Here is a 133,243-nt window from a genome sequence, read left to right as displayed (position 1 = left end):
AGTCACAGCCCTGCGAGGCAGGTTAATGAGCTGCTCGTTAAGGCCACGATACGATCGGCATCTTCCCAGTTTTCTGTTGGCATAAACCCGCGTAGGGTTTATGCCAACAACGACACCTTAGAGATACAGAGCACGTCCGGACTGAAGCGTCGGTCACCTTCGTTGAAAGCTGTAATAGCTTTCAGTAAAGACGATCAAATGAGCACTAAGCTATATGGGGACGGGGGCTTGGGGGGAGAGGGGTGTATTCAATTGTCATACACAGCTTTCAAGCGAAGCTGTCGTAGCAAATAACAGTATGTAACGCGCTCTTCAAGAAATTTATTTATTCTTAGAGAAACGTCGAGAGGCTGCCTTCAGGCAGTGTGTTCTCGCCAGCTAGTCAGTGGTGCGGCAAGAGAAAACAAACATAAAAACAAAGACGAGATCTTGCTACAACTTTGTAGACGAATTGGTATACGACGTTGAGGACACCGGTAAAGCAAGTACAGGCGTCACGATTGCATAGAAATGTACAGGGTAACGGGATTAAATTTCGTAGAGAATGGTACGGAGGAACGGGGCGTCTAACGAGTGGTTCACATCGGTTGCGCGTCGCCCGCTCCGTTGCTGGCGCACATCGCTACAACCAGAAACGAGTGAACGTGGGATTAGGCTTCCCCGCGGCCCCCTTCTTCTTCCAGCACTGACTCTTCTACTGCACGGAAATCTTTTGTGAAAAAAGAATTGCCGTTGTGCCCACCTCATTACCGTCGCTGTCTGTCCCGGCCGTGTGCTCATTCCGTGGTCTCCTTCGTTCCTCTGCGCTGCGCACTGAGTTTAGAATAAGATCTGCGGGTACTTAGGAAAAGATGCTGTTAGCGCTAACACACGGCTCACTGCATGGTCTAGTCGCCACTGATACATGCGGGATTTGGCTCGCTGCCTCTGACTCTATTCTTTTTCTGGCTTGGGCGGATTTCGGTTTTACGTGGGGTAACCGCACTGCGCACATCGGGTCGCGCGCATCTACATATGCGTGTAGGTGTACACGTTGAAACGCCCGCGCAGCATCTTCTGTTCCACGTCTTGCTGGCGCCCTTGTCTGCTCGTTCCGAAAGAAGCGGGTGTGCTGATCCTGCCGAAACAAAGTGTTACTTTCTCCATAATGTGTGCCACCCTGTGGCGTTCGCCACATTCAAGCAGCAGAGTCCAGTGCAAAAGCGAGCGACAGGGCTCATAAAATGCATTAAGTGGGCACACTACCCATGTATATTTTACTGTACGCGAAGAACCGGAACAACGGAGGTAAGCTTTTTTTCTTCTCGTATTTGAGATGCTGTCACATTCCGTAAACAGCTGCATCACCGCATACCTGCGAATAGTTCTTTTTGAACTGAAGTTCTCTTTCTGTTACAAACCTCATTCCCACAGAGTCGATGTTTCGACCTGTTGCTACTATTTAACCCCCATTATTAAACCGCAGCTTGCTTTAATGCATAGCTTTGATTTATTGGTTTCCTGGGTCTTATCACCATTTCAGAAAGCCCGCCTCGTCCTCTCTTGTCACAACAATTAGTTCTCATTGTTATCGTTACTTAGTAGGTCTTGTCTGTTGTCATTACGTAGCCAAGCCACGTAAATCTGTTTTCTTTGAGCCTCTGTCCCAATTTTCACGATCTCGCCCGTTTCTTTCGAACGTACATTCTGAACTCTATCTGTCCTTGTCGTTACCATCAACACCAGCTTCCCCATCTCTGCTCTCGGTTTTTGCCACAATGCCTTGTACATCCACCTGTACAGCCAAACACTTGAACTGGTTTGTCCTCTTGGCTGGCGTGTAGTTCAACCAGAGGTCATCTTGCCGGATGCCTTCAATGTTGTAGGGCCGTCGTGGCTTCTCAGAATAAACAAGCTTCCTTGTTCTGGAGAGTTTCTCCGATTCTCCAAGGATTTCGCGTGGTGTTTCTTCAGACAACAACGTCAAGATATTTGTTAGCGCGTTAATAAAAGAGTAAAGAGAGAAAGAACGGAGAGGGGCTTACTACTGAACATTTGTGAAACTCTACCGTGATATCGGAGTTTCAGGTGTTTTTGTCTTTTAAATATCAATTTCGCCAATGGAGCTGTGTATCTTCATCCTTATTGCTTCCAAGCCCGTTGAAAAGAAAGAAAGAAAGAAAGAAAGAAAGAAAGAAAGATAGAAAGAAAGAAAGAAAGAAAGAAAGAAAGAAAGAAAGGAGAGCTTTATATTGCTGAATATTTATGTTTCGTCGCTATATGCTAAATATTCCGACTGGGAGCTGTGATTTTTTACCATTACTTTATTCGCTTTCCTGCTTCGAGTGAGTGAGCGGAAACTTTACTGAGCTCTAGTAATTGCGTTTTTCTGCGGCCAGGGTGGATTCTTCAAGGGAGTATTCCTGCTTCGAATAATTTTTCCGCTTACGATATCTTTCCGCGACCTTCTTCTGTTTTTGTTCTTGACGAAGAAAAAGAAAGAATAGATGACAACATGGCGACAAACGTTCATTCGAACATTGGCGCTTGCTCGGTATTTTACGACATAATTTCTTTCCACGTTTAATTGAACTCCTCTGAAAAAGTTGCGCTTGAGTAGTCTGAAGAAAGGTAGCCTGAATGTTTTCATGCTTATTCCGTCTTATTTGTATTGTATTGTATTGTAACGTATTGTAACGACCTTTACTTTCTCTAAATGATCAAGTTTGGTCATCTTTCCAACAGACCGGCGCAACCGAAACGCCGCGCCGGACATCGGTCCGAAGACCTCGCTAAATCATTCAATCGTTAGTAGCGACGGGCGGTGTGTACAAAGGGCAGGGACGTAATCAACGCGCGCTTATGACTCGCGCTTACTGGGAATTCCTCGTTCAAGGGAAACAATTGCAAGCCCCTATCCCAATCACGAAAGAAGTTCCACGGTTTATCCAGTCTTTTCAGACAGGGATAAAGACACGCTGTTTCCTTCAGTGTAGCGCGCCTGCGGCCCCGGACATCTAAGGGCACCACAGACCTGTTATTGCTTTGTTTCGTGCGGCTAGGAGCTGCTTGTCCGTCTAAGAAGGTTGTAAGGTGCTGGGAACCCCGCACCTATTTAATAGGCTAGAGTCTCGTTCGTTATCGGAATTAACCAGACAAATCGCTCCACCAACTAAGAACGGCCATGCACCACCATCCACCGAATCAAGAAACAGCAACGGAAGACTTGCTGCTGGAAATAACCAACTACAGACGAAAACTGAAGAATTCGAGCAGTGCTCGCGGGCGAACAACCTTGAAATTAAAGGTGTGCCTGATGAGGGAGAGCCTTTTGACACTGTCCAAAATATTTGTGTAGCCGTGGATGAGCCGTTGGCACGTGATGAGGCTGACATTTGCCACAGAGTTGGAAAAAATAAGACTGGCGTAAAGAACATTGTGGTACGTTTTGTGCGGCGGGACAAGCGAAATGCTGTGCTGGCCAAGGCGAAGAAGGCACGCCTGTCTACGACCGTACTTGGCTTTAGGACAACTGGTCCTATATATGTCAATGAGCACCTAACAAGGCAGGGCAAGCAGCTACTGGGAGCCGCAAATGCAAAAAAAAAAAAAAAAACGAGAAGTAGGATGAAAATTTGTTTGGACGCATGGCGGAAAAATCTTCGCAAGGAAATCAGAATCATCCGACATGTTAAAGATTGCCTGCCGAGAAGATCTGCATAAAATGCAACCTTAAGGTTGGCGTTGATATAAGATTTGTTTTTTGTATATAACAAAGTCATGGCCTGCCATGGCAGAATGTAAATACTATGACATTGAAAACTTCAACACTGAGGCGTCGTCTACTTACTTCAGTGCATTCCATTTAAACGCCCGTAGCATTAAAAATAAAATGAACAGCCTACGCATATTTTTCTATAGCCTATCGATAAAATTTGATGTCATATTGTTCACAGAATTCTGGCTTTCTGCAATCGATAACCCACCAAGAATACCAGGATATAATTATCACGGAATTACGCGGTCCACTAATCGTGGTGGAGGTATATCTCTATACATCAAAAATTCTATTGCTTGTGATGTTGTTGATGAACTAACTTGTATTACAGCCAATGTAGAGTGTCTAGTAATAAGACTTACGAATGTTGTTATTGCAGCAGTTTATAGGCCACCATTAGGACTTAAGTCCGAATTCTTTGAGTTCATGGAAACTTTGCTGCCTAGTCTACACTCAATGTGCACATCCTTTTTAGTAACGGGCGATGTGAACATCAATATGCTGAGTGGTGACGCATCCAGTGAACATTTTCAAAACATCCTTCGTACTTTTGCCTGCACAAATCTGATTACGTTACCTACGCGTATTACTGGAACTTGCGCCGCACTTCTTGATATCTGTATCGCCTGCCTTCCTTGCGACCAGTACTTACCAGGTGTTCTTTCCCTTGATATCAGTGATCTTCTCCCGATTTTCACGTTTATACCGGTAGCTCCCAAAAAGCACAAAAATAACAACCCATGTTATCGCGACATTAACTCCGCTCAAGAATTTTTATTCTGATACTGAACTGATAGCATGGGACAATATTTACGCCGAAAGTGATCCCGATCAGGCCTACCCTATCTTTCTCGAGAAAACCATAGCCTGCTATGAAAGACACTTTCCTTTGATACATAACACCAAACGAAGCAAAAGAATACGCAAACCTTGGACTACAAACAGCTTGTATAAGAGAATAAAAGCCAGAAACAATATGTACCATAGATTCGTTCAATCACGTGATGCTGCCTTGCTCACGGAATTCAAATCATATCGTAATAAATTAAACGCTGATTTAAAAAAGGCATAGATCTCCTACTATCAGTCCCTGTTTGCTAAAATATACAACAGTCCAAAAAAATTATGACAGGAAATCAATAATTTGTCTAATAACTATAAGGTTCAGTGCTCAATTAATATTGCAGCTTTTGCTCAAGGCAAGACGGATGAAGGCGCCCTAACAGAAATGAACGAATTTTTTTCCAACGTTGGCGACTACGTGTCTCCGAATAGACATAGTGATTGTACTAAAACGCCACAGTTTGCACGCACAAAACTGGCTAATTCAATTATTCTGTCTCCGGTTACTGCACAAGAAGTAACAAATTTCATTTCCAGAATTAGAAACAACGTCGCCGCCGGGTTGGATGGCCTGAGCGCTGTCCCTATTGAGCATGTGGCGTCTATTATAGCCTTACCGCTGACATTCATAATTAATCAAATGTTAGAGACTGGTATGTTTCCCTCTGACCTTAAACTGGCACGTATAACCCCTCTTCACAAAGGTGGAGCCGTCAGTGATATAGCAAACTACCGACCGATATCTGTTCTGCCCATCCTGTCCACAGTTTTTGAAAATGTCATTCATACACGGCTCAAAAATTTTCTCACTAAATACCGCGTTGTGAATGATTTACAATACGGCTTCCAGAAAGGGAAATCAACGGAAATGGCGTTATTACTAATCAAGAATGAAATTCTTAGCAACATTGAAAACAGACTTTTTACTGTGGGATGGTTCATTGATTTAAGAAAAGCATTTGATGGTGTAAATCATAATATTCTGCTGTCAAAACTACATGACAACGGCATACGTGGCGTCGCCCACGATCTCGTAAAGAACTATCTTTACAATAGAAAACAGTGTGTGAAAGTTGATGGCTTGTCATCTCCGACTACTGTGGTAAAACATGGAGTACCTCAGGGGTCGATTCTAGGGCCCTTATTGTTTATACTTTACATCAATGACTTATGTGATGCGCCTAATTCTCCCAAACTGGTCACGTATGCTGATACTAATATTTTCTTTTCCGCACGATCATTTCCGCACGAACTTTAGCCCACCTAAACAGAACGATAAACAATTGCCTAATTAACCTTGAACAGTGGTTGAACTCAAACAGATTAACCTTAAATATTAAAGAAACTAAATATATTATTTTTAAACCTCTCAACAAACAAAGTGACTTCGAACTCACCCTATACTTTCAAGGAATGGCCCTGCAGCGCGTTGCATCTGAAAAAATTTGGGGGGGTTTGGTTCGAAGAAACAATGTCTTGGAACATGCACGTTAATAAGCTCACGATTGAATTAGGCAAGCAGTTGGTTGCCTCTACAGACAGAGGGAATTAATTCCAATTAGACTAAAGAATGCAATATATTATGCTAATTTTTACTCACGTCTTTCATATTGCACATTAGTTTGGGACACTACAACGACCACCAACTATAACAAACTGGAGCGGCTCCAAAAGAAGGTATTAAGAATCTTTGATAACTTTAATGGACACCCGAGCCTATTACCCACTGGTCCCCTATTCGTTAAACATAATATGTTTAAAGCGTCTAAGTTATACGACTATAAATTATCTCTTTATATGTATAAAAATAAACTCCCAAACGATACAGAACATTCCCCGTATGGCTACAGCATACGTAACCAGTGCCGCGTACACGTGCAAATTACGGTAGATCTAGGCTGGATTACTGCATACCGACACTATACAACCTATTAAAAGCTCAGATTAATTTCAGTGCCCCACTCGGCACGTTTAAATCGGAGGTGCGTGATTACCTGATGAAGCAATGAACTTTTTCTCTTTTCTCCTGGCTGCTACATTTCCTGCATTGTTGATGCATTCTGTGATAGTGTCCATCATGTATGCTGCATCTGTATCAAACAAGTTAATTTCTTCTTCCTAATTTCTGTATGTATTTACAATTGTTCGAATTTGTGAAATCCACTGCCTGTTACTCTCTGTAGGCTCCCAGGTCCCGTCAAGCTGTCTGCTACAGCTTTTTGCCTGGGGGCCCCCAACTAGTGTGTTGGAAATAAAGTGGATTCTGATTCGGATACTCCAACAAAGTTTGACCCGCATTCTACATGAAGCGGGGAAAGGTGATCAAGGTAAATCCGTTGCATGCATCATTGGTTTAGTACTGTCTAAAAAACGTCCTTCTAATTCCATCCGAATCTTGGCCGATCCCCCACAGTGGGTATGAGCCATCAGCAGAGGGAAAACAAACAAAACAGAAACAATATTGGAGTGCGGTGGGCAAAAGTGCATTCTCCTGCACGCTGGCCAATGCTATATCGAAGCACACGCCCAGCACTGTTTACATGCGGCGTACATAGCTTTCGCAGATGCGTTCGCCACACGTGTGTTCGTATGAGCAAGAAGTTGCTTGCAGGGCGTTGATTATTTCGTCGCCCTAACCTGACAGTCCGATGCTGCCTGCACTGTTTTTGTTCCGACTGTGCGAGCATCCGCACGCATACGCCGTATGGACGACGATCCTCGCCTCCCACGTCGATGCGCTGTTAAACGCGCATGCAAACGCTCCGAATGCTTCAGCGACCCAACCAAAACTATGCGCGTTAGGTGTACACACGGGTCTCCAAAGGCCTCGGCGAAATGCTGAACGCGAAGCGAAAGTGTCGTCCAAACCGCGGCCGTCGCCGGCTTTCGGCCAACGACACGCAGTCGTTCCGAGTGGCGCCAGAAAACGTTGCCCCGCAGATGCGAACGATAAGCGGCGCGCACTTGCATTGGTATCGACGCTTGCATTGCTTTCGCGGTCTGGCATGTTGCCCGTGCCCTGCAGCGTTCTGTTGGGAAACTCCGCGAGCAACATCCGAACTGGAGCAAAGCTTTTTCTTACCGACTGGTCTTCCAGCAGCAGCCTTGTCAGGAATGTTTCGCTTTCGGGGCGTGCTAGCCTTTGGGGCACATTGAAATCGCGGTAAATCACGAGAAAATGTCGGGACGCGCCCTAATTACTCCAGCTCCAACGCTCGTCAACAGTTAGCTCGTGGTTCCGCGCTAAGTGTTTGTCTTCCCATGCCACCCGCCTGGAAGGGGCTTCAGAATGAGCCGTGATAGGATTAGTGTCGTGTCAGAGAGGCGTGCACCGAATCGTTAGAAGTTAGAGAGAATGACATGTTTTGTAGAATTTTAGTGGAACACTATCATTTCACGCTTTTTGTTAGTGGTACAGCCACTAACAGATTAGAACAACTGTCTGTTTCGACGTCATTGAACTGCCACGTGTGTAGAGAAAACAGTATCAAGAAATGCCTTCTGTTTTTACCACGCTCATTAAGTAGATGAAGCAGAGTTAACGAATCACTTTTACCCATGCAAACTCTCTTCGCAGGATTTAGTCAGGTGTCGCATTATATGATTATACCGAACAACTCTTTCGCGGAGTCTGTAAGCTCCGTGCTAGTACCTGACAACGTGGCACGGCGCATAGTGGTATTACGGCCGTAATCGCGACGTCGAATCCCCATAAAAGCAAAACCTGACTAAGCAGAAAGCATGTCTATTCTGACGCATTACACGCCATCATATATATATATATATAGTAACTCTAATTCCTTAGAATCTCGTGCCGAAAGTTTCTCGTGAAGAAAAAATTGCATACAAGTTTCAACACGAAAGAGCGGGTGATTAGGCATCACTCAGACTTGTTTTCCAACAAGTTCGCTCAACAGCGTTAAAAAAAAAAAACAGGAAGATGAATAAACTGCGACTGCAGTTTGAAGCACACACACGCAGGCGCGCACGCACATGCACACGTTCGCACAAGCAGAGAGAGAGAGAGAGAGAGAGAGAAAGACAGAAAGAGAGAGAGATGACTAAAAGCTTGCGCCGGTGCGTTGTCGCCACGACTGCAGAATACAGTCCCAGCACTGCGCTTTGAACAGAGAGCAGCTACGCAGGACGAGCCAGGTCCAGGCAATCGCGCACAAGCAAACCCTATAGAGTAGACACGAGGATAAGAGCTTCCCGAGAGCTTTGTACCGCCGCAAGGCTCGACGTCAAGTGCACTGCAATTATGCTCTGTCCCGGCCTCCTCCTATCTTTGCGCCCGTATATACCGGTGATGCCCAAGTGAGTCCGCGTGCGTATTCCGTCCATTCCTGTGGCTTCCTTGATGCCCCACCTGAAGCGCAAGGTCGCAGGTGGGCCGATGCAATATGCAACGGCAAGTCGGCTTTCTCGGTACCGCGAGTGACCACCGCTCTGCTATGCATCCGCCCTGTCTGCTTCAATTCTACCTGCTTTGCCTCCGCTGTCTTTCTGGAAGCCCGCACTGCGCCATCGCCGCCCTCGGCGCTCCACTTGGTTGGCCTCTTGTGGCCGATACATTATTTATTTTCGCGCTTTCTTATGTCGATTGTAGCTGCCACAGCAAACTTCTCAGCATGTGTTGTCTCATCGATCCAGGAAACGAAGAAGACTAGAAAGAACTTTCGCAGCATTTGCTTCTAATGTATGGTGTAAGAAGACCTCGAAAGGGAAAAAAATAATGTTGGAAACACCGCGAGATTGGTTAGCATAAAGATTAGGGGGGAAAAAGTTCGACCGTTGTGATAAACACATTGTCGGAATCAACTTGAGCTTTTTCCATCTGCACATGCTCAATAGTATTTAACGTGCTTGCATCATCAGACCACAGACTGCCAGCAATCGCAGAGTTTATAAATAGTTTATAAAGAAAGACAACGAAGTAAGTTCTTATTAGCGGTAGCATATAAGCAGGATATTTGAATGTAACGTAGTGTCGCATGTATAATAACAGAATATTATTAGCGGTAGCATAAGCAGGATATTTGAATGTGACGTAGTGTCGCATGTATAATAACGAAATTGTTGGAACAGGCACCGTTTGCTCAAAATTGAATTACATTCTAGATGAAAAAGAGTCCGCTCGAGCTGACAGCGAGCAGTATTGCCATCATGACCACGCGGAGCGTTTTTGATCAGTCATTAGAAGTGATTCGTCCATGACTGAACCCTCTAAGGCTAGACCGAACTGGTGCACCAACACCAAGTAGGCTTTGCGGCGTAACCGGTTATCCAGTTGTTTTATTCACCGGTTATTCGAATTCGGTAACGTGATAACCGAAGTAATCGGTTAGGCTCTCTGGTTATTTCGAATTACTCCGATTACTTCGGTAACCGATTACACCGGCTAAAGCAAAATACGTTTGCTGCATGGGGCCAGTAAACGTATTTTGCTTTCGCTTCGAAGCCGTCGCGGATGGCGCTTCAAAGCGGATACAAATGCATACATTTGAGATTGCTTAACCTTCTCCTCATCCTAATTTCACGCATCAAAACGAGAAAGGCTGGCTGATATTAGCGGCGTCTAGACCGAGATGGTCGAGTATGAGCTTGTCTCGCTGTGCGTCAGCAGCCAGGCGCTGCTTTGAGTTGAACCATTCTCGTATATCACAGCTCCCATTCGAGCTAGAGGTTTGACATTGGTGGTCGCTTGTCATGAAAGGTTTAGACCTCAGGTTTGCTACTTATATAGCAGTAATTTTTTTATTCATTTCTACTATAATCTCTTTTTTTTTTTTTGTGAAGCCTGCTTTTGGCTCATTCCAACCACATTCTGGTAGGTAGGTTCTTGTGTCGCATCGTTTCGGGTATTTCCAATTAAAAATAAGTTGAAGCGTCGGACGGCGGTATCGATAACTATGGTCTCGCAGAACGACAGCCCGATGCTGCAACAATTGGGGCACTTTGTTTTTTCATATCACGCGCATATTTCACTCGTGCCAACGCCTTGAGGGAAGGGCTGGCGCGTGCGTCACGTCTCACAGCAAGAGCACGTGCGCGAGCACCCAGTTTCCATTCGGCCAAAGACTTGCCGCTGTTTTGCGCGTGCGTCGGATTGCATATAAAGAGTTGTGCGATCGTATTTATTATAACAGATCCTCCCCTCTTGACGATTCACATCCATGTTTGACGAGACCGGAGTATTCTTAATTGGAACCTTAGAGGAAGGGAGATGAGTGCCTCCGGGCTCAACATAAAAGCGGGAGCGTGTTTGTCTTCCTCATTCTTCCCTATAGTGTCGGTCAGCGCTCTAAGACGCTGTGTTAGACCGCGCCGTATTCGGCATCGGTCAGTGTATCCGAGTGTTTTCCTTGTAGCAGCTAACGCTAAGTAGCCGCTGTGCGACATTGTCTTACTTTTGGAGATCCGCCCGCGTCATTACTACTATATGGCCAGATCGGGTCAGATCTCGGAGGCTATAGAATTTTCGACTAAAGTTTCTGAAGGACAATCTGGCGCTAGCGTCTATGGGAACTGCAAGAATGGCGGTTTAGCCAGCATGGGAATGATTACTTGTAGATGGATTTGCCTAAACTTCTTTCTTCTGGCTTCGAACGGCTTTGTGACTTTGCAAACCGATCATCTTCAACGAAATATTGCGTGATGTGCACCATAATTCGCGGCGATTATGCATGCACGCTTTCTTATTGTCTTCTACGTTTAGGAATATAATTCTCCAAAATTTGAGCTTATAACGGCAGATAAACCATAGCCTAAGAAAGCCACAAGAGCGTCTGAAGCCAAAAGCACGAATATTAGACAAATCCATGTACTGACCATCATTAGCATGATAACTGATCGATCGCAGCGCCAGATTTTCCTCTAGTGGCGTTAGTATGAAACTCTATGATATACACAACAGGTTGAGAAGTTTATTTGCCAAAGTACAACATAGATCAGTCGTCATGCTATCACCGTCATACTATCGCCGTCGTCTTGCTGCTGTAGTCAATGACACGTTCGCATCGCACACACAATCACTCGCCTTGCACAAACAGGGTGGTCCACCTGGTAAATATTTGCGTTACCTCCAGAGATGCTGGACAGCCAGCGACCTGTAAAATGCTTGGCGTAACATCGACTCGCACAATGCGTGGTATCTGCATAATTTCTGTAGCTCTTTCCTTTTTCTTTTTGAGTATGAAGTCGAAGACGAGTTCACCCTCACTTACAAATGACATACACTTGCATTACACGAAAGAAATTCATTTCTCCTATTCTTTCCTTGGCTTCAGGTCTTGTTGGCTTTATATGAAGGTTCTACAGGCTCAGATTGTTAATATAGACTAGTGTCAAACCGAGCCGCCCACCGAACAAGCGAATAAAAATGTCTAAAGAGCTAATTTGATTCAACACGAAAGCTTTATAGAAATATTGACACACGTAGCATGTACATCTTTTTCCGGCGACCGTTTTCCACCGTCTAACCGCTCTTACAATGTCTGGTTCAAAGTCTGTACTGTCTGGTTCTTCACATTTACAACATGGTGACAACAGTGTGTGGAGAAAATAAGGAAATAGAGGTAAAATGATAAAAAGATATGCATTGAGGTCAACGTTTGAAGGGCGAAAGAAGAAAAGAAAAGAGAGCACCAGTTCGCGCGTACGTGGGAGTGAACATCACGCCTGTATGTTCACGGGCACTGAAGCCAGTGTATATGCTTCAGCAGCAGTCTTACTGATTCTTCTTACGCATTGAAATACTATGCGCTAGTTCCTGTTCGATGGGCGAGCCTTTCGTTACATGCATAATGGATCTGGTACGTGCATATGGAATCGTTCGCTGTACACAATTACGACTTCGGGTTGTTATCTAGTAGCAGTGGGCTTAATGTATTCAGCACGCGAAGGCCTTTGCGCGGTCGTCGTGAAATTCGCGGCAGAATGTCTCCAGAACCCGTACGGTACATACGCTAACGCTGTTGCCCGTCGTGACGGGATACAAACAAAGCGCTTAATCTGATGCACATTTTATTCAAGTGTAAGTTAAGAAGTATCGCCACACAGCCGGCTCCTACGTCAGGCATCGCAGGGCCCCGACGTCTGTCGTGCGTCATCGCTAGCGTCATTTCTTCAACAGGCTCGTTAACATCTTTCTCCAGTAGTGTGTGCAACTGCGGAGCATAAAATTCACGTAAACAAATTTAAAATGACACCGAACGCAAATATGGGCGTACTGAGTGCAATATGCAATTATAAGATGCATGCGAAGGCGCTGTGTGATATTTCGTGACCATATAGCAGCCGCCCTAACTAAGCGGGCTTTTAAAAGGGATCTTAAAGTGCGCGTGATGCAACACATTTGAGCTATCTTTCTTAGCGAAAAATTTTATTCAGTATTGCACGGCTTTTCCTTCACCACGTATTTCCGTATGTTTCACTTTGTTCACTTCCAGGACAGTCCACCTGTAGTTACAAGCACCGGACCAAACACTGGGAAGTTCGTCTGCAAAGCCCAGCATAGTTATCTTTAGATCGGGGCCAACTCACATTTTCTCTGTTCGTATCCATGTGAAAGGCAAAACTTCTCCCGTTAGGTATAACCGCTTGACCCACTTGGGCGGAATTTGTTCAGAAAAAAGAAAAAGGTAAATTATACCGAATGCTCCAAGCAGACCTCCTGTAAGATATTGAATTACGCAAAAATAGCCTAAATTGTAAATTTAAAGTTGAAGCACAAACTGCAATAAAGTCTGCACTAAAAGTAATTATCTGTCTCTTCTGTGAAATTTACCTGTTAGATCGGGTAAAGCGGGCAAATTGGACGTATTAGTTCGTGCACTTACGTTAAGTCGCAATATTGTTTTGGTACGTCTTGAAAAATTACATATTCAGAAAATTATTTTATTCTTCAGAACGGTGCAGAACAACCATTTTGTCGCCTTTAGAGGCGCCATCATATGGAATTTACAAATATAACTGCGATATCGTTTATTTTTTATGACTGAGTTAGGAGAGTTGTGAAAAATAGATAATTTAATTGTTATTTCTAACTTCGGCCAGTTCGATAGAAAGAAGAACGGTATACCCCATATAAACAGCCGCTGCTCCCAACAATCGGTACAGTTAACCTTATTTTACGATATTTTGTTTTAGTGCAACAAATATCAACAAAATGGATTCCGCGGATTTCGGAAACAAAATTATCGTTTACGATGTATTTAAATTATGTTTCACAATAATTTTTATATCCACCACTGAAATTTTCAATGCTCTCCTTGTAACTGATAACAGCTTGACTTTAGTCTTGATAATTTGTTCGCTATAATAAATTTTTTCTGTATTAATATAGGACATCTCGGCAGTGATTTGTAACCTTGGGACCTCCTTCTGCAAAATATTCTATGCATCGCCACTGTTATGCTCGTAATAAAGATTGATTGATTGATTGATTGATTGATTGATTGATTGATTGATTGATTGATTGATTGATTGATTGATTGATTGATCTATCGGTCGATTGATTTACTTATTTCTTATTTAGTGCTCCCGAAGTAAAGTTTTCGTTAAGCTATGAATAATTTACAAAAGCTGTCGATCGACACTGAAGATACCAATTTGATCTTGCATACAACAAGCACGACGAACTCTTGCTGCGCCTCGATATAAGTGAATGCAGCCATGGAGTGCTGTGTTCCTTAATAAAAGTATACAACCAATATAAGAAACCGATTGAATAGAATGAATATTTCCAACTATTTCACATGATTGTCATTTAACTTCTCTGCCAAATACCAAGCGTTGGCTTTATGCTGGCGTCGCTCCATAAGTAACCTTGATCTCATAGAATGGTAAATCACAATAATAATCGCTACAGAAATGTTGTCCACCTAATTAAAAGCTCTGTTGAGTGAAGGTAGTCTCCTGGCCCGTTGATGCATCAACAGGGATGCCATAGCACTTAGCAAGGGTGGGACTTGATGGGTATTTACAGTTCTGAGTAATTGACATATCTGGAGCAGACTTTCCTGATCGACAGAGTACTGAGTAGAATACTTTGGACGTCCATGAAGACTTATCAGTCTACTCTTCAGAATTATTGAGAGGATTGAAGTTGCTTTAATACGCTTTAATAAGAGGTACAAACTGAAGGCATAGTATAGTGAGAACGAACACTTTACTGTTGGTGGTGGTAAGACGGGCAAAAGCCTCAGTCCGGTGTCCCGCTGGCGGATTTCGTCAGGGCAGCGCCGGAGTACGCTGCCAGCCTGGAGCCAGTGGAAGTCCGTGCCACTGGCGGATTCAGAGGTGAGAACACTGGGGTTCCTGCGTGCCTACGACGTCGTCGAAAGTTAAAACTCAAGACAGCAGTTCAACGGTGACAGCGAAAAATATATGTGCTTCACGGTGCCTCTCGGCGGATGGTGAACGGCAGGTCCCATTCCACTGAAGCAGACCCAGAAATTTTTCTCCAGCGTTAAAAATGTCAACCACTGTTCTCGCAAGAGGCGTGAGCATGCAGCAGCTGCCGTGTGTCAGTAACTTATCTCATAGTAGCCTGACGACAAGACCACCGGGGACGAAAGCATGTGACCAACTCGGCGCGAGACACCGACAGAGCTCTTGACGATGACGACGAAATGGTTCCCGAGTCAGCCTCGGTTCGGCCGGTGAGGTTTCTTGCAGTTAGGCTACTGAATCATTTGTCAAGTATTTTCCTTTTGTCCGTCCCTGCTGTGAACCGCAGTCAGGAAAAACTACCAGAGTCTCGAGTTCCCTTGTTGAATAATTATTTGGAAACAGTCATAGCTGGAACAGCTGGTATAAAAACATAGCAAAAACATCTTAATACACGGTGCTCCCGTACAGTCTAAACCGTTGTGACAAACGGAACAGCGGTTACCAAACGCGTTTTCGAGGTGTCCTGGAGCTTTGAGAAGGACGCCAATGTAAAGTCACCACCTCCTCCACCACAACAGCATACACAACAGCATCAGTTTTCCCGCTATGGATAACCGGAAGAGAATCAAAATAAATAAAAGCATTACAACGACACGTTTCGGCCGGCAAACGCGCGGTGAGGAAGACGACGATCATGGCGGGCCGTTCCATTGACTCCACGTCTTCCTCTTCTTCTGTGAGCTGCAGCGCCGACGGCGGTGCCTGCATCCACAGCGCGTCCCTTGCAGCTGAGTGCGCTGATCAGTCGAGGGCCCTCGTCACCATGCCCCCCGGCGGGCACCCCAGTCCCGGCGGCTGAGGTCCCCGGCGGACCTACGAGGGCCCCGAACAACAACCGCGACTCCTAGCGGCGCCTCCAGCGTCCACCACCAGAGCAGCGCGCAATGACTGGAATGACTGAAACGCCAGGACGACCGCTGGAGCCCGGACTCGCGCGGTTCTTCGCCCGCAGCACCGTTCTCATCACAGGGGTCACAGGCTTCGTTGGCAAGGTGAGCGTCTCGTGTCCGTTGGGGCAAAGGGACACGCAGGGCGTCCCTGCAGGCGCTACCGTCCGTTTGCAAAATGGGCAACGCGTGATCAGCTGTTGAAAGACGACGGGTGATGCGCACGCATGGCACCTGGCGTTGTGTGCTGGCCGTTTGAAGTAAAGCGCTCGCGTTTAGGCGCTGCGGCTGTTTCCACCGCGCTCGTGGTCCATGTCTTGCGAGTTTCGGTTGTAAAATGACCTCCCAGCGTTGTCATGAGGAACGCTTCCGCACACAGCTATGACGATGTCTGGTTGGTGAACGCAAACGTGGTGCTCGTCCGTTGATCGTTCACCGCCGCGTCACACGGGCAGCGACGGTCACTGGCGCTGAAATTCCAAGACCCCAAGACGAGCGTGCATGAACTGCAAAACACGTTTCGAGGTTTTCTCCGTGTTGCATCAGTGCTAGTAAACATGTCTTTTTCTGTACTCACTTCTGTCCACTCCTGTCACTTCTGTCCAAACATGTACTCACTTCTGTCCACGAATGAAATGGCTCTGCTCGGTGAACAATCTCATGGCTTTTACTGTTCTACGTGATTGTCGCATAGTCACGGCACCTTTTCGCCACAGAGTGCTCGTAACTGTTCTTAACAGCTGGGTACGAGGGATGTGTCTGCTCTGCACAGGTTGTGGATACCATTGGAGGTATAGTTGATATGGTTTGGTTCTGCGTTTCCGTAAAGGAAGCCACTACGCGCAAATCGCTGGGTACTGTATTCACAAGTAATATTTTCGTGATTAATAATTTCCACACTACTTAAACCCCATTTGTAGCAATCATGTTCATATCTATATGTCTCGAACGTGGCGCTGCTGACCAGATATAGCGCTCAATACGATCGCGAATTTAATTGCAAAATGGAGGCCTGAAGCCTCCAGTGCCTCACTTCTTTAGGCAGCGCATCAAGATAAAGCCGGAACTTTTGGGCACGTCGCTTTGAGACATACTACAACTACTGCCACCTTTCGTAGATCTGTCACTATCATTACGTGCATAAGACCCACTGTTGAAACCACCATCGCTAAAATTCTGTTCCACGCCACCTATGAAGCTTTGTCAGGCGTAGATCTTATGAAACTTCCGTCCCTGCGTTCCTTTCAAAAAAGCGCTAGCACTTAACCCACTGCTGTGAACTTGTTTGGTTTCAAGTTTTCACATAGACGTGCTCTTTTTGCTACCGATGGTGTGTGTATACAGATCGATGATTAACACATGGTGTTCACGCAGTCAACTTTTAACTTACACATAGATTGCGATCGGCAGTATGTGGTCTCTGGATTATTATTTTTTTTTTTTGCACGAGTTTACACATGCTCCATGAGTGACTTGCACCAAGCGATCCAGTAAAGTGCAAATGGCTGAGGCCTTCAGAGTAACACCGCTATTATCGATAGCGGTGTTACCTATTACCTTTTCCTGGGCTTCCCTCCCGAAACATGAATTTCTCACGATGATTTTAAAGCCCGTCTCTCAACGCCACAGCGGTCCCCGCTGTTATGAGACTCACCGATAAAACTGTATCTTCGAAGCCTTCTTCCACGTTTTGACGTCCTTGAGAAGGCTGCAATTATCCTGGTCCGCACGTTACGCTTTTTAGGCGAGCGACCACTTTCGCGGTCTCTGACAAATATTATCTCGACTGCATGCCGTTATGAGGTATATGTCCATGGTATGACCTCTACGCGCCTGAAGCGGGGGGAGGTAGGGGTGGGGGAGGGGGCTAATGGAAATGTTATCTCTATACAGCAAGGACGGGCAGTTGTATGTGTGCTCTCTCTTACGAGCACCTCAGGGCTGTTGCTATATTTGTTTTATTACTTAACGAGAAGGAATGGCAGAAGATAGGCCGTGGACATAACTACCTCACCTGTCGGAGCACAACTGAAGTGTCCCGCGGCCAAGGAAAAAGAAGGACAGAAGGAATACGCTGAAGTCCAAGAAAAACAAAGATTCTCTCTAACGAAGTAGGCATGATGATTGCGCAAAAATAACCACTAATAAATCAAAATATAAGAAGAAATATATTACATGCTGTTACGCTGTAGCAGGCACGGAATGAAGATGTACTTAAAGAATATGTACAAGCAAGCCCGTCTTCTCAAGCCTCCTTGGTTTCATGTAAGGAGCAGCCTTATTTATGAATTTATTTTAAGTCTATATAGGCCCTGGTGCCATGTGTAAACTTGATTTGTTATTATTTTTCTATATTCTTCCCTTTTGTACATTTATTGTTTGGTAAACACGTTTAATATTTCATTCGAGTGACCAAGCGTGGAACAAGATGTTAGAGCACGCGCGCAAGACGATGCCATCGTCTTCAGTGACAATATATACGCGATGCCCGATGTCTTTGAATATAGGCGCATAACACAATAACAGTGCCAAATATGTGGTCGAAACAGTTTCAGCAGCTTGCTACGCGTGATGTAGTTGTGATTTTCTTTCTTTTGTCGCCGTAGCTCTCTATATTATATGGTTTCTTTAACGCTCTGAAAGTCTGCTTACTCAGGCACGTATTCTGGATGCGTATCCGCAAAATCCTCTTACGGTATAATTTTTCGTAAGAGAAAATTCCACCCAATCCTGATGCTGGGCGAAGGCGGCCTGCCATTGGCAAGTAGCACTTGCGAACGAGAAGCTTTGTACATTTGGTTCCTATTTCTCAGGATCGAGCAATATAATAAGTACTACGTAAGTATTAAGGCCAGGCGATAGGCTTTGCAGTAATTTCTCGCGAACACCAGAAACGGCGGCTTCGTCAGGAAGCACGCACCATTTGTGATGCATTCGGCACAATTGAGCATGTCTGAAACTTCAATATTCACTGATTGCGTTAAGTGACCCACCATTCCTCAAGCGCGCAATAATAAAGGCGCCAATAAGCCCCGGCGATAATGCAGCGTTCGAACAACTGAAGTGCCTTTCATACACGGGCAAGCAAATTCGCAGGCCGCGGAATAAGTTTATCCCTTAAACTGATGTCAGTTTCTGGATTATATGTGAGCATGCGTTATGAGTATTGAAGCGTAAAGGTCAAAGAGGAGGCTGTCGACTACGAGTGCACGTCTGAGATGTACAGGGAGATTAATGCGCTGGAACGGTGATAGCGGTACATCAATGAGGAAGCGGTAGTTCAATTCAGCTTGTCTTGGGAAAGCAGCAGTTTGAGAGGTCGATAGCTGCCGACAGCGACAATTAAGGTTACCTGTCTTCACTGAGATTCCAACTCCAGCACCCGCAGCTACCCATCCTTTCCCCCTTTGAGAGGTTTCTTGCGTGCAACGCCGCGAATAATGAGAGTGAGAAAGCACGGTTTAACCAGTTTATAAAACGCCGTTTTCGAAACGTAATATTCTCGTGATTGACCATTCTCAACGCTTAATATGCTCATTTCTATTCTCCAAATCAGCATATTGCTACACTACGTTCGGCGACAGATCAAAAAGGAGAACGATGTTCGCATGTACTTACAGAAGCTTGGTGTGTAGCTAAGCCTCTTGCGAACATTGTTCACCTCATCTAAAGTAAACATGTCATACTTTATCGGCATTTAATGCGCCGCATTCCCTGCGTCCCAATAGATTTGCGTAGCGAATTTAAGGTGACTAGCCAACTACGCCCGATATGCGCTTTAGGCCCATTTTGATGTCTGTGCCGAGTCGAGTCTTTCCTAACATTTGTCTCAAGTGTCGCGGAATAGGCACCACCACTTTGACTGGCAGCACCCGCCGCGCGACAAGACAGTCGGTGTCTATGAACTCACTTTCGTGTTTACACGAGGGAAGTCGGCGTTACGTTGACCCCGTCACCGTTGTCAACTCCGCAGACCCGCCCTGCCGGAACGCCGTGCGCGGTGTAGCGCGTGCCCGCCGTAATGGAACGGCTCCTCCCCCTCCCCTCCTCGCCCTCCTCCTCTTTTTCTTAACCTCGCCAGGTCACCGTGTCCCACATTCAGAGTAAACGTTCTGAGTTGTTTAAGGTAGGATGGCTCAAGCGCCGCCGTTGATTCCCCGGCCCATTGTGACAGCGCAAACACTGCACTCACGCGTTTATCGTCTTCGCTGCTCAGGCATGTGCATTCTCAGCGGGCGTCGCAAAGTGTGAGCTTGCTCATGGGACGTTAGCGCCATGGGGGACTCGAAATTAAAGGGTGGTCACGTAATGATACCATATATTTCTCAGTGTGTATTCTGTTCCGTGGCTCATGGCACGCATACTTGCGGCGTGTACCGCAAGACACACTTAAACGACACCGCTTGGTTTCAGGCGCCCGTTCCTTGAAATCTCAAAACTTCGGAAATTCGCTTCTTATGCCCACTGCAGTGCGTGATGAATTAGGCCCACCGGGATCACTAAGCTGATAGAGCAAAGCCGATGTCTATACGAGGGTGATCGCGAGCGCCCGAGCATAAAAGCCCGTGGGGCACGTCGCTGCTCCCACATGCTTAGCGTATACAGACAAATACAGCGCTGTGCTTTTCTGCCTTAAGCTTTGTCCCTTTCTTTGAGTTTGTTTTGTAAATCGTTAATGTATAGGCGGAGAGAAAATAATGCGGATCATGGGAACACTTGGCAAATGCCAGCCTTCTGACGGCAGGCTCTGACTCTGTCAGACTCTGACGGCAGGCGCTTGGTGTAGAGACTGGCGTTCGAATCGTGTCTTACCCGCAAGGATGGCAGTTATCGAACTTCCGGCAGACCTTTCAAGTCTCGGAGACTGCCGCAATGCGCGCTCTTGCCGCACCATTGGAGCGTCTTATTCAGAAATGAATATAAGATTGAAGCCCGTGCTTGAGTTGATCTAAATGACGCCTGTTGTGAACGTGCCGAAGCGAATTCGACGAGCATATCAGGCATGTTCACATCCGGCGTCATTTAAGCCTACTCAAGCATGGGCTTCAAGTTACGATGCATTTCTGAATACGTGGGTTGAGCATCGGGCTTAAGACGCACCACCGCTTAGAGAGCCGCACCAGCGCACCACAAGCTTAGAGAATCGAGCTCCGGAATTGCTTATTGGAAAGCATAGCTTTGCAACTTATGCCAGCAATTAAATACCGGTCTCTGTGTTGAATTTTCGTCTGCAACAAAAATACAGGAGGGGGGGGGGGGGGGAGCTCTTCATATAAGGCTTAAAGGCCACTAAACTTTGGACACGTGCCGATTATGGTCGATCGCCAAAGTTGGGACATTTATGTTGGAATGTTTCACAAATGTCACGTTGCGTCCAATTTAATTTTGTTTTATATAAACAGGTATGGCGGGAATTTTCTGCGACGGTGACGGCCCCTTTTTCAGCAAACGTGCCACACCTGTATGTGTATACACGGCCGACGGCATGCGCGTTTCCTCTTGCATCAGCATCATCCGCAAATTTACTCAGGTTAGTAGTATTACACATCGTGCGGATCACGTCAGGCGTTCCCCTCGTATAGAAACACAAACATCTGACGCCCACACCCAGGCACGCGTGCTTGCGTCGGCCCGCCAGCGGCTTCTTGCGTAAGTGCTCCGATGCCGAAAGCCGAGTAAGCGGGCAGCGTAGAACGTGCTCCCTTCGATCACTCCGTCCTGCGTACACTGCACTTTCGTTTTCCCTCGCCGTCGAGGCTTCTTCTCGGGTCATCGGTCACGACAGCGGTTTGTCATCGAGGAACAGTGACGCGCGACACACACTACCTATCTCTCCCGTCAGAGCATGGCGGCAAAGAACAGCTCTTTCGCTTTGTAATCGCTTATTTTCGCTATAAGCATGCAGCGCTGTCGGAAAGTATAGCTCTTCTTACGTTAGCCAATCAGGGCCGAGCGTCATACAGCCAAACTCGCCCGTGCGAACGATCTGCGATTGAGCGGTGCCTTGGCTATGCTGATTGTTTTGGTAAACGGACGCCATTTAATCAGGCGGCACTTTTAAGTGTAAACATATCGAATACAGCTCATTCGTTCGCTAACTCCAGTACTGGTAGCCTTCTCCAAGGATAGCCGGATCAGGAAATGATAGGGCTCCGGGGTTGGCGGACAATCTTTCATAGAGCCAGCTTTGCTGCTGCGACAGAGGTATTAATCGGTCTGTGACAACAGCCTTTGTTTTCTAGGCACACAAAGGGTAATGTTCCCTCAGCCCCCCTGCTTGTGTGTATGATTTTCGATAAAGCGATTAGAAATGGCCACATTTCCTCAAAATAACTTGAATCTGGAGTATTAAGCAATAATTACACCACGAAGAAACTGTTGCGCTGCCAAGATCCTCACACAGACGAAGACGCAAAAAGAAAACGAGATGAGTGTCATTATTCATGAGTCTCGTTTTTATTGAATTTTCTCTTATATGGTGAGAGATGGTAATGCAGAAACCGTAGCGCCTACGTTAATATAGTGCTAGGTTAGGTGGGGAAGACAGAACACAGCTTACTATAATCTTGCGGGGATGCAGGCAACGCCCCTGCACCTATGCGCGTGCTAACACTGCACAGAATTAGTGAGGCAGAAGATCGAGCGCCGCTTCCTGCCTTTCACCTTTCGCGGCGGCGCGCCGTGACCGCTGTACGTCGCCGCCGCGGCATCCCGCTCTCGGCCTTGTGGCCCTAGAGACGCCGCATGATGGCGAGCAAACAAAGAACCGGCTCCCGCCACCACGCCGGCTGCCGGTTCTTTCTTTTCCGGATTTCGCTGACGTTTCTGCTGAATGTACGCGTGTACACGCCGCAGAGATTGGGGGCCTTTGTCTCGCACGCTACGTGTATATGGCACATTTCTGTGTCATCTGACCGGACTTCGAAACGCGCTCAGGGGGCAAAACCAGAAATGGCTCGCTAAATGTTGCAAAACAAGAACAAGGTGAAAAAGGAGCCAACGTTTCGACAAGTGGACTTGTCGAAACTTGTTGCTCAGTTTTACAATATAGCTGTGGCCTTGAAGAATACAAGTCAAAACGTTGGCTCCTGCTTTCACCTTGTTCTCACTTTGTTCGTCGTCTTGAATTTCCATCTCCCGCCTTCCCCGTGTTTTCCGTGGACCGCTAAATGTTGGAAGCATAGCGTAGCTTTGTCGTACGAACGGGGTAGCGCCGATCGTGGTGGTGTCGTGTACAGACGAAAACCGAAAGGTAAAATTCTGTCAAGAACAGAGAAATGGAAAAGCTGCATTTCAGATGAGACAAGCTGGTGTGCTTGGTTTTAGCTCCGACGTGCGATATACGTCGTTCATCTGAGCAGGGAAAAACCTAGCGCTCGTTTACATGAACGCAATTGAAGAAACTGTTGCGTGTGGTTCATTATTAGACTTGACCTGTTCGCATTTCATTTGTGCATGATAGTACATTGTGATCCCCTTTGCAATTGCCACGGTCGGAATAAAAACCTTTGTCGCCACTCTCTTGTATCACAAAACTTGTATACTGGGCCGGCACATCATTGGGCATGTATGCGAGGACGGGGATTTACATTAACTTTCTGAAGCACATTTTCCAGGCATGAAGCCAGTCTCTAAACGATGAATTTAGTTGGAAAATTTAATCCCAATCTTTGCGATAACTCACGCAAGAGCAAGAGAAAATGTAAACCGGCACGTACTTAAGGAAGATAAGCGAATAGTAGTAGTAAGCTGTGCCTAAAAGATAGGTTCAGCGCTTTCGAAATAGCTCTAACAAGCGGAACGTTCCTTCCGTTATGGATTATCGCAAATTCCTCCTTGTTTCAGTTGAATATACCATATACACATTTGCACCCAAATATAATGATATATGTTTTACAATCTAGCTCAGTTTTTCAAACACTACGAGGAAAAGTTAGGCTCATTTCTCCAGTTATCATTAAAAATATTATCTCTCGCGAATAGGCAGGCGAAACTTTGTTAAGGTAGGCGAAACCGTCCATACAGTATGAAGGAGATACGGGAAGCACGCGTGTAAGAGAACGTGTCTTTCAGGTAAGCCTCCCACAAAGATTAGAGTAGACTAAAATACGACACATTACTGCTGTCTTTAGAAATAAAGCCACAAGCCCGAGGAATCGAATCCCGAAATAGCGCGTCAAGTGACGTGATGGCTTTACAAGCTTAAAAAAAATTAAATTATGGAGTTTTACGCGCCAAAACCACTTTCTGATTATGAGGCACGCCGTAGTGGAGGACTCCGGAAATTTTGACCACCTGGGGTTCTTCAACGTGCCCCTAAATCTAAGTACACGGGTGTTTTCGCATTTCGCCCCCATCGAAATGCGGCCGCCGTGGCTGGGATTCGATCCCGCGACCTCGTGCTCAGCAGCCCAACACCATAGCTACTGAGCAACCACGGCGGGTCTTTACAAGCTTCTTGGCAAAAAAAGAAAAAAGAAAAAGAAAGAAAAGTGGCCCCTCGCAGTGTTGTAAAGGCCCACTTCTCCATTACAGTATCCATTACGTAAACAGCGCAGAGCAACATCATTCACTCGAACAACTTATGGACGTCGCGACTTACCATCAAATGCCTTGGTTATTGAATATTGTCCAACAGGAAATTGATTTCAATACACCTCAATTTAAACACTATCTAAGACATCCCTGATAAGTCACGACAGTTCCTGCGAGTAAGGATCTTCTATGAACTTTATGATAATTTTTTGTTGCGTGATTTAGGTGTATTTATTGTTTTGTTCTGCAATTCAAGTTCGTCAGATGTATATGTAAGTTCATGTGTAGAAGATATCTTTGTAACGTGCATGTAAAAAATATGACAGTACAGGATGAATGCCTGCAGGATATATCTGAAATGATGTGTATCAAGTCTAACTGTACATTGTAGAACGCCAACTGGAGCAAAAGTGTCTATCAGGAGCACGGACTATGCAGGAACGCCGACTCGCCTATCTTGCAATGCATTCAATGCGGCCAACTAATGTGCCAGCAACAACAAGCGCCAAGTATTCAAACGTGCCTCTACCTCCGCTCACCTCATTTCTTCTTGATTTCCAAGTTGGCGTCAAATATTCGCGCAGTGCGGCGGTCGAGTCGAGAAACGAACTTGTCGAGAGCCCTTTCAGCTATGAAAATATTAAGTGACCAGATGGAACGCTTTCGGTGTTAGTTGTCGCTACTTCAAGTGGTATACTACTGCAGCATGTTTTTCGATGGTGACTGCAGCTGATAAAGATACGATCGGTCGATTTCCAAGAGCAAAAAAAGTGTTGTGTGACCGAAGTTACCCATCGCTCTTATAATAACGTAGATAAGTACGATAACAGCGCTCTGTTTTACCATAGCAGTAGCGTAATATTATTGGCTTGTGATGTTGTTTGCGAGCACTAAACTAATAAAAGCAGAAAACAACAAGTGCCTTGCGCGTGTGGGCCAGCCTACTACTTAATTCACGACCCTAACTAAAACTTGCATTCGTTTTAAGCAAAGTTCCAGCATAAAACAAAAGTATATGATGTTTCTTAGGGCCTGCGGTGTGCCCTTGCTAATTTTAGGGCACCTGCTGCTACCAGTGGACGAACTAGGTGGCGTAGTGTTTGGTAAACACACCTGAAAGCTTTAATTGTAGCTGGGGATGTAGCTATAGGCGGCATGCCTGCTGAAGCATCGCACGACAGAGGCCGAAACATGCCGTAAATTGAAGTTTATGAACAGAGACAAGAGACAAAATACGCTCAATTAAGCAAAGCTATACACCAGACTTTCTCTCAGAGAGGCACTGAATGCACACAGACGTAAGGCAGTTCACAGCTTTTCATTTCAGATTTTTTTTATTAACGAATGTAACTTGAGCAAAATCACACCAAAACCGGATAGTTTAACAGCCGCCACCATAGGGAGGAGGTGAAGGTGGATACTGGCACTTAAACTAGTAAATTTTAGAGCGCAGCTCTTAGGGGACCGTTCCTGCGGCGAGCGTCGGCGTTGGCGGTGTGACCAAGCGAACGAGCACAGCGAAAGATGAAAGAGCGAATGTGGAGCGGGAGATGAAAGACGAGAGCCGCGAACGGTGGAGACCAATAAGAGCGGCCCCTTCAGTGACGTGTGCGCGGGAAACTGGTGTCATGTGGACTCGCCCGACCGCTCAATGCGTACTCTTATCTGCAGTCTCAGCAGGACCGCTCGTTTCGTAATAGACAGTTTTAGTTACACGTACGTAGAGGCTTTGCGTACGTAGAGCTTCTACGTGTCAGCAGTGCGCATGCGTAAAACGTAGCGGGCGCGCGCGCGTCTCACGGACGTACGTGAGATTCAATTCTTTGCGTGCGTTTCTTGCGCACGTAGACAGCTTCGCGTGGGAGTTCCGCGAGATCACCAACAAGCGATAGCGGGCCGCGCGCGCGCAGACGGCTTGCATTGAAACACGGCGACAGGATCGAATTGGCTACCGCCGTGTTCACATTTCCCGATAGCTGTGGCTGCGGGGTCCCTTTTGGCGTGCGTCGCGTACGTGTAGCTAAAAGCGTTTCAGATGGCGTGCACGTAAGGTACGTAGGCTTTTCACGTTTGCGTACGTGAAGCCTCTACGTACGTGTAACTAAAGCTGTCTAATATCGTCTGCTCGCATCTACTCTCGCTCGCGCTTGTTTATTTTACTCGGTTTGGTCTTGTTCGCGTTTGTTTCGATTGTCATGGTTTGCGATTGTTTTGTAATCTGATTGCATGCGCGACGCGAATCGTATACTATATATATTTTCTGGAAGCCACGCGGCACCAGCGATTACACTGTAGCCTTCAACGAGTCATGTATAAAAGCTGACACGCTTGACCCGCAGATCAAATTTTATACGATTGCCGACTCTGCTACGTGTCTCTGTCAAATTCTTTGCCTAACTGAAAACACGTATATAGGGAGTACCGTTATCGTCGGTGACTATATATTTATGCATATAAAAGCAACAAATGATCCATCATACTTTGGCAGGGGACAGGGGTACTTGCTAGCATGCGCGCAGAAACGTACAGCACCACGCGGCGAATAGCAGAAATGCGCGCATATATCTCTACAACAAAGCAAAAGAAACGAGCTAGTCGATAAACGGGAAGCACACTGTTCCACGCACCACACGCCGCTCTTCGCCGCTGCAGGATGGATGGATGGGTGGGTGCGAACGTCCCCTTTTAAACGGGATGGTGGTTTGCATCACCAAGCTCTTGTTCTTATTTTGCCTGATGTCCTGCCTATGTATTTGAAACACACACACACATGCACGCACGCTGGGAACTGTTTTTGTACGCTTCCGTTGTTTGCGGTCCCCACAGAAGGCGAAGCACATGCTTCTTATTCCTTTTTGAGTTGTCATGCATAAACTCTTTCTTTCCTGGCTTCGTTTTTTCCTCTTAGGTAGTTATACTCACTGCAGGTTTCTTTTCCATTGCTGCCGCCGATGACATCTGGTCGGCCAGTCGGCGCTCGCGCGGTACTGTTAAAGAACTGGTCGACTGTACATAACAAACAGCAGCAGCGATGAAGGGCTCCCTTGTCGCAGTCCCTTGGCGATATGTCAACTTTCTTCTCGCTTCTAATCCCTTCGCATTCAACGCAAACGGTATTTTCTAGGTAAATCTCTCTCAAAAGCTCTGTACAGCCGCTGTCTAAGCCTTGCCCTTCCAGAGTATCCCCATAAAATGTTGATGTCTACGTTGTCATACGCTCCGGTAACGTCTCAAAAAGCCACGTGTAACGGTTTCCTTTCTTCCATACTATTTCAAACTTGCTACTAACAAGTTTGCGCGCAATCTACGCGATGCGCCACAAAACAGCTAGCTCGCTGGGATGCAAGTTGGAATGCTTTATCAGGCTAGTCGGTGCTCTTAGCCCATGATCAGGATGCATCGTTTTTAGGTCTTGCTTCTCTTTTCTGCATAAGAAATAAACTAAAACTAAAACTGAATCTGAACTCTACAACCAGATACAACGAGGAAAACTGGTAAAATTGTCGGCATATTGATGTCTACGTGTGTAAACTTGACACATTTCAAGCACCTCTCTCCTTAAAACCGCCCACATAATAGAAAACAACAAAACATTTAACTGTATCGATTGCGGTGGCAATCGATGCTCCAAATAGTAGATGTAGAGTAGATTTAGAATATAGAGAGTAGATGTAGATGTAGAATAGTAGAGTAGATAGTAGATGTATATAAATAGTAGAGAAAATGCTTCAAATAAATGCTTAAAATAGGTAGCGAATTAGTAGACAGCCATAATAAAGTAAGGATATCAGTTTTATCGGCTGTATAAACTTGTAAAAGCTCGCTTACTAACTAAACTTGTTAGTTTAGTTAGTGTGGTGCCAGCGCGCAAAGGCAAACATGCACACTTTACCCTCCATGACCGCGGACGATCACTGTCAAAATGCTCGCATGAGGAAGCGCGGCAGCAGCAGCGAGCGCAGTGATTTTAGTACTGTCTATCGCTTCAACGCAAACTGAGTGGCGGAAACATAGCACAAGTAAAACTACGAGCCATCGGCCCACCTAGACTGCGCTCCCAAAACAGATCGCTTTCAAAATAGAGCTCGTGCGATCGCGCGCCATACGCAGTTGCTGCCGAAGTACAGCACCCCCCCCCCGGCCTTCACCTCCCCTTCTCCCGTTTCCTTCCGCGCGATGGAAGACGGCGCGCTTCCTCCCCGCTTCGCCCATGCGCACGTGAGATTGAGCCGCGATCGTCGGCTCACCCTCGCATGCTTTCACTCGCAATACATTACACGACGCGTGGCGACAGTATTATCGCCCTTAGGCTTTATCACGCCGACAACGGACGGCGGCAGAAATGTCCCTGGAGTGTCCATATAATTGCGCCAAATTAAATAATCTAAGGGCCGTAATACCACTGTAAACGTTCTGATTGTAACATTAATGACCGCTTATTGCCCCTGTAAGAAGATATCATTATCCCCCCCCCCCCCCTTCCCTCTCATTCTTCTATATACTTAAGCGTGTCCATGAGAAAAATTATATGCAGGGTGCAAGACTTCTTCCGCGGGACCATATCCTTCTTGCTTGGAATTTGCGGCTTATCGATTCTGGGATATATGTTCCGGAGCGATACTGTGGCAATATCATTTGGTTAGGGACAATTCTTTCCTGGACAATGTTTTTCCGCGACCAAAGCAGCGATCCCGCAGGTGGCATGGACGTCAGGCACTATTCACAACGCAAGCCGCGAAGGACATGACTGCACTACAACGTCGTGAAATAGTATTCCGCGCGACGTTCTTGATAGCTAGTATTCGCTTAAAGCAAATTGCCGACATTCTTCCAGGAGAAAGGCGCCGGCTGTCTGCCAGAGGTTCGCGTGCCTGATCGAAGAAAGGTAGGCTAAGAGTTCGGAACAAGCACCAGAATAAAGTGAAGGACTATATGTTTGCTTACATCGCCTTATTAATTTTGATTCTCGTGAAAATTCCTGCCACTCTTAGTGTTTCATATCCCCTCTCTCCCTTTCTCTTTCTAGTCTTTTCGTGATCCCCAGAATCGCAATATTTTTTGAGAAGTGACGAGGTCAGCGAGCGTTCTCGAATTCCATCCCAATGTCTGCACATACGTGGCCTCCTTTCCACGCACACGAGCAGGTATTGCCCCAGATAATCGAGGCCGGGCCGACTTTCTTTCTTTCTTTCTTTCTTTCTTTCTTTCTTTCTTTCTTTCTTTCTTTCCGTCTTTCTTTCTTTCTTTCTTTCTTTCTTACACGTGTTCTTAAATGAGCAGCGCGGGAAGGCCCGCTAGTAAACTCTGCACAGAATGATGGTATGTATGGAATGAGGGGATGAAGAAATGGGAAGGGGGGGGAGGGAGGGGGTAGTTGGGCAAGCGTTCCTGAATACTTATCCCGTGAGGAGTGCACGTGAACGTAATACTCGTTGCTCTACATTGGAAATCGAGGTAACTCGATGGAGATTAACTATCGTGCAATCTGCGAAGCATACCAGAAACACAGTCATGCGAGTCAGATTATATACGGCACGGGATTATTTGACTTTGGTAAGTGGCTATGGGGTTACGCTACTAGGCAAGAGGCTACGCGTTCGATTTTTTTGTAGGTGAAATGCAAATACGCTCTTAGATTTAGGTACACGTTAACGAACGCACTGGGGTTAAAACTACCCCGAAGTCCTCCATAGCCTCAGTATTGCTTCGGGACATCAATAAATCATTCAGTAAGACGGCACGAAATTTATGATGGTTGTAATTTACGTGCTATCCGAACCTAATAGTAAACAAAGGAAAAGCTGAAGGAAGTATATCCCTGTGTCCAGATATCCGTCAATGCAAATTTCAATATTAAGTCGCTATTTTGGCTCAGCATCGGGACAATAAGGCGTGTAGTTCCTTGCTCTAACGTCCCTCTGTGATAATGCAGAGCAAAAGTGCCCTCAATCTGGTGGAAAAGAATGATCTTGTATCGACAGATTACACTTCGCCCAGTTGCGCAAGCGCGATGACGTTATCTGTCGGTGGTATGGATATAAGTTAACGTAGGCCACAGGTAACCCTCGTAGCTTGCACGCAACCTATGTGCCATCTTGGGTCACTGAGTATGTGGCAACAGTGTGCATACGTATACCGCTCTTCAACAGACCTGTATCACTCTGACATGTGTAAGTATAGAAGTGGGACTGGGTAAGTACCGCTGTAAGAGGAAACTCTTGACTCCGACTTGGAGTAGTGGGTATGTGGCAGTCGATAAGTGCTGGTGCCATGCAATGAACATCTTTGAGGTCAACTTGGGTCACTGGGTAGGTGCCAGTAGGTGCGTGCCGCTCTTCAATGAACATCTTTGGCGGGAACTTGGGTAACTACGTATACGTGCCACTGTGCCGCTCTACTATGACGAAAAAAATCTTAAATTTCTCCAATGCTGAGCCAAGTCAAACCCACCTCACAAGAGCTCCTCAAGAACACCAACCTGACGGTCTAGCAGGCTGTGCCACAAATGCACTGTGAATGTGCCGCTCTTCAATGACCCTCGCCAACCTGTGCCCCTGAGTATGTGCCCTAGAGTGTGCGGCAAGCCAGGGAACAATTCTCCGCTTTCGAAGGCACTGGCACGCCACGCTTCTCGTCTCAGAGGCAAGGCGCACACTTCTGGACTCTGCTACTAAATAAATTGTGCAGCTTGCCCAGAAAGGAGCGGGAGGGAGTAGCCCCGTTGTCGCACGCACCGGCTCGGCGTGCATTTCGGAGACCACGCGAAGGCTTCGCGGAAGCGGCGCTAGATGGCGCCGAGTGTTCTTAGAGAAGTGCGAAAAAGTAGCTTCATACATAACTCGTTTCGACGGTGGCAATACGCTACGTCGTTGTGTCGTTATATTGATTCAATGCTAACGCATTACCGTTGACTGTCATCGTAAGATGGTTTCTGCCAGAATTTTATTTGGCTGTATTCGTATACACTGCGAATAAAGACTGGAAACAATAAATGGTAGGAATGAATTCCCTGCCGTGCTCCGGGTTCGGCCACCCAGTGGGACGGAATACGAGAATGCAACATAATTTAAAGAAAATAATCATTATAAATATGACTCCAAGCTCGATGAGGTCGACTTGAGAAGAACGAAATGACGATGGTGCCGAATAAAAAAAAATCTGCAGACTTGAGCTTTAATTCTCAAATAATTTAATGCGACAGCAGCATACTCTCACAGCAGACACGGCCGTCTTCTCAAAAACCTTTTTCTTCTTTTCCTCTGTTCTTTTTTTTTTTTTGGGGGGGGGGGGGGGGAGGAGATCGCATGCAGCAACCATCTTCAACGAAACATCACTAGCACAAACCAAGGCACGGACAAAGGATGCGACACATACAAGCGCGAACTCCAAGTTTGTGTATTTCGCCTGCTCTATCCATGTCTCGGTTCGCGTATTGGTCATAAGAAGCCAACAAACAATGACACGAAGGAAAACATAGGGAAAATTACTTGTACTTACCAATTGAATTAAAGAAACGATAAATTATTGGAAATTAAAGTGGATGAGAAAACAACTTGCCGCAAGTGGGGTACGATCCCACGTCTTCGCATTAGGCGTACGGTGCTCTAACCAATTGAGCTACCGCGGCGCTGCTTTCCTATCCACTTTCTTGGGTATTTACGTTTTTACTACTAGAACACTCCTAGGTTTAGTTCAAGTAATAAAAAGATAAATAGCCAAGAAAGCGGATAGGAAAACGGTGCCGTGGTAGCTCAATTGGTATAGAGCATCGCACGCCTAATGCGAAGACGTGGGATCGTACCCTACCTGCGGCAAGTTGATTTTTCATCCACTTTCAGTTCCATGAAGTTATCGTTGCTTTAATTCAATTAGTAACTACAAGTAATTTCCCTATGTTTTAGTTGGTGTCATTGTTTGTTGGCTTCTTATGATATGATTAATAAAAATCGGGCCCCTGGTAACCCCCCTTTCATCTCGTTTATATATAGTTCCCATCGATTCTTCAGTAATAACGCACGCGATGTAGATTTTTGGCATGCCTTCGAAACGCAGGAACAGCCGGTACGTGACATCACGCTGTCAACTCCGAGTACTCCAGTTTATTGGTACAGTGCTCAATGATTCAAACGTGATAATTGGACTGCATGGTAGTTGGTGCGTTTTGCACCAGCGGTGAATGCTGGGTGATTACTTGGGGGGGGGGGGGGGATGCAATCACCAATTTGTCATAAATGCTCTCACTTTCATCGTATACCACCATGCACAATCAGCTCGGTGACCCCAGCGTCCACTGGTTGGGCTCCGAGTACATCGTGCTTGAATGGCTGAGCATTGTATACAAAGGATTATGTCTAAAAGATGGCAGTCATAACATGCTCCGGCTTCTGAAATCGTTTCCGGTGCCTGCGGCACACAAAAGCAAGGCCTCCGCTGTTAGTCTCCGTCACTCAGGAGGAGCCGCCTTTGACGGGGAGCAATGAGGACACCCCCTGGGGCTCATATTTTTCGTTTGGTTTGGTCAGCCGTCATTCAGCTATCGTCGCAAGGGAGAGGGGAGTACGAATCTGCGAGCTCGCAGCTATGATTATAATGACGCACTCTTTAGTTTAGCAAAAGAAAGGCATACTTGATTCACGCAATCTTATTCTGGTTACTTGTAGTCGTGTTACGCTATATTGACACGTGTAGCGAAATGCTACGTAGATTTGCACTGCGCTTTCTGCGGATGCCGTCTGAGCTGAAGGTCGTGCTCGGCGAGAAGAACGAAAATCACCAGGAAATTTTCTTTTCAGAAACGAAAGGAATGGCCGGGGTTGTCTCCAGACTCGATGAAAAGTTGAGAAGGAAAATATGGAGATGGGGCTCAATACATTCTGACACACCCAATGGGCTGGCTCCTACCATATTATGATAAATACAAGTAAGCTCGCTTTCAACAGGACCGGATTATAAGAGGTCATTGGCGACAACGCACAATGATACAACAGCAGTTGCTCACCATGCGCGCTTTAAAGGATTTCAAACATCGAAAATTAATGCACGTGGATAAGCGTTCAACAAGACACATATAGTCGTATAATTACAGCGGCGGGCCCGACATATTCACGTATCATTATTCTATGGGGTGGTTATGAGGCTTATTTGTCGTCGTCGTCGTCGTGGTTGCTTTTGTTGTGGCATGCTATCAGCATATGGCGTGTGCAAGAGAAGTTAGATCAAAATAGTCCGCCGGTTCTGAGCTTTCCTAACGCCACGCCACCAATACCCAATAAAGATCACAGCAACAGTGCAGCAAAAAATGCACCAAAAGATGCCATGTATTCTCGAGTGCCTTCTAGAATGTCCGTGCCACCGCCGCTAGCCGCCACAGCCAAGTATGTTGCATAGGTAGCAAAACCTAACCATTCATGTTTGTTATTACCGTCTGCTGTCCTTCAGGAACTGAAAGAAGACATTGCAAGAGGCTTACAAGGAGGCACGGACCGTGGGATGTGCAAAATATATGGCATGGATCGAGTCGTCTATAAAGACTGAGCACGAGGAAGTAATTAGAGTAGAGCGGGGCGCACATACATAAGGGTCTTATATAGAAAAAGCTTTTCTGGGTTCTCGAGTGCGCAAATCCGAGATGAAGTGCCCCCCATTTGAACTTAGGGAAGTCTAAGACATCACATCTGCTTATGGAACACTTGGCGTTCACTGTTTGGGGCTCTTCGCATATCGATGTCTGATCAGTCTCCACAAGGATAGAGAACGGATAGAAGCTGGCTACTTTTGAAAGATGCCTGATGTGCGTAACGTGACATTGTTCTGGGAAAAACTTCCGAAACACAAAGTATGATGCCGTCTTGTGCGCAACCTTGTATAGCACGAAGCAACGTAATGGAATACTCCAAAGAAAAAAAGTGACGTGAGCTAAGGTCTCCGTTATACGTATGTATTTCAGAGAGCAAAATGCGTTAACAAAATAATGCCTTTTAATTGCATTCATTTGCAAATAACTTCATCCTCGTACTTCGTCTCTTCAGAAGGTGCTATATATAACGATGATAAATTAGGATGAGAAAAAAAAAATACATGCGGGAAGTACCATAGGCGTAACACAGGCCGGTGGATCGCAGAAGCTTTTTGGTTGGGCTACAGTACTGCTTGCACGGCCTTTTGATAAAATGATGAGTCACGTGGTTGCTACAGTATTGTCTCTTCCGACGGAGGCCGCTCGTGTTAGTGCACCGCGGATAATGGCTGTTCATTACACTCGGATATCGCATGAAAATACTTGAATTTTCTTTGTTTTCATGCATAATACATGAGGGATGATGGAAGAGGAAGTTGCCTTGAAGCAGCTTGACTAGCTCCCACCGCCTTTTACATGGGCAATAACAGCAAAGTAGTATATCCACAACCAAACTTAGAGAAAACAAGAATATACACATGAATGAGGCAGCAGTAAGAGATTGGAGATGTAGTATACTTAATTACAACCAGAACGTATGACAATAACGACAAGGAATAAGATAAAAGATTAGGTGTAACCATAGAGCAGGAAATCTAGAATACCAATGATGCACATGGATAAGGAAAACAATAACAGTATCCAACCCCATAATACCAGTGTTCTCCTGCGCCCAGTAGACTGTGACAGACACCTGTGTGTAAGATCGCTCAAACACAAATATACAATGATCAAACATTATTTATATGTTCACATAAAAGCAGTCCTTTTCGAATCTACAAAAGTTCTATTTTGTAGTTATAGAGCAATGGTCACTAAGAGGTCACTAAGTTTCGAAGAATGATCTTGGAAAGCATGTGTTCGACATAATTGGTCTGTGACTTAGGCTAAAGCAAACGACGGCCACATCTTCATATGTCATTAATCTGTAGGTTAACTTTTAACCTTTAAGTTAGCTGACATAAAAATTGTCGTAATTTCCTTGTGTTCATGTTTAAATATTTACAGAGCCGGTACATGTAAGCGTTTTCTAAGCCAATCATGCTAAATTTACTTAGTAAACGATTTCCCGCGTAATATCAACGTTGATTGAGCAATTATGTTCAGGAATCGCTGTCACAGTCGTGAACTCTTCTTAATGTTTGTTTGTGCAGTGTTTCCCCATCCCGGAAAGCAATGGTGTATGTGCATAACTTTCTTGTAGCGCCCGTCATTGAAACCAAGATCGATATATTTTCTCCCCGAGGCAATCGAGCAGCTTCATCGGCTTGTTCATTGCCCGTAATACCCCAAAACTTGGTAGTGACTGAAAAATGACCCAATGTCCCTTCTCAGTCAAATGATGTAACCATGGTCTTTACAATATGATTGCCAACTGTTCATCGGCTGACAGTAAATAATGCAGTGCCACTCAAGCAGAGCAATTGCCGGCATGTCTCTGCAAGGCTAGATCCACCCGTAGCTTGCATCATCCTACTCCTCGGAGAAAATCGATCATTTGGTGGTTCTTCGTTATCAATCGCAGTTTGACACGACTGTGTCACTATAAAACGTACGATACTATGCACCCGTCGGCTGCATCCATTTGTTCGCATTCACGGAACTTCGTAGCACCGATCCACAGCAAAGCTGAACAAGTGCTTTGTGTGGAGTTTTCGTATTGTTCGAAAGCATTACAGGGACAGTCCAAAAGATTATTTGAAAGTGACGCTAGTTTGCGTATGACTTTCTGATTGGGCTGTTCTTAGTATGCTCAGTCACCGGATCTTACTCCTCTTGACTTCCTCCTACGCGATTGCTTGACGGAGATTTTGCACAAGAAGAATACCTCGAACATCGACGTTGTGCGTATGATACGATGCAACCGTCGGCTGCATGTATTTATTTGAGCTAACGGAACTTCGTAACATCGACGCAAAGCAAAGCTGAGCAAGTGTGTTTTTGCGGAGTTTTCATGATTTTCGAGAGCATGACAGGGACAGTTCAAAAGTTAATTTGCAAGTGACGCTAGCTTGCGAATGACTTTCTCATTTGGCTGTTCATAGTCCCAGTTAACTATGAACTGGATGGGACTATACTGAATGGGACTATGAACAGTCACATTGGGCTGTTCATAGTCCCACTCCTCTTGACTTCCTCCTACGCGATTGCTTGATGGAGATTTAGCACAAGAAGAATACCTCGAACATCCTTATTTGAGGTTAGCACGAGCCGCAGCACGCGGAAAGAATTGTTAACTGACAGGTTTCGTTTGTCGACGTGGAAGTCTTTAAGAATGAGAACCATTTTGGTTCAATGGTAACTTTCTTTAGCTAGTGACTAGTTAAATGCAAGCGATTTCTTATGTGATCCTTGCATTAATGAAACCTTGCCTAATGATGGGGAGAATAATTTACAAACTAGGTGTAAACAATATTTAACGTGCCCTCCGGGAAAGCAGCAAGCGGTAATACGGCAGAACACTGGAGGCAACCTTTCTAAGCTTTTTAGAGCGCAGCTCCTATGTGCCTGTTCCTGCGTTTAGCGTCAGCGTTGTCCTTCGGCGTCCTCCCTCGGCGCAACCGAGCGAACGAGCACAGCGAAGGATGAAATAGCGAACGCGTAGCGAAGGGGGAGATGAAAGACGGCGATAGCGGAGGGCGCGAGGAGTAAAGCGGAGGAGGAGGTTGCAGCTGAACTACGACTCGGAAATCAGAGGCGGAGGGTGCAGCGGAAGGCTGGGGAGGAAAGCGGACTGCCGCGCAAGACGGGCTCTGCGGTGACGACCGCTACGAGGTGGCGCCAGAGTAGCGCGCCGTCGTCTGTTCACCGATGGCATGTGGCGAGCGCGTCGACCGATATCACATATGGAAACAAAGCGCTGCATGAGTGGAGGTCTGTCTTCGGCGGCTGCTGTGAATTGCGCCCATGCGTCACCCGCGCGCTGCCTCTCGCGATCTCCCGGTTAGCGAGGCAGTCGCGACACACTTCGCTCCGTTTGCAATATGCCGCACGAGACAGATTGTCTACGCCAGCCAATATATCGCGAAACGCGTATAGAGCTCCGCTCAAATTTCCCATTAGGATGTATCGTGATCGTCGGTGAATGTTTTGCTGCAAAAGACACATGTTTCATCTTGCTGCGAATATTTGCTCCTGCATGTTTTTATCCTTAGGCAACCAGCTCGAAACTTGATATTGCAAGGCACTGTCTATTGCGTTTTCGTACAGCTTTTCCTCTCCAATATATTTCTTGCCATTCTTGTAAATCTCCGTGATCCATTCTGTTTCCATTACTTGGATCCAATTGAATGTCTCTGTTTCTCACTATCTTTTTGACGACTCCAGATGTCTATTTACACTTTCAATTACCCCGTACTTGGTTGCGAAACGTTTCTTGGCCTATTGCTCTATTCCGTATTGACGCTTTTGAGGTACAGTGTACGTTAGCATGCCATTTCTTTTCATCCATGTACCTGAGTCTTCCTTCAAAACTAATTTTGCTCTGCGCTGATCTGACTTCAAAAGGAGGCCCAACCCTTGTGCGCAGATCCAGTACGATATGCGTGCGGACACGACACCACTCTTGAGGGTCTGCGCGGCGCACAAAACCCCGCGCAAATTTTCGAGTGCGAGTGCGTCGCGATAGGGTTTAGCGCATCCGGTTCTAACTGAGCGTAGCCGCGAGAGCTCGAGTTCGATCACCTGTGGCGTTGGAAGGCAATTTTTTTTTCCTTCGTCGTGTGGGAAAGGTAAGAGCGAGGGCGACGAGGTGGCCTGACGACGATGACGTAACGGAATGGACGGACGGGCAGACGTAGCCAACTCAGTTTCGCGCTAACTGCTGTCACAGTAAGAGGATCACGTGGGTTTGCAACAATGGGTGACCCGCGGCATTAAGCGAAAGCGTATAAAAATAAGAACGTTTCCCTTTGCGTGAAAGGTGGTTATGCGCTGTTTTTACCAGATGCTGGACTCGAAGCTGTCTTTCTGTTAGACGTCTCTTTCTCTCTCTCACCTGTTGTGGCCGCACCCACACATGTCAATGTGACAGAAAGCCAAGGGAAGCATGCGGGCCCAAGCTGGCGCTTACGTAAATGCTAAAACGGCGGACAAATGACAAAAAAACGTTTTAGTCCGCTCAGGAACGTGCGTGGCTGGTGACATCGCGTTACCAAATTATACAGCCGGTTATTAGTAGCCCCGTACATTTTAATTGGTCACACTGTAAGCGGTTATAACGAGGTGGTTGTGGCATGCATTTACAATCATGTTTGTCACACGGACACCAGTGAATTAAGTAGATTAATATATTTATCGGTGATTCGTCAGCATTGCTCGCGGCGTCCCGGAGCTGTAGTGAACTTGTACCGATAGACGGCCTTGTACCATTATTTGGTACAAGCATTACTAATTATTTTTTATTGTAATGAACTATTGATTTCTCCGCAGATATACAGAAGAAGCACGACATTCGTTCTCTCAAAAACTCGCACGTTGTCGAGCCCCTGTTATGCGACAGCAACACCAGGATCAGCCCTGCGACACTCCCTCCGCGATCGGCTCGCGTTACAAACCTGTTAAAACATTTGCGATGACCGATATCACACATTTTATGGTATCGAAATTGGCCTGTGTTACGAAACGGATTAAAACCTCCGTGGGAACACAAATCACGCTGCGGTGTCGGAATCGGCCCACTTGTGCCTTTGCTTGTACTGTCTCCGTGATCGGTCCGCTTTATCTTAATTGAGCATGCAGCAAGATGCGTTGAGTGTCATTTAAAAGCAATCACATTAAGATAACGAAATAAATCCAGAGCTTCGCACCCAGTTCACGGGAGTTCTTAGGAAATGTAAATGGGTCACCGACCACTATGCCAGTACGCACTTTGAGCCATCAGATGTTTACGTTTTCGGGAACTACACGAGTCAGGTGAGGAGGGTTGAACGATGAAAACGCCAAAGGCTGCGCGTGGTTGCTCTTGCTATACAAGCGAACCCAGCTGCTGGGGACGTCAACAACACGTGGAGAGAGACGCTGCCAGACTTGAGCAATTCGGTGATTTCGCAGGCGCCGACGATTACGTGCACACTGCGGATGTTTTCACAGATGGAGTGAATAACCTTTCTCAATGACCGATGAGTAATCGTAGCACGTTGACGATATATATATTGCCTAACCGCGCGTAAGCACATCATCAATCTAGATGATGAACGCTATCGGCTCCCATGTGCCGGTTTTCTAGTCCTTATAGGTAACTGAAGACCGGTTAAATACGCTCGTGCATGCAAAGCCAGGGCGAAAGCAGTGGGAAATCTATGCAGATCCAACGCACATGTTAGAATCTACTTTCGCATATGAAGCGAAGCTTTAGTGAAAGGTGTAAATGCTATGCAGTTAAATGTGATGCCTAGGATTGTCTTTATTTTTATCCTATCAATTGGTAATCTCATGCAATACTTGTATTTATGGATGCAAACACCAAATCGAGCGAATGAACACTGTGAAACATCTACCAAAGTATGTCACGAGTATGAAGGTGACGTGTTATGCTTGTCGAAGTGGTGGCGATAGGTATGTGCACGAATAAGCGCATACACACGACACAATGCCATGTCTTAATTCATTTAAGGACTGTATATCTCTTGTGCATTGTGTAGGATTGTGAAGGCGAATCTTTCTTTGCCTCCCATTCTGGAGGCGGCAAAGAAAGCTTCACTTCAAGATTCATCGTTTCCTGTTTCATGATTGTGTTGTAGTGTATTCGATCAAAATGAAACTCTCAGTTTAGGGATTTAGTGCCGGCGCCCAGGGGTTTTACTAAATCAACGTTTTACTCTCTTCGTTTGGTCCTAATTAATTAAGTCATATTTTACATTACTCATCCATTCATTTATTAGGCTAATCAATATCTTCAAGCAAGAGAGGCTCCTAAAAAATGTTTTGACGGGAGAAAGCAAATCCGAAGCGTGAGCGAAACGCAATTAGTACATCAAATTTAACCGCTCCGATCACATTTCAGATATCCTAGACCTGAAATTTCCCGGGACAGCCGGTCCATTTTCACTGCCGACGCATAATGCTTAGCCAGGTGATTGCAAAAGCTGGTTATATCGTATACATCAGGTAGCCAACGGAGTCACGCTATACGTGTCTCATAGTTTACCGCGTGAACAAAGCGCAACCAGGAAGTGAAATACAAGCGAATATTAGCTTATAGCCGCTTCTCTTAGCCTTTGCTGCTGGCCACACTTGTATACGTACCGATTTTTGTTCTGCACGCTTGCCTCGCGCGTGTCGATGCGGGCCTTCGTTTCTCGGTCATCGCGTACACACCTTGAAGACTTGGCAGTGAACCGCCCGCTGTCTGGGCAGTTTGCCGCAGAACCAAGGTAACGCATTCGCGCTCGCCATCGAGATGGCCGCACGATAGATCGAGTGATAAAAGATCGAGCGGTCGCCTCCGCTGCCGGTGGGACGCTGCCTCGTTCTGCGTCGTTACTGCGTCAGTCGCTGTGCGCGGCTGTCGTCCAGAGCGCAGCGCGCTCTATAATCGCTGTGTTTTCCAGCATCACCCTTAGCCGACACGACGGGGGGATACATTCCCCGACTTCTTCTGCTGACAGGACTCGAACGCGTCGGGTTGGAAAGATGACATCAGCGACAATAATTCAAGACTAGAAAACTCTGCCTTGTCAACAAAAGCGTCTTGTGAAGTACTGAAGGGTTTGTTAGTTGCAACCATACGAAGAAAACAGACAGTGACGTCAGAAAAAGCATAGGGTAACTTTTATTTTCATGTTCATCTGTAATGTAGAAGCAATAAGAAGAACGGACGGAAAGTGGACGAAAATACATTTTGCCGCCGGTCAGAGTCGAACCCGCATCCTCCGCATTATACGCGTGGGGTGCTTTACCAATTAAGCTACCACGGCAGCCGTTATTCCGTCCATTTTCTTGGGTATTTGCGTATGTGAAGTACAGATACAGTCCCGGAGTCTGTAGGACCTCGGAATAACTGCAGCATTTCTTGGGAAAATGATTCGCGTCGTTATGTAAAAAGAAACAAAAATACATTTACTTGCGTCCTATGTCACACAATTTGATTTTAAAGCGAGCCATTCGCTTGAAGAAATAAAAATACTATATTCCTCGCTTATCCTACGAGGCCCAGCCACGGTTCTCAGCGTCATTTCGTCCTCTTTCCTTTTTGTGCCGTCTCTTGTCTTTTCATTTGCCTCAATCGCGTAACAATATTGAGAGCATATCGAGCATGAATCGCCGTATCTCGGCCAGCGTTTTCTTAATAATTGATTACTCTCGCAAGCCCGCATTTGCTCAATGAAGCATATCGCATTGGAGTATATTAGATGTGTCATAGGGAAGCAGAGTGTGAAATAAAAGGCATGAAATGAAAAAAAAAATAGAAGACATATTTAACAGGAATAACGAGAAGAAATTAATTTGCCTGGCACTCAAGATTCATTTATGTACAAGACAAAAGGCCATATATACAGCTTTTATGCGAGGGCCGACGGCTAGCGAAGTATATTGAAATGTTGGCGCGTTGTAGCAAAATTGCGGAGTGTGTATAGCTGTACCAATATTCTCAGTAAGCGAATGGCAGTCTCTGATAGCCTACGAAAAAAAAAAAAATGTGAAAAATATGCGTAGCATACTAGTATGTCTGATGAGCATGAGTTGTAACTTCATGCAACTGTTGTGATTGATGAAATGTTTATTTTGCAATTCCTGATAAAACATATGAATACAACGTATCCGGTGTCACCGCACGTCATGAACTTGCACGGCACGAACGGATCGAGATGTATTGGTATTTTTCTTTTTTTTTTGCATCCGCGGAAAAATAACGCACGCGCGAAATTCCTCTCTTCTACAATGTTTCTCGTCTTGAAATTCTTGGCTACTAAGTAGGCTTCCGCGATATTTAGGGGGCAATTAAAGGCCGCCGCCTTTGGTCGCGAACGCATCCAGTAAGTCACACAATACTCATCAGAATTTCTCACCACATTCGCATTCACGTGCTCTGCCACTCTCCAAAATGCCTGCATGCTTGAGAAACGACCGCAGCCGTTGTATTCGGTTATAACGCTCTGGTATGAGCCTACACGAATGCCGTATAGCAAACGTTGTTCATCAATGCCATCGGACATATATTTCCCGAATGTATGCTTTCTCGAGGGACTTGATTGCAATGGAGTGTTACGAAGGGAGTTCAACTTGTGGCGGAACTACAATGTGAATAGTGCGAGTTGTTATGAACTCACATGGGCGAGAGTTCGAATAAATAAAGGCGCTGTACTCGAAAAAAAATTACTCATGAATGGATTGACTGATTAGAATGTATAGAGTAATTAATTAATTAATTAAATAATTAATTAATTTATTTATTTATTTAATAATTTATTTATTTATTTATTTATTTATTTATTTATTTATTTATTTATTTATTTATTATTTATTTACTTTCTGTGCCCCTATGCCGCACAACCACCCGAAATTAGCTGTATAGCGGGATGAATTTGAACCGCTTAGGGATATTTCACGTGCATGCAATGCTCGATATACAAGCGTTTCCGTATTCGGCCCCCGTCAGAATGCGGCCACCGTCAGCCAGGCAGCGAACCTTTGACCTCCTTCCCAACGAAATAGCACCTATCTACTGAGCCGCTGCAGTTGTGTGACACATTAGAAAAGCCCGTATATAGCTGACGGTCAGCGGGTTCCTCCATGCTGCGTCTAGTTTCGTTATGTATTGTGTTTCCATCACACACTGCACAATGAATCCTTGAAAACTAACCAGGTAATCAACCGTTCTAAGCCAAATGGTGCCAACATTTGTTCTCTTCCGGAAATTGAACGCGGGCTTACCACCTTGCATTACTATATTCCTGGCAATGCGCTTTCAGCTGTGATCGTTCACGTGGAAGTAAAAATCTAGTTGAAAGCAATACTTGAGTAAAAAGTTGACCGTGCTAAGTGTCGCCCGCGTCCTCCTCATTTAGTTCATTAAAATGCATTAGCTCTCGGTCATTGCGCGTGGCGTCACTGCTTAAAGCGTGCGTGCAAACTTTCTTTTGAAGATGATTTGAAGGTGATTTGTAGGTGATTTGAAGTTGACTAGTTGGTGTGGAAACAAGTCTAAGGAAATTATAAACAGTGCGAAGGCGGTACTCCATGGCAGACTGCCTGATAAGTGAAATTTTATTTCACGCCCGACAGCATTAACCAGCGCAGACCAGGTAAAGAAAACATACAAAGCATACGCAATAATGGAGAAGCAACGTTTGCGCACTCCAACGTCGCTGTGCAGCCACACGGTCAATTAACTGAGCTAACCAAGAGGTTAGCAGTCGACAACACGAAGGCGTCAGCTCGAATCGTCGAAAGCCAGATCTGTGACAAACAAACGAGTTCCATGAAAAACACCAAGGTTGAGGTGGATTCGCGAAAAAAAAAAAAAAAGGAAATGCTTCCACCGACCTCGTTACAGCAGAATGCTGCGAACAGGGTCCGAACGTTTCCTTTCGTGCATGAACACACCTCCAACTTGCAGGCTTCCTCAGAACTCGCTTGACTATCTGGTTCGCTCGAAAGTAAAGGGTAAAGAAGTGCAAAGCACACTATCACTAAGCGTTTCGAATCGAGTGCGCAGAGAATACACAGAAAAAAGACTAACTTTATGCATCGAGAATCTGTATGCGGTGTACTTGGGACGTTAAGTAACTCGAGAGACGGAAGAAAAGAACCGATGAAACAGTGATCTAAGCCACAGTCGTCCAGTCAATCAGCCGAAGATCTAAACACGGCCGGCAAGGCCAACCACTTCTGCTGTTGTGCGTGTAGGCCTGCGCTGACAGAACCACCCTTGAGCAAAAAATGGACCCCTTCATTTGCTTCCAGAGAATGAGATAAACATTCTATCTGAGCGCGATCTGACTGCCCTTATCTCGCCGCTCGCAACCAGGGCACCACTCCAAACGCTCCTGGCGTCGATTATGAAACGCACCAAGGCGCGTGCGCGCCCGAGCTCGCCAAACGCGACCGACTCCGTTTTTTGGTCTCGTAGCCAAGAACCGAAAGAATCTCTATTCCTTTGCGTTGTACGGTATACTGAACTGTTGATGGAAATCTCTCGCATTTACTATACATGCCGTGTCCAGGTTGAGAATGTGATAATTGCGTGAAATTTTGTCCGTTTGATGAAACATCCAGGCACCTCAATTCCGCTTACGCGGGTAGGTAGTTCTTCATTTACACTTGCGAATCGACATTCAGCGTTAATTAACACAAACTCCGTCGGTGCTTATTCATTTGCATATTCTAAGTTAAATGTACACGCATATCTATAGCTTACGTTTAACCTAACAACGAAACGTTGTGGAAATAAGGAAGCAGATGTCGTGGGTATGGGAATAAAAGAAAAGCAAAGATAAATCTAGTCTTGAGAATTGACGTTTTGACATGATTACTTATACCTACGTGCGCTACTTTCTTAGATGCTATTTGACCTTAACTGCCATCGGGCACCCCCTGTAACCTTGAATCTGCAGTCAGGTATTACCACAACGCTTTTGTTTATGCTTTCGTGTTGCCTCCCCGCTTTGCTGTCGAACAAGACCGTCTAAACGTCGTAATGGTAGCCCGTTTTAAATTATGGGCACATCAATGTGCTTATATAATTCCAACAATGGTCTTATGCTCCATCCGTGGTCGTGTGGTTTCGTTAATTTTCTGTTAATTAGTAATACACTTCATCCATTGACAAAATCCCGACTGAAGTCAGCCCCACGTAGAAATCCTTAGATTATTCTCGCTTCGCTGTCTCATTCAGCAGTACTTTCTCTCTTTCTTCTTTATTTATTTCCTTACCTCTTTCGTCATTTCTCTCTTTTTCTTCTTTCATTCCTTTTTTCTCCCGTACTAAAATCGCATGTTACAATGAAAACCGAATTTTTTAACTACGTCGGAAGGCACTCCCTTGGGGGCGGCAGTTCCTACCTGGCTGAGTCTTTCGTTCTCATCCGTCATGACAATGGTGCTGGGTATACAAAAGCAATCCAACATCTCCTGTATAAGAGATGCTTTCTGCGCACTGACTGGACACCGCCCATAAAGAGTGACCCGTTGCACGTTGGTAAAGAGATGATAAGAGTCACCCGCAGATGCTATCAGTCTGAGCATTGTCAAATTCTGCCATGTTGGCGTCCGGAGCCAGTCAGAGAGCCCGTAGCAGCCATGCGGGCCGATCAGAGCTGAAGGGGTGGCAAATTTGACAATGTTCAGAATAGCGCCCCGCGCCACCTGCTACAAAACATGGGCTGTCGACAGCCGCTTAGTGTAGCATGACAGCCCGATGGAAACGTCATCAAGCGGCCATGGCTGTAGTGGCGGCTCAAGGCGCACGAGCCTTTTTCCTGTCCCCAAGGGAGAACTTTTCCAAACTCTTTGATAACTAGGAAGGCCCTACACAACTCTACCGTGCCTTTCCTCATATTTTCGCTTTCGCCATTGCACCTTTCAATGTGCTCTCGCCCGTGTTCTGCCGTTCATGTCCTGCTGCACTATTGTTTAAACGTAGGGGCATGGCGACGCGGTGCAGGCAACAAGACCAGACGAGTGCCTATTTAGGCTCATTTAGTTCTTCGCTGGAGGGCAACTGACTACAACTGTAGGGGCGCAGAGGCTCTGTCAGGCATTTTACCTGTACCTCTGCCCCCAACACGGAGAGAATCCGTGAAACAAACAATAAAGAAAGAAAAGAACGAAAGAAAGAAAAAAAAATAACAGCTATTGAAACCATGCACACTATAGAATTCAAATTGTCTTTCGATAAAACAATGTTATGGAAGCAGGTTTCTTTATAATGTTTATTTTTGCAATACAGCAATTGTAAAGGTAAGACGTGGGGGCTGGGGCAGGAGGGGCATCAGAGTTCATACGAGAACCACTGCTTAAAACAGCAAAACAGTAGCGCATTCCAAACGATGAGTAGCAAAGCGCAGCGTCTTGCAAAAAGGAAGCTCAACAACAGGACTATAGGACAGAACAATGAGCACGCAGTTTGTCGGAACAGGACGTGCTCCAAACAAATGATTAGAGCTGTTAAAAAAATGGTAGTAACAGGGAAAAAAACTACAGTGCACATTATAACATTAGTAACGTGAGTACATTACTTTGTGTCTAATTCTATCTCTCGTGCACTGTAAAATAATTTACCCGCCTAAAAATGAAAAGAAGTAAGTGTAAATCGGTTTATAACTCACATCCTTACTCCCAAGAAGGGCGTAAGAGTGTGAGTTATACACAGATTTTCGGCCTTTTTCAGATTAAAGGGTGTAAATTATTTTACAGTGTAGTTAGCGGCAGCGCTGTTTTTCCTTAGTGTTGGGAAAGCGCTCTAAAGGCAGGCTGATTGTCCGCAACCGTGCACGCCACGCAGTGGCTCTCAAAAGCTCCGACAGCAGTTGTTTTCTATAACTACGTTGGCTTGCATTACATGGAAAGTGTCAAGACAAGCTTGCAGCACTTTGGACACCACCCATTGCGTCGCCAACGGTTTTGCGGCCGTAGCCACAGAGCGACGGCGGCGGGGTGTACGCGTTCACATAAACAAAACCTGATGAGGAACTTGCGCGTTCCCTAATACATCTGTGTCATTGCTCGATTACTACGCGCTGCAACGTGCGTGATCGGAAACATGGGTGTTAAGAGGCCTTCTACTTTTGACGACATCAGTGGTTACTGCTTTCGCAGTGTCCATTCGCCGTGTTCATTCGTTCTATATCTCTTCGAATTCTCGGGCACCTGAACTTGAGTGTTGTGGTTATCCTTGCCGAGCCGCCTCCTCCGATGTGAGGCGAGCGAAGAAGAGCACGACGTGTTTAGAAACGTCCAACAGCAGTAGCAGCATTGCTGTCCTGGTGCCAAGAATAATTTGTTTTCCAGAAAACAATGGTGCTCCAACCGGCTCCTCCGCCATCTGCTGTCGGAACTAGTTCAAGGCGACTGCAGTTTCAATGAACCTTGCAGTTAGTAAAGCGCATGAATGTCCTTGATGAAGGCGCTCACTAACAACAGCCTAATGTTTAATGTCCAGAATACCTCCTCAAAAGAACCTCGCTATGTTTGTTGGGGTTCTGTGGCATACAGAATTGAACATGTACGCAGAAAAGACACCACAGAAACAAACAAGGACAACAACGAAGTGCTTTGTTGTGGGCATAACATGTTCATTTCTGGAAATCTCCAACTTGCCCTACGCCACGTCGTTATTGTAATAAATTTTTTTTTGTGCTGTGTGCTGCTTTAGTCCATAACACTTGTATCAACAGCAGCCTGATGTGTGTTCTTGTGCTGTATGCGATATTTGGGCCATGAAAGATGCCGCCGGAGTGTAGGGTTTCAAGTTAGTTTTCCCAACGTCGCTTCATTAATGCGTGTGGTTGTATCATCATATTAACGTGCTTGCATCTAACTACCATAGTAATGCGACTGCCGCTGATAGATCCGAACTTTGAACTCTTCAGCATAATTTCATAACAGCATAGGCGTCTCGATTTGGGCAGTCATATAGTGCACGGCCTCCTGAAGGTAATTTATGCTTAAACATTGCCTAAGTGGTTTCCGCAGCCTTGAGAAATATCAGTTATTGCTTCACTTCCCGGTTTACACAGCCGTTTATTATAGATTCACACTTATACGAGGACCGACCGTGTAGATATACCTCACTAACTCCCTGCGGACATTATCCTCAGACACAAGTTCCATAACATATGATTTATTAACGTAACAATGTTAAGGTGAAAACGAATTAAACGAAGGAAAACAAGAGAGATGCGGCTCCAATTTTAGACAACTCAGCCAGACCCGACTCTCTTTCACCATGTGTGCTTGGCAACCTATGATGCGATTCCAATCAACACTGCCCACATTCACCTAGCTCGCGATGAAGCTCAATCTGGAGCGTAACTCACTGTCTTCTTTTTGAGTTCTAGAGAGCGAAGGGGGAGTTGGAGGAGGAGGAAGGGGGGTGCTTTAGATGTGACTGTGGTTGTTCAAGAGCCAATGCCCTGGTAAATTTTCATTGACGCACTGCCAAATGTACAGCCGCCAATCGTCCACATCGCATGCACGACGGCCCCGTCCCAGATCTGGCAGGCGGATGACCTTTCGATCGCCACTGCATGCAGTGCGAGGATTTGTTTCCGATGAACGTTTCCCTCTCACGGAAGCAAGAATCGCCTTGCGATACTGCAAGGGCGCCGTATCGCGCTGCGTTCCAGGGACGCAGATTCTCGATAAGTTTTTTAAAATATTCCGCCATAACCAGTTTTCTGGAGGGGTACGCACCTCCTCGCACGTTATTATTAACCGCGGCGTTCTCATCTTATCGCCCATCTCAGGTGCCGCCGCGTCGGAAACCTTGCCCGCGTCATTGGCACACTGTTTCTCAGGCCTCCCCGCACTGCTTCGAGGCTGTCGCGGATGTCGTCGATGTTGCTGTTGTTTTGCTCGGCGTTGCGAGACCTTGCGTTGCTGCTTTGGCTGTTTTTTTTTTTTTAACGCGCCGGCGTCCCAACTTCACTACGTGGTGAGCTTCCATTGAGTCTAGCAGTTGTGCAGTTAGCAGCGAATATCTAATTGCCACTGTGGTCGGCGACCGGATTCAGTGGCCGTAGTGTTTGGCGATGCGGGTCCCAAAGACGACGAATGTTCGCTCTTGCAGTGCCTGTTGGATACAGACTGCTCGCACAGTCGCGGCTACCTTGTTGAAAGACTACGGCGGAAAGCTGGTCCTAATTGGGTCTGCTTATGACTAGGTCATACCCAGCGGCACTGCGAAAGCCTTTGGAACAAGTGTACCTTTCGGGACGTTGCGTGCAAGCCATCCATAAGTGCCGCTATATACAGAGGACGAATTTCTACAAATCACTCACGCTGCAGCTATTCTTAAGTCGGATGAGCTTACGTTCGGCGCGAACTCGGAAACACAAAGTGGGTAAAAATGCTAGGAGATAGAAAATGATTGGCTTGGTGGGGTTTAACTTTTTCGAAACAACACACTAGCTACGGGAGACGCCGTTGCGGAGTACTCCTGATTAATTTTGAGTAGCTCGGATTATTTAGCGGGGCCCAAAGCCCGGTAAACGAGCGCTTTTGCATTCCGTATTTATTGCTATGCGGCTACCGCTCCCTGGAGTCAAACGTGAGACCTCCTGCTCGGCAAAAGAACGTCGTGGCAACTGAGGAACCGTGGCGCTTAGGGAGAGAATTGTATCTAGCCGAGAGAGCCGGGCATACAGGGCATCGGACAAAGAGTCGATGTTAGAGAATTCCAGTTGTAACCCGGACGCAGCTGCGCGAAAAATCCGCGAGGGAAAGCCTTGCCTTTGCAGAAACGACGGCGACGAGAACAGAGAACTGGCAGCATCGTTTGAAGGCACTGTGCCGTCAGCTGGCACAGTGATAAAGCTTGGTCGCTTGTCCATTCTTCTCCCACATTTGTGTGACCACGTGAACAGCTCGTGTGTACTCTCTGTCCATCCTAGTGTTGTCGTCAAGATGATCCATCGAATCGCACATACTACCTTCTAAAGCTCTATAAAGCAAAGCGTAAGCTTTGCATAGACCTTCTTCATTTATTTTATACGGGAACTAGTGCTAGAGCGGCCACCGCATTCCAATGGCGTCAGTTTTCCGGATTGTGTATAAGCGATCTGGTCATGAATTAAGGATAAAATTGCCTTACTGAACCGTAAATCAAGTTGGTGCATATGAAGGGCAACATTTATTTAACTAAATGTAAATATTTCAAATAAATGAATGTTGAAGAGCCCTGCCCATGTGAATTCGCAAACTGGGAATCGATGAAAAGACAATGTAATGTCAAAAGCGTATGCAATGTTGTGACAAGATAACGCCAGAGTTCGTTCCCTTCCCCTTACTTGCCCTTGCAGTTTGCCTTCAGCGAGAAACCACAGGTATGACGACATCATGAAAACTGACCTTAGCAATCACAAAGATGATAAAAATGCGGTAGCACGGATATAAGTTGGCGCCATAATTGGCCTCAAGGTAGTCCTCGTATCGCTTTTGGGTTATGGCGCGTGTTTGCGACAGCACACTTGGAGCAATTCATAAACTGGTTCTCGTATGGTACCTGCTCGCGCATACAGGACAGGTCGCAATTTGTTTCAAATGAAAGGACAGTGTCCTCATCCTCGGCGGGACATTGTCCTGATTGAGTCAAGCAAAACAAGGTACATCTCGCGGCAGCGCCGTGTAGATATGTTGGCTCGGATTAACCGAAACATATAATTCTATAGAAGTGGCAAAAGCAAAAGCGAAAAAAAGAAGCAATACATGGCACAACAAAGATGTCAAATCTGTATATGTCAAAACAAAAACAATATGCTTTCTTGCATGTGCAAGGAGTACCAAAATATGGTAGCTATATATGCAAAAATGAAGACCTTAATGCTTAACCTTTGTAGCGGTAGGTATTGGAGAGAAAAATAATAAAGCATGAAGCAAAGAAAACGAATGATAATAAAATCGCACAAATAACCATAATTAGTGTTCTACGTTTTTATATAAATGCGAAAAACTAACACACTCACCGGTAAAGATTTTTGTATGATGATTTATCCGAAAAACTCCGAATTTGAGTGCACGTAGCCTTAACGTACTTGAATATGGCTTTATGTTCCTCGGACTTGCATATGCACTTCGCCGCAAACACCCGCAATGCATGAAATCTTCTGAAAAGGCCACACACCAAAGCACAACAAACTGGGCTGGAGATGCGAAAACATAATCAAATCAAGTTTTCTTTCTAAGGAAATATGCGTTTAGCGCGAGTGCATGGTGAAGAAGGAAGGGAGTGTACAGAGAGATAGAGAAAGAGAGCGCTACTCGCAGCGCTACGCTCTCACCGGGGCCACGCGCGCTTTCCTCCTTGTCAGAAGGGTCAGAACGCACGAGGAACACCCCTGAGTACGGTTGTTGCAAGAGCGCCTTCCTGTGTAACGGGGTAGTGGCTATGTGTCGCCAAGTTAATTTTTTTATGGCAACGTCTCAAATTTCGTACCTGTCTAAACCCAATGTTCGCTCTAAATCGAGACAACGGATTGAAATCGAAGTAAAGCTTGCTGTGGTGTTATAAATTTGATTTTTACGTTTCTTCAAAGTAGGTATCATCCCTCCTTTTACGCCACCAATCCTCCAAGCGCTTCTTTACAGGTTTTTAATGCAAGATTACGAGAGGTTCGTCATCTGGCGGGATCACCCGCCGTGGTTGCTCAGTGGCTATGGTGTTGGGCTGCTGAGCACGAGGTCGCGGGATCGAATCCCGGCCACGGCGGCCGCATTTCGATGGGGGCGAAATGCGAAAACACCCGTGTACTTAGATTTAGGTGCACGTTAAAGAACCCCAGGTGGTCGAAATTTCCGGAGGCTTCCACTACGGCGTGCCTCATAATCAGAAAGTGGTTTTGGCACGTAAAACCCCATAATTTAATTTTAATCTGGCGGGATGCCATTTGACATCGAACTCTCGCAATATCAGGCATACGGCGTGCAAGAAATTGTTTAGCCGACGGTGTTCTGGCCCAAGCATGCATGTCACGACTGGCCGCTCCTTCCGCGTTATGCACTGCACCTTCTAGCCTTCCCAGTAGTGCGAACGTGAAGCTGCCACGGTTGCGGATGCAAACATGTGAAAGTATGCTTGTTTGTATTAGAACAAGTTGTAACCAGCGACAATGATTCTGGTACTAATTGTTCAATAAATTAAGCGTTCTTTCCTTTCTTTCTGACGGGTGGGGGGTATTGACAACTGTGTTGTTGTATTAGAGAGCAATTGCCTGAATTTTAGAATAAATAAATAAAGTCCAACAACCTCCGATTCTGAGGTATGTAAACGTATGTAAATATGAAATGCACCGAAAAACTCGGAATTGAAAAAAAAAGTAAGAGCTCTCTTTATAACCCTAACCATAGCTCGTTTCTAAAAACCTGAACCAGGTGGTACACGGTGCAGGTATGAGGTATGTACGACTTCACAGCCTTTTCGCAAGAATTTAGAAATTTGAATATCTCTTTTTTTTCGGCACAATCTGGTAAAGCTAAATTTTAATAAAGTCTTGCCTGAGATTATATTGGTGCTTGCTGCCTCCATTAGCATGATTTAATATATATATTGAGAAGACATTTATTGGCGGCTCCTAATGCAAAGGCACAGCGACCGGGAACGGCGAGGCAGCCCGAAGCACTGTCCAAAAAGGAAACCAGCAATCAACAGCGCGAGCCGAAACCGAGCCGCGCGTTGGCGCTGTGCCGCGAGGCGCGTTCTTCTTCACAATATATATATATATATATATATATATATATATATATATATAGAGAGAGAGAGAGAGAGAGAGAGAGAGTGGAGTGAAGTTCCTGAATCATGCTAATGGGGGCAGCATATATATATATATTGTTATGAAGAGTTGTGAAGAAATGGTTTTATTTACAGGAGATGGACGATGATCGTAGCGTGATCGTAGCGCAGCCCGGCCTCTTAAACTCCTCGTTATCTTCGTCTTCTCTTCTCTCTACCTGTCCGCGCCTTTCGTATCCGTTACATTTCCCCGCAAGCAGACGAAGCCCGTGGGGCGAGTCAGGATGGACAAGCAGGGTAGAAAGGCTTCAGGCGAGCAATATGAGTCAGCTGAGTTCTGCTTGATCGCCCACCATTGCACAGGAGGCGAGCTATGACGTGAGTTCGCTCAGGCGATCGACAACTACAAATGGGTCTGAATATCGTGACAAGAACTTTTGGCACAATCCACGCTTGCGTTGCGGTGTCCAAAGAAGGACCAAGTCACCTTTTTCCAACAATACTTGTACGTGACGGTCATCGTATCGCTCTTTCGAACGACTTTGCGAGGCCAGAGTACGAAGACAAGCTATTCGACGGGCTTCTTCGGCAAGACACAAAGTCTTCGATACAGAATCGTCACTGTGCAGTATGAAGAGTAAGAAAGTGTCCAGAGGGGGGGGGGGGGGGGGGCGTCGCGGTAACCTTGCATACAGGAGATGAAATGGGCTATAGTTCGTGGTTTCGTGTTTCGCTGTGTTGTATGCGTAGGTGATGAATGGAAGCACGTCGTCCCAGTTCTTATGATTGGAGGAGACGTACATGGCAAGCATCTTAGTCAGCGTTCTGTTCGTCCTTTCAATGAGGCCATTGGTCTGTGGATGATACGGCGTGGAATGACGGAACTGTGAAGTGCACAAACGAAGTAACTCTTCAATGGCATCAGCAGTGAACTGGCGACCACGGTCGCTGATGATGACACGTGGTGGGCCATGACGAAGGACCACGGAACGCAACAGGAAGACCGCCACGCAAGCAGCGGTGGAAGACGGTATGGGTGCAGTTTCTGCATACCGTGTAAGATGGTCTACGCTTGTTAGATAACGGGAATGGACCCAAAAAGTCAATGCCTACTTGCTCGAACGGCGTACTGGGCGGTGTCAATGGCCGAAGGGGACCCGGGGCTACGGTGGTCGGTCGCTTGCGACGTTGGCACATTTCACAACTAGCGACATTGCACTTGGTTGTTTCGTACACCTTGGGCCAGTAAAAGCGCTCCTGCGTGCGGTGCAGCGTTCGTACGAAGCCGAAATGGCCGGATGTCACATCGTCATGCATGGCGCGTAGAACGTCGGAGCGGAGACTCTCGGGGACAACAAGCAGAAAACGCGCTCCATGCCCGGAGTAATTAGTTTTGTAGAGCAATTTATCGCGGACAGTAAAGCGACCGCTGCCTTTAGAAGTACGGGCGGCGACAAAAAGTGGATCGAGGGTAACATCATTCCGTTGTTCTCGCTGAAAGTCTGCCGCGTCAGGGAACGTAGAAGTAACAGCAGTGAGACAGTCGTCAAAATTCTTAGCATCGCAGTCGGTAGTCGCAAGAGGAATCCGAGAGAGGCAGTCTGCGTCAGCGTGACGACGGCCACTCTTATACGATACCATAAAGTCGTATTCCTGGAGGCGCAGCGCCCAACGTGCGAGGCGACCAGAGGGATCACGCAAACCGACCAGCCAGCATAAAGAATGATGGTCGGTGATAATCTTGAATGGTCTACCGTAAAGATAACACCGAAACTTTTGTATGGCGAAAACGGCTGCCAGGCATTCCTGTTCCGTAACCGCGTAATTGCGTTAAGATTTGCTCAGGCAACGGCTGGCATATGCGACATGTTCTGCGCCACTGTGACGTTGTACAAGCTCCGCTCCTATCCCGATTCCACTAGCATCAGTGTGAACTTCAGTCGGGCAAGATGGATCGAAGTGACGCAAGAGGGGTGCTGACGTTAGTATAAACTTCAGTTGAGAGAATGATGCGTCACACTCTGGTGTCCAATTGAAGGATGCATTTTGTCGCAAAATACTTGTCAACGGGTAAACGATGTCGGCAAACCGGGGAACAAAACGACGAAAATACGAACATAGGCCAATGAATGAGCAGAGTTCTCGTGCTTACTGCGGTCGCTTGAAGGAGCTCACCGCTTCAATCTTACGAGGATCGAGTCTGACGCCATCCTTGTCGACTAAGTGTCCCAGGGCCAGTGTTTGACGTTCGCCGAACCGACACTTTATTGAATTTAGAACCAGTCCAGCTTTCTCAATGCAGTCGAGAACGAGGCTGAAGCGTTCGTTATGTTCTTCAAACGTGCGGCCAAAGATTACAAGATCATCGAGGTAACACATGCATATTTCCCACTTTAGACCACGTAGTACTGTGTCCATGAATCTTTCAAAGGTGGCAGGAGCATTGCAAAGGCCAAAAGGCATATAAATTGGAATAGGCCATCTGGAGTCACGAAAGCGGTCTTTTCCTTGTCGGCAGGGTTCATAGCTATTTGCCAATACCCCGATCGCAAATCAAGTGTTAAGTAAGAAGCAGTGTGTAAGCAATCAATGACGTCATCGATTCGCGGTAGTGGATAGACATCCTTCTTCATCACTGCGTTTAGATGTCTGTAATCCACGCAGAATCTCCAGGAGCCATCTTTTTTTCGGACGAGGATTACCGGGGCTGCCCATGGACTAGATGACTCTTGAACGACACCTTTATTCATCATCTCCTTGACTTGCTCTGCAATAACTTTGCGCTTGGACGATGACACTCGGTAGGGCTTCTGGCGGTAGGGGGTGTGCTGAGCCGGTATCTATTCTGTGACGAGCGCGGGACGACGGTAAATGAAGGGGTGCATCTCCATGCGTGAAGTCGAATGCAGCCTCATTCCTGGCAAGGACCTGTACCAGTGCTTGCCGTTCCGATGTACCGAGAGCCTTGCTGATCATGCCAAGCATTAGCTCTTCAGAATGGCGATTATCGCAAGGAAAGCAAGCTGTAGAGACGTCCGTAGTTAGTGCCGCTATCGAGCTACATGTGGCTTTATCGAAGACAGCGATTTTCATACCGCGAGGAAGGACAACCGGTGTGGCGGAACAGTTCAGCGCCCACGATGTGGCGACTTCTTTCGTCATGCACACGACAGAGCAAGGCACAAGTATATCTTTTTTAGCACAGTTAATGCGGAGAGGCCTAACTACAAGGTCAACACAATCAGCATCAACAGTAGTTGCAGAAACACGAACGGGCGTCAGGCACCACGATGGTTCAATCACTTCATCAAGAACACTGAGTGTGTCTGTGTCCCTCTCACCACCCGAGCTTTGTTCGGAATGTGCTGATATAAATAACTTGTTCAATGATATTTCGCCACAACCACAGTCCACGGAAGCGCCGCACTGTTCAAGAAAATCGATACCAAGAATAACATCGTGCGAACAACGAGAAAGAACAAGGAATTCCGACACACACTTTCCCAGCCAACAAAACACTCACAGCACAAACACCAAGGGGATGAAGCCACTCGCCGCCTACTCAACGAAAGGTAATACCGTCGTTCCAAGAAAACATAACTTTGTGGCCTAGACAGTTTTTGAAAGCGAGGCTCATCACAGACACAGTCGCCCCAGTGCCAACTAAAGCCATGGTCGGTATTCCGTCAATTTAGACATTCACTTTGTTTTTGAACATCACAACAGGCAGAGGTATTTCTTGCAAAGACTGTCCGGCGACCACCCCTCCATTGGCCGCGTATGCTAGTTTCCCGGCGGCGGTGAGGAAGAACGGCGCCGAGGGGACGGAGAGTGACGGGGACGATTATTTGGTGGCGTCAAACTCCGCTCAGATACTGGCGAATCGCTGCGTCTGATCTCGTGTGAGAAGTGGTCCATTGGAAGCAAATCGGTCGTCCGCAAGTTACATGAAGTACGGGTTCTGGGTGGCGAGAACATCGGTGGTGTCATACGTGATTGACCGCCTTGGCGATATGGCCTGTGGAAACGCAGTTGTAGCACACGGGAGGGTCGCGGTTTACAGCACCTTCCTCGAAACGAATGGTAGGCGGCTGCGGGTGGCGAGAAAGTGCGTTGTCATGTGGATAACGTGTCTCTGCTGCTTGCTGAAATCCGTTATGTCGTTCATAAGTCACGTCGTGGTAGTAGGGTCGGTGCTGTTCTTGTCGCGGCCTGACAGAAGTCACAGGGCCTTGAGGGTAAAAATGCGGCTGCTCTCGTTGTGGCCGAGCGTCATAATTAGGGCCTCTGTCGTAGAGACGTGGCTTCTGTCGGGGCGCGAGTTCATAATCCCCAGTGCCCCTTGCCGCAGGATACGGGGAGAAGGATGCCACGTTTCGCTCGAAATCTGGTGGTAGGCGGAAGCTATGAGTGCCTGGATGTGTCACTTGCGCGTGCAGGCTGAGCTCTTCCCGAACTATTTGCCGGATCGTTGATGCAAGATCAAGGAGCTGGCTGCTGTCCACTCTTGCAACTGTCGTCACATTGGCTAGCCTGCCAAACTTCGGCGTGATCCGCCTCGTCTTTAGTTGCTCGAAAGTGCGACAGTACCGAATGATGTCAGCGACGGAAGCCAGGTTGTCTTTCGCGATGAGGAAATTGTAAACATCCTCGGCAATTCCTTTTACGATGTGCCCGACTTTGTCTTCCTCGGACATTCCAGAGTCCACCATCCTACACAGTTTTATTACTGCCTCAATCTAGGTCGTGCAGGTTTCGCCTGGCACTTGCGCACGTTGTAGTAGCTTCTGTTCTACCCTTATCTTTTTGGTCGCGGAGTCGCCGAATCGCTCTTTGATTTCCGAAACAAATCTTCCCCATGTTGTGACCGTTCCCTCGTGATTGTCGAACCACAACAACGCAGTATCCGTTAGAAAGAACACGGCGTTCGAAAGCTGAGAAGCGCTGTTCCACTTGTTGGCGGCACTCACCCGGTGATAACGGATGAGCCATTCCTCAACGTCTTCGTCCGATCTTCCGGCGAAGGGACGCGCATCTCTCAGTTGCAGAACAGAACTTGTCGGCGCAGCAGTAGGAATGGGCCGTTGTTCGTCTGCGTCGTGGGACATATTCAACTCCGATGGATTCGGTGGGAGTCCAGCAAGGCGACGGCTCCGTCGAAGAACTTGTGGTTCAGCCTCCGTCTTCGGCTGTCGATTACCCCGCACCTTCGATCCCAACTGTTACGAAGAGTTGCGAAGAAATGGTTTTATTTACAGGAGATGGACGATGATCGTAGCGTGATCGTAGCGCAGCCCGGCCTCTCAAACTCCTCGTTCTCTTCCTCTTCTCTTCTCTCTTCTTGTCCGCGCCTGTCGTATCCGTTACAATATATATATATATATATATATATATATATATATATATATATATATATATATATATATATATATATATATAACATCACTCCTCTTTTTCTATTTCACCCCCTAAGTACAAGTACCGAGCTTCAATAAAGCAGTGGTTGTGTACATAACCGCTGCTTTATTGAAGCTCTCGCTACTTGTACTGACGGGGTGAAATAGAGAAAGAGGAGTATAGTTCTTAAATCCTGCTAATGACGGTAGCAAGCACCAATATATATATATAAATATGTGTGTGTGTGTGTGTGTGTGTGTGTGTGTGTGTGTGTGTGTGTGTGTGTGTGTGTAACCTTTGCTTTAAGGTAAAATATAATATAAGTACCACGGAAAGTGGATGGGATTGGTAAGAGCATCGCACGCAGAATTCGAAGACGTGAGATCGTTCCCCACACGCGGCAAGTTGTTTTTTCCATCCATTTTCATTTTCATTAATTTATCATTTGATTAATTTTGATTTGATATATTGATTTCCATTTACACACACCCCCACACACACACATGTACAGAGGAGTGGTGAATGGAGGTGGATGAGGGAAAAAAGTCGCACAGACGCGGCTTGAGGTAACCTCACCCCCTTGGGTACAATATGGCTGCACGGGGTAACACATCAAGTGCCATATAAATTACATTTATATATTGGCCATGAAACATTGCAGTTATACAATATATGAAAAACAGTGAAATATTTCCACAAGTAATAACAATGCAAAACACTCTGCGGCATTGAAATAAATAAATGATATACACTTGGTAACACAGACAAAAAAGAACATAACATACATTGTCAATCATTCACGAACGCGCTCTAAAGAGGTGAAAGCAATAGACTTTTAAATTCTGACAGTGATAAATCCTGTAAATTGTAGCTTGTTCTATCATATGAATTCAGTAATCTTGGAAGGTTGTTACGCAACATTTGACAACCGTAGTTAGTTCTAGAGCGCGGAACCTTCCATACTTCAGGTGGACGAGTTGAATAACGGTATGAATTGACGAATAGTTTGGAAAGTTCTACAAGTAAAATATTGTTACGTTTGGTACTAAAGTAATACTCGCGTAATAGTCTGCAGTTATAGATGTTATGGGCTGCAGCAATGTTGTATTTCTCAAACAGGCTTTCAATATGGGCGCAAACGGTACATTAGCGATGACACGTATTATCTTCTTCTGCATACGAAGTAATTTATTCAAGTTACACTCAGTTGTTGTGCCCCATACAAGATGCCCATAATGTATGTGAGACACAAATAAGGCATTACAAATTAATAGTTTTACAGAGACGGGTAAAGTATATCTGTAGCGATTTAAAACACCTGTTATGCGGCAAATTTTTTGGAGTACAAAGCTTACATGGTCGTCCATTGCATAGTACTTGTGGAGCGTACCCCTAACACCTTTGCAGAAAGAGCAAGTTCTATATTTGTGGATCTATACGCTGATGTTAGATCTGAAGGAAGACTCATGCCTTTGGTATGAAAAATTACGGCCTTTGTTTTCGCCGTATTTAATATTAAATAGTTCTCTGTGGACCAATAGAATAGGCTGCACAAGAAGTCATTTGCCATAGTAAATAAATTGGTGCAAGAACCGGACGAGATGAAAACATTTGTGTCATCTGCGTAAATTATAAATTTCGCCTTTTCGTAGATGGAAGTAATATCGTTAGTATACAAGTTAAAGAAACTGATGTGTTACACATCAATTCACTTGTACTTTCCCCTATGTTGTCTTTGGTGTCCTTGTTTGTTGGTTTCATACGATATATATATATATATATATATATATATATATATATATATATATATATATATATATATATATATATATATATATATATATATATATATATATAATTTTTTTAGATTCATGTGTAACATATCAGTTTTGTGCGCTTTGACTAATTTGAATAATTTGAAATTGCATCTAAAAGTATACCCTAAGCGGACAAAATGAGATGTTACACATGAATATAAAAAAAAATTTTGTAATATGGAAATACAGCTTTTGAAGAACCCTTGTAAACAACGTAACAAATTCACGTAAGATATAAAATGACGTATAGAATTTGTCAGCTTTCAATGATCTAATGGATACCGTTTACAGAACCGCAATATCGGTTTTTGATGCAGAGCTATTATTTGTAAACTTCGTGCTTCCTTTTTTTTTCAAACCTCCGAATTTTGGAAAAATATTAAACAAAATTCAGGCCCTAAATAGAAATTCGGTTCCAGCAGTCACTAGAATTTAACTTTTTCTCTCAAATGCAACAAATTTCATTAAGATCGGTCCAGGGGTCATCCCAGAAGAAAGGTTTTAGCGTTTTATATGCATTTGAATGCGCCGCGTCGGAGTTGGGCCCAAGCTAAAGCTTCCTCTTAAGTATGGTTACTCGTGATAATTCTTATGATAAATATGGTAGGAACCTCGTCCCCTGTTCTGTACGCAGTGAAATATTTTCCGCGTTGACAACACTGAGGTCTTCGATAAAGAATAAGAAAAATGATTTCTAGCTACTCCTAGTTAACTTTAGTTTTCCCCGACTTTCTTGCATGGCTGGCGATAATGCCTCCACGTGTCGCACAAAACAACCCTGCATGCGACATTTGCATAGCCGAAGCGGTTTGCGTCATTGAGTGCGTTATGTGGCGAACAATTCGCACCTTAGCGGTGCCCTCCAACCGACCTTTGATCGTAACTCACTCGGGAAAAACTTGCTGCCACCAAGGGCCGCGCGATGGGTTATCGTAAAACACGGCCTCAGTAGAAGGACACAGTTTCGCTCGCGCAGTCGGACATCGTAAAACCACTGATAGAGAGCACACCGTGTAACGCTTGAGAAAATTCGACGCCAACAAGTGCGATGCGTTATGTCGAGCTGTTTGTAATGACTGTGCGTTTTCGCCTCAATAGGAGACGGACGTATTGGTGTTTATTGGGACCGTATTTCTTGCACTGACGCCTTCCTGTATGTTAGCGAAAGCATTCAGCGCGGAAGCACGGCAAACGAATAATTTTTGCGCTCTGTTTCCATTCGAAGGAAGGAGGTAGTCTAGTTTGACAACGAACGCCGTTATCCCTAGAATGGCTATACCGCGTGACCGCGAATGCTCCTGCGCAGTCGCATTCAAGTGCGCGGCGCAGCGCAGCGTGTGGCTTCCTTTCGCTATACACCTACACGCGTGAAAGATAATACGCAGAAGCGAGCACAACTTCGCATCGCTCTGCAAGTTTATTGCGGTAGCAGTTATATGGACGCTCCAAGCGAATTCTCGCCGTCGGCGTCGCCGTGGGGCTCCGTATATATTTAGGTACATGTGTGCTGCATGCTTCTCCATGCCATATGTGCGGGTTATATTGCTATACTATTCAATCACCAAAGTTGCTCGCACCAGGTCTTACGTTCTTGATTAAATTATTCCTCAGCATTTTGAGAATAGCAGCCCACAAACAAATGTGTGACGCACGTGGCGCCCGTGCGATACCATCACAGGCACTACACAGTGCGCCAAAGCTTTTGAGGGGGCCAGAAATTTTGGCGCACCCGCGTATATATTGCGTCTGCGTTAGTCGGACCCACGTATACAGTCAGTACGCGGTCCGAGATGTTGAAGCGCAGCGCTGAACCTTGTTATCGCAGTCAGTGCATCGCCCGTCGGGCGAAACTTCCAAGTTCTTGTGAAATCGGTATTGCTTATAATGGACAGTCAAATGTGCGCTTGCTCGCCGCACAACGCTTGATATCGCATGACCCTGTTATTGCGTCGGCATGCGCGTAGATATTTAATTTTCTAGGCAACTACAAATTTTGATGTGTGAACTTATTTTAAGAGCACTCAGTGCTTTCTTGTATCATGCTACAACCTCTGAGCGTTACACTATATAGAGTACTAGTGCATCCGCCACTTCTTGTTGCACGGGGTCGCAACAACGTATACATATTTAAGAATCCTGTATCTATTGTTTGTCCTCCTGTTGATAACAGTCGCATTTTACCAGCAGGAGATCAATGCGCGTTCTATGAGTGATGCGTTTAAGCCCTGTCTCGCTATAGGCCGACAGGGCACCGTTTTTGATCTGCTCACTGCCCGCCACAGCATTTTCCGTCCTGTCGGCGTCTCGGTCCCACTGTGCCGACACCAACAGCCTGCAGACAGTTCGGACGAACTCGTCGGCATAGAGTCGGACGATTTTGTTGCCTCGCTGGAATAACACGACCACACACGACTGTTTAGCGTGGGAAACACCACGGCGCCTTCGAGCCCCCCCACCCCTCCCCCCGACAGCCGCCTGCTTCAGATTTATCAAGCCCTCGTTCTGCACTGTTTCGCCCTATCGTTTCCAACAGACTCGTATTTGCTATAGATTTGAGTCGTGATGTTTCGAGTACTATAGTGACAATCGGGCGCTGTTTTCAAGATCCGTTCTCGGTTTCTTGGCCCATTAGGCTTAACAAAGGTGGCTGTATTAGCTGTACCTGTATAAGTATAAGGCCACAGCTCGTTGTTCGCTATAAATACAGTGGAAACCATGCAGCGCTGATACGAAATATTGACGAAATGCTGCAAAGCACACAAATTTGCGCCTACAATCAGCGTCGCATCATACCGAGACGCGCTGATATGACCGGCCGGGCTTCGCAAAGGGCTCTCACTGCTGATTCTATATACGTATAGTAGTGGTTCTCGCTTTCCGTGCCGTGTTGGTCGATTCCCGCTTCTTGTGTGCGCACCGCACCAAGTCAAGGCTTGGGTTAAAAGTGGTTGTTTTCAGGTTGCTATTGCCATAGCTGAACTAGACTGAACTCTGAAGATCGAAATCAGCGTCATATCGACTCAGCGTGACCGGTCGTTTAGTTAGGCCTGCAGACGCACAGGCACTCGCTGAACAAATTCGAAAAAGGGACTCTATACCTCGGCACTGATGGCTGGTAAGGGCTGACTATCATGAATTTCTACTTCGGAAGTGTGTTTCCGTTCATTTCGAGCGCGATTAAGTTGTATAATAGCACAGCTGCTGTGGAGATCATGCTGTCGGTGGGATGTTTTTGCTCTGCGGCCGATGTCAGGACGACTAGCTGAGCGACAGTCAGCAGACTAGTTTTTTTCGGAATTGGCGTCACGAAAGCCGGTCACACTGTGATGATCGACTCCTTGCCGTTGGTCGCTTCGGCGGCGTTGTCGGCCTAATGTGAAAGAATGCCTCTCAGCGACACAGTCTGCCCGCTGCAGTCGGCCGATCATCGTCGTCGTTGTCGTTTTCTTGTCAGCGTCGACGTAGGGTGGGCCTAGCGCGACCGGGCATTTGGGAACAAATTTATTGTCAATTTCCTTGTTGTAAAGGAGAAAAAAATTTATATAAATGATCCGCGTGAATCAAACGAAATACGGAGATGCTTGCGTAGAGTGACAAGAAAACATACACGTCGGAACTGCACTCGCACTATGATTACAATCGCAGACATTGCAGACACAATTGGGGACGCCTTTACAGGTTCGATCGTGCGTCGAAGAAAAGACAAATACACATCAGCGAGTAGCTAGACAACGAGGACAGGAGAAACAAAGGTACGATCGGTTCAAGTAAAGGGTCGCAGAACATTATTTAGGAAAGACTTAAAGCCGAAATGATTGTTACGGGGAAGAGAACGGATAAGGTAACGCGAACCAGAGGAAGACGAAAACTATGGGCGTTGCCTGAGCGCCATATATCACCTGTAAATATACATTATTCGACACTCGTGGGTCTGCTTTTTGCCTGCAATTTTTTGGTGGAAGTGTGGTGTACAATCACGGAACTTCGCATCGGGCGTCATCTACCTGGCAAATCAACCGATACAATCGGCAACGCCTTAGCACTCTGCACCAACCGTCATCCTCCCTCATCCGCAGGACGCGGGGTGTTAATAACGGCCCAGCTGAGGTGCAAGTGTTGCCAGCCAGTTGCGACAACGGGCGTCAACGTTTCCTAGAATGCCGCCGCAAACCTCTAGCCACGGCGTCACTAAATCGTCATTGTAACTGAATGCGTTCGGCGGGCCAACTATTGTTACCGAACCCACCAACGCGGACCTGATCTGCCGCGAGCGGGGGAATTGCCGCTGGAACGTCGTCGGGGCCCCCTTCCCAAGCGCCGACCAAAACGCAGGACAATGGCCACCCGGGCGCGCTGCGAGGGTCCGCTCCGAGTTCTACGAAATTCGTGTGAAGTCGGTTTCGGACCGTGAACCTGTGTGTGTGTGTGTGTGTGCGTGTGTGTGTGTGTGTGTGTGCGTGTGCGTGTGCGTGTGCGTGTGCGTGTGTGTGTGTGTGTGTGTGTGTGTGTGTGTGTGTGTGTGTGTGTGTGTGTGTGTGTGTGTGTGTGTGTGTGTGTGTGTAAGCCATCCCGGGGAGAGGCGGCATGTTTGCAATGACTGGACGAACGTTTCCGTACCCTTGGAATCAAGGGAAGGACCGAGTGTTTATAAACCGCTGTTGTGCGGCTGCTCAGCACACTTCCTAAGCAGTCATGTTAGACTGAGACACTCTCTCAAGCAGTCATGTTAGACTGAGACACTCTCTCAAGCATTCACGTTAGACTGAGACTCTCTCAAGCAGTCGTGTTAGACTGACGTACTTTCTCTCGCAGTCATGCTAGACTGATGAACTGCATGTAAATACTGTAAATAAACCCATATTCCTCGTTCTCGATGAGAAGCAGTCCTTCCCTTCATCAACGTCCTCAGCGTGGATAAGTTGGACGACGGCATGGGCCAGCTACCTTCTAATTCATGCCCGACTCCAATCTTGACAACGGATCACGAGCGATGGGATTGAGCCCCCAATCATAACAGGGGACACTTTGTGGCACGGACAACGCCGCCGTGTAGGACTGACTTGCGATGTACGAGCGAGTGTGGGACATTAGGTGGGGCCCATCATAGATGATAACAAACCTGATATTCTATCTGAGAGGAACTGTGAAGCAGTGGTACGATACACATGAAGCTTGCCTAATGAGCTGAAATGTCTGAAAAGAAAAAAAAATACGAGACCTGTTTGGCAGACCTGTCGATCCTCAGTTGGCAGCAAAAAGAAGAACTTGCGTGCCGCGCTCAAATGTCAACAGAATCCTATGTTGTGTACCTACAGGATGTGCTGGCCTTGAGTCGCAAGGCTGATAAAAACATGACCGAGGCAGACAAGATTGGTCACATACTAAACGGTATTACATGCGACGTCTTCAGTCTCCTGATGTGTAAGGATTGTGCTACTGTGGATGCAATTATAAAGGAGTGCCGGCGCCTCGAACAAGCGAAGGGCCGCTGCATCACTCAAACATTCGACAGATTGCCCAATACCACCGCGACATCTTCGTGCGAAGACCCACCGCGGCTCGTTCAGCCGACGGGACTGGAAGATATAACGCGCATCGTTCGCCATGAGCTTGAGGCCATGGGTCCGGCTCCAATTTGTTCCGACTGTCGGGAAAGCGTGCCCTCTATCTCCCTTATACAAGCAGTCGTTGGGGAGGAAATAGCGAGTTTGGGCATTCCATCTCTTTGCTCCGTCCGTCACACTTCGAATACCTGCCAGGTTTCTCCGGCCGGTCGCTTCCAGACGCAAAGCTTTCCTCCACTCCGTCGCAACCCAGCTGACTGGTGCACAACGGACTACAGACACATATGTTTTAATTGTTCCGGTATTGGGCACATCGCCCGTCATTGCCACAGCCGCTGATCGTCACCTCCTCGGTGGTGGTCTCCGAGTCGCTACCGTCAAGTGTGAGACAATCGCACTTTCTCGTCCTAAACGCCGACTATAGGAACTTCAACGCCGGCAGCGCTCCACCAAGGTCCAGCCACTCGCCGTTTCCGCAAGGTCGGTTCCGTTCGCCTCTCATGCACCGCTCTTCGTCCCCACCTGCAACCGGTCGCTTCATTTCGGGAAACTAGGCTGTGCAGCTCCCGGGTGCGATGCTGCAACTCCGACCCGGCCCACAATTTCTCTGTTGACCCTGTCTACACGTGGAAACCTACTGGACGTTGAAGTTGATGGTGTTCATGTTACATCTCTCGTTGACACATTAGTGCAGCTTTCAGTAATGAGCGCTGCTCTCCGCCGAAGGGCCGAAAGGTTCTGACGCCCGCCGTACCGTGCACTGTGCGAGTCGCCGATGGTATAGCACTTCATCTGTTAATGGAATGTGCACAGCAGGTGTGACCAATGGGGGGGGGGCATTATACCGTTGTTTTATTTATCGTCCTTGAGCACTGTCCACACTCATCGCCATAGCGCTTATCACCCCTTTGAAAGAATTTCAACTCTCTTCTTTGGCCTCTGAATCCTTGCTCAGCACCAACGGGCCTTTGTCCCCTACTCCTTCGTCCTCAACGCCTGCGGACGACGATTGTAAGACGATCGCCCCTGATCTTCATTCCGAGCAAACAAAAGCTCTTCGTCACCTTCTCTCCTCTTATCGGGGTATCTTTGATTTGGACGGCCGTCCTATAGGCCAGACATCTGTTGTCACGCGTCGCATCAACGCCTGTGACGCCAGCCCCATTCATAGGCGGCCATATCGTGTCTCCGCAACAGAAAGGGCCATCATACAGAAAAGGGTCGCAAGATGATGGACAAGGACATCATTGAACCTTCCAGTAGCCCGTGGGCCTATCATCGGTTGTCTTAGTAAAGAAAAAAGACAACTCGTGGCGCTTCTGCCTTGACTACCGTCACCTCAACAAGATAACAAAGAAGGATGCTTATGAACTGCCTCGCATAGGTGACTCTCTTCACTGCCCTTCACGGATCCAGATAATTATCATCGATTGAACTCCGTTCCGGCTGTTGGCAGATTAGCGTAAAGTAGATGGACCGCGAGAAACCGCCGTCGTCATACTGGCCGGTCGCTACCAATTCAAAGTCATGCCCTTTGAATTATGCAATGCTCCAGCTACATACGAACGCATGATGGACTCTCTCTTGCGCTTCTTGAAGCGGTCAACATGCCTCTGTTACCTCGACGATGTGATTGTGTTTTCGCCGACATTTGAGAGCCACGTGCGGCGCCTCACGACCATCCTCTCCGTGTTTCGCAGTGCTGGCCTTCAGCTTAAATCTTCCAAATGCTATTTCGGTTGCCGCGAAATTACTATGCTCGGTCATCTCGAAAACGCCGCAGAAATCCAACTTGATCCCACTGGAAGTTTACGCCGTGCGAAATTTTCCTCTATCTTGTTCAACAAAAGATACCCGCAGTTTTATGGGCTTATGCTCTTATTTCCGGCGATTTGTGAAAGAAATTGCCCATATCGCTCGCCATGTCGCTGACTTTCTTAAGAAAAGTCTCTTTCTCTCGAGGACTACTGCAAGATAAAGCCTTCTCTGCCCTGATTTAGCGGCTTACAACTTCGCCGATTCTGTCACACTTTGACCCTACTGCGCCCACTGAACTACGAACTGACGCGAGCGTTCATGACATCGTCGCTGTCCTCGCTCAGCATCAACAGGGCCAAGACCACGCCAGTCGCCTTCTTTCCATGCCCGAGCGAAATTACACCATTACTGAGAGGGAATGTCTCGCGCTCGTCTGGACGGTCGCCAAGTTTCGACCGTACCTTTTCGGTTGGAGCTTCTACGTCGTAACCAATCATCACGCTGTAATCACGTTGTAATCGGGGAGTAATTGAACACTGCATACGTTGATTATATTCCCGGATGCCTATCTATGCATCATATTCTTGACAAAGTTCTTCTTTTTTTCGGTTAAGACAACAGCAATTATATTATTTAGCAGGCCACACGAGCAGGATGACTCAATACCAACCGCTCCGTGGTTATCATACAAGTACGTGCAAGCGGCTCGCAGGTGGTCTTCCAATTAGTTTACACGTCGAGTCAAGCGCTGGCGACACCGGAGCAGGCGGAACGCCGGCTGTTAGCAGGAAGAAACTGTTAATTACCACCAACAAAGGAAGGAAGCAAATGGAAAGAGAAAGAGCGAGTGTACACGCTATACAAACGCTCAGAACGTGTTCACGCGTGCCTGGTCTCGCTCCTTCCATTGTTTGCTGCCGTTATTCGGATCGGGATGTGTTGGGAGAGTGAAATACCGTGTTTTCCCGCATCTAACTCGATCCCGTTTCCAAATACCAGGAACTTAAAGTCTTTCATTCATTCATTCATTCATTCATTCATTCATTCATTCATTTTAACGCCTCAGGGCGGGACCCGGCCTACAAAAGATGTTGCAGTGGAGGCTTCCAAATCAATTGATTTCACCTCAGGTCATTGAATCTAAGAGGTGGCGGTCTACCTGCTTCGTTTCAATGGACCTGTTGCGCGTGTACATTTTTCGAACAGCTATGTATTTTTTATTCATCGCTCGGCTCGGAAACATTTTGTGTGCGGGCAAGATCAAGTAATGCGGGTAGATCAGCGAAACGGTGACGAAGGTTAAGTGATATCCACACGGCGTCGAATGAATTAAAATGAACGTAAATTCTGGGGTTTTGCATGCCAGAACCACGACTTGATTATTAGGCATGACGTAGTGGGGGACTCCGGGTGATTCTTTTTTTTTTTTTTTTTGCTTCTCTAACGGGCGCCTAAATCTAAGTACACGTTCTTTTTTTCATTTCGCCCTCATCGAAATGCGACCGGCGCGGCTGGAATCTCACCCCCGACCTCGAGCTGAGCAGCGCGACGTCATAGCCGCCAAGCTACCGCAGCGGGTGCTGAATATAATTGCGTTGCTTCCTTTGCGTCCTCGTTCTTCTGCGTCCCCCACCATGTTGCTTTAGTATAAACTAACCCAGTTTTAGGAAGTAAGGCCAAATGCGTTGCTGCAGCAAAAAATGCAGAACGTCGGTTTATTTGGGCAAACTTTTCATCTATAAAAGCCACCCCTCATGTTGACCACCTAGTGAGGCGGCTGTGCCCTATGTTTCTTAGTATTTTCACCGTCACTAAACATTCTCTGAACATACGTGCCCCATCCCTTGAGCTGGACTGACTGCCTGGTCTCACAACGAAGAGCGTGACACACAGAACTACAGAAAAACTTGGAGGACGCTTAAGCTTCGCCTTCAAGAGTGGAACGCAATAGCGTTATCGTACCCAGTTCGCACTGCCCACTCATTCGCTCGGCATGCACGCAAGGATATTGGGGCATCCTCGCACCGGTCCCCGCAAGGCCCCAATGCGCTCAAACGAGACGAAGGGGAGAAGCGGGCGAGTGGCGCGCCACCTGTCGGGGCAGCGCCGTACATTGCGAGGAGGGGGTCTTCTGTGTTTGCCGCAAGATGGTTCTGCGTGTGCGCCAAGCACAGAAGAAATGTAGCGGAAACGTACTTCGCTAGTCCTTTAACTGCTACTTCTGTAATTTACATGCTCATAATTACCGATATACACCGCAGTATAACTTTCTACGGCAAGTTTCTAAGGCAACATCGCATTCACTAGAGGCGATTTTGTCCCGCTTTGAACCATTGAACTCATGGCTGAGTGGTAGCGTCTCCGGCTCACATTCCGGAGACCCTGGTTCGATTCCCACCCAGCCCATCTTGCAAGTTGTTTTTATTTGTGAATTGCCTTCCGGGAGTTTTCGCTCATGGCCAACGCCGGCGACGTCGACGACACCGGCTTTTCTGCGACACGGGCTCCTTAACGCTCTCGCGTTAAAACGGAAGGGACACACTCGTCAGCTGGCTCACAAGCCAAGTGCAGCTCATAAGTCTTGCACTGCTTTGCTCACTCAGAGAAACTCCGAAACGACGATGACGGGCTGTGACCCCCCAAGACATGCCGCCACCTGTGCAGCGCTGGGCGTCACTGTGTGACTGTATGTTGCGCAATCCTTCTGAAAACGCTGTTCTTCTTTAACGATGAAAAATGGGCGTTTTAACTTCAACGTCGACGGCGACTAGGCGTTTGGAGGTTGATTTGATTTTGTTTATTCGGCTGCATGTTAGTTGGAATGTTGGCTTCGGTTTACTCCCTCCGTTAGTTCGGAACAGGATCAGCGGAGCGGCTAGGGAGCTTGAATATAGCAAGAGGACCCATCAAGTGCTGTTCCTGCCTTTTGCTTTCTACACCACCACAGTGCGCCGATAAAAAAAACGAAAAAGGAAAGTTCTCTTTCAACACTTCTTTGCGAAGACAACATTGTCTCACATTATCATTTAGAAAACGTTCGGCTAACTAATTTTGCGTGAGGTTTATCGTCCTGGTTAGACCACGGGCACACACCACAATTTCATTTGGCGGCAGAGGCAAGGTTCATCTAAATAGGTCGCGCATCTTGGAACAAAAAACGCGCCAAAACATATCGCCAGAGATGTCAGTTAGTGGTGCACGATTGAAGCGTGACATAGGTAAGGGGAGGACAAACACTGAAACTAGGGAAACCTACGTGAAAAATATATGTTCGAAAAATTTTAGTTGGAGTATTGTCATACGTGCAAATATTCCGTTTCAAATATTTTTGCAGTGCTAAAAGAACAAGTGTTATTGTTTTTCAGTTTCATAATTTATTAGTTCGGTCTTGGTGACCCCTACCAACCTGTGATTCTAGCGCAAGACTTGGCAAGACTGTGCAAACCAGCTATTATGTCGTGTGGAATGGCGTTACTCACTTGAACCCGTCGGTTTCATTCGAGCTTTTTGTTTAATTTCCTTGCGTGTTTGTTCAAAGTCTGGCGTGCGCTTCACTTCAAATTTTGTGTGACCTAGCGCATGGCGTTCATTGACGAAAGATGTGAGTGGATACTTTTTGTTATCGTGCAAGTTCACGCTGCGGCATCCGACGCGCTGTGTCTCGTCGTGACGATAAATGCGGAACGCTCCGCGAAGAATCGTCGTGCTATGTTTGTTCCCCTCTCCGTAACACAGGGTCTGAGTATCCGACGGACAGCAAAATTAGTAGGTCGAACGTTTTCTAAATGATAATGTGGGAAAATGTTGTCTTGTCTGATACCTGTTGGATATGAATACACTGTGTCGCAAGAATTGAGAATGATTCTGTAAAAAGGTGTCGCATATGTTGCTATACATTATGACTGTGGGCTGGCCGTAGTCCTTTTCATCCACTGGAACACGTTTTGTTTGGCCAATTATATTGGTTGCATTGTTCTACATGAATAAAAGTGAAGTTGCTTTTGAAACCTCGATGGCACTGTCATTTATTGCCATCCTGTTCGCTCACCTTCATAAAGAACCTACTGGAACAACTGTCCTCAATAACAGCCTAATTCTGTTCACATTAAGACATACGCCGCTCCTATACTTTATTGACGCACTGGCGCTTCAGATGAGATGAGTCTTAACTCGCTTCAGCCTCAAAAGAAAAATAACTGTCGGCGTAGCGGTCGAAATGCCGGACGCTAAAGAAATTCGAACATTCGTGCCAAACAGCGTAAGATCTTGACGTCACTGCCATTTCCGCTTGTGACGTCGCTTTTTATTTTTTGCTTGCTGTTATTTGTCCACCCGGTACGTGGATGGCGACGGTTGCAACGAGCCGCCATTTTCTTGACATGTGGGCGTCTATGGAAGCTTCGCTACCAGTTTACGTATACCTTGGCAGAGGCGTTGAACTTTGTTTCCCCCAGTTCGCCTTGCATTACGAAGGTGACGTGATATCATAATAAGCCAACAAACACTGACACCAAGGACAACATAGGCGAAATTACATGTGCTTAATAAATGAAATAAAGAAACGATAAATTCATGCAAATGAAAGTGGATGAAAAAACAACTTGCCGCAGGTGGGGACCGATCACACTACCTTCGCATGCTTTCTTTCGCATGCGTTCGGTCCCCACCTGCGGGAAGTTGTTTTTTAATCCACTTTCATTTCCAATAATTTACCGTTCTTTTATTTCATTCATTAAGCACAAATTATTTCTCCTATGTTGTCCTTGGTGTCAGTGTTTGTTGGCTTCTTATGATATGACTAATAAAAAAATCGGGCCCCTCGGTTAATCCTCTTCCTGAGCGTGACGTGATGTAATATCCAGAGAAAAATCTTAGAAACTACGGCTGCAGCCTACAGATGTGCAGGCTGAATCGGAGTGACACGACATACGTGTACGAGCAATGCAGTGCACGTCTTGAATTCATGATGCTCAGACAAGCCTTTTTTTTATTATTACTGTATTTTGCCGATGCTGAGATTTGTAATCTGTTGCACTTCTGATGATACAATGTGTTAGCTGTTGCCATTCCAGTCGCATCCGGAATGCAGAATGTGCTAGAGCACTCGCTGCTTCGCCACTGTGTATGTACGTGCTGCCTATAAGCAGCCGCCGTCTTCCGTTCTGCCGTCTGCGCGTCGCCCCTTGTGCGCATTTTCTTTCTTTCGCTTTTTTTTTTACCCTATGGTGACTTACCTGCAGAGGAGTGGACCTTCGACGCCCGATGTGCCACTCTTTGTGACGTGTTCTTTCTTTAATCCGGTGATGCATTGAAGTCATCTTAGCCGTCATGCTGACGAACCAGCACGGTGTGAACCTATACGTCTGTTGACGACCCGCGGCGGGGTGCTGTAGCCAGGGTTGGGGCGCAGACGGCCGCAGCGTTCCGACCCTGTCTCGATAACATTTAGGCAGGTCAACCGCGATGTCGATGTGACACGCTCGTGTCATCCTAGCCGCCATGTTGGCAAACCACAACAGTAAGCGTGTGCATCCGTGACCTCACGTGAAAGTTATGGTTATAGGCTACAATTTCGATGCCTCAAGATTCTGATTTAAACACGGGAAACTTAACGCATTGCCTATAATAGCGCTTTTTGATATACTGTAGAGTTTCCAGCTGTTGATAGTTCAGACAACCAGTGACTAATTATTAATGACTGTATTAATTAGGTTATAACTAACATAATGTTTTATCGGTTCTGTGCGGGTGTACTCGCCATTACCAGAAACATAGGTCATGAAATTGTAATTTTCCTTATTGTGGAACTGAGCAAATACAGCGTTAGCAATATTTGGTAAAACAGCGGGTCAGCAGTGGCATCTCCCTCGTCTACTCCGTCCTAATATTTAATGAAGCTAATCACGCATTGGAAAAGCTGTAGCTCCGCCCCCTACCCCCGCGCTTTCGTTTAAAGTGGACTTTCTTTACATCGAGTGTAAAGCAAATGTAGTGGTGCTTTTGCAGCAGCTTCGCTAAATTAAACGTAATTCACCTTAGTTAACACCAAAGGTCGAGGGCTCATGTGCCTTCATAACTATATCTTAATTAACTGTGGCCAAAAAACTTTCCCCTTATTAACACCAATTGTCGAGGGTTCGAGCGCCATAATGCACTCTATCTTAATTGAACATGCCTTATCATTTATGGCCTGTTTTCATTTACTTATACAATTTCGAAGTTGTAGAATGAACTGCCCCATCAGGTACGTTCAGCAACATCGCTCTGCGTTTTCAAACTCAAGCTGAGTTCCCATATCACTAGCAGTGAATAAATATTAACTGATAGCATGTACAATCCTGCTCATGAACGTTCATAGTTAATGACAAGACCTGCGTTTTGGCTTTAAACAGACCTATAAAATATGTATTTGTTGGCATACTTTCCCTACGATTTAGCCAAGTATGTTACACCTTAAGTAAGTTGGTATTAGCTCTGCAAAGTTCTTCTACTTTACATGTACATGTGTTGTAATTATGACTTCATATTGTATTCTAAACGGTTTGCCGAATCTGAAGTGATCATCACCGTTATTCCAAGGACCCCTCTCGCAACTCATACCTGAGTTCTGGGACCCCAACTCTATATATTCCGGTATGTATATATAATAAAAGAATTAATAAACTTATCATTCTTAATTTTTCTTCTTTCCTCTATTCCCGCCTATCTCTTGTTGCAAAATGCCGCTATATGAAATATATGCACTCACGTTCATGACAAACATGCATTACGCATGTCAACACTATTGGCGGCGAGGAGTTACGGAGTCGCCATCTATCGGAAGCGCCTCGCTGGCGTAGTATGAGGGATCACGCGGGGCGCTTCTCATCGGTTTTGCTGTCAGCGCTGACTGGAAACACCACTCGGGAGCTCTCCCGGACATTTCTGTAGGTACTTTCGAAACGAGAGAAGATTTTTACTGTCTAAATAATAATCTTGGGCAAACTGAAAGCACAGAATCGTTTACAGACGCTATCTCTTTACCGAATACGTACAGTGAACGACACTGCGCGTGGTCGCCGCGATGGAGTCTCCCGAACCGGCTTCTTGTGTGAAAGGTAGGCAAACACTGAGAGCAAACTATGTGGAATATGTTCTTATAGTGTTTGTATAACTAAATGGAGCGTAATAGAATGAAGCCTCATTGCAGCGATAGCACAGCTTCGCAGCGACCGACTGCGCGTCTGCATGCGTGTCCGCGCACTGTTTCGCTTTTGCCGCGTGCGCATTTTCGCACCGTGCCATGAGCTTTAGGCCGCAGAATATGAGCATTTGACAGTATACAAGCAACCATTGTTGCGTGGGTGCTATTAGAGCTGTTCAAACATAATTTCATTGTAGAGACTTCGACGCCTAGTGGGACTGTGATGTGACGTCGCGACGATTCAATCTTTTCTTTTTCTAAATTCTTGGACGTTCCAATATTATACCTCGAGTTGCGTCGCACTATATGTTTATCGGTGTTCTCAGCGTGCGCTTTCTCGCTGCTTCTTTTTTTGTAATCCAGTGCATTATTTCATAACCCAAACATGACCATATGCCATGCTTTTTTTTAATGTGCTTCTTACCACTCCTTTTTCCACTGCAGTGAACTTGCCAGTATCTATAGCATCGACAAGTTCATTGACCAAACCGTCATGACATTAGTCGGGCAGCGGACTCGGGCGAGCGTCTCAGTGCGCGTTTTTCGAACATCGCAGACCCGGTGCCGTAGCAGAAATCTTCCTCGCGTCTGTGCTTACTGCATACCCGAGTTGTAACCGATGACTGTTTGCCGGTTTTATGTTTCGCGAGCCAAGCTTCACGCAGCTTCTTGTCCTGCGGCTACGTATGAATAAGGCTGACACCGGGCTCCGTTGCGTACGTCCGGCACTGCGGCACCGAGTAGTAGTCTACCATGTTGCGCGCCTTCAAAGGCAGCCACTACCTATTGTAGTGCTTTCAATCGTTGTAAAGGAGACACTCGAAGCTGGAAAATCTCGCCACTAAATGAGGACCGCAGCGTACGAGGGAACTCTCGTTTCCAGCTCGCTTCGGCGCTCCCGAAGCAGCCGACGCGGCCGCTATGTCCACGTGATCCGTAACAGCACGTCACGCCGACGGTGGCGTCAGCTTTTCCAGTGGTGGAGCTCGAGGCCAATATTCGGGACAGACCTATGTGCGGGTAATTATGGCAGGCTAAGTGAAGGAATTCGCAAAGAGAAGCAATGCGAGGCGAGGTGTGCATAATAATTGACGGTATATATATACTCAACAGCGGCGACTTCCTTGGCACGCTTGGCTGCGCGGCATCTCTCGAGGATTCGCAAGAATATCGCGGATTGTGTTTGCAGACCCGGGAAAAAGTACTGCGGTAGCCAGCAAGACTTGACAAAAGAAAAAAAACGCCACAGAGACAGGAGTGGTGTCGCAGACATTTGCCTTAATGTGAGGAGTAAAAGTGAGGAGGACTCCCTCCTCGAAGTCGACAAAGAGAAAGTTACTGGTGTTTCGGTAACTCCATCTGTATGCTTATGAAAAAAAAAAAAGAAGTTACGAAACACGCTTTTGCAATCACGTCGCCTCATTCTGATGTTGAGAGCGCCCTGAAAACAAAGATAAATGAAAAGCCACAGTTTCATCCGAAAGGCAAAGCATCGCTTGCTACAGCAAACTTGTAGACAGCTTTACGAAGTAAGGATAGTAGTTATATCATCCGTATAAACTCGTAAACATTAGCTTACTAACTAAACTAACAACCATGGCGTCATGCGCGCACAGGCAGGCTAAAACATACCTCACTCGATGAGCACACTGGCGTGAGGGTGGCGTGAGGCGTCAAAACGCTGGCGTGAGGGAAATCGGCAGCAGCAGCGAGCGAACTGACCTTCGTGCTGCCTCTCTCTTCAATGCGTACTAAGCGGCGAGAATACAGGGCACAATCGCTGAGTCCCCGGTGCATCTAGACTCTAGTATGGCAGATCGCTTTCAGGATGGGGCCCGCGCGGCCGCGCCATACGCAGCAGCCGCCGATAAGCTTCCAAAAGTTCGCGAGCAGGTGTATCCTTACTTCTGCCTAGAGCCCTAAGCTTACGAAACCATGGTTTACACTTGCAGGCCAGGCAATGCGCAGGCAGATGCGCATTGCCCTTATTAATAATTGACAGTTCGTACTACCGTGCTCAGTCATTAACACGCTTTGACCTATATGGGCCTTCCAACACGACAACGGTATCATATAGACGACACCGGTGGCGCATTTAACATATGGCAAGTTGTGTTTCTTTTTCTGGCAATCAAACCTTCTTTTTTCGCAAAGAATGCGTGGGCACAGGCCTGCTAGTTCGCGCAGCGCCGAAAAAGACCACTGGTACAGCGTACCTACGGCGCCCTTCATGTTGTGGAGCATCCCATGCACATAAGGGATTACTTCGGCCCTCACCTCTTTTCGGGCTGATGAGCTGGGAGTGCGCCTGGGGCCCTTTACCTTACACAGCGAAGCTGTTAAGGGCTAGTTCCCCAGGATCGTGTCCATGTGTAGACGCAAAACTATCATCATCACGATTGGCTCCAGCGTCGTCATCTTGCACAGCTGGCTCGTTGGCGCCCCTCGGCGCTACCGCGCGAACGCGCTCCTGCCACTGCTCCCGCGTTCGTCGTCGTCATTAATTAGTTTATTAAGAAACGTGAAGACGTGACCAATTTTACAGCCAATTACAAAAAGCGATTAAAGGCTAGTTCCCCCAGGATCGTGTGCGTTTGTTCTCCCCATAGCTGGGCCGACCTCGAAGATAGTGCAATGCCTGGCCGACCCGCGGCGGAGGTGCAGTTCGCCATTAAGGGGCCCACATACACAGCTTCGCTGGTCATACTTCTTCACAGAGTGGAAGGGCACTGAGTGTTTTCAGGAGAGTCTCCAAGACAACTTTCAAGACTGAGCCCGAATAGCCTGCAGCAAAGAGCTTTGCCAATTATTTCTCAAAACTGGCCTCCACAATATGTGGACAGTATTTCGTAAGCGCGCATTCCAGGCGTAGAGTGGCAATTCCTCTCTTAATGAGCTTTGAATGAGCAGAATCGTATTACATGAGAGCTTTTCGCGTCCATGGACTATAATCAACAAACGTAGTCTTGCTTAAAATATATTAAACTGTCTAAAAACCAGATTGGATAGCGCCCGTGGTGCCCTGCCCTCTTTGTCCGTGTTCCTTTGCGCTAAAATGGCTTCAGTACATATTAACCAACTCGCCCAAGAAGTTTTAATGGTTTCGTCACGGTGTGGGTGCCGTTCTCACAATGCTGTCGTTGGCTGCTTACTATTTTATCACATAGCTGTCATTTTCTTTTTTTTAGTTTTAGGTTTAGTTGTCATTTCCATTCGTCGCAGTGCCTGCATTCAGTAATCGGCAGACGTGACTTCTCCGTTTTTCGAGACTGTCATTCAGCTCGCCCGTCGAGCGTAGTGTAAGCTGCAAAGTTCGCTGAGTTTGGAGGTCGTGGAACTCCAATGCCTGATTCTACAGCACGTCGTTCGCAATGGACGCGAGTATATAGGGCTCAAGGCAAATTCACACGATAAGCCGCAGTGGCCCCTACAGCTTGACATTGCGTACACTCGCATATCCTATACCTTAAAGGTTCCGGCGCATTGTCGCTGCTTCCTACGAGGCCACAGCTTCGACTCCTGGCTGTGGCAAGCGCATTTATGGGAGCCTGACATGCAGAAACTACCATGTAATGAACTTCGAGCGCGCATTAGTGGGACGCCACAGGTGGTCAAGGTTGATCCGTATAGAGTCCCTTGGCCAACAGCGCCCTTTGCTGCACGCCCTTGACGCTGCACTAAGCCTTGCTGCGCCCCGTCTAATATCTCCGACGGCATCTAAAGCTACCTTCTTAACCTCGAGAACTGGATCCAGCGGACACTTGACAATTGTTTCATGTGCCAATTTTACACTATAGTAGCACTCGATGCCACTAATACTTTCTTCTCTGATCTTTTTAAGCTACAGGGAGAAGCCGGTACCAACACCGTCCGCAGATATGCATGCAAATGAGGAAATGACACCGAATGCGCTAGCCAGGGCTTCCCAAGATATGAAACAACGGGTGTACACAGAAGAAAACGAAATCAAGGACATGTCGCGAAAGCTGTTCGTTGCAACCAATTTCCTAAGCGCGAGCAGAGGCGCTTCCCTCTTTCATTATTTTTTTTATTTTTCTTTATCATGTGCATTTAGAACACTGTTTTTTATTCAGGATTAACCAGATTGCCTCACTTGGCTGAGTTTCGGGACTTTAGCTTATCGAGGGCCAGCGTTATATTAAGCTTAACATACGAGGAACTAATTGATACTGTTGCGAGAACAGAGCCGACGAACACCTGCTGCCGCCACTGAAATCACTGCTAAATCAGTCAGAGATTAATACTTGTCAATAGACGTCATATCATCAATTTTCGTTGCATCGCGTTTCGCGTGATGTCTTCTGTATGCTATACAGAAATACATTCCGCAGATTTGTAATCTTGTTATTGTCAGGGTAACCTGTAGCGCTGGACTAGAAGCGCATGGCCATTTATCTAACACGTTTTCTTGGAACAGTACGGTATGACGCGCAAAGGATGGCGCGTTGCTATCAATTGTGTTGTAAAAAAAAAGAAAGAAAGCAGAAAGAAAAGCTGTGGAATCACAATGAAACTTCACTTCATTGCAGTTCCCCACTTTGAAACTTGCCACCAAGTATTAGATATAGTTTTGCGAGAGTCAAGCTAACAGTGTGTGTCACAAGCCTCTTTTGCTCTAAGTGATACTAACCATACCGAGGTTGCATGCACGGCCGCCTACGCTGATTTCAAGTGCAGTGTGGTTGCCGGGTGCAACATTTAACTGGCGTCTACTAGTGCATTTTGTCACTGGCCTAAAGATGGGCGCAAGCGCAATTGGAGGAGCCCAGCTGCTATCTTGCGTGACGCAGTTCGCTCGCGTGGGTACTTGGCCTGCCTGTTGCCCCCCTCCTGACCAAGCTGCGCTCCGACACAACCAGCCCGTGAAAACGCGTCACGTCGTGATGCCTTGAACTTGAGCCGACGCAGTATACGAATGCGTCTTGTTTGTATACTTCCTCGGGCTCGACATAATCCGGGGGATCAGTGTTAGCGCCTTCGATGGCATCTCGCGCGGGAAAGACAGCGCAATCCCACTTCATGGTTTATTAATAGCGAGCAGGATTATTATTCAAGCGGCGGCTGTATACCGCCACTATAGTGTGCGTCACTGCTTGTCTCCCTCCTTGCGTATACAAGACTGCACACCCACTCTTCGTCGTCAGCGAGCGGTCGGAGAGAGAGGTGTCGTCGCACAGCTGCCGTCTTCCTCGCGTCGCCTCCCTCCTCCCATCTCTGGGTGTCGCCCGGCTGCGGCTCGGTGCACGTTCCGATGCTGTCCCGTCTGTCAGTCATCCGCGCGAAGACACTGGAAGCAGCAGCAGCAGGCACACGGAATTTTTGTGGCCAGGGAAGTGCCCCGTGGGACGCGAGCCGATCGCTATCTCTGATGGAAAGCGCATCCCTCCTGTGACGAACTATACCAGTTGCTGCTGCGAGATAACGGCTTCAGCGAGCGAGTGTGGGCCACTCGGTGCCCCCCCACCGCCTGCGATTGTGCGTACCGACAGACGGGCAGTAGACTTTCTTGGACGAGCGGTGTTCGTGGCTTGTGTGTGCGCGCACGGGGGTAACGGCGAACTGTGCGCAGCGCGGCGACCGCCCTCCTCCTCTACTGAGTCCGTGGAAGAGCAGCAGCCACCGCTTTCAGAAGGGTGCCGCGAGGTTTCTTCAACCCTCCTCCCTTCTCGGCGGGCGTCCTTCGACGAGCCGCGCGTAAGTCCGACCCCTTTCCGAACAACCGAAACCATCGTCGCCGTGCCGCCAAGGCGACTTCCCGGGTGAACCGTCTGACGTCATCGAGAGCGCAAGGTTCTTGTCGCCCTACCGGGATAGTGCCACTCATTCAAGAGTCGGCCCGCAGTCGAGCCGAACGTTCTCTGCTCGGTGCACCCCTCCACACACTCGCGCGCGTTCTCTGTGAAGTCCTCGCACCGTTGTACCAGCCTCAGTGGTCCGCTGGGAAACCGCCGTCGTCACCGCGCTATCCACCGCCATGAGTTCGGACGTGTCCAGTCCCCGTCGGCCGGGCATGCTGGAGTTCTTCAGCGGCAAGAATGTCCTGCTCACGGGTAGCACAGGATTTCTCGGAAAGGTAGGGATCCTGCAGTGGGGCGCCCAACGGTTGGTGGGGGTGTGCTGCAGAAACAGTGAAGCTCGCCGGTGCTGCCGTGTGTAATGGCAATCGCAGCTCGCTACCATTTGCGCGACCTTCTGCCAACCCGAGCTCAAATTTATTGCTATAGATACCGGCACATCAGCTATGCTCATCGCCGCGGTAGATTGTTTCCCGAACTGAGAGGTGCATCATCTCTGACGCAACGCTCCCATAGGTCAGGCTACGAACACACGCACATAATTTTGTCAGCGAACTCCTGTTGCAGCGAGTTGACTTCGCACCCTTCATTCACGTGGTAGCTATGCTCCAGAAACACGTGCAATGTCTTCGCGATGCTCTAATACTCTAACCAGTCATGAAAAGCACGATTTAGCAGACACTTACGAGCTGCGCATAAACAGTGTTCCTGCGGTACACAGTGAAGACTTGCGAGAGGCCATTGCATGGGTTGTGTTATAATAACTTGTAAAAACATGTTAGGGTGCTGCGATCCGCCTTTCCCCGACCCCTCTAATTTTCCAGCTTCGACTTTGCTTCTGAGGAAGATAATCTTAAGTAATTCAAACGTAAACTAATTTACCCGCCCAACCTTGGTCTGACAGAGCAGTTGTAAAGTGTGCGAAGTGGAGGAATAAGTTGCAAGATATAGAAATGATTAACGCGCGTCCCGCACCCGTTCTATGTTCAATCTGAAATAACAAAGGAACTTGCTCGTATGTGCGGAATCGGTCACTCCTACGAATGTATCGCTGTAGTGCTAGACAAGGTTGAACAGCGATACATTAAAAGGTAAAGAGTATACGTTGGTTTCTGTAAGCAGTGTGTGAAAATGTGCTGTCAAAGTTGGGTGATCGGTATATTCTGAGATTTTCCGCTACGAGGGTCAAAATCAATACAAGCCATCAACTCGTACGTGCGATCTTGTCAGTCCTTTTTTCCTATGTATCCCTGCTAAACTTAAGATCAGATCAGCTCTTTCTTACTATAGCCAATGTAGAAACCAAGATAATACCCTCTCTCGGCACACTTTGCGCTCGATCCCAGTGCGCGCTGTGGGTCCTTTTTCTTTTTTTTTTCTTTTTTCACGATAACACTTGCCAGTTAAATACGCTGACTGCGTAGTACTGGCGACCACCGTGAAGAAAAGTAACTATAGCATCACGCATTGATCTCGAATAGCTGCATGTAACATTACAACTATAAGGATCACGTTAACTAAAAAATACGGGACGCTTTCAACGATGCAACTCGGCTGCTTACATCGTGTTCTCAAGTGTACATCGACTTTCTTTTTACTCTCGGCTTGCGAACAAGATTTGTATAAGTGCCTAACAATTATTACACCTGAGTTCTCTTGGATAGCGTACGGTTTTCGCGTTCTTCTGCAACTTCACCACTGCCATGAATGCAAATTGCCTGATTCTTGGTATGCGAAGCCTGCGAATCCGTACAAAGGTGTTATTTGAAGCGTTACTCATAGCTACCACACGAGGTAAGTATTCGAGATTATCTTGCACCAGTGACGTTAAGGGGAAGAGCGTGAAGTCGCAAGTACAGTTATGGACCGCGGAGGCCGGATTTTTGTGATGGGTAGCTGAATGCACTTAAACGTTCAGTGCATGCATAATAGACAACTCCGCGCTGTCAAAACAAAACTAGGAGCCCTCTCAAAAGCATCCACGTTTCTTTGGGACCTTAAACCTCGTCAATGCTTTTCCAGTGTCACTGTGCCCGAACAATCTTAAGCTGGCGATTAGCATTCGCTTTGGTACTTGGGTTTGCCGTCGCTGAGCTAGCTCATGACAAGGCAGTAGTTACTTCGCACGGAGAGTGTAGGCTGGCATTGGTGAAAAATGACCACGGTCCCACCAAGACAACATTGAGTTGGACCACTAGTTCTTACGCTAAGCGATTCAGTTTGAGTACTGTGGATTCTTTTACGCGATTACTCGGCCGGTATTATGAGCGGGCGCACGAGAGCGGCCGATGCCGGTGTGCTTTCGAGGCCATTAAACGATGGACGCAGATTCAAGTGCTCAAAAAATTGTGAACGCGTTTAGGAGCAGCCGGGCTTTACAATACGGCGATGCGATGACCACCCGTCACTTCAGCGCATACTTTCACGCAAGCTAATCAGTGACGGTGACCGGAGGCGCTCGCATGACTATGAATGTAATTGCAGCGCAAGAAGTAGACAGAGGCAAGAAGCACAAGTCAAACGATGTCGACTCGGGGGAAGGTCTATGCTTGCGACGGCACTTATAAGTTGGGCTGATTCACCCTCGCATTCAGAAATGCATCTTAACATGAATCCCATGCTTGGCTTGATCTTAATGACGCCTGGCGTGAACGTGCCCTACACGCTCATTACGTTTCCTTCGGCGCGTTCACGACACGTGTCATTTAGATCAGCATGGGTATCGAGCTGGGATGCATTTGTGAATAGTCTTAAATGCAGGAGACGTATGATACGATGTTACGTCCGATATGGCGTGCGTCTGAATGATTTCTCCGAATGTTGGAATTTGTTGAAACCTCTTAGTAACTTATTGGATGTAATTGTTCGTACGACAAGGCGTACGCCATGCTGCGACAATTCCTCTTAGGAGGAAGTGTGCCCTAAGTGGCTCATACCCCAGATGGTCTGTAAAACGCGGCGTGCGGTACAGAAAGTCACGTGAGCTCGCCTCGCGCAGGCGCTCGCTCGTGTCACTGCTCTGACATTCGTCGTCCTCTTCCACAACCCGCTCCGATGGCGCTCATCATGCAAAAAAAAAAGTTACTAAAGATAGAGTTGATTCGGGCACTCGAACCCACGACCTTCGGTGGGAGTCGAAACCTCGAGCTTATGTGGAAGTCGAACCCACTACCCTTAAGGCGAAGTTAATTAATGTAGAGTTAATTAAGGTGCTCGAACCCACGACCTTTCGTGGGAGTCGTACCCTCAACATTTGGGGGCAGTCAAACGCAGGACAGGGGATATTAATTATGACGGAGTTAATTAAGGCACATGTAATTAACGTAGCGTCAATTAAGGCACTCGAACCTAGGACCTTTGCTGGGAGATAATAAGAAATAACACACTAGAATGAGAATGCCAAGCATCCATTCTATAGTACACTGATATCAGTATTCGACTGACGAATACAACCGGCTCTGCTGTTACTTCATTAATGATTCTGAGTGTTAAAGGAAACGGAATAAGTATACTCACGGTGGAACAATGCGCCCTGATAAACTGGTACGAAGACTCTGCTGGTACGGAGTTTATTATATTCACGCGGCGGGAACCGAGACGTTGCGGTCCGTCACCAGTGCGTACATTCTCTCTGAACCATTTCCAAATTTCTCCAGTTGGACATGCTCAAGATATCTCGAGCGTATCATTAAAGCTTGTTTCTCTCTCTTGAACGCGCAGGCTTTCGCCTTCACTCTCTTTGGCGTATGCTAAAGTGATTGCCAAATTCTTTCTTTCCTTTTCGGACAAGTCAGTGTGGGAAACTAGACTCTACTGTGTGGTCTTGACAAATATAGCGTGGAAACAAGTCTCGCTGTCAGCTTGGGATACGAAATGTAGCGTTGGATCAGCATAACTGTGTGCTTTGAGCGATACATAGCCAACGTCATGGCCAGAATGTTTAAAAACGGCTTAAGTTATATAGATTCGTTAATAAAACACCATTCTGAAATTATTCTTCTCTGCTCTGATAACAAGTACTCGTAACGCTGCACGAGCCTTAACTCAGCCTTCATCGCGCAGAACGCAATATATAACTATTATAATCGCAAGGCGTCTGTGTACATGAAGATGTGGACCGTAAAGGATGATGAGTGCGCGTTTCTATTTCGGTATATATAGACCATGGCACACTGCGGTTCTTTCTGACGTCTCCTGCCCTGTGGGAACACAAGCGTCCGCTGACCAACTAATACGTCAACCTTATACGTATAAGGTATGAGGCCGCCACTCTTCCCTTGCTGCATTTGAAACGTCCCAGGGCTCACCTTCTCTCACAGCTGATGATGCGCAATCTTTCCTCCAATGCCGCCGCGCAACTGCGACGCTTATGTTTTTCGAAATGGCGCATGTCTCAAACGTGTTTGCGTGTTTACAAAGGCATGGTAGCGATGACGCAAAGAACCAAGGTTCAGCGACACTATAAGCACCTCTGACTGTAGAAGCTGTGCTGTGCATTGTGCAACACGCACGCACTCGTTCACTACACGCACTGTATTGTGAGATTACAAGAGAATCAGTTTTATCGAAAACGGTTTGAGTGTTAGAGCTGCCATTGCATGCAAAGGGGAGAAAGTGACCATGCCCATTTAGGGCTTCCTTTTCTGGCTACTTTGTCTTACAGCAATGCTTCAGCACGGACACGTATTTACATAGAAACCTTCACGTGCGCGTTAACGTTGGTAGACAACCTCCATTTGCTTCAAGTTGTGTGCTCGAAATGTTACCTGCATCACTGCTAGCTGTTATGTCGCGGGGCGAAGTAAAAAAGAAAAGGTACGACACTGAACTTCACCGAAGGCTCTTTAAGCGCGATTATAATTTCTTATACGGATGCACTAACATGATTTTATGTTTCTTTGCAAGTTCTTCTCGATTTTCCATTTTTAACCTACCTTCCGTTACTTCATTGTGGAACCATCAGGGGGGTGGGGCGCTAAAAGACTTCTTGTACGCAGATGTGTACGTTATCCGCTGTGATTAGTCGCGAGAGAAAAGAGAAAAGTTTGTTCCAAAACGGGGAGTATTGGAGTCACGTCAGTGCTCACTTTAAACCAAAACGTTCAATCATTCGCTCACTCGAGTTATTACTGGTCGTGATAGCGCTACAGTATGTATTTTCCCCCTGAGAAATCGGTAACTACAGTCTCGCAATGACCTGTTGATATATTATGCAAAAAAAAAAAAAAAAAAATTGAGGCGTGCAGACAGAACACAAGTGAACAACACGAACACGGCGTTCGTGTTGTCCACTTCTCTTGTGTCCTGTCTGCACACATCACTCCCCCCCTTCTTTTTTTTTTTTTGACATAATGAACCCTTACCAACTAGCTCAGCTTTCTGTCGTTCTAAGCTGTTGATATAGTTGGGCTCAGGTTAGCGAAATTCGGAGACACGTCCTTAATTCTGCTCATGTAACACAGGTGTGTTTTACACGAGCGTACTGAGCGCGCGGTACATGCGACGCCCGACTTGGGCAGCACCGAAGGGATCGAATAAAAGTAAGAGAGATTTGCGCCACCCTTTAGTCTTCATAGTAACCGGCGTGCGTTCGGCGGGCTGCCCTCATTCGTCTCGTAAATCGGAACGGTGGCGGCGAGGATATACGTGCGTTAAATTACATTGACACGTGTACTTATTTGTCTTTATCGGGCGACGTGTTTCACCGCCTAACAAATGTTATCGTACAGCGCAGGACGCGCCTGCATGCATCGGAAGCTTCTGGAATGTTATCGATGCTTCCATCCGTTGTCTGTGACCGAACCTTGTATAATCTGATCGCATGTATGCGCAACGCGAATGGCATAGAATTTTGTGGAAGGCGCGCGGGTCCCAGCGATTACTCTGGAACATTCGACGACTCATCTATAAAAGCCGACGTGCTTGACCCGCTAATCAGATTTTCGACGATCGCCGACCGTGTTCGCCGCTATCATTGCGCTATGAGTGTAGCCTGTTTTTGTGGGCACAGGTTCGCCCAATAAAAGTTAGTTTTGTCTTTCACAGTATTGCTACTGTGTTCTTCAACGTCAGCACCCCGTGACAATATCATCTTTCCTTGCGATCCGCAGTGCCGGGACATCTTGGATAGCCCCAAGGCTTGATGGCATTTAAGTAGAAAAAGCCGGCAGATCCCACGCCCTGTGGGAATCGATGTTATGCGATGCAGTTTGCGGGAAGCCTACCAAGTTGACGAAAAGACCGAGGCGTGCCATGACCTGCATGACACGCGTGTCACGACTATTCGTGTCATGACTTAGTTTACGTTCGCTATACACTCTTGTCATACTGTGCCAACTTGAGTACATACCAAGTTAACGAAACGACCATGAGAGCACCAAGACGTAGGCGACTGTTTCATAATCTACACCGCACGCATGTCATGATATTCATGTCATGACCTATCATTTATGTTCGTCATACACTCTTGTCATACTACGCCAAATTTGGTACATACTAAGTTAACGAAACGACCATGAGAGCACCAAGACGTAGGCGGCTAGATAGATACTGTTAAAGGTGGCAAATGTTTGCGAATAAATGTTTCACATTTAATATAAGTGCGCCAGTTTATTATTACAGTTATTTGTTTTTCTCGACTACATAGCGCTTTTCAATGGAACCTTCCGTGTGACCGAAGTATGAGCATACGACGGTCTTTTTTCTTTTTTTAAATCGATCACGTCACAATATCACCGCGGGCGAACGTTGTCTGTACGTGAACGCTAAAAATGTTATTTCAAAAATGTGCGCTTCGTCTTTTGGACTGTGTCGCGCGCATTTCCAAATCAAACGGAGCAACGCGGTCTTGCGCACGTGGCTGATATGGCTATCAATTGTACTGCGATGACGCAATAAATTAAATCACAAGCATTTTCTTCTTCGGCCACTTCAAGCTCGTGCACCACCGTCGCCTTTTAGAAGCTTCATGCTCCTCGTGAAGCCAGCGCGTCCTTCGCGCAAGCGTTCTTTGCGCCCACGAAAAAAAAAAAAAGAAAGAAAGATTATTGAACCTGAAATGTTGTCGCGGCAACAACGTCCTCGCGTTTGGGACTGTGGCGATTTACTTCTGTGGTTTCCCCATATCACTGTTTACGCTAGGCAGAATGCGCATTGAATTGCTGTCGGCGCTAGGTGTTCGTGACGTAAGGCGAGCGAGCATGCTGTACACCGACTCGTGCCGGGACCGGAGATGCACGAAGGGGCACCGCACCGTCTGGCTGTACGGCTCGTCGTCCTGTTCGCGTGCCCACTCCGGCATCTGCGTGCGGTGTAAATCATCCGTCGTTAGGCGCACCGTGAGAGCGCGATTACTCCTTGCAACGTGAAAGTTTGCTCGCGCCACACGAACCACTCGCAGCGCACGCACTTTTTGATTTCTAAGCGAAAACTCCGCCATTTGCAGAACCGGCTTGCAGGGTGATCACGTGTCCACTTCAAGCTATCAAAAATAACGAAATGCAGTCATAATAAAAAGGAAAAGAATATGGAAGCGAGCAGAGAATCGCTGAAGCGTGCGCTGTAAAAGTGTGCCAACTGTCTCTGAACGCTTTCCTTGTTTCTGTCTGCGTTTGACATCACGTAACCCGAATGCCGTGCCATCTTATACTCGTACGACATGCGTCGCATCATCTAGAAGTACGTCTTTAATCTGCTACCAAGCAATAATTTGGCGTGCCTTTATTGATGACTCGTATTCAAGGATAGTTTTATTCGCTTCCGAGATGCCAAGGCAAGTACTGTGGCTGTCACTCACCGTCGACAGCTATAGGTCTCCCCTAAAATTATATCGTTTCGGCTGACTACGATGTTGAGGATAAAGGCGTCCTCGCGGAGACGTCTTGTTTCTTTGGAACGAGGAAACGGATACTGGCTCCCTGTTTCAACTTCACCTTAAGGTTTATGTTGTCCTTAAAAACTTGTACTAAAGTTTGCAAGAATATTCGCACGTTTACACGATGACGCTTCAACATAGTTTTGTCCCGCAGAAATAAGAACAGCAGTGTCGAGGTATTCACAAAAGCAAAGCTTAATATATCTCGCATACTGTATATTGTCATCCTACTCCGAACGTACTTCCCTCGGCACGTAATTGCAACCTACCGTTCGGGTGCGTGCCAGCAAATTGACAAGCAACCAGGCTCAGTAACGAGGCCGGATGGCTTATTGTACAGTTATTAGCGTGCTGCTCGATAGCCTCTTCGCTTTTCGACAAAGTCAAACCGTTTCCCTTCAATGTACATGAGCGAAGATTGATGTCCATTCCGATGCCTTTCGCTGCTCCAGTGACAAACACAGTAAGCAACTTGGCACTGCATCTTGGACAGCTTTAACAATTTAACTGGAATATCTGCGGTGTGTATTGCTTTCACGTGAAAACAAGGCTTTCTCGATTACTGCGGTTACCAATGTACGTTCTTAGTCTCGGGCAATAACTCTGTCAGGAAATGTCCGACAGGTACTAGACACTTCCTAAGCAAACTCTTAGTTGCTTGGCACGTTTTTTTAAGTACAGCTCGAACATAAGCGCAGATAGTGAAGGTGATGAACATCTCTCTTGCTTTCTCGTCGCAGGTTCTGTTGGAAAAGATTCTTCGTTCCTGCCCAGACGTTGGATCGATCTACCTAATTGTGCGAGGCAAACGGGGACTACGCGCCGAAGATCGAATTGCAGACATCCTCAAAATGCAGGTGAGTCATGTGACATTTTTCCTTGGGTCGCGATGTATGATGACACCTTCAAAAACAATTTTTTTTGGACAGGCGCAATCATCCATCCCGTCCATTTTGTCCACTCTTTTATGCCTTCCCCAGACACACCTGTTTTGGCCTGTCTTCAAGCTTTAGCTCCTAGAGATAGTGGCAGGCATCTAGCAGCCAGCAGGCCTCTTTCTCTTTGGTTCTTTGTGCATTCGCACCGACAATAATACATTGCGCGTAGGTACACATTTTGTGGAATTTCGTAAGCTGTTCCTCAGCGTAAATATAGTCCCTTTAACGAATGTCGCTCATTTACAAAAAAGTTTTCAGTTCACCGAGGATGAAATGCTACTGCAGCGCTAATTCGTGTCGCAGTGTCTGGTATTGTTGTTTATTCTAAATTCACAGTAGAAAATGCTAGAAGAACCATTCATACGCGCCGAGGAAACGTAACGCTTTTCTTCGTTGTCACATAGTCGGGCGGTGATTGGACTGCCTTGACCTCTGAGCAAAGAGCTTGGTCGTTAATTTCTACGGTCAGTAATGAACAGCCAGTCGACGTACATACTTTCCTCATAACACGCTTGCCTTGCCAACCTTCGCCAACCTTCGGAGCTATGGGGTACGTCGTGGAACTAACGCGCACAACCGCGAGACACAGAACGATGAAAAGGCATCCATGTGGTTGCGACTTATCATGCGATGGTATAGCGTTGATGACCTTGCCAACAGTAGGAACACGAAAAGGAATAATTGTAATGCGGAATAGAAAAAGGGGAAGTACATGGTTCTCGAGAGGTTCAGACAAAGCCAGACTTCGGAGGGCCAGTGATCGTTGGCACGCCACTTCGAGAGTTTGTCAATTGATACTGCGCAGAACACTGCGAGAGTTACTGTGCGTGGTATTACGTTATATAATTACGACTGCTTTACACATTGAGCAAAACTGCGACTTTGCCTTAAATACAAACGTGGAGCTGTTTGTGTGCATCGTATGACTTTTAAGGCGTGCTTTAAAAAAAAAAAAAAAAAAAAGGATAACACACTATATGCGTACCTTCGCCTTGGATGACCCCTGAGCCACAAAATGGCAGCAGCATAGGCCAGGATCTATTACTCTCGCACACTCGCTTAGAGCAAACGCACTTAATCTCTACCCCAGTCGCTTGTGGTCTGCGCAGCCCACGATGAGCTGCCAATTTGATGACGGGACAGTTGACAACAAAGCCATGGCGAGCGAACACTGGCGGCAAACGTGCGATATAAGAACAGCCTGAGCGCTATCGCAGCCCCCGGCAAAGGAGGGCTGCCTCTCCCCCCCGCCAAAAAAAGAAAGGAAAACGTTGAACGTTCTGTTTTTATACAACGTCCGAACTACAACGAACGAATATATCATTTTGCTCCTTAATGATCTAGACGCCGGCTAAGCTTAAGAACCTCAAAATAGACACGGTAAAACGGTACGGACGTCCGGCTGAGAGCGGCGTATAAACAAACAGGTCGCATATTGTCTGGGAGGCTATCAGCGTCGTCCGTGTGTGTACGCGGCCGCAGCGAGTCGAAAACACGATGCCGGCGATCCTCCTCTCCAGCGGCCGACCTTGCCCAAGGTTGCGTCGACTACGCAGACCGCGGAAGCCGAGGAGTTATGGGGGCGCGGACTGACGGCCCTGGAGACAGCCGTCGGTCAGGGCCGGCCGGCTGTAGACGGTGGCGAGCCGGCCCTGTCTGCTTGCTCTCGCTCGCGGTATAGTGTGCTCGAGAAACTCCGCCCTAGCAAAAGAGCGCTCGCAGCGTCTGATGAAGGGCGAGTCGAGCGGCTTGAGGCCGGATCCGCATGTTTGGAAAGTTCCGCCGCCCGGGGCGATTGGCCGCAAGGTGTCGGGGAGACCTCTGCGATCCCCACCGATGCAGAGCATAAAAGCACACTGCACTGCAAGGACTGCGTCAGGTTATCGATGACGCTCCTCGGAAATTCACTCCGAAATCAAGCTCAACGTGAAGGGCGCAACGCCGTGCACTCGGACCTGCCGAGGCGGTTTCCTTTGTGGCCGTGACGTTCCGCGGCTGAGCACGAGGTCGCGGGTTTGATTACCTGCGCTGATTGCCAGTGGGAGTGATATGCAGAAACGCGCATGCGCATTAAATTCAGGCTCACGTTGAGGAACCCCGAGTGATCAATATTAATCCTGCGCCCTCTCTCATAACCAAGGTGTTGCTTCTTTGCGACTGGAAACCCAATCAATCGATCAGTCAATCGATTGGAACCTGCGTCTCACCGAAAGCACTGTGCTGCTACAAAGGCTGTGCATCGTTTGTTTGTTTGCTTATTTATTTCTTTATTTACCATACTGCCAGTCTCTACTGAGACCATAACAGGTGGGCACTATATATATGTACATGTACAAAGAACACTGATCATGTTAAGGATGAATACATGTATAACGTCAGTTTTGCACTTCACACATAAACAATTTGCACTACATAATGTATACACCAAACACAAGTACATGCTAATTTTCAAAATAGAATAAAATGGCAATTTAGGTATGATATGCTGCATACACGACTACATACACAAGGCACAAGCACATGGTGGTTTGCACGATCAATAATAGCACTAGCAATTTTAACCTGCTAGGAAATTTTTTTTCAATTTTAGTTCAAACTGAGACAGTGACTCTGTGTTAGTGGTGAGAGGCGTTAACATATTCCGTTCACGGATGGTAACCGGAAAAAATGAATATTTAAACACATCATTATTACATTTATATTCTACTAAGGTGTTTGTGTGTTTGTGCCTGGCAGGTTGTGTTTGTGAATAAGAAATGTAATTTGAAATGTCAATTTTGAAATAATTATTCAGGAGTTGATAACGAAATTTCAGACATGCCTGTTTCGCTCGTGCTTCGAGCGTAAGGAGCCCAGAAATTGCGAGCAGGTTAGAGGAAGAGTTTTCCCGTCTAAATTTGTTATGGATAAATCGAATGGCCTTCCTTCGTACTGTTTCTATTTTTTTTTTTTATGTTAGTCTGGGTATGAGGAAACCATACAGTGTTTCCGTATTCGAGGATCGGCCTAACGAATGTTTTGTATGCTAGTTTTGTTGACAAGGGTGCGACTTGAAGTGATCTGCGAAGGAGAAATAACTTTTGCATAGCAGATGAAGTAATGTGGTGAATATGCTCGTCCCACCTTAGGTCTGACGTTATTGTTAAGCCTAGATATTTATAGTTTTGTACTTTAGTCAAAGCTGTACCATTTATGGTGTAGCAAAAGTCTGAAGGTCCTTTTTTCCTCGTTATAGTCATACATGCTGATTTTTTTACATTGATTTTCATCTGCCAGTCTGAGCACTATTCTGTAATACTACTACGTTATTTGTTAAGGGAGTAGTGATCTTGATCCCTTTTAATTTCTCTATAAATGATAGTCTTCCGCGAATAACTTTATTTTACAGTCTATGTTAGTGGTTATATCATTAATATACACGAGAAATAACAAGGGCCAAGCACGGAGCCCTGGGGCACTCCTGACGTAACTGGTACTATATCTGACGTTGTATGTTCGAAAATATCAAACTGACACCTATTAAACGAAAACCCACGAACCCAAGCAGCAGTTTCTCCGTCTCCGATAATGCTTTTTAGTTTATTTATTAGTTTGGTGTGACAAACACAATCAAACGCTTTAGAAAAATCAAGTACGATTATGTCCGTTTGGCGTGATTGTCAATACCTTTAATTCCAAGATAAGTCGCGAGGAGTCAGATTGCACGTACAATAAAGGCATGCACCCATATTCTAGAGTCCTCATAACAATGCCTAATCACTAGATTTGTAATCTCATAACAGTGCGTCATCACGGGCGCTACACGGAGCTATATATCATCATCATCATCATCAGTCTGGTTACGCCCACTGCAGGGCAAAGGCCTCTCCCATACTTCGAACTCCAACTACCCCGGTCATGTACTAATTGTGGCCATGTTGTCCCTGCAAAATTCTTAATCTCATCCGCCCACCTAACTTTCTGCCGCCCCCTGCTACGCTTCCCTTCTCTTGGAATCCAGTCCGTAACCCTTAATGACCATCGGTTATCTTCCCTCCGCATTACATGTCCTGCCCATGCCCATTTCTTTTTCTTGATTTCAATTCAGATGTCGTTAACTCGCGTTTGCTCCCTCACCTAATCTGCTCTTTTCTTATCCCTTAACTTTACATGGATCATTCTTCTTTCCATAGCTCGTTGCGTCGTCCTCAATTTAAGTAGAACCCTTTTCGTAAGCCTCCAGGTTTCTGCCCCGTACGTGAGTACTGATAAGACACAGCTGTTATACACTTTTCTTTTGAGGGATAATGACAACCTGCTTTTCATGATCTGAGAATGCCTGCTAAACGCACACCAGCCCATTCTTATTCTGATTATTTCAGTCTCATGATCCGGATCCGCGGTCACTACCTGCCCTAAGTAGATGTATTCCTTTACCACTTCCAGTGCCTCGCTACCTATCGTAAACTGCTGTTCTCTTCCGAGACTGTTAAACATTACATTCGTTTTCTGCAGATTAATTTTTAGACCCACCTTCTGCTTTGCCACTCCAGGTCAGTGAGCATGCATTGCAATTGATCCCCTGAGTTAATAAGCAAGGCAATATCTTCAGCGAATCGCAGGTTACAAAGGTGTTCTCCATTAACTCTTATCCCCAATTCTTCCCAATCCAGGTCTCTGAATACCTCCTTTGAACACGCTGTGAATAGCATCATATACTATACTATATATTTATATGTTAATAGCTATATATACTAGCCATCTAATAAAATGCAGTACTCCATAGCTGTAAATAACGAGGAATTTCGTCCCCGCGTTCCAGAGGCTTTGAAAGCTGTATGAAAGGACTCTAAAGTTCGGTCAGACAGATTAGAAGCAGCTTTGGTCGCGCGCCTAGTGGCAAAGCAGCTTTTGAAAATAATTTATTGCTACATGTTACTTTAGTTGTAAGCTTCATCGGGCAGTGGATGACATGATACATGCTGAGAAGTATGTTCTGCTACTAAATTTGCACAAGAGCGAGGACCACGGACACGTTCACAGATACCATTAAAGTTCGGCTAGAAATTTTATTGCGTTGAAAAGTGGTGAAAGTATGAAAAGTGAAGGGAAAGCACGCCACTATCACGCATTGGTCAAAAATCTGTGTCTATAGTACTACATTTACATGATTCACATGATACAATTAGTAGCTGAAGTTTTATTGACGCACGGAATGGGCTACATGAAATTATATAAAATATTTTTGCAACTGTGAGTTGAATTGCTATTTACTAGTGTGACGTACTAAATAAAAATTTCTTTGAAGGTCTCAGGAAAAATAACTGTAAGGGCTGCGTGTCGGGTGGTGGGACAGTGGGGGTGTCCTTTTTTTTGCTACGCGCCACATCTCCGGGTGTCGCCGTATTCGAAACAGCTTCTCTCAGCCTCTCCAAAAATATCTCAGCTATGCAACCAACGAATCCTTAGATCTGCATGTTCCTCGCCTGACTTGCGGTTATGCACGGTTAGGTCCAGACTGCCTCACATGCCCGCCGTTCTGGTCGCTGGGGTGAAACCACGTCCTTGCTGTAAATCGCGATGACCTCCGCACATTTCCCGCCGCATCGTTTCAGTTTCATCGTTAAAATGCTGAATTTTTTAAAAACATCCTCTTCAGTCGTACGGTGTGTACGTATAGACACCCAAGTTTCTTATAATGTGGCGACGAAAGAAAAGGAAAGAAACAACGTGAGAATAGAGCATAATCAAAGTTGCACCCACTGCTAACGATGATCAGTACTATTAACGGTAGAGTGTCCAGAATATAACCAAACAGTAAACTGGTTTTAGAAATGTACCTTTACGTTTGAATAAATGTTCGAAGCATTCGGCAGTCCATCATGGCTGCTATGGGATGTTCATCTGTATATCAGGGGGCTCTGAGGTTATCAGTAACTTTCATATGTGCACCAAATTATGTCAGTTTTTTTTCTTTATTTTTTCTTTTGCGCGTGAAATAATGGACCATCGGTCACGGGCCGTTCTGACCGAACTATTTAAGACCCCATAATATTGAGGACAAATACAGAACGTCTTACCTATGTGATGTACAGCGCATTTCACATCTTGTTGCCACTATATATATTGAGCTTTGAGACACTTACGAATCAATTCTTGTGAAAGTTCTAGAATCGGGAGCGTTTGAAGAGTACATTCATATAAATTTGTGGAGTTTTCCTCAGGGCAATGTGTCGCTGAATTTTATCCTCTAGTTTGGTTCGTGGACGGTGTTGACTCATATTTTGGCACCCGCCTAAGTAATGTCTTTTTTAACGTGCGTGACAGCGCAAAGAAAATGAGAAAAAGACGGAAATACCAAAAAATTTCTTTCATCCCTGTTTGCGCTATTTGACACGGTAAAATGAATCCATACCAACTAGTCCACCACCCCATCTTGCTTCAGCAGGTGACATCTTCTAAAGCTACTGTGAGCCTAAGTATGGGCACTTAAGATATCGCTTTTTCATGGCCGCACAGAGCCCGCAAACAGCACTTCAGAATGGAAGATGTCAATATTTCCTCAGCGCTGCAGTGCTCCGCGGTGTCACGCAGGGACAACACTAGGGCATGCACAATTTCCTCGAATAACACAAACGGTTTCCTTCTCTGAACACGCGTTCTGGTCGTCAGTCGTTGGTAGAAATTCAATCTCGACGCTGCCGCTCCGTCAGTCGTAGCCGATTGGATGTGTTTCCTTTTGCGGCTGCCGACTCGCGTGCTACATGCTACTGACGTCAGCAGTGCCACTTGTCAATTCCACCTGGCACTTCCGTCCGTGTCCAGCGATGCCTTAGCGTAGGCGAAAACTGGCGTGCGCGTCGGTCCCATCTGTTGATGGGCTGCGCGTAGCTACTCGAAGGGAACGACAATTCTGGCACTGACAGTCACAAATAAGAAAATTAAGGAAGACTTGTCGCGTTGGCATTTTTTGCCGCGTCCTGATTTTTTTTTTTTACGACATGTCAGAGAATTTCTTTAAGGAATGAGTCACGTTCTTGACACTCAACGAAGCGGAAAATATCGAAGCCAATCTACAACGCCACCTGACTGTTTGAATCTCAGGATCGCAATATGATTAACTTTAAGTTCCAATCCATGGTAGAATGTATAAGCGCGACTGGACGAGGACGTAGAAAGAAACAGATACACAGACACAGCGCTTGTACACAGGAAGCGCTGTGTCTGTGTATCTGTTTCTTTCTACGTCCTCGTCCAGTCGCGCTTGTACACTCTACCATGGATTCTAACCAACTAGCCCGCCAACGTGTTTTAATTAAGTTCCAATACTGTGACAAACTCAGATTGTTAAACTAGATAGGGCTCATCGAAAATTTGAGGCTCTTTGGGTTCTCCGCACAATCTGTCGCTCCTGTGCCGTGACAATTCCCACAAGTGGTGTCGCTGGTGTTTGCGCAGCTGTTCCAGAGGCTGAGGCAAGAGAGGCCGCAGGCCTTCCAGAAGATTGTGGTCCTGGAAGGGGACCTCACTCTGCCTGACTTGGGCCTCAAGCCTAAAGACAGGGAACTGCTGGTTGCTAGCGTAAACGTGGTCATCCACTCTGCTGCTACAGTAAAGTTCGACGAACCCATCAAGTGAGTGTCACCTGCCCGCTCAAAGGCGCTGGGCTCTTACTTCGTGCCTTGTATGTTTTCTCTCCCCTGTTGTTCTACGCAAGAATTTCTTGCAGAACGAAACATGGCATAGGCATTCAGCCGTGCCAAAGAGTCCGTGTGAATTTCCTCTGTAGATTCTTTTTCTAATTTCTGGTGCGAACTATTCCTTAAATTTCTTACCGCGAAAAATGGTCTCTTTTGATATGATATGCACAAAGAAATATCAATATTAGCAATTTGTGTGCCCTACATAGACCCAATCAGAGGAAGCGGTTGAAGTGATGCAACAAGTTTATTCTCATATTGAGTAAAATCCGCGTGATGAATAGGGTGCGGTTCAAACCCCGGAATCGCTTTTCTTTTCGAAGTTCGATGGCGTTGGAAACAAGTAATGGCACTTTCAATAGAACTCTCGCTTTGCGTTTCTCTGTCAAGAGTAGTCCGCGCATGTATTGATTCATTCATATGCCAGGAGTCTATTTTACATTAGACCTCGCACTTTTAGTATGGTCTGACAACGAACCAATTTACGGCACCAATTCCGCAAGCTATTAAATTACTGAAATTTGCGACAAGATTATCCCGGAATTCATTTTTTTTTTTTGTTAACTTGAGGAAGCTTACCCCTGTCACACGGCAAATCTAATGTCATTTACAACGAATGACATTCGCTGATAATGCCATTTGTTTGCTGTCACACGGTAAAACGTAATGACATTCGTCGAAAATGACATTTACCAACGAATGAGTTCGCCAAACTCATTCGCATTCGTTTGGAACCGAATGTGTATCCTCGACACCACGAGTGTACCAGTGTTTCGCAAACAGTACATGCTTCTTTTTTGTTTTAACAAAGGATCACTATTATTCTATCAATTTTATTACCTAATTGTTGCTTTAGCGACATTGAAGTTCACCACGTGCGTAAATACAGAAAACTACTCAGTTCAGTGACCAGACAGCAGTCTTTAGCTTTCGCTGCAGCAATCGTGTTGGTTCGCACCGGAGCATCTGCCGCGGCTGCTTCAATTGACTTGGCGTAAGAACATGCGCGTTTTCCTGTTGCACGCGCCAAGAATGAGGATATTAGAAGCCCGCATGCACATCAGAACGCAGAACGGCGATGACATGCAACTGCCCTTCTTGTACCACTTTAGCAGAAGTAGCGGACGCGCCTATCGTTCTCTTCGCCCTGTTGCTTGCGTAAAAGTTAGTGATCGAATGCTATGGTTTGAAAGCAACGATCACATATTCTAGTGTAATTTAGCATATTGGAAAATAATTTTTAGACAAAAGTGGGTTTGAGGCGTGTCTTTTTTTTTTTAACTATCGTCATTGTCATCATTTTCAAATGACATTAGTTTTCGCCGTGTGACAGCGCGCTGCGATAATGACATTAATCGCAACAAATGTCATTTGTTGGAAATGACATTAGATTTGCCGTGTGACAGGGGTATTATTACTGACATAAACTTCGTGGCCTAAGCTTTTCAAACCGGTACTGACGATTCGTGTTTTCTCATCGCTTGCCTTCCAGAAATGCCGTGAAAATGAACCTAAATGGTACGAGAAAAATAATACAGCTTTGCAACGAGATGGAAGACATAAAGGCAAGTATTTCTCTTTTGCGAAACTGTATTCTGCATTAGCATTTAATTCAGGTTGAAATAGAGATTACGTTGTAGTCGTACGAGCAGCACAGAGGTGTCACTTTGTTTTTTTTTTAGTTTTTTTGCAAGAGACCTCATTAATTGTCCTTCGTATGACGTGAATGTGTCACAGCAGAGCTATATATCAGCCAAACTTTCATATATAACGCAAGAGGGACATCGTGTGCGCTGTAACAAAAGAAGGTTGTCGCGTTACATACGAATTTTTGGGAAGATCTATCAAATGAAAAACCTCTTCCTGCGCGCTTGAGGCATTTCAAAGCATTCAATGATAATATTTGTAGACTTTAAGCCTGTTAGTTTTGAAGCCTTTTACATGGACTAGCGGATTTTGGTTCCGAGTTACCGACTTTGCCCTTTTCTGCAAGTAAGACACATCGCATAACCTTATCATGGCTTGTATTAACCGCCAGCTGTTACCACTCTTTCATTGACGAACTTCTTGCTCTTCCGATTCTGTCACTTGACGTCGTTGCTGATCAGGTGTAGACACTGCTGAGTTATTTCCTGCGTAACGTTTCGCTTTCTCTGACCTAACGTGCTGTTCGCTTTATATTGCCAATAATTGAACATGCATGTCACCCAAGTTTTATTCTATGTTTGCCTTTGTTCCCATCCCAGGTTTTTGTTCATGTTTCCACGTGTTACTGCAATTGCGACAGGGGAGAAATCAAGGAAGAAGTTTACCCACCTATTCAAGATCCAGACCACATAATCAAGATAGTTGAGTAAGTATCTTGCTCAGTCTCCTTTGGTTACTTATAGTCGTAGAGCGAAGTGAAGTCCTATCTTCATTGCATAGTAGGGGTGTGCGAACATTCAAAGTTTTAAATACAAATGGAAAAGTTCTCGCTATTCAAATCGTGTTCGATTCTAGAATTGATAAGTTGTCGAATATTCATTCCTGTCCGAGTATAAGAAACACACACGTATTGGAGTTTACATGGAGAAAGACAGATGCATGTTGTTACTGTTCGAATAATTTTGCTACTGCTGAGCGCATAGAGCAGCGAAGTTTGGCTCGACGTTTCTTCTTTTCTTTTTTTTTCATTCAGTAAGGGTACCACGCCTTAGGAATATTTTTCTTGATTCAGGCAAAACAGTGGTTGTACTTGGCCTATACTGGCTATTTGCCCTTGAAAACATTGCTCAGACTTTGCTCCTTCAGCGAAAAGAGCACTTTCGCGCGCACGCACACAAACACAAGCACACAAATCACAAAGACCGGTGACGACACCGCCCCTGTAAACTTCCGCACCAACTTGCCATGACGTCAACTTTGGCAGCGTCTGTTCAGATCTAGTTAATTCGAGAGGAACCAAGCTTTCCTGCATCATAACGGACCAAATACAAGGAACGAGAAGAAAGGGTGGCTTCTCATGATACAAACCAAAGGAATATCATAAGAAGCCAACAAACACTGACACCAAGAACAACATAGGGGAAATTACTTGTGCTTAGTAAATGAAATAAAGAAACGGTAAATTGATGGAGATGAAAGTGGATGAAAAAACAACTTTCCGCAGGTGTGAAGACAAAAGCCAAGGCAAAAGGCCTGACTGGGCCTTGGCTCCCTGTTACAGACAGCAGTGCACACATGCAGTGCATATATAACAACAAAATACGCGTGTAAATCAAATACACAACTTGGTATAAAATAACAGAAAATACATTGGTTATGTACAAAGGGAACAACTATCATGTGGCATCAATACAACACCTTATTATACATAGAAAAGATATTAAAAAAACTTGTACGCCATGTACAATACTACATCAAGTACAACTATAAGGGTATTCATTCAAATAGCGCTTGATATTATTTTTAAACACCTTTGCTGAAGTCGAGAATTCCACATCTAGTGAAGTTCTATTGATGACAAATGGTACCTGAAAGGTTAATTTCGGTCTCCCGTAGTTAGTCCGAGTGATAAATACTAATTTTCTACATGTTCTCAGATGGTAGGTTTAGCGTATATTGTTTTGGTGAATATATTGCAGTAGACGATAGTAATAAATTTGATGTGCGGGTAGAATTGTATATTTCCTGAATAAGGGTTCTCTGGGCAAATCCCGCGGTCTGCCATAATAACCTTCGATGGCTTTAAGGGATTTTTTTCCAGAACGTGCAACCTATTGGTTTCCAGATGAAGTGGTTCTCCACACAAGAATACAGTATGATATTTTGAGATAGAAAAGAGCATAGTAGATAGAAAAGTTAAGCCATGTGGGTATTAAATTAGTAACTTTATAAAGACATCCTATATCTTTACTGAAATCTTTTACTACATTAAAAACATGAACATTCCATGAAAGGTTTTCATTAAACCAAACACCTAGAAACTTGTGACTGGCAACTTGTTTTATGATATTGTTTTTATATTTAATAACTACACTACTTCGTTCAGTAGTATTGATCGGCCTAAATATCATGTGTGTAGTTTCAGTCAGATTCATAGTTAGCTTATTTGTCATGAATCAATTTTTATTTAAATAAACATTGACCCTTATTTCTAATTTAGTTAAAGAACAGTAGTGGGAAAAGGCGTTGGTGTCATCAGTATAGATGAGCAGATCGGGTGAGTCAGGAATATTAGTTATTAATAATCATTAATATACACTATGAATAATAATGGCCCTAAAATGGATCCCCGGGGAACACCTTGCTCTATAACCATGGGAGCAGAAGAGCAGTGATTTATTCTTACAAACTGAAGCCCATTGCACAAATAACTTTTTAATAAGTCCAAAGGTATACCACGAACTCCATAATCCGCCAATTTATACAATAAAATATCATGTTGGACACAGTCAAATGCTTTTCGAAAGTCAAGAAATAACCCGAGTATATTTCCGACGTTCAATATTATCAATTATTTTCTCTTTAATGGACAACAATGCTTGTTCAGTAGATCTTCGCTTCACAAACGCATATTGCGAGCTTGTTATAACGCTGCACTCACTAAAGAAGTTTTCTAGCCTAATGTTTATTACTCCCTCAAACACATTAGATAACATTGGCTGTATATAGATCGGAGGATAATTTGAGATTTCATTTCTGTTGCCACCTTTATACACTGGACACAGACGAGCTACTTTTAAATGATTGAAAAACGTGCCGGTTGTAAGCATGAGGTTAATAATCTACGTCAAGACGTCGGATATCGACATCGATACATGTTTCAAGGAAGCTGCCTTGATGTCGTCATACCCTACTGATGCATTGTCTTTTAAGTTTCTAATTAAACTAGCGACTTCAGAGGTAGTCGCAGGATAGAATGTAACAGATTGATAGTGGGTTTATCAGATTTGAGTACGTCCTACACGAGGTTGGGTCACTGTACTGCACAGTGCCAACATTTAAAAAAAAAATCATTCATTGCTGTATCTAAATCAGAACCAGTCAATATTTCATCGGATGTAGTTATCTCTGATAGGTCAGATTGAGTTTGCCTATTCAACAAATTATTTACCTACCGCAATACTTCCTTGGCGTCATTGCATATCAGCGTAAAGCGCTCAACATAGTAATTTGATTTAGCTGTTTTCAGTTCTTTATTTAGTTTGTTCCTATAGTTCTTATATTCCGAAAAAAGTATCAGGATTTCTAGTTTCAATAACCCTATGGTACATTACATATCTCTTTTTAATTTTCTCATACAACGTTTTATTTATCCATGGTTTTCTGTTCTTCTTACTTTTTATTTTTCTTTCTCTCAACGGGAAGGATTCATCATAGCAGCCAATAAATTTTTGAAGGAAAGCTTCGTATGCTTCGATTACATCGGTCATCTCATATGTGCTACCTCAAGAAGCATCGTCAATCAGTGATCCGAATTTATCGAATGACTCTTCAGTAATGTTTCTAGACTTATATGTTACCACGGACAATTTAGGCTTATACAGTTTAATAGGAACAAAACATAACACAGGCAAATGGTCACTAATGTCGTTGATCAGCACACCAGACACAGTTTCAGAAAACAATACATTTTTGCCACAGATATCTAGTAAACTAAATGTGGTTGGAGTTACCCGTGTGGGTAAACTTATAGTGTTCGAACAGGCCTATGTAGGCACAATACTATTTAGTTCCCATGTTATATTATCATCGGAAATTAGGTTTATGTTGAAAGTAGGTTCGTGAAATTTAGTTCATTCAAACCTTTTTTATTGCTGTAGATATTAGTAGACCATCTAGAACTGTTTTCTAAGATGCCAGTATAAATTTCTGCGAAGGCTTCAATCAGATTTTTATGTCGCTTGCAGCGCAAGTGGATTGCAATCAAAATTTATGTCAACTAGCTGGCCCATCTGTCCGCTTTGCTTTGTTTATATCAGCAGTTCCCTTTTATGCTTGTTGAAATGCGCATTTATACGGGAACATGAAGTAAACCGAATTTAATGCAATAATACCACACGGCGCAGAAGTGGCCATGACGTGTTCGTTCTTGTGAACTGCGTTCCAGGGCTTCCTTTGGGATACTCCCTTCCTCACCAATATTTTGCTCGCAGCTGGCTAGACACGGAGACACTGGATGCATGCCAGTCGAAGCTCCTCGGCGCAATGCCCAATACGTACACGTTCACCAAGGGGCTTGCCGAAACGCTCGTCCAGCGGGAATGCAAGGGCTACCCTGTCGCCATCGTCAGGCCCTCGATCGTCGTCTGTTCCTGGAAGGAGCCCTTCCCCGTAAGGCACAGCGATCTCCCCCGATTGATGTATTCTGTCATTCGAAGAGCTCTTTTATTCTTAACACTGCGAACGAAACGTAACTTGTCGTCATTTGGGCACACACAAGGCGCTGTAGCTGTGCTCATAACACAACAGTCCGCAAGGAGAGCAGGCATCGCGCTAGATCTTCTTTTTATATACGAAGCAAAGTGGCGAGCTCTCCCCATCATAAATGCCAATGGAGTGGTAATACATGGACACACTTACTCTTGTATGGTTTTAACACGCTTTCAAATTTGTTTGTCTTGGCAGTCATTATGCTGTGGAATATATGGCACACACACGCAATCTGTATGCTTATATTAAAGCGCTGTTAACTCGTCCTTGAGTTTACGAGGAAGGGAAGTGAGGAGTGCTCTTATAATCTGGGTGTGCTGTAGTAGTTTGAGAGCTTTTAGCGCTTGTAAGTTTTCTTAAACAAACCGCCATTTCTCGATCTATTGTGCGCACAGATTGTGATTTCTCAAGGTACGCAATTGTGAACCGCCTTTATTCAACGACAACTTACAACAATTTCAGGGTTGGGTTGACAACTTCAACGGACCCACAGGCTTGATCGTTGCTGTGAGTACATGTCACTTTGTTCTATATTTTTTCCTTCCTGCGCCTCTAAACCCAACATAATTATCTAGAATGTTCCGTTCAATTCAGTCGAGATCAGTTAAATTTTCATTCACATGCTATAGTTGCCGGTAGAATAACCGACAGACGCCTAATTATGTCTTACTTTCTAAAAATGCCACAGTATCTCGGTCAATACAAACAATTCACGTACGCAAATCAAATTACTACGTTTGCTCAAAAATTGCTGCAAGGTTAAGCAATGAAGCGTGATTTTCTCACCACTGGATCGCTGGATGACGCTGCCACAAAAGCGAAATACAAAACACTATTATCGCCGTAACGTCGCCTGAGAAAGCGGATCATTTTGTGTTCAGTCTTGTCGATCCGAATCACACCCAAAGCGGAGTGGATGCCTACGACACCGCAATCAAACTGCGTCCAGAATCATTGGTAATTAGGACGCAAAACGCGAAGAACGGGATTCAGAAGACGAACGCTTCTTACTTTTCTGTACCATAAGGTTCTACAAGAAAGAATACAAATGCACTTTCTAGTTTAACTTTTGTTTGAGGAGTATAATTCAAGATCATTTCGTGTATACAGGCACTTATTCTCGCTTATTTTCAATCAAGTGTACCGATGACAATCAGACGTAAGTTTTGCTTACTTAAGCTCTAAGAGTCATTCTCATCATCGCCGTGTTAACTGCAGGTGGCCACGGGTGTGTTGAAGAGCGTGTACACAGACCCCGACATGGAAACAGACTTCGTCCCCGTCGACGTTGTCGTCAACTGCATCTTGGCTTCGGCATGGAACGTCGCCGTCACCAGGTCAGACGATGCACTTGACTCAGACTGTGTTCTTCGTAACAACCACTTCACAGCCACTGTCCTTCGTCAAGGCCCCTTGTCCCCTACCCTAAACCCTCTCCATATTTCCGTGACTTGTTTGTCTCGTTTGCAACACCACTTCACAGTCACTGTCCTTCGTCAAGGCCCCTTGTCCCCTACCCTAAACCCTCTCCATATTTCCGTGACTTGTTTGTCTCGTTTGCAACACCATGGCATGGCTCCAGTTTGCTTTTCCCATGGCGCACGATGCCCATGCCAGTACTTTGGTGTATCACATTCTACTGCGGTACTTGATGGCCACCGCATGCAATGCGAGGATGCCACGAGTCGTGAATCACTGCAATAGCGCCGCTTGTATACCACGCCAATAATCGGCTCGAAATACGTTCCGCGTTGTTACCGGTGAGGTAACTAAGCACGCGGGTCCTCAAGCGCTGCTTGTACAATTTCGCACGCCAAAACAGCGCCTCAAAATAAAGTACTAATGCAGATAAGGATGTTCTAAGTGCGTCGCATACTTCTTGATACACTTGCGATTGCATTTCTGGTTTCCTAGCGCAATTCAGATGAAATAGCCTATTTGTTTCCACAACCCAAGTATTTTTGAGAGTTCAGGAATGCGCAGTCCATATTTGTGGACAGGACAACACTTCCTTAAAGTCCTGGTTTCCAAATCTGTTCTGCTCCTGGGTGTCCTTAATGATGCCGAAGATCGTAAAGGATGCCATAAAGATAAGTTTTTCAGCAGGCATACATCGTCGGTGTCCGAGGAGATATGCCGCTCATGTCTGCCGGGAGCGGCATGCGGCAACAGGGGAGCGCCACAAGGTACACGGGTGCGAAAACGGAGAGACCTCGGAGGGTGCAAAGAAAAATCAAAGGTTGTGGCCCCCGGTACTCTCGTGGCAAGTCCTCCGGTCTCTCGGCAAATTGCAGCATATAAAGAAAGGCGAATCGAAGCGTTTAGCCCATTTCTGTCGCCTCGATCACTGTCGGATTTGCTAGTGAGCGTGGCATGCCCAACTTGTCGAAGTGTACTCGTTGCAAGCGCGCTGTGCGCGTCGAGACGCCTCACGTTGGCCTCGATGGCCGCCGCCCACCCGCGCAGGCCGTCCGACGTGCGGGTCGTCCAGTGTGCGTGCAGCGGGCGCTCGCCGCAGCTCCGCTGGCGGGACATGAAGACCATCCAGGAGTCCCTGATGACCGAGCTGTGCTTCAAGAGCGCCATCCGATACCCGGACGTCCACCTGCGGCGCAACATCGTCGTCCACCGGACGTCCATGTTCCTCCAGCACTACGTGCCTGCTTGCATCGGTGACGCTGCCCTCGCCTGCGTCGGAAAGAAACAGTGGTACGTGCACATTACCCCTTGTGCCTCACAAAAATGTCCATTAACCTTTTATACGTTCTCTAAAGAAACTCCATTCAAACATATTGAAAGGGTACGTAAACTAAGAAGAATGTAAGAAGAGATTTTCTTAAAGCCGTAATGCCCAAACCCAGTTCCACATCAAGTAAAGATGGAACAAATTGTTCACCTTTATTTCAGGAAGTATAGGGTACATTTGTGCAAAAAACAATGAAACGTTATTTCCGTTAAGTTTTCGTCAGTGGAGGCGAAATGCGAAAACACACGTGTACTTAGATTTATGTGCACGTTAAAGAACCTCAGGTGGTCAAAACTTCCGGAGTCCTCGACTACGGCGTGCCTCATAATCATGCAGAAAGTGATTTTGGCACGTAAAACTCCATAATTTTTAAATTTTCGTCAGAGTATTCATTAATTAGTAATTTGTCTGTTGAACTATCGACAGCTGAAACTTCAACGCAACTGCATAGCGATAATTTGCCGCTCCTAAATAGGCATTTAAAGAGGAAGCTTCAGTTCGAGTGCTCCTATCTAAATACATGTGAAAGGAGAATTCTAGTTTCTCGGCGACCACTGCACTAAATTTAACAAGTTTTGTTGTATTTAAAAGAAAAACAACTTAAAATCTTGTGACTGTTTGTATCGAATACTTTATTTAGGTCGTCAGCCTTTTATTAAAAATTGGCAAAAATTTTAGAAATCGAAACTGTCAAGTTTAGCACTCTAACTCTGTGAATTCTGTGAATTGCATCTGTGAAAATTCTGTGAATTGCATCTGATAGTACATCGAAACCGGATAAAATTGATATGTTACACATCAATCTGAAAAAATGTAGTAATGTGGAAGTACACCTTTGCAGAACCTTTGCACAGAATGTAACGAATTCACGTAAGATATAAGTTGACATATTGAATTTGTCCGCTTTGAATGATCTAATGGATGCCGTTTACAGAACCTCGATACCTGTTGATGCAGAGCTATTAATTTGTAATCTTCATGCTTCCATATTTTATAACTTTCGAATTTTTGAAAATTCCTTCAATAAAATTTAGGCACTAAGTCGAAATGTCGCTTCCACCAGTCGCTAGAATTTAACTTTCTATCTCAAATGCAACAAATTTCATTAAAGTCGGTCCAGGGGTATCCCAGAAAAGCGTTTCTGCGTTTTACATATGTTTGAATAGGCCGCGTCGGAGTTGGGCCAGTGCTAAAGCTTCCTCTTAAGGCATCAAAATCAGCGTAGCACATGTGATACGTTGGCAGCTGACACGCAGCTGCGCCTAGAGAGATCAAATCGCAGCGTACTGGATGGCCACAATAGCATCGAAGCTGTTGTGTAAGCTAGCCAGCCATATGTTGTGTTGTTTCTATGCCCCATGGGGCAAAGTTCCCGTCCTGCTAACAATGCGGTGATGTTGTCGCTTATTAGGAGTGACCTATTATCACTGCTGCAGATTCACGCTTGAGTTTCGTCTTCCCTGATCCAATTAGGGTTAGCCCGCAGCTATGTTGCTGTATGAGGCGCATGCAAGTTATTTCACGAACAGGCATGTCTTACTTGTAAGCTCATAATTTGTTTTTCTAACCTGTAAGAAGAAATATTCGCCCTTGCACGCAATGACGATATTGACGGTGTAATTAACAGTTAATTGACGTGGAATGACACATTGTTTTTTAATCAGTATGACCTCGCGATCTTGTCTTTCCTTGTGTATACTTAAACGAAATACTTTTGTGGCTTTTAATGCGAAGCTTTCCTGGCCATGGCTGCTGGTTGGGTTGTCGCATAGCTCGCACGCAGGGCAGCACTGCCATCTTTAGTACCCTTATAGGTGTTCAGGCCGCTGGCCTTGTTTTGTGCGCAATTAATCCGTGATAAAACAAACGATACCTAGATATCCTCGTTGCAAAAAATGCCATGTTTAATAAAGCAAACCTTTATAACCTTTCAACGACTACTTTTCTAACCATTAGACCACAATCGCACGTATACGTACGTCTGTCGTGCCAACGCCAAATACCTCTTTACAGATGATCGCCGCGTGTCGATGATGGTGACGGCTTTCATACTAAGGCATAAAGCCCCAACGGCGGAACGCCAAAGAAGCGGGCTGTACGTGTAAAACAAGAATAAATGACGAAATGCAAGGCAGCGTAAGAGTTGTCAGATTGCGTGGCAAGGGTGCATGGAAGTACATGCGCGCGCGCGGCAGTTTCATTTGCGCCAGAGACGCAGGAATGAAATGGGCAAATTTATAGCGTCTCACTAAGCGCTTCACGGGAGCTTCGCTTCACATAAATTTCAAGGTGTGTGTTGGATCTGCACAAGTTTTCTTTCTCTCGATCCACCTTTCTTGAAGGCTAGTCAAGACGTACTACAAGCTCGAGCTCCTACTGGAGGCTCTCTCCTACTTCACGACGCATCAGTGGAAGTTTGAGACAAACAACATGATGGCCATATACAACGACCTTTCCGAGGAAGAAAAGAAGGTTCGTGGTCCCAATTTCAATTCCTTCTTTACTTTGCCTTTGTCGCAAACGCAGAGGAAATGAAAAATAAGGATGTGCCACTAGATATTGTTGAAGACACCTTTTTTCGCATAATGCACGACAACGCCTTTTTCACCGGCGGGCTTTCATTACATTTCCTGGGGTCATAGAATGCTTAGTAAAGCGACTTTCCCTAAATAATGTAGTCGCAACCAGCAAGTAACGCTCGAAATGAATGAACCTGTGGTGCAGATGCAGTGGCCGAGTAGAGCAGGAGAACCTCGAATCTAAGTGCGTCAGGCCTAACCTTGTAGTTCAGGAAGTCACCTGGGAAAACGAAATGACTGTCACCTCACACTGGGGTATTAGGCAGTGTTACTCTGATTTTAAAGCACATGCAAATTTGAACAGCGGGTCTCCGTTAACATTTAATCTCGGACTAGTTAACGAACAAGGTTCTTAAACCCTTACGAAGTCTATGACCATGGCATGCGTCCTCCGTTTCACTGCTTAGGAGACACAACTAAATATCAATCTAATTTCTCCAGAAGAGCTGCATCCCTCATATTTTAGTGCTCGACGAAACTGCCTCTACCAGCGTACTGACTTTTACTACTTATAGATGCTACCTACGGATGGTGAAACGCGAAACGTAAAGAGTACGCGTATACAGGCATAAAAGACCACGATGACCGCCGATGGCATGACCGCTGTCTGTTCATGGCACTTCGATATTACAAGAGCTTTTTCTTGCGCATTCCTGTAAACATGTACAGTACAGTTGTCTGAAAGGAAACCGCGATCACAACAGTAGATGGTCACTCGAATTCTCTCTATGCTGTTTTTTTTTTTTGTAGGCGTTTGAATGCTTGGGTTTGTTCGCACTCCATTATTAGCCGCTGTGGTTACAGATTGCGAATAAACTGTTTACGCGTAGCCGACTATTTTCATTCGTGTGCTAGCGTATAATGTGACATTTGCCGAATGTGATAGCGCTTCGTTTTATCCGAGTTTGCGTTGAGGATTTAGCCTGCCACCAATTCTTACTTTAGAATACTTGTTTTGATTTTCGAATTTAATGCTCTATACATGAACGAATGTTTGCGTTCGCTCCAGAAGGCGCACAACAATGCTGCTTTGATAAGAATGCGCATGCCCGATGTTAACTTAGAGACGTGTCAAAACAACGCTCGTTATGTGAAACACCGTAGTTCTTTCCAAATGATGCTAAAGTTCATCACCACTTGGTTTCACATATTCTGCGCAGATCTTCAACTTCGATGTCAGCACGTTAGAATGGAGGCCTTTCTTTTACCACTACGCTCTCGGCGCCAGGGACATCCTTCTCAAGGAGGACCACTCCAAGGTCAAAAGTCGGAACTTCCAGAGGTGAGGTTACGGCCTTGCAGAAGAAGAAAGCGCATTTTGGGACGTTAAAATTAAGTCTCGCTATATAGTCATGGAATATGCAGTGTAGTGCGCGAATAGAGGAAGAAATGCATGCGACATGGACAGATTCACAGTTTAACTTACTCCGACGGTATCGAAATTAGAGATTGTTTGGCTGGCTATAATCCGACTTTCCTGCGTATTCATATATAAAAATTTTGATTGGTTGGGTATTGTCTACAGCCTTTCTTTTGCAGCGCTACAAACGTCAGCATTGCTTTAAAATGATTTCCTAGCTAATTAGGGTTATGAGATATCTATTGTACTTGCGTCTTTTTTTTTTTGTCTTTATGTCGTATTTCTGCTAGAAAAATGTTGGATACAGTGGGCTGCTTTGAACGGCTGCGCCTTCCATGTATTCTTTTTTGTCCTTGACTACTCTTCAGCAGGAACCATATATGCGAAAGCGAGAAAAAGAAATTAAAACATGGTCGGATTACATCACACATATGCGTCACTTGAAGATTAAAAATACGGGGTTAACTTACGTGTGTTCGAACGATGGCTATAACCTTTTCACTGTGAGAAGCAAACTACTCTCAACCCAACTCGCCACCGAGCTGCTTCCCTTCCCTTTGACTTGTGCGACCCCGCATTGATGCATTGCCTTCTGTCCACAAGTCGTGAAGCGCTTCAAAGCCATTCTAGCTATTTTCGGCGCTCATTTCGCTATGTGGGGTCGTTTAGGATCTAGTAGAAAATATTGCGCAGTAGTGGGCCCTATTATCAAAAATAAAGGGGGAAAAAAGATAGAGTGATGGGCCTCGGCGGAATACATCATAAGTTGAGAGGTGGAAAAATGAACAATTGAGAAGTGAAGTACAGTGAGGTTAGAGGTAAGGAAACACGTGTAGCCGAAGTTCAGTCTGGAGCACTCTTGAATTCTGGCCAGTGAAAGTATGAGCACACTGGAAGCCAATCGCTCAGCTTCTCGCGCAGGCTGTACGTGGTAAAGCAGGCGACCAACGTGCTGTTCGCCCTGGCCGCCTGGAAGCTGCTGGACATGGGCCCCACCCTGTGGCGGTTGTGGGAGTACCTGACGGACACCGTCGCGCCGACATTCGCGGGCTGATGACGGTTTGGCCGCCGCCTGGCCCACGCCACGACAAGAGACCAGCCGCCACAACAGCAGCAGCACCGCATGGCGCCGCGGTTCGCTTGCATCCCCACATCGTGAAGGCGCATGCGTCACCCGAAGAACCATCGTCACTTCCATCCCGTCAACACTCACCCACTATACTCCTCTCCTTGCTCTCCTTGCAATGCTGTCATGCCATGTTGTTATATACATGTATATATATATGGACAGTGAATAGTACTTGCGAGCGTCTGTACTCGTGTTTCTATCCAACCTTCGATTTCTTTTAAAAACAGGTAACCCTAGCATACTGGACAGAGGTTGTAGAAGCCAAGTAGGCGGTATACTCCTTTAAGTAAGGCAAAAATCGAGAGAGTGAAGGGTACAGGAAGCGTGTGGGCCATTAGGTTGTCGGAATGACCAATTTTGACCAATGTTCGTGCAAGATTGAGCCCACGACACTGGGTTTTTGTTTTTCTCCGCTTCGCTGGGCAGGCTGACCGGTTGTACGGGCTGGGAGTTGAACGGTTGAACCGGCTATTAACGAGATCTGAAGTACTGCCGGTTGTACCACAAAAGTCAAAAGGAGGGCTCAGGTTTTAGAGGTGTAGTCAAAAATAAAACCAGAATGGCGTGTTCCTCCCACCAAAAGTGCGACTGGCTGCAGCATCACAGTCGCGCGCCGTCGGCGTCATGGGCCCACCGCTGAACATAGTTGTTTGCTGCTGAAATGTTTTGTTTAAGGTACAGGTCGCAGCAGGCGATGGTCACTGTTTTCTAGACGTTAGCTTCCTTACGCTTATGTTGTGTGTCCTGTGATACATTGTGGCAGCAGCCAATGTTCGTTTACTTTGGTTATGGTTGCTGACGAGTGCCTCTGAAGGTGCTGCAGTGTTTATTATTTTTGCAGTATCTTACATGCATCCTTTACAGTGCCCGCAGTGCCTTTCGCAGCCACTACTACTCCTTTTGGTTTAAGCCAGAGCTCATTATGTTTGTGAAAAACTCTGTGATGTGTTCATTTGAAAACTGCAGAACTTACCGCTCCAAAAAAATATTTCTGCGATGAGCATAAGGTAGAAACACTCATGGAGAACCAAGTGTTATTATTTGCATGATAAGTTAGCGGAACTTCCCTTGTTTCATTTGTTGAGGTAGCCATCAGGGCAACACCGGGTAACAAAACCACACTTACACGCCTTCTCATCACTAAGCATTAACTACTGCTTTTACCATTCTCTCTTTTTTTTAATGGCTAGTATTCATCGGATCTATTTAGGAACATTATCACTTGCAGGAGCGACTGCCATATAAATAAACAGCCAGATAAAATGTTTCTTTTTTCCTTATTTTAGACTTTTTTTTATCGCTCCTATTCATCGCGTACAACTTGTGCAGTGCCATATAGTGGTAACTGTTGTGCCCTGCTAATCACGTGTGACGATGATCACACTTTTTCTGTGACGTGTTGTCGCTGCGCTTTTAAAGGTTCTGACGTGGTGACCGAAGTTTTTATTCTTCCGGAGTATTTGTTTTCTGACCTAAGAAGTGTGAGCAGCGAAGTGAAAAGTGAAATCTACAGCTGCAGGGACAATGTGTACAAAGCCAGTCTGTGCCTGTCATGGTGACCGCATTTCGGTGACCTGTTCATTGCCTGTCGTTTAATTTTGAGTGTTTTTCATACTTAACTTTTCCCTTCATTTGTCGCATGGTCCTCAGGAAAAGTGACATGACGCTAGAGAACCGCTTCGAGAGATCTGGGACCGTGTTGGCTCACTTGAATTATTCTTGTTGACAAATGCTTTGCTGCAACCACTTGTTCATTGACTGATGAGAATAAAGACATTTTCAGATGTCGTGAGCCTTCACTGAGAAATCTGGATTCGTCTCCTTGCACTGCTTTGACATGCCAATCAGGCAGGTTACCCATGATAAAAAGAGAGGAGATAGTATTTACATTCCGGTGAATATTGACTGGCTTTGCATAAAAATATAGGAAGAATTGGCAACAGTCAACAGGCAACAGCAGCAGAATGACACGCACCTATAAAGGAAAACTTCATGCGAAGCTGTGTTTCTTTTTTGCGTTGTTCTATGAAAAGTAACAGGAATGAGCTCCTGTTTACAAGATAATAGGACTTCTTGTTTAGAGCGACTTCTGTTGTATTACTTGCTAAAAAGGAAATGCAAGTTCCCTTGATTATTTTTGCACGCGACCATAAATTTTTACCGAAAGTAATGCCAAGAAACTGTGTAACATGTTTTAACTTGACTGAAAGCGCCACAGTGCAATAACTGTCGTGTGCCGAAGCAAGCTATAGACTGCGCTGAAAAAAAATTGGAGGACGCTTAAGCTTCGCCTTCAAGAGTGGAACGCGACAGCGTTCCCGTCGCCCGCCAAGGGGTGTAAGACATTGCGCTACGGCGCAGCGATTACTTATGAGGCGCCCTGCATCGGACTTTGCACCCACCAATCATGCGGTGAGCGCCGAGCAACGCAGCGTTCGGCGCGGCAAAGAAACGTGCGCCTGAGCAAGCGGAACGAACCAAAGAACTCGGTGTCTCGGAGGGAGAAATTATCTACGCGAGCCAAACGTCGTGATCAGCACGGAAAGCCGGGCTGACGCCTCGTTGGTATCGTCCTCCATCTCGCTTGGGAGCACCACGCAGACGCATGACTCCTCGCAAGCAGCTCGGCACACATCGCAGGGGACGCTTTCCCACCAGACGCGCTACGGCGCAGCGATCAGGTCAGAGGCGTCCCTCATCGGACGCTGCACCTAGGAATCGCGCTGTGAGCGGAAAGAGGAGCCCCGTCGCCAAAACGCGAGGGTGCGAGCGACGAGTGAAGTTGGAAGGGGAGAGAGCTAGAAAACTTATTAAACGCAAGGGTGGTGGGGCATCCTCGCACCGATCCCCGCACGGCCCGAAGAGGAGAAGCGGGCGAGTGGCGCGCCACGTGTCGGGGCAGCGCCGCACATTGCGAGGAGGGGGTCTTCTGTGTTTGCCGCAAGATGGCTCTGCGTGTGCGCAAAGCACAGAAGAAATGTAGCGGAAACGTACTTCGCTATCGTGTAACTGCGACTTCTGTAAGTTACATGCTCATAAATACCGATATACACCGCAGTATAACTTTCTACGGCACGTTTCTAAGGCAACACCGCATTCACTAGAGGCGCTTTCGTACCGCTTTGAAGCATCGAACTCGTGGCTGAGTGGCCAGTACACCCTTCGGTAAAAACGTTTTTCTTTAAACTACACACTAACACATTATCAGTTAAAACATGGATGCATAACAGGGGTATTTTTGTCCCGTGGTCCAGTAACTGCTTCTTATGCAAGAAACCTGAAACGATAGAGCATGCTTTTCTAGATTGCTGGGATCCCATCTTTTTCTGGGATGTGCTACAAAGGACTTTAAAAAAAGTTACTTTTAGATCCACATGGAATAAGATTCTTACCGGTAGAAACGGAGGCTTTTCCGTATGACGCTATAATGCTCCTGGGCCTCCACAGTTTGTGGAAAGCTAGAACGCAGTTCAACAATGCTGATGTCAATTCACGACGGCTTCTGCAGACCAGTACGTATCCGTGTCTGTCCGTTCTTCACGAGGCTTACCCGGACGTGTATCGCGACGACGCCTGCCCCTCCTGCGGGCAGACCTCCACTCTAGCGCACATGCTGTGGGAGTGCGGGTCGACATACCCCAAGTTCATCAAGGAGGAGTGGGACTCGCTTCTGCGTAGCCCCGCTCTAGAAAAGCAAATCCTGGCTGTCCGGCGTGCCCGCGACCGGGCCGGTGGGCTAGACCTGCCGGTCCCGACGTGGGACTAGCCAGGTGCGCGACGAGTTCGCGTCCTCGCCGGACCTGCAATAAATGTTTCTTCACTCACTCACTCACTCACTCACTCACTCACTCACTCACCTACACGTGATCACATCATTGAATCTGTAGTACGGTTCAGGGATGTCCATCGGGCACTCCCTAAACAACCAACATGGATTGACATGCTAGATAAACTTGCAGCATTGAAAAAATTTTGATATGTCGTGCCAGCAAAATCCTTGTTGACATGTTTTTCCTTTTTCTGTATTGTTTGTGTATGTCAAAGCCGGCAATAAAGAAAAAAAACTCGTGGCTGAGTGGTAGCGTCTCCGTCTCACACTCCGGAGACCCTGGTTCGATTCCCACCCAGCCCATCTTGCAAGTTGTTTTTTATTCATGAAGTGCCTCCCGGGATTCATCGCTCACGGCCAACGCCGACGACACCGGCTTTTCTGCGACACGAGCTCCTTAACGCTGTCGCGTTAAAAAAAACGAAGTTGTCTGGTCGCTCATGCATGACAACATTTGGATCATCTGCGTCATACAATCATCGTCGCCAGAGATGTTTCCTTATTAGCAGAACGGTAAAGAGTGGACAGTTACCGCGTTGAAGTTTTAGTTCCTTAACGAGAAACTCAACATTCTGAACTTCGAATCTGACGCCAGGCTGCAAGATGTCCACTTAGTATACATTTTTCCATAAAGAAATTGGCTTTTTCATGGGATTATCGTCACATTCCAGCAGTGCAGACAGCTGGCGTAAGTTCACTTGTAAGTGGGCGCAAATCGCTTCATCGCGCTTGCAACTAGCGGTGCTAGTGTGGTCGCGGATGATGATGATACTCTCAAGAACTGTGGCACATAACTGTGAGGAAGCGGCCATGAATCGGGCGGCGTGAGGAAAGTAAACTATCCTCAGTAAATGAAATCGGTGACCCTTTAGGAGTGAGCAGAATGAGTGAGAAATAAAAATATAACAAGCAATAAGATAGAATTACAAAAAGAATGTCAGGCAGGCCTACGGTGGTATATGTTGAAAGCGACAACAACTGCGGTGGTGATTAAGTAATGACATTTTTTATAGCAGATGCAAACATTCGTGCGACACTGATCAGGCTACCGTAGTCCCGTGCACAGAACAAGATCAACTTTCTTTCTGGCACGTCGTCACTCGCATATTCACGTAACAAAGCATTTAGAGATTTAATCATCTTTGGTCACGCAAGGTTAATGAAATCAAGCATTTTAACTGTGTTGTGGGAGGGGAAGAGAATGCCTTTTTTTGTTAATTTTCCTTAGCCCCTGCATTGTCCATCGTATTATATGCGGGCCTTTACGGTAATCGTGCTATACTGAGTTCACGTTCAGTCCTTAAAGCAGGCTATATGCCCACTAAAGAGCCACGCAGTCAGATATTAAAGAACGCGAACAATGCGAAAATTTCTACACACATGAAAAAAATAATTTGTTCTGCATCTATTCCTTCAATCACTACCTCTACCCGGTCATTGCCTGTTTGCCTGTATATATATATATATATATATATATATATATATATATATATATATATATCATAAGAAGCCAACAAACACTGACACCAAGGACAACACAGGGGAAATTACTTGTGCTTAATAAATGAAACAAGGAAACTATGAATTAATGGAAATCGAAGTGGATGAAGAAACAACTTGCCGCAGGTGGGAACCGAACCCGCAACCTGCGGCAAGTTGTTTCTTCATGCACTTCAATTTCCATTAATTCATAGTTTCTTTGTTTCATTTATTAAGCACAAGTAATTTCCCCTGTGCTGTCCTTGGTGTTTGTTGGCTTCTCATGATATGACTAATACAAATCGGGCCCCTCGGTTAACCCCCTTTCTTCTTGTTTATATATATGTATATCACAACGTAGCGGCAGTGATAGCATGTAAGTGGGAGTGGTATTTAAAATAGCCCGGCACGAGGATTTCAAGAACTTGTCACAGCCGAGGTGCTATTCTAGAGAGTGTCAAATTCCGCCATATTGTCGAATTCGGCAATCACGGTATTCTGAGCCAATCAGAGAAGTCGTAGCAGCCCTCTGCGCCAATCAGAATTGACAAGATGTCGAATTTGACAATATGGTGGAATTTCACTATGCCCATAATAGTGCTTACGGACATCGCAGCTTTCTGAGACGCCACATTGTTGCCAGGAATTCAAGCTGAGTCGCGCCGCCAGGTCAGACTTGTTGTGACAACGGGAACTTCTCGTCACTTCAAAGGCGTTCAGCAACGCAAGTGCGTATACGGTAAAGCGGTGACGCTATCCTAGAATAATTTAGCGCAGTGCGCGATTCGTTATCGTAGCGAGTTGCCTCGAGGGACAGGTGCGCTTACGCAGCTGCACCTAGAGAGATCAAATCGCGGCATACTGGATGGCCACTTTAGTAAAGCGTTTCAGCCGTTTACACGGGCAACGCAAAACGTCCACGACCCGCGTTAAGCCAGAGGATAACGGCCAGTGTTAAATGCTGTGGACAACATATCGGACATCAATGCGAGCACTATTGCAGCAAAGCTGGCACCTTTAGTTTGGCGAACGTAGCGCAGCAAGCCTTCCAAAGCCTTTAAATGCAGAAGGTAACTTTCGTGCACCACGTAACACCCTAAGTTCTCCAATGCGCTGCACCGATGCACACTTTGAACCGTTATCGCTCAGCTCTGAGAAAGTGCGAACATAACAGTTCACGACAAAGCTTTGGCCGTGAATGAAACATATAACACGTTACCTTTGGAAATGCGGAAGATGCGAAGACAAAAATAAGGACATCATTTTTTTTTTCATTTATTTGGGGGAAAAACTCAAATTTTGCCCGCAAGGCAAGGCGTAATCCTCCTGACTAAGGCCTTTGTATTGCTGGAGCAGCAGAAGTGGCAGTTGCCACAAAAAAAGAAAGAAAGAGAAAAAGAAAGAAAGAAAGAAATCAGAAGTAAGGCAACACTTCCACAAATGTATCAGCAGCTTACAGTAAGAGCAAGTAACTGTCATAAATAATACAACATTGGAAAAACAACCTGTTGCGAACATGTTATTAGTACTAAGATTGAATTGTATAATAATACATTGGTAAGGTCGATAATAACATTGAACAAATGAAAACTACGTTAGCCTTCACCAGGCGTACCACAATTAGAGGAAATCACCAGGACTGAGCCCGATTGGCTGCCCTACACTGGGAAAAGGGAAAAGGGGAGGGAAAGATTAAAAGATGAAGAGAAAATCCACTGGGGATATCGATCGGTCACTCAGTCCGGATCACAGACGGCGACTCAATCCGGTAGCTTTCAAATATCGCAGCAGCGCTTTTGTGGCCTTTTTTAGGTGAGTGGTTTTCTATCTAACTGATTTAGAGCTGTGCAGAGATCATGTCTTTCATTTTCAAAAGGTTTTATTTTCAGCAGCAGCAGCAGCAGCAGCAGCAGCAGCAGCTGAAGGTGTTTCCCAGAAAGAAATTAGTCGCCGTATGGCTGGCATGTATGTTGAACAGTGCATTTCATTGGTCACTGTGAAGCATTGGAACAAACGGTTCAAGGAAGGACGTGAAAGTTTCAAAGACGATCCAAGAACGGGCCAATTATTACTATTATTAGATATGGAAACATACAAGCACACAAAGGAAACAGAGGGAGGGAGCAAGCTGACAACTTCCATCGAGAGGGGCACAACGCCTGCCTACTCTTCTGAGAGAAGAGAATGAAAAGAGAAGAAGAAGAAGATATGAAACAAAGAAATAGGAAAGAAAACAGAAAATAAGCACATGACAGAGACACGGACAAAAGAAAGTAAGAACACGGAAAAAAAATCTATAAACGAGAGACCAAATCAGTTTTCTGCATAAAAGTTAGCAAGGCTCTATGGGCCTGGTCGCGTTGAGCAGCACTCCCTCTCGGAAACAGGCAATCGTCAAGGGTCGTACACTTGAGTCCCATCAGTCCATATTCCCTAATTAGCAGTGCACGTCGTGTGACGAATGCGGGACACTCCGATACAAGGTGTTCAATGAAGTGTCTCACAGGAACCACAGGACGTACACGACGGACTGTCAACACGCCCTTGACGACATAAGCGTTCGCGCAACAACACAGAGCCAACTCTTTTTAATTTCACTAACAATGCTCTAGCACTACGAGGCAAGCCACAACCACGAACACGGGAAGGGAACGAGCCGTTTGCAACACGGTGGTCTGGGTGCGGCTTTAGGAGGTATCGACGGACTAACACACGGGCGTTGTCAATCATGCAACAAATTTCTGGGCAGTCACTCCCGTTGTGAGCACGAGTTAAAGCGATGCGATCAGCCTCTTGATTTGCAGCAATACCCACGTGCGAAGGTATCCACTGGGCAGTGAGCGACATCCCACGAGAAGTAACGTTGTCGAAGGACTCTATTATATACTGCGTAGAATTGGGCTATTGGCATCCTTTCTCAACAGCCTGCTAAGGCCAGCACGGAAGTCTGTAAGGATGACGACCTTCGATGTGCTTATTTCTTTCTTTACGTATTTCAGAGCAACATCAATTGCTTGCAGCTCCACAGTTGTTGATGAGGATGGATAAGGTATTCGAAACACCCTTCTTATGTCGCTCAAAAGGCAGAAGAATGCTGCTGCAGCGCCTTGACCGTCGCTGCTTACCGGTGTGTCCGTAAATACTTTAAGATGACCTCCATATCTTTCAAACAAGTGCAGCTGGGCCAACTGGAATAGTGCCGAAAGAGGTCAGACTTTTTGCGTATGTCGAGAATCGAAAGATGAATAGGGTAGGGCATTTGTTGTTGCGTTCCTTCGGAGTTGTCAGTGAGGTAGTATCTTCTGAACTGCCAGCAATGGCAACGAACAATGCCGCCATTTTCCCCATGCGGGAGAACGGTCGCTGAATCAGCTGGTTAATAAGTGCGTGTCCATCTGATGCTAGGTACAGACGCTCTACTTGATATAACGCTCTCTGGTCTGCTCGCAGCCTCAGGGGCAACTGGCGTGCTTCGTAGTGAGTAATGGAAAAGACTGCGCCTCACGAGGTAAGCCAAAAATGACTCGGAGGGCAACACGATAGTCCCGTTCCAACTGAAACATCAAGCTAGGCGGCACTTTAACACTGGCAAGGCTAACATCACGCTAGAAAGTACTGATGATTGATATACCTGTAGGGCTGTCATCTCGTCACAACCGTCACGCCTACAAGTCAAGGCGGCAATATATCTGAGTAGGGACTGCGATTTTCGCCGCACAGAGGTGACAGCAGGACGGCATGATAGGCGATCATCGATAATTACGCCCAGGTAGCGGTGTTGCTGTACCCAATCTATCGGTGTATCTCCGAGGTATAGCCGGCTCATGGTTCGACGAGTGCGTTGTCTAGGATGATACACAATTGCGGCTGACTTAGCGGGTGAAATCTGCAGACTAACTTCATCCGTGTACTCTGATGTGACATTCAGAGCTCCCTGCAAGATTCGACGAAGACGTGGACCATGGTGCGAAGGGCCGCTGATCCACAGTGCGATGTCATCAGCATAGATTGCTATGCCTATTGGAAAGTCACATTCTTGAGGCAATCGGCTTGGAAGTCCAGCAAGTACGCTGTTGAAGAGAAGCGGCGATAAGACGCTGCCTTGCGAGACATCACACTTAATAACAGTGCGAGATTCACTTGTTGCTCCTCCAACGCGCACTTTCATTTTGCGCGATGGAAAATGGTGACACACAAAACCGAACAAACTACCCGAAATTCCTGCAGTTATAAGTGCGAAAACAATCGCCCTATGTAGTACCCAACCGAATGCTTGCTGTATGTCTAGGAATAGTATATATGCAGAGTGCTTGTTTTCTCGAGCAGATTCAAGTGATGGCCAAAGCCACCGTGCAATTACCCCCAACATAATTGCAAAGGTTGATAGGCTGATTAGACAGGAACGGAGGATAAGCATCGATGAACTGGCAGAGCGTGTGAACATCAGTCACGGTTCGGTTCACACCATAATTCATGAACATCTCGGTTATTGGCTCTTATTCTGTGCGCAATGGATGCCCAAAATTTTGAACCCCTGCCAGAAGACGGAGAGGTTCAGCGCTGCCTTGACTCATCTGATCCGGTATCACAATGGGGGTGACGACTTGACTGCGATTGTGACCAAGGACGAATCATGGTGCCACTACTGCGAGCCTGAAACACGACGGCAAAACTTACAGCGCAAACAATCGAATTCACCACCCCCCACAGAAAGCAAAGGTTGTCATTTCCGCGGGAAAGGTGTTGTTGACTTTTCGATCTTCAGAGGCCATTACTGATCGAATTTGCTAAACCTGGAGAGACTATCAATCGTTTCCGATATTGTGAAACGCCGGATCGGCTGCGTGTCGCAATCAAGAACAAACGACGTGGAAAATTGACGAATTTCCTCTACGACAATGCCCGTCCCCATGTCACAGATGTGGTTAACACAAAACTGATAAAGTTCAAGTGGGAAACGCAGCAACATCCGCCATACAGCCCAGACCTGTCGCCTTGCGACTTCCACAAACAACTCAAGGGAACCAGATTCGTGTCGGACGATGACGAGAAAGAGTCAGTTGCAGTCTTTTTGAAGAAGTGGGACGGATGTCTAAATGCTCATGGAGACTACTTTTAAATAAAGTACCCCGTTTGTCATATATCCGCACTTGCTCACTTTCATTTGACTCGCCCTCGTATATTTTGTAGAAATCCTGCTTTTTAAATATGCTCTCGGTTGCGACTATAATTACGGTGCAATTACTCACAATACACGACCGGTGACAGCTGCTCCTGAGCAATACATTGGAACAAAGGACAGCGTCATTGAGATTTTTCCCTGGCTGTTGCATATGTACAAAAATGTAAACAAGGTTCTTGAATGACGAAGTTTCATTAAAATACTTGTCCTCAACTTGTTAATTTCATGGCCGTTACATTTTTCATATCAGCGGCATGATCTGCTGGTTTCAAACTGATGAAGTTCTAAAGTTCATGTGATATTTTTTTTTTTTTTTACGTATTAAAGTGACAAAAAACATGGAAGCATTGATATCAGTGATTTCGGGCACAATTGCTTGGACATACAAGTATATTCTTTTATGAATAAATACACATTTTACTTGTCTTGACAGTGCGTAGCGTTCAAGAATTCGTTTGCAGCATCTTTGGCAATGACAATGTAGTTATTATTCATATATTTGGTCCCTCGACAAATTCTAGCCCCCCCCCCCCCCCACCCGCTTTTCCGAACGAAATTTCAGGCTACGCCACTGTTAGTGGCCGCTTTAATATGCGGCTAATGACACCCAGTTAATCTAAATGCAAAGCAATATATGTCCGTAAACATTGAAACTCTAACGCCCCCCCCCCCCACTACACACACACACACACACACACACACACACACACACACACACAAACACACGTTTTTTTCTTTCTTTTCTTTTTATAACGTTATCATCGTTTACACATGTTTCGGGGAATGTGGCACGATTACCTAGGCCTAAACCTTACAACAAAACTTTCCTTGAAATTTTCATCTCACCATCTGCGCCGTCGCTTCCAAATCATATCTTCGCTGCAACCTCCCCCATCCCATCAGTATCCCGGAATGACTTTCCTTACAAAATATGTTCATTCACAGTTTGCGGTTACTCCGTCGATGTGGGAGCCTCGCAATAACCATTTACCACGCCTACAATTTTTTTTTAAATTTACTGCAAAGTGGGAACGTATTATTTTGCTTCATTTTACGAAGAGGAGTTCATTCAGTTCACGAACAAACTGAAATTATTGCTGCAAGTTCTTGAAGAAGCGTTGTTTGTTCTCTTTATGTGTTAGTAAGAAGTTCAGATAGTTTGTTTTCCTAGTGCGTTGCTATGTCATTTATCTGACTTTGAAAGCTCTGCGAAGGCGCTGGAAAATTATTTAGCACGTTGTAGGAGATAAAAACGCCGCGTGGCCTCAAACCGGGCACCAACACGCGAGCGCGCCCGCGGCTGCTGCGCCATCTGTAGAGCAAAAAGGAAAGGAACGACCATACTCGCGCTGCTCTCGCTCTCGCGAGGCGTTGCCCTCGCTATGCCTTCCAGTACACTGTACTCTCGCCTTCAGCGCTCCAGTGGCCACCAAAACAAATATGGCGCCGTTCGTGTTCTAAAAATGCGGTGAAAGACTGCGCACAGGCTTTTTAGCAACGTTAAACAGAACGTTTCCGCTTCGCCGGGGTGGCTAACCGATGGCAGATGACATAATACACCTTGTTCCGAGGGCTGAAGACGCTGACGAGGAGGAAGACTCGGCGTCTGCCTCTGCGATGGACGTCTCCTATGACACCTCGCTGCCAGCGCAGCACACTTACCTCGGTAACGACATGGAGGATCTCACGGGCAGGACGGTTTTCGAAGAAGACAGCCTGCAAACGATACCTGTACTGACATCCCATGACGTCATACTGGTGCCAGGTCAGATCTTGCCTCTCCAGATATTTCGACCCTTGGAGATATCCATGATGCACAGAATTATAGAAAACGATCGGACTTTTGGCATCGTTGGCGAAAGCGCGAGTAGCACTTCTACGCAGCCGCTAGGCACTACTGCTGAAATACGGTCCTACAAAGAAGAGGTTGACGAGTTGTCCGGCGTATCAACACTTGTCGTCAAAGCGGAAGGTCGACAGAGGTTTCGCATCATCAGCTCCCGCACAAGAAGCGACGGCATTCTCATGGCTAGCATTAAAATACTTCCTGACAAGCCCACCGCCGACGTCGGTGAAGCCGCTCGACTTCCAAGCCTGTCAAGGTTTAAGGGGCGCTCCACGTCTCGGTACGCTCCGAGCGAGCGACACAAAGACCCTTACGGCTTCTCCCACGTGACGGCTTGGCCCTCCTGGGTGTATCGACAGTACGACGCCAACCTCCTGGTTTCGAAAATAGAGGCAGAGTTGCGCGAGTGGACTGAAAATTTTGCCACCCTGAGCCTACCCCGCGACCCGTGTCGCTTTTCCTACTGGGTCGCGAGCAGTCTTCTCCTGGACGACAAGCTGCGCCTGGAGATGTTATCTTACGACAACCCTGTACAGCGACTGCGATGTGAACTGTCCATTCTTCGTGACTGTCGCGTGCTGACGTGTAAGGAGTGCAACCAGAAGATGGCCGACAGGAGCGATGTGTTCAGCATGTCTCAGAGCGGACCACAGGGCGCATACGTTAATCCCCATGGATATGTACACGAGATGATAACTGTGCGCAAAGCCACTGGCGTATACTTGAATGGTCGACCTAGCACGCTGTACAGCTGGTTCCCAGGTTATGCATGGACGATCCTGCAATGCAGTGGTTGCCACTGCCATGTTGGATGGAAGTTCACTGCTTCCAACAAGGCTCTTTTACCAAAGAAGTTTTGGGGTTTATGCAGAGCTGCAATAAGGCCGGCATTGCAGACTGAAAGGCGTTCATCTTAAGAAGTGTGGTTGCTTTCTCGGAAGCTTGACACGAAAGCCTAGTCACATGCTTAAGTCCCCTATTAGAACCTTGTAGGTCACCTTACCTTCCCCTTGAAGGAGCAAGGTCTGGACAACTGAATACTTACCCAAGGAAGCATGCAGAAAAGCAGTTGAGCCTGACTTGCCTTGTCTGCGTATGCGCCATCGTCCAGTCGGGCCTCCACGTCATGTTTGCATACCGCCTGATTGAAGTGATTTGACATTTGTAGGGCTTTAAGGTGCTGTGATGTACTCTGATGCAAAAGCTCATTGCTTGCAGGCCAAGGCAACCAATACTGCTGCATGTGATAAGGGCTAAAATTTAAATGCCCAGATTGCCAGTTTATTTTGGCTTAGTCAACGTGCAGCTAAGCTCTAATATACTCGCTACTGAACAAAATACCACCTTTCTATGGTATGTATTCAAACTCTGCCCCATGTGATCACTGTGCTAAAAGAAACGAACCAAATAAAAGGACGAAGCTTTTTTTTTTTTTTTTTTTGCGATGAAAGTGGCTTCAGTGCAAGCATTTCAAGATATTTCGTTTCATGGTAGTACATTTCGTGTGTTTTATAACATGGAGATTGTCCGTGTAAACTGTTTATTTCTTACTCATTGCATCATTAAGCTGGCTGCTATATCATAGTGAAATGTCTACAGGAAGTGTAAAAATATTAAGTTTCTTTCCTGTTGCAGGTTAATTTTAAGTGCAGCTTGTTGAACAGACAGCATTAATTTATCTGGTCATGTAAGAGGCTCCCTTTGCTAAAATGCTCACAGGCAGTTGTAAATGCGCTACATTACAGCATTTAGCAGTAACATGCAGAAGTGTACCGATGTTTACTGAAAACGTCATCTTAATGCAGTAGCATTTACTGTAAATTTTTCTGGTATGTGTAGTCCTGTCAGTATTCCTTGCTTTGCTTATCTTTTCCTACCTGCTTAGCCTATAGTACATCATTATATTTGCGTAAAATGGCTGTATCCTCGGATGCAGCGTGAGGCATCAGAAGTAGATGCATCTTAAGTTATGCAAGACATAATACAGTTGCACAACTAACATGGTGTCATCAAACCAGTATATTACAAACTTGCACTCATCAGATCACATTGCTTTATTGAGCCATCTGTGGGTTTATGATATAAATTTTGCTTAATGTCATGTGCACAGCAAAATGTTCATTTGTTAAAAATAATCAGATACAAGCCACTGGCATCTTGCTAACTAGTATGTGTACATTTTCTATGAAGGAAATTATGCATATGTCATCTGCATGTTAATTGTTTGATTAAACCTGGACACGGCTTGCAGGGCTCTCTGCTTTTTTCAGAATCAAATTAACAATCTGTTTCCTGTAGCTGCTTAGAGTAGCTGTTTCTCCCCCAGCTGCTAAGTAATATGTACTGTGTAACATAAGAGGATGCTAAATTGTGTAATCACAAAAGCTTCCACTTATTACTGACTGTAAACATATGCTCTGTAACCTTGATCCCTTTTTTACAATATTGGCTCCTTGTTATACCTAAACACACCAGAGTGGCAAGATTTGATACTAGGAAGGTAAATAACACTTTGATTGGTCTACGTTTGCCTACAACCTTAACAAAGTGAGAAGAAATGGTGAACTTGCGGATAACCACATTTTTGTTATCACTCGTAACACAATGCCTTTGGTTCTCTGAAATGTGTAAATTTAAGACACTGGAATGTTATGCTTTATGTAACCTTGTTCTGATTCTACCTACCTGTAAAAGGCAGTGTCATCACAGTATTGTGGCTCTTGGCGAGAGCTTCTTTTTTTGCTTCTGCAGGAATGCCATTAACGTACAAGTGGTTTCAGGCATATTTAATAACAACGCAACAGAGCTTTAGGAAGCAGTGAAGCTAGTTTGTCTAAGTTAAATGTTTGTGGCAATGTGGTGCTGAGGAACAAGTAGTTGGTAAGAAGCATTCGTAGCGTTATGCTTTAGGGTGATAACAGCTGTACTGTTGCTGTGAGCTATCAAATCTTGGACTCCACTATTTTCATTTTCAGCTGGATAACTGTACAACGTTATTGCCTATTTATTAAAAACTGCCTGTCATTTCCTGCATTGATATTGAAGTCAGCTTTATCTAAAATATGCAATAAAAGATCAATCAATACATGAGCTGAACACAATTTGTATGCCACTTATATGTGACCATGACAATGATCATATTTCTTGCAATGCCCCCTTAAACAAATTACTTTCTTCTGGAAACATAGGAGGCCGACTTCGGAGAATAGCGTCTCTGCTTAGCCACAGAAGAAAGGGCACACATCATGCTCAGACTTCTGCTGTTGACTTGCACATGAGATGTGTGCTCTGCTGCCCCCAGTATAATGATTCTGTTTCGTTTGTTCAAGGAGTATTTGCATAACTTATTGAGCATGGTAAGAAGACATTCGTGATCTGTAGACAATGTTTCCGTAGACATGCAAGCCAAATATTCTGCTGCCAGCAGCAGGAAGCTTGCACTCTTGCATAGAAGATAACTCGTTCTCTGCTGCAGCTTTCCAGACCTTGTTTATTATGCCCCGCCTATGACATCATAGGCCTGCTTGACAGCTCATAGATGCCAGCCGTTGGGAGGTTGTTCATGATAAATTACTCCTGAGCTAAAGCTTGCACAAACGTGCACAGCCCTCCAATCTAGCCAATGGTGAAGTGGTGGTTGTGCATCGTGGTTTTTAATGCATTGTGATGGTCCTGTCACCACTCCTTTCTGCTTCCAGGCACCTTTTGTCAAATGGAAACTTTGAAGGAGTCGCCATGAGTGCACGCTTGAGTTACCATAACTTGCGAACCTTGGAGGTTACCATAAGCGCACTGCAGATAAAAGAAAAAGCAAGAAAGAAGCAATAGGAGGTAGGGCGTTGCTATCATTGCCGTCCCATCTAAGAGGAAATATTGTGTGAAGGAGAAATGGGAACAGTAAACACTACACACTTTATATTGTAATAATTGTCAGGTCCTTCTAAAAATTTTCTGTCGGAATATATGTTAACTGAAGGGCATGGGACTCATTTCATATGTTTTCAGTTTTGTAAACTGGATGCAACACCAGTTTTGCATATAAGCAATACACAGGAATACTCACACTTTATGTATGTGCTTGTGTATGTTACAGCAAGACTCCATTGAAAAACTTATTCATTTCATGGTAACTCTTGTTCCACATAGCATGTCCCATTTTATCGGATTCTGATGTTTTGCTTCTTGCCCACTGAAATTAGTTTGCAGCATAGCTTGCTATATCTGCAGCTGGACATGCATGTTTGTACCACGAATCACTCTGCACTAAAGCGCAGTACCTATGATGGTTCCCTGGCAGATGGACAGACAAAGCAACATCTAGCAGCCAAGCGGTCATTCTCAGGTTATGAGCACCATGGATAATGCCCACCGAACAGAGCAAGTATACGTGCACCAGCAAAAGATGTCTAATTCTACCTCTTCTCCTTGTCTTGCTATTGATGTATTTGCAAGTGCCTTGCCTTTTGTGGAGGAGGTTTGTTTATGTTGTACAAAAAAGCCCTGTTACCTCTGGCATACCAAGTTAGCCTCACTAAGACCCACTGTTATTGCTTAGTAGATACAGTGTTGGGCGGCTAAGCATGAGTTCGCAGGATCAAATCCTGGCCACGGCGGCCTCATTTCGATGGGAGCAAAATGCGAAAACACCCATTTATTAGGTTTAGGTGCATGTTAAAGAACCCCTGGTGGTCCAAATTATTCCGGAGTCCCCCACCATGGCCAGCCTCATAAACAGATTGTGGTTTTGGCCCGTAAAACCCCATGAATAATTAATTAAATAGCATAACTTTACAAGATATTTTGAACATGAGGTCAGGATAATCCAGCAAATCTATTTTCCAATTCCTCCACATAAATGTGTGCATGTATGTGCTATCTGAATATGACATCTTATTTTAGCTGTTGATATCGGTGGGTATAGATGATATTCTAAGAGACATTACAAGAAAAATATGGCGCTGGGCAGGTCATGTAATGCGCAAATTAGATAACCGTTGGACCATTAGGGTGACAGAATGGGTACCAAGAGGGAAGCGCAGTAGAGGACGGCAGAAGACTAGGTGGTGCAACGAAATTAGGAAATTTGCGGGTGCTAGTTGGAATCGGTTGGCACAGGACAGGGGTAATTGGAGATCGCAGGGAGATGCCTTCGTCCTGCAGTGGACATAAGATAGGATGATGATGATGGTGTATGGTGTGTGACTGTGGAATGTTTGCTCTTGCTGAATGATTGCAGAACCTACTCTATATGCCTCTGTGATTTGTAACTATCTTCCAAGAATGCCTAGGAACATAAAGCAGGAAGAGCATGCTTTTGTATGAGCAGTCTCTCCTTCTTCATTTCTTTGGCATGCTCCTGACTGTAATTGGATCTCACAATGGACACTTAGACCTAAATTTCCAAGTGTTAGCATTACTGCACTTGCCGAAATCTAGCTTTTGATGCTCTGCATTGTCTTTTGTAGTAGACGTGGACAATCTATCTCGTGCGGCACACTGCAAACGGAGCGAAGTGTGGCGCGACTGCCTCGCTAATCGGAAGATCGCGAGAGGCAGCGTGTGGGTGATGCGTGGGCGTGATTCACAGCAGCCGCCACAGATAGACTTCCGCTCATGCAGCGCTTTGTTTCCTTTTATGGTACCGGTGTACACGCTCGCCGCATCCCATCGGTGAACAGACAACGGTGCTTAAGACGGCGCGCTACTCTGGCGCCATCTCGTAGCGGTCGTTGCCGCAGAGCCTGTCGGCGCGGCACTACACTTTTCTTCTCATGTTTTCGCCATACCTTCCTCATCCGCTTTCCGCCTCATGGTTCCGCTGCATCCTCCTTCGCGTTCCTCCTCGCGCTCTCTTCGTTATTGACGTCTTTCATCCCCCGTTGCGCTCCGCGTTCGCTCTTTCATCCATCGCTGTGCTCGTTCGCTGGGTTACGCCGAGGGACACCGGCGCTAAACGCAGGAACGGGCGCCTAAGAGCTGCACTCTAAAAGAGAGGGAGTTGCATTCGTAAACAAGATGCGTCATGTGCGACTTCGTTCCCTCTGATCGGAATCCACTGAATCCGTACTCTGATGTTAGGGTGTCCGTTGAGGTGCGTTGTTAATGCTGAGTGTAGTGCCGCGAGAATGCTTCTGGCTGCGAGTGCCCTGCATGCAGCCTGGCTATCCGTTCGAATGAGCAAACTTCGTTCCTGTGGATCTGGCCTGGCGGCGGCCTCCACGATAACTGTAAATTCAACTTGATGATGCGATGCAATGTTCCAGTGTAGACCCTATGATAGATGTGTAGAGTCGGTTACCACCCCTGTGCTTTGATTAATTGTAGAGACGTCCGTGTTACAGAATTCAGTCCTCTGTGCCGTCCCTGAAATGTTGCGCTTGATTTTGTCGTCTTTCCGGTTGTGTGTCTGCCTCCACGTTTCTAAGCAATTGGTAGACGGTACACGGTCTAGCGTATCCCACGGACGATATCGTTGTTCCATGCCTGGGCGTCGTGGGGGATCGTGGCCTAGATCACGCAAAAATGCCCGCCCGTGTCTAGATAGTTTCAGGCGACTAAATTGTGCCTCTTGGTGGAGTTGTTTCAGCTCGTTCAGTTTAGGCAGAATTGCCGTGTCATCGACTCGAGTGGATCGAGAGTATGCAGGGCTGCCTAGTATAACTCGTTATCTGCCAGACTATGGTTTCAAGTTAGTCCTTCTCTGCTTTGGTGACTTGTACATATGGATATTGGTACATGATTCGAGGTATAGCCAGGCCCATGGTGAGCTTTCTCAGTTGGTGCTCTTTGATAGCACTCAATTTTCGTGTTGTGCTTGTAAATGGCCTCTTGACTTCGTGCAGCGCTGCTGAAATGTTTGCCGCACCCAAACGTCCGCCTTACCATTGTACTGTAGCCAAAAGCCCAGAACCTTGATATGCGTTTTTCTCCGGATAATGTCGTGGTTCACTTGTAGCTTTGTTAGTTTACGTTCCTCTTCTTCCTGCTGTTCCGTTTGGTTGGTTACCACTATGTGCTCACACTTGGCACTGGACAGGCTGAGGCCGCTTTCTTGGAGGTATAGCTCCGTGACATTAATACATGTTTGTAGCATCACTTGAATTCCAGCTGGAGATCTTTTGCTGGCCCAGAGTGTGATATCGTCCTCATATATTGTAAAGCTAAGGTTTTCTACACACGTCAAAGCAGTTGGCAGCGTAGCGCTCGCGAGAATAGTGTGCGTGAAAGAAAGAACCTTTGGGCTAGACCTCTTGTCAGGTACCTTTTTTCCGACTCTTCTTCATTTACCTCCACGGTAACTGCGTGGTTTTTAAAAAGCCCTTTCACGTAGTTATAAAGTTTTCAACTTGGTTGCATGGTTTGCAGACCTTTGAGCACCGCTTGATGGGTAACGTTATCAAATTCTGCTTTGATATCTAACCGTACTATGGCTCTGAGTTAACTGCAGCTTTGCGCTGTGTATATTTTTGTAAGGCGAGTATTTCATCCTGTGTGCACATGTGCTTTCGGAAACCAATGACTCGAGGATCGACAGAAGTGCAAGATTTCTGCTGCCATAGGAGTCGTGTAAGGGCCATTCGTTCCACAATCTTTCCCGAACATGGCATTAAAAAAGTGGGTCGCAGGTGGCTACTGGCGTTTGGCGTCTTATTGGACTTTGGTATCGGGATCACCGTAGCCATTTTCGAAGTCTCCGGTATGTCCGGTTTCCTAAGATTGTTTGATGATACGCAGGAGCTGTTCCAGTTGTGTGTCTGGCATATTGCGTAGCATCTAGTTTGTGATGCCGTCCGGTATAGGTGCCATGTGTCTTTAGCTTGCATTGATGGTTGCTTTAAGCTCTCCATGGCAAATGGCTGGTCTTCAGGTACCTCGCCGCAATATTGTATGGATGGTAGTTGTGGCTGATGTTTCTATAAGGTTGCCGAGCGGAAAAAATGGTTGGCTGTCAGTTGGCCAAATTGTACCCTCCGATTTAGCTCCCTCAGTTGGGTTGCTTACAGGAGGTTCTTTATCCTGGGTTGCCCAAGAACGCCCGAAAAAGCGATCAGGCTCGCCTTGTGTGCATGTTTCCGGCTTGATGACATATCTGCATCCAGGCAGGTGTCTGTTGCGAGCTTGCCAGCGTATTCTCGCGCCTCCTTGGCAATACTATCTATACGGGCTTTTAGGCGCTTGTTCAGCTTGTTCTTTCTCCATTTTCTGAGTAGCTTGAGCCTATTGTCCCATAGTTTAAGTAGGTATTTGTCTATATGCGAGTGGTCATCTGCTCTTTGTACTGTCTTGGTTGTGCCCGTGTGCGCGGTGCGTCGTGTTTTCGCCCATTCCTCCGGGTTATCAGTGTGCTCTCCTTGGAGAAGACTCCTGAAAACATCCCAGTTTGTGATATTTGTGGCTGCAGTGTGGTTTCCTTTAGCCGTGAGTTGCTTCTGTGGTGTGAGAATGAATGTATTTCCATGACGCTGTGATCACTACCCAACGTTTCCCCGTTGTTTATGCACTCCACTTCCTTAGGTGTCCGGCCCCAAGTCAGGTATGGGTTTGTGCCTCTCTCCACTGAATTTCCAGTACGAGCAGGAGTTCCTATGCCATCCAGAAACATTAGGTGGACATCGTTTGCGTGTTGTAGGAGCTGCCTTCCATGTGGTGTACTATGATTGTAGCCACAAGCCTCATGGTGACTGTTGAAGTCTCGTACCCATAGCAAGTCCTCTTATACGGCCGTGTATTGGTCCGCCACAGCGCCAGCGTCATTGTAGGATATCTAATGTGGTCATCATCGGTTCACCTTGGGGGCCGGTGTGTAGTACTCGGATTGTGGTAGGTCGAGTAACCCGGTAGGGAGATCGGCGCATTGGTCTCCTGACAAGTTATTACGTCGTCCGGCTTGTGAGCGGTGTGCGTGAGGTATTGTATTAGAGAGTTGATTTTACGGCGTATTCCTCTACAATTCCATTGCCATACAATAACTGCCGTTTAGTGTCGTCAGTTACGTCTGCTGTCCTTAGCCTGCATAACTGCTAGCGTGACCTTGCTTATAGAGTGCGACTCCTCCTTTGCGCGAAGTCGTTCCAAGGTTCGTTGCCAAGTTTCCACGCTTTGCTTTAGGATATCAAGTTGTTGTGTAATGGCAACGAGTTGTTATTGTATTTCTGCAACTATTCTGTCAGGTTTTTCCTCTTTCTTTCTCAGCTCTAGTTGTTCTTTTCGAATTTCTGCTATTTCTTTGAGACTGAAGGCAAGTGTGCTGTCTTTGGTTGTTTCAAGGGTTAGATTTTGCTTTGTTCGAGTATGCGGCTTTCCTGATCATGATTCTTGCCGAGCGTGCGACTGAGTGGGGTTATGAGGCGGCTTAGTTTTGTTTGCGTTGTCAATGCGACCCCGAGAAGTGGGAGCTGGCGGACTTACCTCTACCCATGGCGGCTTCCATGCTTCCTTGCCTTCTGCACCGCCTCGTTGTTGAGGTTTCTTGTTTGCCTTGCTCATTGCGTTGTTTGTTGTTGGTGTAGTACCCTAGTGTGGTTGTCGCTTACTGAGCTCAGGTAGGCTGCCGTAATTTTCGGTGGACCTGAACACGTTCTCAGGAGTCGGTTGCAGTCGAAGCGATTCTGTGTCTTCGGCGTTGGCCAGTTGGTGTCATTTTTCGGCGGTATATAGCCTGTTGTGGTGTGCTTTCGGTTGTCGATTGCTGGCGTTTTCTTTCCTATACATGTGTTAGCCAATGTGGCGATGCTGTCTGATTGTTTTTTCTTCGAACAATTGGGATTTCTTGCCCCACAAGGTCCGCCCCAGTTACCACACTTCATTTCGCAGTCGTGTAGTGTGCTGTCC

General features: G+C 46.0%; 2 protein-coding genes and 2 non-coding genes across 5 annotated transcripts; 3 read left to right on the top strand and 1 right to left on the bottom strand.

The window, feature by feature from the left end:
- The first annotated feature begins 15,460 nt into the window (after positions 1–15,460).
- LOC126536011 (putative fatty acyl-CoA reductase CG5065) lies at positions 15,461–112,883 on the top strand. 2 transcript variants are annotated; one of them, XM_050182901.3, is made up of 12 exons: positions 15,461–16,047; positions 88,969–89,085; positions 96,604–96,779; positions 98,338–98,410; positions 99,092–99,198; positions 102,986–103,163; positions 103,725–103,769; positions 104,481–104,599; positions 105,729–105,971; positions 108,351–108,480; positions 109,748–109,869; positions 110,869–112,883. In XM_050182901.3, the coding sequence occupies exons 1-12, from the start codon at positions 15,940–15,942 to the stop codon at positions 110,999–111,001; spliced, it is 1,551 nt and encodes a 516-aa protein (XP_050038858.1). In that variant the 5' UTR covers positions 15,461–15,939; the 3' UTR covers positions 111,002–112,883. The 2 variants fall into 2 exon arrangements, with proteins under 2 accessions (XP_050038858.1, XP_050038859.1); XM_050182902.3 differs by lacking the exon at positions 15,461–16,047 and adding an exon at positions 79,550–80,633.
- On the bottom strand, positions 32,032–32,104 carry TRNAR-CCU (transfer RNA arginine (anticodon CCU)). The gene has a single exon. It is a non-coding gene; the product is annotated as a tRNA-Arg (tRNA).
- On the top strand, positions 32,218–32,291 carry TRNAR-CCU (transfer RNA arginine (anticodon CCU)). Its single transcript has one exon. It is a non-coding gene; the product is annotated as a tRNA-Arg (tRNA).
- Positions 112,884–122,959: 10,076 nt separating the features above from the next.
- Positions 122,960–126,445, top strand: ohgt (E3 ubiquitin ligase component cereblon). Its single transcript, XM_050182914.3, has one exon. The coding sequence runs from the start codon at positions 123,106–123,108 to the stop codon at positions 124,327–124,329; it is 1,224 nt and encodes a 407-aa protein (XP_050038871.1). The 5' UTR covers positions 122,960–123,105; the 3' UTR covers positions 124,330–126,445.
- Positions 126,446–133,243: the final 6,798 nt, after the last annotated feature.

Source organism: Dermacentor andersoni, chromosome 4, assembly GCF_023375885.2.
Source record: "Dermacentor andersoni chromosome 4, qqDerAnde1_hic_scaffold, whole genome shotgun sequence".
Lineage (NCBI taxonomy): Eukaryota > Metazoa > Arthropoda > Arachnida > Ixodida > Ixodidae > Dermacentor > Dermacentor andersoni.
This window is presented reverse-complemented; position numbering and strand designations above follow the sequence as displayed.

What these genes read in the sequence shown, in the direction of transcription:
- LOC126536011 (XM_050182901.3), top strand. Translation starts at nt 15,940, where the DNA reads ATGACTGGAATGACTGAAACGCCAGGACGACCGCTGGAGCCCGGACTC. An exon ending in CCTGGAAGGAGCCCTTCCCC is followed by an intron (nt 103,164 to 103,724) that starts GTAAGGCACAGC and finishes CAACAATTTCAG; the next exon opens with GGTTGGGTTGACAACTTCAA. An exon ending in AAAAGTCGGAACTTCCAGAG is followed by an intron (nt 109,870 to 110,868) that starts GTGAGGTTACGG and finishes CTTCTCGCGCAG; the next exon opens with GCTGTACGTGGTAAAGCAGG.
- ohgt (XM_050182914.3), top strand. Translation starts at nt 123,106, where the DNA reads ATGGCAGATGACATAATACACCTTGTTCCGAGGGCTGAAGACGCTGAC.